The 110,546-nt window shown below is 44.4% G+C and overlaps 2 protein-coding genes across 4 annotated transcripts; one reads left to right on the plus strand and one right to left on the minus strand.

Moving 5' to 3' along the window:
• Positions 1-5,823: 5,823 nt before the first annotated feature.
• chrne (cholinergic receptor, nicotinic, epsilon) lies at positions 5,824-51,027 on the minus strand. Of its 3 annotated transcripts, XM_078533755.1 has the most exons (15): positions 51,011-51,027; positions 50,838-50,918; positions 48,519-48,599; positions 47,410-47,497; positions 32,538-32,671; positions 31,202-31,246; positions 30,837-30,946; positions 30,381-30,536; positions 23,555-23,652; positions 21,639-21,839; positions 19,585-19,699; positions 16,263-16,377; positions 11,695-11,902; positions 7,641-7,774; positions 5,824-6,658 (listed from the first exon to the last, which is right to left on the minus strand). In XM_078533755.1, exons 5-15 carry the CDS (start codon positions 32,631-32,633, stop codon positions 6,491-6,493), a joined length of 1,446 nt encoding a protein of 481 aa, XP_078389881.1. In that variant the 5' UTR covers positions 32,634-32,671; positions 47,410-47,497; positions 48,519-48,599; positions 50,838-50,918; positions 51,011-51,027; the 3' UTR covers positions 5,824-6,490. The 3 variants fall into 3 exon arrangements, with proteins under 3 accessions (XP_078389881.1, XP_078389882.1, XP_078389880.1); XM_078533756.1 differs by lacking the exons at positions 48,519-48,599; positions 51,011-51,027 and adding an exon at positions 50,311-50,331 and having other exon boundaries at positions 50,838-50,917; XM_078533754.1 differs by lacking the exons at positions 47,410-47,497; positions 48,519-48,599; positions 50,838-50,918; positions 51,011-51,027 and adding an exon at positions 39,529-39,577.
• Positions 51,028-52,029: 1,002 nt separating this feature from the next.
• LOC144671753 (RPA-related protein RADX-like) lies at positions 52,030-90,837 on the plus strand. The gene is made up of 16 exons (XM_078533769.1): positions 52,030-54,471; positions 57,615-57,760; positions 58,707-58,890; positions 66,760-66,868; positions 68,216-68,307; positions 71,541-71,684; positions 73,502-73,615; positions 74,191-74,364; positions 74,932-75,068; positions 75,867-75,994; positions 77,078-77,167; positions 80,809-80,814; positions 81,874-81,968; positions 84,364-84,684; positions 85,481-85,666; positions 88,414-90,837. The coding sequence occupies exons 1-16, from the start codon at positions 53,865-53,867 to the stop codon at positions 88,542-88,544; spliced, it is 2,664 nt and encodes an 887-aa protein (XP_078389895.1). The 5' UTR covers positions 52,030-53,864; the 3' UTR covers positions 88,545-90,837.
• Positions 90,838-110,546: the final 19,709 nt, after the last annotated feature.

Raw genomic sequence — 110,546 nt, forward strand, 5'->3', positions numbered from 1 at the left:
AATTCTCAGTTGCTCTTTGTAAACTGCTGCTGAAATACTGTAATGTTTTAAGCTTAACTTAAAAATAAAATCATAACTGTTACTAATATGGAATCAGTTTCGAATTATTGAATGTACATTCCAAAGGGACTTCAAATTTATTGCAGAGAGCCATACAGTAGACCTCATTTAAAGTTGTAGTTGCGCTCCTGAAAATTACGACTTTAAGTGAAGCTACTTTAAGCGAGTCACATTTTCCCATTAGAACCAACGTAAAAGCTGTAGTTTGGTTCTGTAGGACCTTCCTTATTAGAAAAATAAAATGTTATACCCAGAAAGTTGAAATACTTTACATTGCTAAATTCATATATAAATGAAATAACTTGTGAAATAAAATAAGTGTAAAAATATAAAAGAAATATTGTAACTTTCTACTTACAATACTTCCTGCTCTTTGCTGATTGTGCTTCCTGTACCTCCCGCTTACCATACATCTGCTCTCTGACCCTCCTCGTCACTGCAGACCCCTCCTCTTGCCAACCCTCTGGTTCACAGCTTATCCCACTCCCTGATGCTCCGATTTGCAGCCTCTCCCACACCTTGACAATCTGACTTGCAGCCTTTCCCACTCTTGACTCACCACCTTGTCGATCCTTGCTCTCCCTGAACCTCCCACTCGCCGCTTCCCTCTGTTGTGAAAGCATAATAATTTTCATAATATTTTTCTGATTTGTTGTAAAGTCGGTTTATGGGTGTGAGTGTACATGGTTCTGTCTGTGTGATTTAATTACACTTGGAGTCAGGTAGACTGCAAGCTTGAAATTATCAAAAGAAGCTAGGTGTAGAAACGTACTTGAAATGCTAATGATTAAACATGGATGCTGGCTTAGCATTAAGGTGTAGAGGGAACTGCATTTTTAGACAAGTGAAGGGATTGTTTGGATTTCAAAGGGAGGTTATTCTGTTTACAACTAACCAGATAATCAAGGCTAAGGAGTGTGTTTATTTTTCCCAAAGATTACTGACAATATGAAAGTTTTATATTATGGGAAAGGTACAGTTCCAAAGACACATGTCACAATGGACATATTAGAGAGAAACATATATAAAGGAAAATGAAAGGCTGTGTTGGGGATTGTGTAAGATCTAACAGTAGTGTGTGAAACAACCTCAAAAAAGCCTCCAGCCATTTGTGCATAAGTCTGCTGTGTCCAATAACTGAAGATGGAGAAAACCATTTGGAATTGCACTGTCAAGTGGGTACTGTATTGTGTTAACTTGCTGGGTTTTTGTTTAAACCTAAAATCTATTTTGGACTGTTGCCTTAAAGAGGGTGTGTAACTGGGAGGCAGGTTAACTAGGAATTTTAGGATTTGTTGTAGTATTAAGTAATTGTAGTCTTATGCATGTGTTTGAAATCTTTTATTTTGTTAATAAATATTTTAATGTAATTTTTAAAATCTCTAAAGGTCTTAGTGGACTCATTACTTCTGAATTCAGTACACGCATCTCATAATAAATACAAATTGCAAAACTGTTGTGATAACGTGGCCAAGTTTCCCTTGTGGATTTGGTCTGCCTGGCACACATCATCTGCCATGTCATAACACCTCTCCTGAACCTGGGTTCACGTTCAAGATCCAGTTCTGATCCAAGGCCAGAGCTCCACAATTGTGAAAGTCCAGGTCCCGATGGTGCAGAAGTGCCCATCTGAGGCTGTTATCATCCATGGCTTCTTTTTAAATGACTGTCAAAGTTGTTCCTCCTGCCTCTCACTGCCTATGTCCAGAGTGCTTGCTCACAGCATGGGAAGCAAGAAGTGGGCTTTGTCCACCCAAGCTCCTCCCATCTTAGGCCACACTCAGACTTCTTTATTCAAGAGAAAAGAGACCTAGCTTGCTCATCCTCTCCTGATATGTATACTCACACATTTCTGGTATCATCCTTGTAAATCTTCTCTGCACCCTCTCCAGTGTCCCTGCATGTTTTTTTATAAAATAACGACTAGAACTGTATGCTGTACTCTTAAGTGTAGTCTAACCAAGCTTTGATTAGTTAAGATCAACTACCTCAGCATAGAGCAGGGTCGTAGCTTAGAACTGGGAAGTCTATGGTAATCAGTGCTCCACCTCCCAGCTTACTTACCTACCTTAGAAAGAATTACCCTGTTTGTTGAAATTTTGATGGAGGATTGGTACTACATATTTAACCAAGGCCGAGGTTAAAAAAAATTCCATGGCACAATTTCAAAAAGGAGCAGAGGAGATTCCTCTGGGGTTCTGGGACCAATATTTATCCTTCAGCAACACAACTGGTCATTATCACGCTGCTGTTTGTGGAATTTGGCTATGTGCAAATTGCCTGTCCCATTTCACTACATTACAACCAGGACTACATTTAAAGTACTTCATTGGCTGTGAAGCCCTTTGGAAAATTGTGAAATCACAAAAGGAGCTATATAAATGCAAAAAAAAAATACCTGGAAAAACTCAGCAGGTCTGACAGCATCTGCGGAGAGGAACACAGTTAATGTTTCGAGTCCGTATGACTCTTCAACAGAACTAAGGAAAAATAGAAAAGAGGTGAAATATAAGCTGGTTGAGGGGGACGGGACAAGTCGAACTGGATAGAGGGCCAGTGATAGGTGGAGATTGAAGGTGAACAAGGCAAAAGAGAGAGACCGAAATCCTGTCCTAGAGAAGAGCAATACTTCTTCAAGGTAGGCATTCCTTGAAGAGAAGTGGCAGTCAATTAAACACTAAGATAAAAGCAAAAAACTGCAGATGCTGGAAATCCAAAACAAAAATAGCTGGAAAAACTCAGCAGGTCTGACAGCATCTGCGGAGAGGAACACAGTTAACGTTTATAAATGCAAGTTGTTTTAGAAAGTGCGAGTCTGCTCTGGAGGTGCGAATTTTTTTCATTATCCAGACTTTAAGTTTTGGATAGGATGCTCTTAGCACTATTGTCTCGTTGGTGGTTAAATCCTAGATCAGGCACCAAAACCTGCAGATTTCGATAATTGTAAATAAATGGGAATATGGATTTAAATTGTGTACGGGCTTGCAAGGCTCTAAAACCCCTACAAAAGACAGAGAACATGGAGACTGTCAGGGGAGAGGGTAGCAGCCAACGTTATTAATTCATTCACTGATTATGATCTACACCAGGCAGAGGCACCGGAGCTAACATGCACTCTCTACAATATAACTACAACATCTAGTATTCCAGGCGCATATCGAGCAGACCAGCCAACACCCAGAGCTTTGAACAGAACATTAAACAGATTGGAACGATAAGTCAGCTACATCAGTGATAGAAAAGCTGATTTTATTTTTGTAAATGCGATCTAACACTGACCAATGATAGCAAGAGGACATAATGCTCTCATTTCTATTGAATTATGTAATAAGAGCTGTGCCAAATCTGATTTTATCGGGTTAATTTCCTTGTACGCCTCTGATACCCGCAATTGAAAGCAAGATCTTACATAGAGATAAGCAGGTGTTCCTGATCAAAGAATCTTTACCTCGGAATCAAAAAAAACTACAGAAATGTGGATCGTTGGAATAAAGAATGTTTTAACTAAATGCTCATATAACGGAAGTTCTCTTGCGGAATTGTTTTTATTTTCAACTTACTGAGGTGCTTGGGACAGGTTTTGCAATGTTGACTGGTTACCTTTTAATGGATGGTTGATGGTTGTGTCTATGCAAGTTTCGACTAACATCCCAAAACCTGAAGATTTGCTGATTGGGGGGGGGGGGGGAACCCTTAAAGTTTTTGACTGAATTTTAAATTGTTCATGTTTCCCCACAAGATCCAGTTAGCCGAGTGACTAAAGTGCAGAGCCACAATGTTGTGAGTTCAAATCCGACCATAGTAATTTCGAAATCTGTCTATCTGTAAGATGGCACCAGAAAGGAATCATGAAAACCCCAGGACTGTGGTAGGACCCGAACTGATTCGTTAATATCCTCAGGGTAAGGCACCTGCCAGTCTGGCTTACACAGGACTCCAGGCCCATACTACATGGTGAATTGCAATGCCCAGGGTCAACAATGCTACACTGCCAGTGTCATGCATATCCCAAGATTTTAAAGTTTAAAAAAAAAACTTTCCCTTATTAGACTCATTCAGCCCATCATGTCTATCCTGCTCTTTAATAAGCCCGTTCACCTGCTCCTTCCCCATAGCAATGCAAAGTTTTCTTAGTTAAGCATTTATCCAATTCCCTTTTGAAAGTTTCTACTAAATCTGCTTCCACCACCCTTTCAGGCAGTGCATTTCATTTCACAACAACTTGCTGTGTTCAAAAAATAAACTTCTGCTCACCTCACAGAACCTCAGAATCACAGAATTTTAACAGCACAAAAGGCCATTTGGCCCATCGTGTCTACACCAGCTCTCCAAATTAGCATAATGAACTAGTCCCATAGCCCTGCCATTTCCCTGTACTCCTGCACATTCCCTCTATTCAAATAATCATCTAATGCCCTTTTGAAAACCTCCCTGTGGCTCTTTTGCCAATTATCTTAAATCTGTATCTTCTGGCTGCCAACTCATGGAAGAGCAGGAACAGTTTCTCACTATCTACTCTATCGAAACCCTTCATATCTTTGATCATATTATCATCAGGTAAATAAGTAAAATGGGTGGGTTGTTAAAATCTTTATTACATATAATAAAATAAAATAATTATAATAAATCTTTAAACAAAATTCATGCACCTGGATCTCTGAATAAAACTCTATGGAGCACAGAGCTTTCAAGGGGCTTTTCATAATACTGGGTGTACAAAATCATCATACTATGTCCACTTGAACTGTAGGCACCATTGTGCTTATTTGGGTCCTCTTAACATCTGTTGAAGTTATATAACTGTGTAACTGATCTTTTTTTGCCAGGATTGGAGACTCACACCTCTGTGGGTTATATAAGCCACAACTTTTAGCTCCATCACTGCCAGGCACTGGGACCGAACGTTCTGGGAGACTGGTATAGAATCACTCACCAGGAACCATCCATGGCAACTGGCTTGTCAAGTTTCTTCCAAACAAAGTACTTTTTCAGTTGTTCGGGGACAGAATTGCAGAATGATAGAACCCAGAAGGAGGCGCATTGTGCCTGTGCCAGCTCTTTGATTAGTCCACTCTCCCTATTCCTTCTCCAACAGCCCTGAAAATTGCTCCTTTTCAAATATATGTCCAATCTCAACCTTTGAAAGATGCTATTGAATCTGCTTCCACCAGCTCTTCACAATGTGCACCCAGATCATTGCCTAAACAAAAATCCTCATCTCCTCCTCCTCTGATTCCTTTGTCAATTACCTAAAATCTGAGTCCTCTGGTTACCAACCCTCTTGCCAGTGGAAATAGTTTATATTATTGATATCTATTTACTGACCCTCTGCTTTTCTTATGTTTCTTCGATGGGGCAAAGTGGAGGTGGTAGTAGCGATGGAAAGTAATTTTCACAAAAAGCGCAACATTGAAACAATTATCTTGAGAGTAGAGACAGAAAATAGGGGCAGGAGTAGATCATTCAGCCCTTCGAGCCTTTTCCACCATTCAATATGATCATGGCTGATCTTCTTTCTCAGTGCCATTCTCCTGCTCTCTACCCATACCCCTTGATGCCTTTAGAGTCTAGAAATCTATTTCCTTCTGAAATATATTCAGTGACTTGGCCTCCACAGCCTCTGTGGTAGAGAATTCCACAGGTTCACCACCCTCTGAGTGAAGAAGTTTCTTCTCATCTGAGTCCTGAATGGCCTACCCTGTATCCTGAGATTGTGACCCCTTGTTCTAGATCCCCCCAGCCAGAGGAAACATGATCCCTGCATCCAGTCTGTCCCGCCCTGTCAGAATTTTATACGTCTCAATGAGATCCCCTCTCATTCTTCTAAAGTAACATACTGATCTCTTTGGTACCATTACACCAAGCATGCTTAGGGAAAGCACTTGCCGTATATACCAGCTGTAAAAGTCCTGAGTTAATGGATGAACAAATATTCCTGATTTGGCAACAGAACTGCAAGCACCTGTTCTCTGCTTACCGACCCATGACTAACTCAGAATTAAACTGTTAAACACAAGTGGACAAATGTAAAATAAATAATTGATTTTATTTTCAAGGGGTAAGCTGAGGAGACAAGCTTTCCCCTTTTTTTCAGAGCTGGTGCAAAATGTGATAAAGAATCAGCGTGTTTAAAGGTGATCGAGGAGGGCTGTGTAAATCCCCCCACCCCAGCCAACAACCCTACTGCGTTGCAAAGTTCAGACACATCGCTGCCTCTGAATTGAGAGAGAGAACAAGATCAGCAAAGGTATTAGAAGAGGAGGGAAATCTTTTTCTCTTGCCCACCCAGGAGCTGCACTGGGGCTTGCTGCTGCTGAACAGGTGTAGGAGTTTATTTTAAAGGATTAAAAATTAAACGCAAAGAGATCAAAAAACGTTTGAGGTTCCCAATTAGAATTAGGAAGGTATTGGGCCTGAAGTGCAACGCACATTAATCTGGTGTATAATTCCTGGGGTCTCCTGCAAAAGGGAATTCTGGTGCCAGGTTAAAGTGCCCAGTGAGGAAGATGGTCACGGTGCCAATGGAAAAGAGGAGAAGTGCGATCCAGAAGCAAGCCTTGTCGATAACTTTTCCAACCAGAATCCAGTTTTCATTCTCCTGAAAGATCAGAACAAACATTGTGTGATTGTAAATTCAGCAGGGGCTTCAACTCAGCTGAACCCAGCTGTGAATGCAAACCTACTAAACCCTAACACATTGATCTAGTTATATGAAATGTCTATTTATACACACATTTCTTATCTGGTGACCCTTGCACTTTAGACATCAAGTAGTGTCTGATGCAGATTGCTGGTGCATTTTTCAGCAGGGTTAGATGGAATAGTATAAAGATAGTCATTCCGAACCTACAGACAAACTCTCCAGGAACTGAAAATACTAATTCCACAAAGTCGGCAGGCTTTTTATTGAACTCACCCAGTGCTTACTTAACATCAATTTGACTTTGTAGCCTTAAACAGGCACTATCACAGCAGAATTCTACATTATGTAGTATAATGTTCCTGTCCTCCTCGCATCACAATACTTCAAAACTACATCATTGGTAATTGGGACACCCTTGGGTTGTGGAAGGCACTATATAAATGCAAGTCCTTGTTGACCTTATGACTGCTAATAATGTCGTATCTGCACATATGTGTAGGTCTCAAACCACATTTGAGACATCAGACTATCATGTGGAAATTCACATCAGGATTGAATTACAGCAACAACAATAACTTGCATTTATATAAGACCTTTGATGTAGGCAGACGTCGCAGGAAATGTCATAGAAGTTTCATCAATTTGACACCGAACCACGTAAGGAGCTATTAGGACAGGTCAAAGAGATACGTTTTCAGGGGCATCTCAAAGGAGGAGAAAGAAGTAGAGAAGCGGGGAGGTTTAGGGAGGGAATTTCAGCAGGCTAACAGGACCTCAGTTTAACAGCTCACCTGAAAGATGGCACATCCAACAGTGCAGCATCCCTCAGTACGTGCACTGAGAGCATCAGCCCAGATTTTCTGCTCACGTCTCTGTAGTGGGACTTGAACCCACAATTACAATCTTGTAACCCATTTCCAACCCTACATATACTCACAGAACCAAAATCGTTCTGTTCCTTCGTGCTTTTGGCAATAAAGTTGCAGGCGTCAACGCAGGTCTTTATCTCTGGGGCGAAGTGAGCCAGGTTTCTGTACAGGTCAACCGTGGTTCCGACGTCAATGTCTGTGCCTGAGCGATATGGAAATACAAGGAACATTATTTATTCAAAATCACAGATTAAAACTCACATTTTTCCCCCTCTTGTTCTTCCCTCCTCCCCATAATTTGCCGCATGAGTGATGATGGTCCATCAAATTGCTGGGAATTATCAGCTTGCATTTAGAGTAATTCGTGGCGCATAATTTCGAGCTGAAGGGTAAGGGAAAAGCTTGAACTAACAGTATGCTCCACTCCAACAAATTCTGGGCCAACGTACAAGTGGAGTAGAGTCTAGAGCCATCTTAGAGGCTCATTAGGTTTACTCCACTGGTCATATGCTTGCACTGGAGGTGGTACAGCGGAGATTTACTTTGGCCTCTGCGGTAAGGGGGGTTGTCCTATGATGCAAGGCTGAGCAAATTGGCCTTGTATTCTCTAGAGCTTAGAAGAATGTGAGGCAATCTCATTGAAATGTATAATATTCTGAAGGGGCCTGACAGGCTTAGAGATTCTAAAACACAGGGGCACAGTCTCAGGATAAGGGGGCCAATCATTTAGGACTAAGATGCAGAGAAATTACTTCACTCAATGGGTTGTGAATCCTTGGAATTCTCTACTCCAGAGGGTTGTGGATGCTCCATCGTTGAATATATTTAAGGCTGGGATAGACTGGTTTTGGGCCCCTCAGGGAATCAAGGGATATGGGGAGTGGGTGGGAAAATGGAGCCCAAGGTCAGCCATGATCGTATTGAATGATGGAGCAGGTTCAATAGGCCATATGGTCTACTCCTGCTATTTCTTGTGTTCAACCAAGGTTGGAGGAACTGCGGTGACTTGGACATTGGGTTGTGCAGGGTTTTTTGGGAGAGAGGAAAGGATGTCCTAGTTGAGCCATATCTTATCCTCACCTGATATGTGTACACTTGCATTTACCCTCTTCTCTCTTTCTCTGCAGGGCTCTAAGCTATGGCTGACATTTTCTCTCCCTCTAGGCTCGCTTTGATCAATTATAACACATTTCTCAGACATTGAAACCAATGAAATACTTTTTGAAGTGTAGTCACTGTTGTAATGTAGAAAGAACAGCTGGTAATTCATCCACAACAAGCTCCCTCAAACAGCAATGTGATAATGACCAGATCGTCTGTTGTGGTGCTATTATTTGAGGCACAAGTGTACTACACTGGGCAGAACTCGCCTGCTTATCTTCAAAATACTCCCTTGGGATGTTTTACATCTGCCTGAGTGGGCCGCAGTTTAACATCTCATCTGAAAGGCAGTACTCCCAGTGCTGCACTCCCTCAGCACTACACTCAGAGTTTTAGCCTAGAAAGGTACTTAAGCCTACAACTTCCTGAGTCGGAAACAAGAGAAGCACTGAGCCACAGCTAACACCAGGATCTAGCTCGACACAGGCCAGCAGTTGAATCTTAGCAGTCTGTCTAACTCAATAGCACATCGCTAAGCTATTGGGACCTAATAATAGTCCTAATAATAGTGATTCAAACAATATTTACTGACTGGCATGTGTAGCAAATGACGTAAAACTGCTAACAGATTGATATCTTGATTATGTTTGAGAACAAGGAGAAATTTCCTAAAGTTCTCTCATTTTGGCAGTTTTCCATGTGGTCCTTCACCTCTTGCTAGACATTAGGTTACAAAGGATAACATATGATTTGTTTTTAAAGAATGGACTGCTTGCACTGAACTGCCTTGACATATTTTAGAAGTTTCCGAGCTGCGTTACCAAGAACATAAGGAATCCCAGCAGCAAGTCCCCAAAAGATGACAAATTTCTCTCTACCCCTCATTAGATATTGTACTGTGTTCGTTCCCTTTCTCCACACCAATGGAAATTGTTTTCTGCAATAATATCACTTATTTCCTTTAATTAGCTAACACTGCCTTCTGGAGAACAAGACAGAGAATCTCCAAGAGCGTGTCAGTATTTTCGGGGTGATGGGGAGGTCAGACTTTGCAGGGTTTACTCTGGGAATGTAGTGATATTTGCAGGGAGTGTGTCAATATTTTGAGGATGTCCCTGGGAGTTTACTGATATTTTCAGGAAGTCCCCGCGAGTGTGTTGGTATTTACAGGAGGTCTCTGAGAGTATTACAATAACTGCAGGAACTCTCAGGGAGTGTGTTTATATTTGCAATGGCACCCCAGTAGTATGTCAATATTTACAGGGGTTCCTGGGAGTGTAACAGTTTCTACAGGGGTCCCCAGGAATGTGTCAATATTTGCAGGGAAACCCATACTTTTGTTCCATATATAATTATCTTGCGGTATAGCTCCTTTCTGTTGGTCTCCTGGTACGCATCTGCTAGGGGGAGCAAGGTGGCCAATGCTAACCATGTCTTACTGGTATGAAACTTCATAGCAACACATGCCTAGGAAGTCTGCATGGTTGGAATTTTAAGCAGAAGTCCTACCATTTTGTGGCAAAATGCATTGCTGCCTCATGACACTGCACCACCAGACCCATCTCCCTAGTCTCAACTAAACTGCACAATTGAACGTGCACTTACTGCATTAGATCTACCGCCTCTATACAAAAATCATACTAGGTCTCGTTCACCATTGTCCCCTATGCTCCCTAACCTATATTGGCTCCTGCTCCACCAATAGTGATTTTGAAGTTCTTATCCTTTGTGGTCAAATCCCTTAATGTCCTCACTACTCCCTATCTCTGTAACATCATCCATCCCTACAATCCTCCCAAGAACTCCACACTCCTCCAATTCTGGCTTCTTGTGCAATCTCCACTTCCTTCATCCCAGCATTGGCAGCCATTCCTTCAGCAGCTGAAGCCCTAGGTTCTGGAATTCCCTACCCGAATCTCTGTGCCTTCCTCCTCCTTTGACCAAGCTTTTGGTCACCGGTTTTCTTTTGGCTCAGTGTCACTTCTTTGCCTGATTATATTCCATGAAACGCCTTGGGATGTTCCGCTAGGTTGAAGGCACCAAATGTAAGTTTAGGTAACTTGATCCATTTTCCCTTCAAATGTTTTGCCCTGCTGTAGTCTCCCTTCAAACAAACCCATATACGAGTATGGGAACTGGAGTAAGTCATTTGTTTAGCCCTTCAAGCCTGTTCCGCCACCACTACTTTGTCATTTCATTCACGCCTATCGTTCATGGACCAGGTGGAGAAAAGTGAACGTTACCCCAGTGCAGCACAAAGGTGTCCATTATATGACCAAGAGGCCATTTACAGCATCCTCTCCTTTACCTGTGTCTCTGGAGAAGCGTTGCTGTTCTTTGCAACTGGAGGCATACGGCCCAGATTTGGGTTTTGGTTAAGGTCACTCTTCTACTCCAGAAAGCAAGGGAATGCAATGCTGGAATAGCCATGCTAATGAGCAAACAGTCAATATTAAAATTATCTTGTAATAGAACTCCTATAGTTCCCCCAGCAACTGTACAGGGTGACATGACCACAATAGAGAACTCATCACTTAGTACAGTCCATGGCCATAATTCCCTATCATTTCATATTGGACCATTCAAACCGGACACTGCCTAAGACTCTGGCCTTGGACAGGATGTCACTAAAATAATCTAATATCACCATTACTTTATTTACTAGCTGACAGTTTTGTTAGTGACTTCCTAGTTTCATAGAAACTGGAGGAGGCTATTTGGCACCTCGAGCCTGTTTTCCGCTATTCAGTGAGATCATGCCTGATCTGTTCCTCAATCCCATCAGCCCAATTTGCTTACATAACCCTTAATACGCTTACCTAACAAAAATACATCAACCATTGTTTTGAGATATTCAGTTGACCCCAAGTCCCAACATCTTTTTTAGGTGAGTGAGTTCCAGAATTTCACTACCATTTGTGTGAAGAAATGCTTCCTGACGTCACTCCATGATACTGGATGATCTCTGTAAGGTGTAGATCTGAGAATCTAAAATCTGAAGGCTCACACCTCGCATCTTACCTGCAGTCGTCTTGTTCACCCTCTTCAGCCCATGTCTGTCTCGCTGTCTTTCAAACATCAGTTCACTCCGTGGTTTTTTGAGAATATATTCCTCCGCTTTTATCATAATCCCAAATGAGCTCCTGCGTCTCGGTTGCGGTATGTCCCAGGAATCCTCGGAAGACTCCAAGTGCATGCCCAGATATTGAGGCAGGAATTCCAGGAACACCTGCAAGTAAAGTCTGAAATTCACTGAGGTCCACCAGAGAATCATAAGCAGCTCGCCATTGACTGAGACAGTGTAGCCAAAAACCTTTAAGCCCTCAACCAGCCTTTACCATCTACTTCCTCCGCCTCAGCTTGACTCTCCTTGGGGTACTGTTCCAATATTCCAATACTCTTGCCCAAACACCTTGCACAACTGTAGGTGAGTGAATATTTTGTCAGATGCGTTGAATTCTGATCTCGCCATACGTTGAGACACAGTTTCCACCATGGAGTCATGGGTTAGTGATCAAGAATGAGAATCTTGGCTACATTTCCCATTCTACCCCACCCGCCAATCTAACAAATATGTGATTAAACATGAGATCATCCTAGTCTTTGGCCCACACCTAGGCCATCTGGAGAACCCTGGTGAAATAACTACATGGCCTTGTAGCCAATGGAGTTGCAGGAAAGGGGAGATTTGGGGATGTATGGTACACAAATCTTTTTTTATTCTTTCATGGGTGGTGGGCATCACTGGCTAGACAAGTATTATTGCCCATCCCTGGTTGCCCTTGAGAAGGTGGTGGTGAGCTGCCTCCTTGAACTGCTGCAGTCCATGTGGTGTAGGTACATCCACAGCGCTGTTAGGGAGGGAGTTCCAGGAATTTGACCCAGCGACAGTGAAAGAACGACCATATAGTTCCAAATTAGGATGGTCTTGGAGGGGAACTTGCAGATGGTGGTGTTTCCACGCATCTGATGCCTTTGTCCTTCTAGGTGGTTGAGGTTGCGGGTTTGGAAGGTGCTGCTAAAGGAGCCTGAGTGAGTTGCTGCAGTGCATCTTGTATATGGTACACACTGCTGCTACTGTGCATCGGTGGTTGAGAGAATGAATGTTTAAGTTGGTGGATGGGGTGCTGTTCTAGTGGGCTGCTTTGTCCTGGATGGTGTTGAGCTTCTTGAGTGTTGTTGGAGCTGCACTCATTCAGGCAAGCGAAGAGTATTCCATCACACTCCTGACTTGTGTCTTGTAGATGGTGGACAAGCTTTGAGGTGTCAGGAGGTGAGTTACTCGCCATAGGATTCCCAGTCTCTGACCTGCTTTTTATAACCAGAGTCGTAGGCCTAAATTTTCGAAGAGCCTCTCCATCTTTGCAAAAATGACTGTGGAGGCCTGGATCCAGAAGTCCCGGCCCCTGAACCCGGTCCCCACCATTTTCGCACATCTGAGGTTCGCAGAGACAGCTGCACATGTTAAAGTGGGATGTCTAAAACACAATGCTATATGCTATAGAGGATACATTATAGCGGATACAAGTAATATCCCAGAAGCAGCTATAAACCAGGAAATGAAAGTGGGGAAGGAAGTCAGGAAAATTACAGCCACAGAGAAGTGATACTGAATAAATTGTTGGAGCTGCGGGCTGACAAGAGCCCAGATCCTGATGGACTTCATCCTAGGGTCTTAAAAGAAGTGTCTAATGAGATAGTTGATGCATTGGTTTTAATTTTCCAAAACTCCCTAGATTTGGGGAGGGTCCCATTAGACTGGAAGATAGCAAATGTAACTCCATTATTCAAAAAGGAAGGGAGACAAAAAGCAGGAAACTACAGGCCAGTTAGCTTAACATCTGTTGTAAGGAAAATGTTAGAAGCTATTATTAAAGAAGCTATAGCAGGGCACTTGGATAGGCTCAAGGTCATCAGGCAGAGTCAACATGGTTTTGTGAAAGGGAAATCTTGTTTAACCAACTTATTGGAATTCTTTGAGGAAGTGACATGTGCTGGAGATAAAGGGAAACTGGTGGATGTACTGTACCTAGATTTCCAGAAGGCATTTGATAAAGTGCCACATCAAAGGTTATTGTGGAAAATAAAAGCTCATGGTATAGAGGATAACATATTGGCATGGATAGAAGATTGGCTGACTAACAGGTAGCAGAGAGCAGGCATAAATGGGTCTTTTTCAGGTTGGCAAGATGTAACAAGTGGCGTGCCACAGGGATCAGTGCTGGGACCTCAACTGTTTACAATTTATATAAATGACTTGGATGAAGGGTTTGAAGGGATCTTTGCCAAATTTGCTGATGACATAAAGATAGGTAGGAAAGTAAGTTGTGAAGAGGACATAAGGAGGCTACAAACAGAAATAGATAGGTTAAGTGGAGGGGAGATGAGCAGTTTTTTTTATATGCAGCAAGTTGTTGTGATCTGGAATAAAATGCCTGGAAGAGCGATTGAAGCAGGTTCAATAGTAACTTTCAAAAGGGAATTGGATAAATACATGAAGGGAGCAAATTTACAGGGGTTAAGAACAGGAACAATGACGCTAGTTGGCTAGTCCCAGTAATAGCTGCGAATCAGGAGGTGAAAGGGAGAGAGGAACTTGGTGAAATTGAAATCACTTTATAATACATTTATAATACTGAGCAAATTGATGGAGCTGCCGGCTGGCAAGTCTCCGGGTCCCAATGGACTACACCCTAGGGTCTTAAGTGGTGTTAATTCTCCAAAATTCACTAGATTCTGGAAAGCTTCCATCAGATTGGAAAGTAGCAAATATAACCGCTCTATTCAAGAACGGAGGGAGGCAGAAAACAAGAAATTATAGGCCAGTTAGCTTCACATCTGTCGTTGGGAAATTATTAGAATCGATCATTAAGGAGGTTATAGTTGGGAGCTTAGAAGAGCTCAAGGCAATTGGGAAGAGTCAGTTTTGTGAAAGGAAAATCAGATTTAACCAATTTATTGGCGTTTTCTGAGGGAGTAACATGAGCAGTGGATAAAGGGGAGCCTGTAGATGTACTGTACTTGGATTTCCAGAAGGCATTTGATAAGGTGCCACATCAAAGATTATTATGGAAAACAAAAGCACATGGTGTAGTGGATAGCATATTAGCCTGGACTGAAGATTGGCTGGCTGGCAGAAAGCAGAGGGTATGCATAAATGTGTCTTTTTCTGATTGGCAGGATGTGACGAGTGGAGTCCCACAGGGGTCTATACTGGGGCCTCAACTTTTTACAATTTACATCAATGACTTAGATGAGGGGAGTGAAGACATGGTAGCTAAATTTGCAGATGACACAAAGATAGGAAAGTATGTTTTGAAGAGGACATGAGGAGTTTGCAGATGGATATAGACAGGTTGAGTGAGTGGGCAAAGATCTGGCAAATGAAGCTTAACGTGGGGAAAATGTGATGTTGTTCACTTTGGCAGGAAGAACAAAAAAGCAGAGTACTACTTAAATGGAGAATGGCTGCATAATTCTGAGGTGCAGAGGGATCTAGGTGTCCTAGTACATGAGTCACAAAAAGTTAGTAAGCAGGGAGAGCTAGTAATTAAGAAGGCTAATAGAATGCTATCCTTTGTTATGAGAGGGATTAAACATAAAAGTAAGGATGTTATGCTTCAGTTAGTTATACAGGGCATTGGTGAGACCACATCTCAAAAACTGTGTTCAGTTTTGGTCTCCTTATTTAAGGAAGGATGTGAATGCATTGGAAGCGGTTCAAAGGAGGTTTACTAGATTGATACCTACAATGAGTGGGTTGTCTTATGAGCCAAGGTTGGACAGACTGGGCTTGTTTCCACTGGAGTTTAGAAGAGTGAGGGGTGATTTGATTGAAGTATACAAGGTCCTGAACGACCTTGACAAGACGGACGTGGAAAGGACGTTTCCTCTTGTGGGTGAGTCCAGAACTATGGGGCACTGTTTTAAAATTAGGGTTGACGTTTTAGGTCAGAGATGAGGAGAAATTTTTTCTCTGAGGGTTGTGCGACTTTGGAATCCTCTACCTCAGAAGGTGGTGGAGGTGGGATCATTGGATATTTTTAAGGCAGAGGTAGATAATTCTTGTTCGGCAAGGGAATCAAAGGTTATTGGGGTTAGATGGAAACGTGAAAATCGAAAAACAAGAAGATCAGCCATGATCTTATTGAATTGCGGAGCAGGCTCGAAGGGCTGAATGGTCTACTCCTGTTCCTATTTCTTATGTTCTTATGATAGCTCTTTGCAAAGTTGGACCAAATGGCCTCCTCTATGCGGTGAGATTCTTAGGTACTTTACACAAATCTACATACCCTTTTCTTTCTTTTGGCTGTAAATCAGGATTTACACCCAGAGGGGAGGGGGCAGAAGAGAGGAATCTTCATGACCCTCTCCTACCACAGAATTAGAATGTGGATCAGTCTTATCGTGGTAGGAGGTGGCTGCATGAATGAATCAGCTCTGAAGGTTAGACATCGGCCCCTTGTGAGGATGAAGAAGACTAACACTTAAAAAAGTTGAATATGCAGAACAATTAACACTTGGCGAGAAGGATGTGTGAAAACCTCCCGTCATAATTCTTTGGGGAAAATGATTGCAAAATCGCTTACATGTTTGATCTTCTCAGACATGCTGTGGGTGTTTGGTGTCCTCAGGGAAACATTTAGGACGATGACGCAGTTTGTTACGATCGATGTACAGACAATCATCACAAATATTAAATATCTGCAACAAAAACAAACTATCCAGTCACCACATTGCTGTTTGTGGGAGCTTGCTGTGCGCAAATTGGTTTCCTACATGACAACAGTAAACACGCTCCAAAAACTACCTTATTGGCTGTGAAGCTCTTTTGAGACGACCAGCAACCATGAAAAGTGTTACATAAATGCAAGTCTTTACTTTTTTCCAACAAAATCAGTCGGATGATCTGTGACACTTTGCACAACATTATTGGAGGGGAGGGTCATGACACTATCAACTATGGATGAGATAGCGGCTCCGAACCACTGTGACTCCTCTACGGATATCGGACAAGGATGAGATCAAACTAGGTTGTGTGTTCAAATGAACGTTCTCTGGACTGCCTCCAATGCCAGTATATGTTTCCTTAGACAAGGGGACCAAAACTATTCACCTCGAACAAACCCCGTGATAGTGAGCTCTACATTCTCGCCACCCCCTGGGTAAAAGAAGTTTGATATTGGTTGAAGGATAAATATTGAGCAGGATATCAGGAAGATCTCCCCTGCTCTTCTTTGAAATAATGCCAGGGCATCTTTTACATCCACCAGAGAGGTTTAACATTTCATCCGATAGATGGCATGTCAGACAGTGCAGCACTCCCCCAATACTGGGCACTGAAATATCATCCTGAATTTTGTGTTCAAATCCTTGGAGTGGCACTGGAATCCACAACCTTCTGGCTCAAAGGGAGAGTGCTATTATTACAATTAATCCTGGTTCCTCTGCTCTAGGACGGAGGGAATCAGCCAGGTTTCCAATGTGTGCTTCTATCAGGGGGCAGGAAGACATTGGCGGAATCCTGGAACTCCCCACCCCCCACCACCCCCTAACAGCACTGTGGGTGTACCTACACCACAGGAACTGCAGCGGTTCAAGAAGGCAGCTCACCACCACCTTCTCAAGGGGCAATTAGGGCTGGGCAATAAATGCTGGCCCAGCCAGCGACGCCCACGCGCTGTAAATGAATAATTTTTAAAAATTCTCCTCCCCGCCCCTCCCCAAAGTCCACTCACGCTGACGCTCACTATCTGGACTTACTCATGGGGTACACCATGTATATCAACACCAAGTTTAAGATCATTGCCATTCTGCTTACATTGGTGAGTGATTCCAGTTTGTATCAGCAGCTCTTTCCCAATGACTGATACTGTACAGAGTTGAGACTATTAATAAGTTCTTAAAAAGCTAGGCAGTGGAAACTGAGCAGTTGTCTTTCCCTTTGAGACATTGACTTTATTGTAAAGTCTGCAATGAAAACAATTTGTCATCTCCTCCAAAAGTGCTAGGTTACAGAATGGAAGGGTATAAGTTTGCCCGCTCCCTACCCTCACAATCTGCTTTGCAGTACCACTGAGTGGCTTACCATGTCACTTCAGAGGGCATTAAGAGAGGATCAGGGTGGCAGGTTCCCTATCCTGTTAGAATCTCACAACTGCAACAGCTTTGCAGAGTCATCTTTCTGGTGTTAGCTCCAAGGTCACCAGATTCAGCTTTATAACATGGTGAGATTGTCAACCTCCCCATGGCCTTGCAGCCCCTCCCTGTCTCGGAGGCAGGGGTATTTTTAAGGCTGAGTTAGATTTTTGACTGCCAAGTGAGGCAAAGGATATAGGGGACAGACAGGGAAGCAGAGGCCACAATCAGATCATCTATGATCTTATCAAATGGCAGAGCAGGCTCGAGGGGCCGAATGGCCTACTCCCCCTAATTTGTATGTTCAAATGTATTTTAACCTCCTCTAGCACTTCAAATCTACGAGCTCTCTGCACTCCTTCAATTCTGGCCTCTGTTAAATTCTAATAGCTGCTTGATAACAAAGACAGAGGCCAAGACTTGACTTCTCCCAACAGAGTTTTATCCTGATCACACAAAACTCCACAGACACATTGCCTGACCTGTTTTCCCTTTATATACGCCAAATGAAGTACTTAGCTTGTTAACTTACAATTGCTCACTTAAACACTGCTTGACAGTTAACTGTTTCCTTCCCTAACACTCTTGTGGGGTGTTCCTGATTTTAATCGCTCCACCATTGACGGCTGTGCCTCCAGCTGCCTGGGCCTTAAGCTCCTGAATTCCCTCCCTAAACCTCTCCACCTCTCTCTTCCCCCTTTTGTGATGCTCCTTAAAACCTACCACTTTGACCAAGTTTTAGCTTGTCAGTCTTAATATCTTTCTATCTGCCAAAACCTGAAGTGCCTTGGGATGCTTTATCACGTTAAAGTCGCAATAAAAACGCAAGTTGTTTTTGTTGTGGTAATTTGGAATTCTGTCCCCCAAAAGGCTGTGGATGTTGGAGGGCAAGTGGAACTTTCAAAATTGAAATTAATAGATTTATGTTGGTTAAGAGTATTAAGGTTAAGATCTGATTGGATCTGACTGAAACTTACAGAATACTGAAAGGCCTGGATAGAGTGGACGTGGGGAAGATGTTTCCATTAGTAGGAGAGACTAGGACCCGAGGGCACAGCCTCAGAGTAAAGGGAAGACCTTTTAGAACAGAGATGAGGAGAAACTTCTTTAGCCAGAGAGTGGTGAATCTATAGAATTCATTGCCACAGAAGGCTGTGGAGGGCCAGGTCATTGAGTGTATTTAAGAGCGAGATAGATAGGTTCTTGATTGGTAAAGGGATCAAAGGTTACGGGGAGAAGGCGGGAGAATGGGGTTGAGATACTTATCAGCCATGATTGAATGGTGGAGCAGACTCGATGGACCGAATGGCCTAATTTCTGCTCCTATGTCTTATGGTCTTATGAAGGAGTATAGAGCAATGGTGGAGATCAGCCATGATCTAACTGAATAATGGAGCAGCTCGAGGGACTGAAAGCCCTTTTCCTCTTCTTAAAATCCCAATATTACTGTCAGTTTAAAGCTGACCTTGCTTTAAGCTCATTTACATGCATTTTCCAATAGGATTAAGAGATTGAACCCTGGCTGTTTATTCTCCCCTTACTCTCCTGGAGCTGCAAAGACTGAGGTTGGCTGTCAGTGTAGATTAGAAATCAAACCCTGAATCTTTTGGTCCATGGCCTATACTGCACCAAACCGTGCCCTTTGAACTTTGGGGAAGGAAGTAGGTGGGGGGGTTGGGGGTGTGGACGGGTTAGGGGGTGGGCAGGAGTGTTGAACAGGATTCCAATCCTAACAACTTGCTATAGCTGAAAAATGAGACCTACATCACTTACTTTCCAATGAGTGGGACATTCAATGATGTTTCTGGAACCTTCTGTGCAATCAGAAACAGAAAGATGGTCTGGGCCAGCAGGACAGACATGGAAAGCGTACATTTTTGACACCCAGCTGTAAATGGATAAAATAAAGGAAAGTTTAATTTGACATGATACTTTTTACTTATTTTTCACCAGGATTTCATGCATGTGCCCCTACCCTGTCTCCATGTTCCTTCATCCTCCTTTTCTTTGGCCACCTAACTAATGTGTTCTTAAAAGTTAACATGGCATCTGCTTCAGCCACTATCTCCCACAGTGAATTCTACATCCTCACAACACACTGAGTTAAATCGTTTCTCCGGCTCTCCACCTTGAATCTCTTACATTCAAACACATATCTGTGTCCCTTTGTTCAACTAGGACTTTCACTAGGGAGGGGAGGATGAATCATTTAAAATAAGGATCTTCGAAGTGCATGAACATAACCTCTTTCCTAAATGATTGAACTGAGAACGGGCCCACTCAGAGATATGTGCAGCTTTCATTCCTCAAGGTTATCTTGGAAACTGGACTGTCCAGTTCCAGACTGGTCACTTTACCTTCATTGGCTCCCACACCAGAGCTCTGAGGGCTCGACGAATGGACTGTGATTAGAACTTGTACATCCTTGCACGAGGCAGCCTTTCTCTGTTCAGATGGTGGAAGGAGCATTTATTCTACATTGTGCTATTGTAACTCTCCCTGGACAGGTCAAGAACTTGGTGTTGGATGGGGAACAAAAGGGAATAGACAGAAACATTTAAAAATCTGGAACCACCTCCCCACCACCCCCTCCCACGAAAAAAGATGAACGCTGGCTGGCTATTGGAAATTAGAAGACTGGGATGAATAGATTTTTGTCTGGGTAAGAATTGTGATGGACGTAAAGCTGAGGTGGATAAATAAATTTGAGATATAGGTCAGCCATTGAATGGTGGAATAGGCTAGAGGGGCTGAATGGCCTCCACCTGTCCTATGTGACCTGTGCAGTTCTGGTCACCACATTATAGGAAGGAGGTGATTGCACTGGAGAGAGTGCAGAGGAGATTTACCAGGATGCTGCCTGGGCTGGAGGGTCTGAGCTATGAGGAAAGATTCGATAGGCTGGGGTTGTTTTCCTTGGAGCAGCGAAGGCTGATAGAGGTGTATAGGATTGAGCGGCATAGATAGGGTGGATAGGAAGGCGCCTTCTCCATTAGTAGAGGGGTCAATAACCAGGGGGCATAGATTTAAGATAAGAGGTAGAAGGCTAAGAGGGGAGTGGAGGAGAAATTGTTTCACCCAGAGGGTGGTGGGAGTCTGGAACTCACTGCCTGAAAGGGTGGCTGAGTCAGAAACTCTCGTAATATTTAAGAAGTGTTTAGATATTCACTTGCATTGCCATAGCCTCCAGGGCTATGGGCCAAGCGCTGGAAAATGGGATTAGTGAAGTCAGGTCTTTGTTGACCGGTGCGGACATGATGGGCCGAATGGCTTCCTTTTGTGCTGTAAATGTCTTATGAGTCTAAGTGCTGACAACATCATTGGAGGAGGAAGAGGAGAAAATTTGGATCTCATTATGTAATGGGACTAAATCAAACCTGGTTCATTGCTTCATCTGTACTTATATTAATTCAGGCACTGCTTACAACGCCATCCCTTTCTTCCTAATGATACAATCAACACTGGTTGACTTTTTAAGAATAGTCCCTAGGAAAGAAAGATATCTTCTTCCTCCCTTAAACCTCCCAAACTTTCTCCCAATCTCTCCTGAAGGCACTGTTTTATCATGGAACAGAGCATCAACCAGAAAACCAGCCACTGGCCAGTGGGGGAAGGGGAGCCGGTAGGCTGGGAAAGGATTTGGCTACTCCATCCTGGGATGGCATCACAGTTGAAACCAGATCCTGAGAAATTCCCCGAAAACTCCCACACAGCCAGGAAGAAAGAGGATCTGAAACCCTGGCTGATGTGAGGCAGGTTTGATGGCCTAGCCAATCTTTTCCTGCCCAACAAATTTGTATGTCCAGGTAAACCATTTAGCTCCTTACCTTGTGCTGGAAGGAAATAGACCAGAACTACCAGTGAAGAGATGAGAACACAGGGAATAATGATGTTAATGACGTAGAACAGCGGTTTCCTCTGGATGATCAGGAAGAAGATAATCTCCTGGTACTCGATATCATCCACTGTGAAGTGGCTGTTAATGTTCTTCTTTGCTGGTTTGTGCTTTATTGTCCACTCCCCATTTTCTGATAAAAGGAAATGGATGTCTGGGATTCAGTTAGATATAGGATAATGGACATCTAGGATTGAGTTATATATAGAATAATGGATAGCTGGGGGTGAGTTATATATGGAATAATGGATAGCTAGGAGTGAGTTATATATGGAATAATGGATAGCTAGGGGTGAGTTATGTATGGAATAATGGATAGCTGGGGGTGACTTATATATGGAATAATGGATAGCTAGGGGTGAGATATATATGGAATAATGGATTGCTGGGGGTGAGTTATATATGGAATAATGGATAGCTAGGGGTGAGTTATATATGGAATAATGGATAGCTGGGGGTGAGTTATATATGGAATAATGGATTGCTGGGGGTGAGTTATATATGGAATAATGGATTGCTGGGGGTGAGTTATATATGGAATAATGGATAGCTGGGGGTGAGTTATATATGGAATAATGGATAGCTGGGGGTGAGTTATATATGGAATAATGGATAGCTGGGGGTGAGTTATATATGGAATAATGGATTGCTGGGGGTGAGTTATAAATAGAATAATGGCTAGCTGGGGGTGAGTTATATATGGAATAATGGATTGCTGGGGCTGAGTTATATATAGAATAATGGCTAGCTGGGGGTGAGTTATATATGGAATAATGGATTGCTGGGGGTGAGTTATGTATGGAATATTGGATATCTGGGAGTGAGTAATATATGGAATATTGGATATCTGAGGTTGAGTTATGATTAATGGATATATGGGAGTGAGTTATGGACAGAATAATAGATATCTGGGGTTGAGTTATGTGGACTAATGGGATATATGGGGTTGAGTTATGGACAGAATAATGGATATCTGGGGTTGAGTTATGTGGACTAATGGATATATGGGGTTGAGTTATGGACAGAATAATGGATATCTGGGAGTGAGTTATTATGGAATAATAGATATCTGGGGTTGAATTATGTGGATTAATGGATATCTGGGAGTGAGTTATGGATGGATTAATGGATACTTGGAAGTGAGTTCTATATACAATAAAAATATCTGCGAGTGGGGTACACAGTGAGTGATGGCAACCTATGCAGACATTAACATATACAGGCATAACACAACAGGCATAGATACCTGGTAGTGAATTATATTGACAGGTTTAGAGATGGTGGAATGATTGCAAAGCGGTAATCTAATTGAAACTGGGAAAATGGTGGAGAGCCACAGGACGGTCAGGGCCAGGATGGTAGCTCACAGTCAGGAGCCAGCAGATCTGGGCAGATCACAGGTAGGAGGGAGAAGTGACAGAACCATCTAGGATCAGGTCAGAGTGGTCACAGGGCAAGTGAGGGACAGAATCTGTACTTCCTGGGAAAAAAAATAGGTCATAGCAAAATACTGCGGATGCTGCAAATCTGAAATAAAAACAGAAAATGCTGGAAAAACCCGGCAGGTCCGGCAGCATCTGTGGAGAGAGACACAGAGTTAATGTTTCAAGTCCGTATGACCCTTCTTCAGAAGAAGAGTCATATGGACTCAAAACGTTAACTCTGTGTCTCTCTCCACAGATGCAGCCGAGACCTGCCGGGTTTTTCCAGCATTTTCTGTTTCTACTTATTTTTCAATATAATATAATGTTTGGGGATGGTGAATAAGCAACACTGTAAGATCAAATTGGAGTTAGCATCCTAAAGGTAAAATGTAAAAGAAAATCTAGCAGCATTATTTAACTGTACCAGTGAAATCTTCAGGATCTATATGAATCCATTCGATCAACTTTCCTTCTTCTTCCGATAAGTCCAAGTTAATTTCACGGGCATTGTAGGACTGCGACCTGAAAACCAAACAGAATTAATGTCTTATCCTGATCAATTCCTTTTCTCCTTCCCTGAAAGCTTTATAACCCTAGCTTAGTTACATACATCAGTAACAAAGAATGAGAATAGACCCCCTCCCCCACTACTTTCCCACATGCAAGACACATTAATGTTGAGCCCACACCCACTACCGACCTCAAACACAAGCCTCCCAAACCGTTGGTAATGGTAACTCCTGAAGGCGGCAAGACAAAAATTATGCACAGTTGGATTTTCAGTTCAAAACTAAAGCATCTTTTATTCTCAGGATGTGGGCATCACTGACAAGGCTGGCATTTATTGCCCATCCCTGTTTGTAACTGAGTGGCTTAAGAGGACAGTTAAGAGTCAGTCACGTTGGTGTGGGACTGGAGTCACATGTAGGCTGGACCAGGTACAGACAAACATATGAATTAGGAACATGAGTAGGCCATTCGGCCCCTCGAGCCTGCTCGGCCATTCGATAAGATCATGGCTGATCTGATGTGGCCTCAACTCCAATTTCCTGTCTACCTTCCATACCCTTTAACTCCCTTGTCAGTCAAGAAGCAATCTAACCCAGCCTTAAAACTTCACAATGACCCAGCCTCCACTGCAACTCTGGGCAGGAGAATTCCACAGACTAACGACCCACTGAGAGCAAAAAAAAAAACACTCCTCATTTCCCCCTTAAATGGGAGATCCCCTATTTTTAAACTGTGTTCCCTAGTTCTAGTCTCTCCCATAAAGGGAAACATCCCCTCAGCACTCATCAAGTCAAGACCCCTCAGGATGTTATATGTTTCAATAATATCACCTCTCATTCTTCTAAACTCCAACAGATGTGAGCCTAACCTTTCCTCACAACATAACCCCTTCATCCCAGGAATCAGTTGAGCAATTCAGGTTGTCACATTAGGAATTGCTTATTCTCTGGGTTATAAACCCAAAACTCTGGATTACTCATCCAGTAACGTAACCATAGCACCACCCTAATCCATCACAACCCTTTGGAGGCTTGCACAGATGAAATGTTGGATGTTACAGGAAGGATAGTGAATGTAGAGCTCACCATCCAACATATATCATGCTGGATTATCCATTGAGAATTTGCATCACTCTCTGATGTTCTGGCATCTTCTACATGAAGGCCCCAGTATCCTTCAACATAGCCCCAATGTCCCGTAATCCAATGTCACACCCCAGTCAAGTGAGGTCCCTTATCACAGCCCAGTCCCATCACCTCACAACATCCTGTGAGACCCTATATTAGAGCTTCAATATCCTCTGACATTCTACATCGGAGCCCTGAGATCCATGGTTCACAGCCTGGTCTCCTGCAATGACATAGGAACAGAGCAGGCCATCAGCCTCGCAAGTCTGTTCCGCCATTCAGTGAGATATTGTCTGACTGGTGTGGTAAAACAGTCTCCAGATTTTTGTTTGGGTAAGGGCTTAGAAGAATATTTGTCAAATGTTGAGTTACAGATCAGCTATGATTTTATTGAATGGTGAAATGGGCTTGAGGGGCTGAATGGCCTCCTCCTATTCCTACTACATATACTAATACAGGATTTATTATTAGGAACTAGAGTTAGTTTGAGGAAGTTATATTTTTATTTGTAGGTGTTAGGAATGAGTTTTAGCTTTAGGTTTAACTTTGATTTGTGTTTCTGTATTTGTGCGTTAAGAAAATGGGAAACTTGAGTTTCGCTTTAAAAGATGCCTGCATTATAATGAGGTTTTACAACTCTTTAAGGGGAGTTAAAACAAACACAAGGTAGAAAAAACTGGGCTGGAAGCCCAAACAGAGGGCGAAATCATCCCAGATTTGCAATAAGTGCAGTAGTGGGCGGGTAAAACGATGTTTTATGGCAGCTTTTCACGCCTTATCGCCTCAAACCCACCATATTAATTATGCATTCCCAGGATACACGCCATTTCCATGGTGGGCGGGCTCTGATTCACCTGCCACACTGTCACCTTGCCGCTTCCATCATGCCAGGCACCACATGTAAAGTACAGCCGCGCTCAGTGCTTCCAGCCCAGGACTGCCGCAAACAAGACATGGCCCCGAACAACAAGAGGACTGAAGCCCTCGAGTGCCTTTTGGACACCATGGAGGCCGCTGTGATGTCCTTTGCCCCCTCTCTGACTGCAGGAGGAGCAGCTACATTACCACTCTGGCTTGGTAGGTGATGGTAGTGGTGATCAGTGCCAATGCTGCACAGAAGAGGTTGGCCATCCAACGTAGATAGAGGATGAATGATCTCATCCGTGCAGCCAGGATAAGGCAACCATCTCATCATTCTAAACTCACACTCAAGCCCATCACACATTCACTGGTATCTCACTCACTGCCAGCTCAAGGGACATAACCACCCATTCTCACACACACACACACACTCTCACATGTCCATCTGGCCTCATCTCCTCTGGAGACTGCCTCCATAGCCCTTGCCACCTTGAGGCCACTTGCACAGATCAACATGTGCCCACACACACACCCTGGGATAACCCCCTTCCCTAAGCAAGCCCTAGCCCTGCAGCCATTGAAAAGTCACCCACATATGGCTGATCCAGTAGGTAGAGAACTACCCGTGAGTCTCCCTGAAAGTGACATGATGCTGTCTGTGAAGCCTGGCGCTGATGACTGCGAGTGCTGACCGAAGCAAGATAGGCATTATATTCCCAGTTAAGCATCGGAAAAGAATGAAGCCAATGACGTAGTCATCACCACAAACTCCATTCTATGGTCATTAATTCCATTCCTCTATCTGCCTGTCTGGAAAAGGTATTCACCTACTCTCACTGCCCTGTCCTTGCCTTATTCAGCCCATCATAACTGTGCTGCCTCCTGAAAAAGGGTCTGCTTAGACCCATGACCCTGTCTTCTCCCACATTAAGGACCTTGCTCCCCTCACTGTTTCTGGTCAGACACAAAGGCCGGGATTTTCCAGTCCCACCTGCCCCCAGACCAGAAATTCCCGCCGGAAGTCAACGGGCCTTTGGCTGGTCCGTCAAATTTTCCATCCCGCTAGCGACAATTCCCGCTGCAGGCGGGGCCGGAAAATCCCGGCAAACATCCCGTCTTAACAACAACAGCAACAACAACAACAACAACTTGCATTTATATAGGGCCCTCAATGTCTGCAGATGTTTCACAGGGGGCAGGGTCAAACAAAATCTGACACTGAGCTGCAAAAGGAGAAATTAGGGACAGGCGACCAAAAGCTTGGTCAAAGAGGTCGGCTTTAAGGAGCGTCTTAAAGGGGGAAGAGGTTCAGGGAGGGAATTCCAGAGCTTAGGGATGAGGCAGCTGAAGGCATGGCCACCAATGGTTGGGTGATTAAAAGTGGGGATGCGCAAAGGGCCAGAAATAGCAGATAACAACCGCACATGTTTTTTTTAAATCCCTAACTTGTTCTTTTAGTGTCATTCTTAAATTTATGTGTTAGATTGTGTGTAGAATAAAACCACACACACTGCCCTGCTGGTTCAAAGACAAAGACTGGGAATGATCCCGTTACAATCCCTGAACCGTGCCAAGTTAGCTGATCTCTGGAGATGTGGGGCAGGTTGTAATGAATTGTATTGCTTTTCATAGACACAAGCATTTCTTTGATGTGAAGAGTAGGGCATTACCTAGGAAAGAGTTAAGTGCTAGCTGGCCCTCCTTTGTCAGCAGCTGCCCGAACATTAATGAGCAGCAAATCCAAAATGTTGGAAGGTTTCCAGTTACCAATGACCTATCTGTGACTGCCCTGAACTATCAGAGAATTACATAGAATATACAACACAGAAACAGACCATTCAACAACAACTTGTATTTATATCTCGTCCTAAATGTAATAAAAGGTCACTTCACAGGAACGTTATCAAGCAAACTTAAGGAGATATTAGGGCAGATGACCAAAAACATGGTCAAAGAGGTCGGTTTTAGGGAGCTTCTTAAGGGGCGAGAGAGGTGGAGAGATTTTGGGAGAAAATTCCAGAGGCCTTAGCACTGCCGCCAACTGGGAAGTGATTAATATCAGGGATACTCAAGAGGCTAAAATTAGAGGAGCGCAGATATCTCATAGAGCTGTGGGGCTGAAGGAGGTTACAGAAATTGGGGGAGGGAGGAATGAGGTGGGGTTTGAAAATCAGGATGAAAATTTTAAAAGCGAGGGGATTGCTTAACTGGAAACTCGGTTCCTCCGATCCTGCCTCATTGAAATCTTATCAACAGAATTTCTTTCTCCTTCACGTGTCTACCTTAAATGCCTATACCCTACTCACTTCAGCTACATGCTGTGGTAGTGAGTTCCACATTCTCGCCACTCTCTGGGTGAAAATGTTTCTTCAGAAATTCCTCATTGATTTTTTTTGTTGACTTTCTTATGTCAATGGCAGTTTTGTCCTTCAAGTGGACAACTGGAACCTGTGTGCACCCTTCCATAAATTTAAAGACCCGTATTTTCAGCCCTCAGTATTCCCTTTCCTGATAACTATAACCCTGCAGTTCTGGTATCATCTTTTGTAAATCTTTATTGCATCCTCTCCAGTCTCTTGATATCACAGTACTCCAAGTGTGGTCTAACCAAGTTTTTAATCCAGTGACCTGGCAGATGTATCTGGTAACATGCAAATAAAGACATTTATAGCAAGCTCAGATTCTTGGCTACCCTTGACTGGAAGAAATTCAATTCCCTATTTCCCTGGCTTCCATTTCACTAACCAGCCAGCTCTGGTCAGTTTTCATTTGCAAGGGGATTTCATAACAGCCCAAGCCCGCATTGGAATTTCTAAAGGATGTGAAGATATTCCCTCTCTACCCTATTTACTACCCTTCGAGACTCATTGCCTATATTATTAGGCTGCACTTTCTTCTAGGGCAAAGAAAAAGAGCTGAGATTTATACGGTGTCAATCATACAATCTAACGGCCATTAAGAGGGCCATTCGTTCCATCGTGCCTCTGCCAGCTCTTTGAAAGAGCTATCCAATTAGTCCCACTGCTCTATCCCCGTAGCTCTGAAAGATTTTTCCTTTTCAAGTATTTATCCAATTCTAGTTTGCTTGCACCTTCCTTTCAGGCAGTGTTTTCCAGACCTCAGCTACTCACTGTCTTAAAAAAATTATCATCTCCCCTCTGGTTCTTTTGCCAATTATCTTGAATCTTAAGGCCCTGGGGGGTCTCGACAGGGTCAATGTGGAGAGGATGTTTCCTCTGGTGGGAGATTCTAGTACTGGGGTCACTGTTTAAAAATAAGGGGTCACCCAGTTAGGACAGAGATGAGGGTAATTTTTTTTCTCCCAGTGGGCCATGAGCGTTTGGAACTCTCTTCCTCAGAAGGCGGTAGAAGCAGGATCTTTGAATATTTCTAAGACAGAGGTAGATATGTTCCTGATAAGCAAGGGGGTGAAAGGTTATCAGGGGTAGGTGGGAATGTGGGTTTGAGGTTGGGAAGGTAGAGTTGAGGTTACAATCAGATCAGCCACGATCTCACTGGAATGATCAGGCTCGAAGGGTCAAGAGGCCTACCTCCTGCTCCTAATTCGTATCTTCGTATGTCTGTCTCTGATACATCGACAGTTTGTCCTTAATTACTCACTCCTTCAAATCCCTTCATCATTTTGAACACCTCTATTAAATCTCTCTTTAACCTTCTTTGCTCGAGGGAGAACAATCCCAGCTTCTTCACCCTCAGCAAGGCTTTCTTTAAAAAAGAATGAGACGTGCTGAATTGCACCCAAGGGGAGAAATTTTAACCCCAAATCGGGTGGGCTGGGGTTCAGGTGGGATGTAAAAATTTTAACAATCTCAAACATAACCCCAGTCCACCTCCAACCCTCTCTCAGCAGACAGGTCATTTAAATATTATAATTAGGACCTGCGCCTCTTACTTAACCAGTCTCCCAGGTTTAGCACGGAGAAGCTAGGTTTCCCAGGCCTCCAGAAACCCGGCAGCTGAAGAGAGGCCAGGGCTGCTGTGTAGAAGAGGTAAACGCCTTCAAAGCACCACCCTTCCAATAAATATCGGGGCCAATATTTTTGCTGAGACCTAATCATAGATTTATAAAGGTGATTATTCATGACACCTCAGTCCTCTTCACAGCCAGTGAAGCACCTTTTGAAGTAATGCCACTGTTGTCATGTGGCAGCCAATTTGCACACAGCAAGGTAACGTGAACAGCAATATTGTCATGACAGATAATCTGTTATTGGCGATGTTGGTGCTGAGGTACAAACATTGGCCAGGACACCTGAGGGAATTGCCCTGCTCTTCTTCAAAATAGTCCCATGGGATCTTCTACATCCACCTTGGAGAGCCTTGGCTTAACATCTCACCTGAAAGAGATGGCACCTCGCCCAGTGTAGCGCTACCTCATTACTGGAAACCGAGTGTCAGCCTAGATTTTCCATTCAAGTCTCTGTATTGGCTATGAAGCTCTTCAGAATGTCCTGAGGTTGTGAAAGGCGCTATAGGAATGCAAGGTCTGTCTTCTTTACAAACCTTAAACTATTGCATTAAGTACCTAAAACAGATCGGCCATTCTGATGACAATGAGCTGAAGATTTTCTAGACCGTGACCCAGTAACTAGGAAGAAAGCAGCTGTGGGCAGTACCCCCAGTGACAGATAGGGCAGGAATGAATTCGGAAGAGGTAATCATTTGCGGTGCATGGGATTATTAACTTGCATCTTCTTTATTTGGAATCTCAAGCTTGCCTTGGGCACCTACCTGAAGATGAGGGAACAGTTTTGCCAGTCAAATGGGAAGAATGTCACAGCAATTGGACAGGCACTACGATATATAGCAGGTGGCAGCCAAAAGATATTGCCATTATTGGACACAAGAACGTTAGCGTAGTAAGCGATTTCAAACTGACCATCAACACTACAGAGAGAGAGAAAAAAAACCCAATAGTCAGAACACTACAAAATCTTATATCATTCTGATAGTATCACATGCTAATATAGTGTTTTATATTCCTAATAGTGAGCTGGGAGAGTGTTAGTCTTGGGGTAATAGTGACTTGGGAGTGTGTTACACTCAGGGCAATAGTGAGCTGGGAGAGTGTTATTCTTGAGATAATAGTGAGCTAGGAGAGTGTGTTACACTCTGGGTAATTGTGAACTGGGGTATAATAATGAGCTAGGAGTTGATTGTAGAGAAGCACATAAGTAAGATACTTGCTTGTTCTCAAGGACGATTTCAGGAAGCCAGACCATGCAGGAAGGGATTCTGACCAGGTCAATCCCAGAATAATTGGACGTATTCCAAGATAAGCGATAATCTTGCCATTGCTAATAAAAAGAAAGGAAATACAAAGCCATATTTACCCAGCCTTCCTGCCCCATTTCTTCAAAGCTACCTTTGTACATGAAAAAACTAGAATTCATTCCCTGGGGTTAATTGTGTTATTGAAACTCCCAACTTGAATAATGGTCTCACTTTTGAGTTATACCAACCTTAATCTTGTCACTTTAAGGTTACCATAATAGGCACAGTCTGTGCATTCTACTGCCTAACTGTCACGGAGCTGGCCAAATAATACTTACGATTTCAATCCATACGTTTGTGGCAAGTGTCTCCTCCTTTTCATTCTGTTTAAGAATTTTAAAAAAAAGATGTTACTGTTTGTGTTAGTCATGAAGCGATATTAATGTCAATAATGTTATTGGAAATTATTTTTAAATTGGGCTTGTAGTAGGGGTCTGTGTCTATGTGTGTGTCTGTGTGTGGTTTAATTGGATTAAAGACAATTAGTCTGGGTGCTTTGATGTATAGTAGTTAATTAGATAAACATAAGGAGTTAAAAGGTAGAGTACGTTTACATTTGTTGAATAAGCCATTCAAATGAATGGGTGAAATCTTGCACCCAGCTAGAGGACACCAAGCAATGTGTTTATATTACTAAAATTGGTGGAATGAAAGGATTATTGTTAGGAGAGGTAAAATTAAAAAGCCTAGTAATATGATGGAAATTTAACATTCAAAGGGGAAGCTGGGTATAAACAGAAAGGAGTTGTGTGTGTGAGTCAAGGGCATTTAAGATCTAACCAGCCTGTAAGCCTCCAACTGCAAAGGAACCAAATTGCAAAGGACCTCATTTTGAATTCGTAAGGTCAAATGTGCTTTGCCTGGTGTCTCTTTAAAGTCTATGGGTTATTATTGCCTTGGTGAAGATTTACCTGGGAGTGATTAATTTGGGGATTTGTTTAAAAGTTACTATGGTAGTAATTTGTAGACATGTGTATGTGTTTAAATTTGTTGTTAAATTAATAAATGTTTAATTTTGTTTTATATAAAAAAAACCTCTTGAGGCTTGGTGGTCTTATTCCTGAATTCAGAGCTGCATCTCAAACATACCAATTGAAAATATAGGTTATGACAGTTGTTCAAGTTTCCCTCTGGGATTTAAACAACTCAGCCTTTACCAACTGCTGTGTCATAACAGTTAGCTTATGCTTTGGCAGAAGACCTAATGTCAGGAGCTTTGAAAATTTGGAAACTGAGCACATTGGCTCATGTTTTCTTAGTAGTGTCAAGGACCTCATCTATCATCTCTATACTGTCAGGGATTCCAATGTCACTTTACCCTTCTGGTTCTCTTCGCTAAGTGAAAGGGGTAAAATGGCTTGATTGAACTGTTGCAGTTGAATCAATTACATTGGATGGGTTAAGTGAGTTGAATTAGACGTTTGCTAGTACAGAGCTTGAGTATCGGTGAAAAACGAGACGTGTCAAATTCGACGTCTCGTTTTTTTTAGTTGAATTAGTTGATTTGTGGACAGACATCTGAAGAGGCATCATGGTGGTAACTGAGCAGTCTCAAATTCATTCAAACACACTGATAATGTTGACGCTTTAACGCAGTTGCAAAGAGTTCCTTACCAATGAGATGAGATTGGTTAGTGTAAGTTTCAGCGTCACGTTAATAATATCCCCGTAAAACTTGGCTGGACGGATTCTCTTATCATAGTTGGCCATCAAGTTATTCAAAAGTTTTTCTTCTATATTTGAACGAGCTGTAGATGAATAAGAGATTAATTTGCTTCAAATTTCCAGCATATGTTTATTTATTCTTTATTTGGATGTGGGCATCACTGGCTAGACCAGCATTTGTTGCCCATCCCTAATTGCCCTTAAGAACTGAGTGGCTTGCAAGGCCATTTCAGAGGGCAGCTAAGAGACAGCCACATTGCTGAGGGCCTGGAATCACATGTAGGCCAGACCAAGTAAGGATGGCAGATTTCCTTCCCTAAAGGACATTATTGAGCCAGATGGGTTTTTTACTGCAATTCTTTCATAGTCACCATCACTGAGACTAGCTTTTAATTACAGAATTAATTTTAAATTCTGACATGGTGGGATTTGAACCTGTGCCCCCAAAGCATTAGCACTTTGGATCACTAGTCCAGTGACATTACCACTACTCTACTGTCTCCTCGCATAAGGGGAGTATAAAGTATAAAGGACCAGCACATAAAGGGTTACCATGGGACTGAGTACAGTACCACCCACATGGTGATGAAAGAGAACACATGGCCCACACCTACAGGTCAGTGTACTGTTGGACAGAGCCATGTGTAGAAGCAAGCACGGAGACAGCTCCTAGCTTGGACTCTTCACTGTGTAACTCTTTTAGAGTCAACCAATTAAACCAAATTAATAGAATAAGGAATAAATCAAGCACAGCCCCTAAGTCAGGTCAGCTGTAAAACCAAGGACAAAGTTTCTTTACTGTGTACATGTACATAGTTCTTATAGTTAATAAATACTTACTGTTGAAGTACCTAAGACTACAAAGACCTTATTAAGACCTACAGAATGATATCTAGCACCTTATAACATGATGGCAGCGAATGAGAAAACCCAAAACCACACAGAGACTGCAGAAAAAAATTACAGTCCTGGAAAACTGAAGAAAAAAAAAATCGAAGAAGCATTCCGACCTGAAGAAAAGCTCGAGAAGCAAGGGTGCAGAAGAAAATCACCACAGGAAAGCTCCAAAGAAAGGCTTGGAGACTGAAGGCAGAACTTAAAATCCCTCACTACAGCAGAAGACTCCATATGGCTCCTGTGGCAATCCAGCTTCAATACCCAGAGAGTGCAGGGTCAGCAGGCCCAGCAAGGCTGAGTTAAAACTTCAAAATTCCTGGACACAGTAAGTCCTGAGAAACCTACTACTACTGCAGGGGTCAGACATTGCCAGTTAAGATTGCAGTCTCTCAAAACCTGATTCCGGAGTCAGCCATCTACACACGTGGCACCCAGGCTCACTCCGAGCAAAGAAAAGAACAATAATTCATTCAAAAATCAATTGTGACTGAGGAAGCAGCTTTCAGCACCCAGCAAGTGCCAACATTCGACCCTTGCATGACCCTAGAACATAGCGCTGAAGCCGGGAGGTCTTTATTCAGTCAATCCAGGTAGCCATAGTTTTAAATGCTGAGCTCCAACACCATTACTGTGGGAACTAGACAAAACTGGCAAACACAGGAAAACCCTTTGCCCTGAAACATACGGCGGCAGCATCTTGGATTTCAGCAACTTTGTAAAGCGGAACCTGCAATTCTAAAATTTTAACCATGGATCAGAAATCCACTCTTCCAGATCAATTTGGACTTATCCAAGGCCCAGATCAATCACATAATTGGGGACTTTGGAGAAAACGATGCCTTAGATACGTGATTGCTTCAAGTCTAGATAGAAAGACAGAAGGCTGCACAATCTTCACCATTCGTGACTCCTCAGATACTGAAGCAGTCCATGTCCATCTGCAGCAAGACCCGGACAATATCCAGGCTTGGGCTGACTGGTGGCAAGTAACATTCGCACCACACAAGTGTCAGGCAATGACCATCTCCAATGAGAGAATCTAACCATCGCACCTTGACATTCAATGGCATTACCATCGCTGAATCCCCCAGTATCAATATCCTGGTGGGGGGGTTACCATCGACCAGAAGCAGAACTGGACTAGCCATATAAATACTGTGGCTACAAGAGCAGGTCAGAGGTTAGGAATCCTACGGTGAGTAACTCACCTCCTGACTCCCCAAAGCCTGTACACCATCTACAAGGCACAAGTCAGGAGTGTGATGGAATACTCCCCACTTGCCTGGATGAGTGCAGCTCCCACAACACATCAAGGAGCTCGACACCATCCAGGACAAAGCAGCCCCGCTTGATTTCCACCCCATCAGCAAACATTAACTCCCTCCACCACCGATGCACAGTAGCAGCAGTGTGTGTACCATCTACAAGATGCACTGCAGGAATTCACCAAGGCTCCTGAGCACCCTCCAAACCCTCAACCGCTACCATCTAGAAGGCAAGGGCAGTAAAGACATGACAACATTGGCTCCTACATTATATCAGTGTCTAAGATTCAAAAGTACTTAATTGGCTTGAAGTCCTGTAAGATACTGTTAGAAATGGAAATTCTTTCTTCAACCCTGGAAGTAGGTGAGTTGACGGGGGTGGGGGATGGCTTATAGATTAAACATTATAGACAAACAAAATCCAAAATATTCCTGCGTGGTAAACCTTAACAATAGGACATGGGGCATATGAAGAATGGTTGATCAGATACCCATTGGAGTTTATAAGAATGAGAGGTGATCTTAAGACATATAAGACCCTGAGGGGATTTGATAGTGTGGATACTGAGAGGATGTTTCCATTTGTGGGGTAGACCAGAACTAGTGGACACGGTTTAAGAATAAGAGATTTCCCTTTTAAGACTGAGATGAGGAGAAATATTTTCTCTCAGGCGGCTATTAGTCTGTGGAATTCTCCTCCCCGGAGAGCAGTGGAGGGTGGGTCATTGAATTTATTCAAGGCAGAGATAGACAGATTTTTGATAGACAAGGGAGTCGAGGGTTATGGGGGGCAGACAGGAAAGTGGAGATGAGACCACAACCAGATCAGCCATGATCTTATTGAATGGTGGAGTGGGCTTGAAGGGCCAAATGGCCTGCTCCTGCTCTTAAGTCCTATGTACGCTCAACCTGACATAAGAGAAACTTAAAAGTCAATGACAGGAACAACTTTTTCACACAAGGATCAACACTCGGAACGTGAGCACAGTGTGGGTGTCGGCATGGAGTCACTTTTGAGGTTTGAGATGTAATGAGGAGAAAGGCCTGTTTAGGCAGTTGAGCTAAAGTTTGGCCTTCAACACCTGCCTTCATTCTGTGATCTGATGAAAGGCGACACTCGCTTGTTAATGCTTGCGGGTCTATATTTGTTGAATGTTCCTCGCGAGATTTAAATAGAAATGAAGTATTGTTGCAAAAATAGCCCTCCAACATTAATATTTGCAGGTCAACACAAAAAAGGCCCAGACTCCACAACCAAGGGGCCTTAGATTCTGAGTTCACAAAAGATCCATGGTGAGTGGGCGGAGGAAGACTGTGTAGTCCAGTGGTGCTACTAATTCATGCCAGGAGCCACTTAATGTCCTTCTCGTCCCTCCCTCAGTAGACTTACTGCTCTTGAGAGTCAAGATACAGATTAGCTGTGGTCCAATTGAATGGTGGTGGAATTGGTTTGAGGGGTTGAATGACCTCCTATGTTTCTTGAGTCTTTGGGTCTCTACTCATGGCCTGTAATGATGCCCTACCTAGCTGAAAGGCGACAGGGTTACAATTCAATGTTGGTCCCTCTCTCTTGCTTGCAGCCATTGCAGAAGGTGAGAGAATGCTATTGGGAGGCAGCATTAGCCCATCTTCCACGCAGTGAGTAGAAGGTGAATGTTGACTCGAACAATTGGTCCGCTCGTTCTTCGCATTCTCTTCATCTTCAGCTCATGTGGAGAATTCAGGCAGGAACACAGCAATTGGGCCAAATGGCCTGTTTCTATGCTGTAAATTCCACATCATTCCTGTGCAGATGGCCCCTACACATACAGAGGAGGCAGTGGCATTGTGGTAATGTTGCTGGAGAGTTGCTAGTAAGCCAATGCTCTGCAAACATGGGCTCAAATCCCACCACAGCAGCTGCCAATTAATAAATCTGGAATATGAAACTAGTCTTCAAAAACTATCGTCGATTGTCACAAAAACCCATCTGGTGCCCTGTAGGGAAGGAAATTGGCCATCCTTACCTGGTCTGGCCTACATTGTGACTCCTGACATTAACTGCCCTCTGAACTGGCCACGTGAGACAGTCAGTTAGGGTTGGGCAACAAATGCCAGTGATGCCCACATCCCATGAAAGAATAAAGAGGGAAAAAAATTAACAATACCCTCAGCAGCCATCAAGAGCTGATCCTGTGTGGAAAAGCAGCATGGAAGTCATTCTGCAGTGTGGTGTATCACAGCGTTTCTGAGAGTGCCCTTCAAAATAGGCAGTTGGTGGCACTGTGGCACCCTGACCATCACAACAAGTCCAGCTTTTAGATCCAGCTCAAGGTGATGGGGATGAGCCAATAGATTTTTTGTCTCCGGCCAGTGGGGAAATTCTGACCTCCTCCTCCCCTCCCCATTCACTCTCCACCCCCCTCCCCACCCCCAACAATTGGTGTGAGGCTTTGAGATGAGGTCCAAAAATGTGAAAAACCACACCGACTGGCCAGGGACTCAGAACAGCAGCGGCCAGAATAATGCTGTGTAAAAATTGACCAACCTGACCACATCAAGCATGGTGCTGAAGTTAATCTGGCAGAGTTGGCTTTGCATTGCCAGCTGTAGGATGTTAGGTCAATACTTATCCCTGTACCAACATCATTATAACAGATGGGGAGGTGGTGGCATAGTGGTATTGTCACCGGACTGGTATTCCAGAGACCCAGGGTAATGCTCTGGGGACCTGGGTTTCAATCCCACCATGGTAGATGATAATGACCATGAGACCATTGTTGATTGTTGTAAAAACCCATCTGGTTCACTAGTGCCCTTTAGGGAAGGAAATCTGCTGTCCTTACCTGGTCTGGCCTACATGTGACTCCAGCATTTAAGAATCAACCACAGCAGCAATGTGGTTGACTCTTAAATGCCCTCTGAATAAGGGCAATTAGGGATGGGTAATAAACACTGGCCTAGCCAGCGACACCCACATCCCAGAGAAACTATTTCCTCTGAATCTGAAAATCAAATGAGGAGATCTAACCATAAGGAGCGAAACCAAGAAGCATTTTTTTTTACCAGTACTCGGGTACTCTCTTCTCCCAAAAAACTGTGGATTCTGCGGGTTAATGATTATTGTTTGGTAAGCGTATCAAGGGAAATGGAGTTGAGGTACAAATCGGTCACAATCTAATTCAATGGTGAAGCAGGCTTGAGGGGCTGAATGGCCTCAATGTAAATGCCGTAAAAAGGTCTGAGCGACCTTTTGTGCTGCTTCTCCAGTTGTCCCTCCGACCTCCCACTGGAGTTTCAGCAGAGCCCCGTGGAAAATGAGGGAAAATGTCTTTAAACATGACATGAAAAGGTATGAAACACACAGGGAAATTCAGAAAGGTGGTTTATAACACGCCTCAGGCGACACCTGAGGAGTTTGTACCAAAAGAAAACAAAATGCACAGATTAAGCAATAATTCTCCCAGTTGCTGTTTTTGAGATCTTGCTGTGCACATCTCTATAGCAACAGGTGATCACACTTCAGTGCATTACTGACGGAGGACTGCACTGTCAGAGTTGCTGTCTTGCAGCTGAGATGTTAACCAGAGATTCCCTGGTCCTCCCAGGTGGGCGTGAAATACTTTGCCACCGTTGTTTTGAGGAAGAGCAGTGGGGAGTTATCCCAGTGTCCTGGTCAACACTTTTTCTCCCTCAACCAACATCACTAAAAGTCAGATGACCTGGTCATAACCTGTCTGGGTGAGCTTGCTGTGTGCAAATTGGCTGCCGTGATTCCTACATCTTCACGGTGACAATATTTCAAAAGGGTCTTCATTGCCTGCAAAGTGCTTTGGGACATGCTGAGGCCATGAAAGGCGCCAGATATGCGAGCTCTTTTACTGACAGCTGAATATGCTGTTATGACTAGTTATCAAAAGTGTTCAAATCCCACTGTAACTGCTTTCAAAACTTTCCCATTTTGTAAATTGCTTTTTTAAAAATATATATTTAACCCTCAATCAACATCAGGAGGTCTCGTGGTGCAGTGGGTAGCTTTTCTACTCCTGATACCAGAAGCACCACGTTCAAGTCTCACTCCAGGACTTGAGGCAGATGGTAAGAGCGGGAGAGACTCCTGGTCAGCCCTGCTTGACGTGGAATTGGACCCCTCAAGCTTATAGCCTTCCCTTTCGGGCGAGCGATGTGTCCCAGGGAAAACAAGCTACAGAAAAACAAATGTAAAACACGTGCTTTGTCTGCCTCACACATCTCCAGATGTGGGAAGCCTTCTAAGTCTAACTAGCATCACTTTAAAAAAAAACAGATTATGCAGTCATTATCACGTTCTTGTATGTGGGATCTTGCTGTGTGCAAATTAGTTCCCTGCATTACAACATTTCAAAAGTACTTCATTGGCAGTAAAGTACTTTGCGGTATCCTGAGACCATGAAGTACAGTTATATAAATGTAAGTAAGCTATTTTATTTTTTAGCGAATGTTAGAGTTTATTTTCCACTTAGTTTAGATACCACATAAGAGTTTATTTTCACTCTCCTTAGCCACCAGCTACCAATATCTTTGCCACTAAGTTGCTTACCTACCGGTAGCCAACTTGGGTTCGTTTGTGACATTTTAATTCCTGTCCTATGCACTCTTTGGATTAAATGCAAGAATTATGAAACCCTTCGAGAAACAAACGCGCAACTCTTATATCCAACGTTGATGTGAACCATGGAAAAGCACACAAGAAGGATAATTCACTTAAATCCTTTGGGTTTCCTTTTTATTTCAACGGAGTGATGGATGATGAGTCTTACCTTCAAGCACCAAGCAGAGGATCAGGAGAAGGGTCAGAGCCATGGTGGTCGGTCGCTGCTCTTCACGAGTGTGCGGCTCTGCTTGTGAGGCGAGGCTTTTTTTGGGTCTCTGGGCCGTGCTGGGTTTCACCTCCCCTGCCGATGAAGCCCCAGCTGTCGGAAGGATCTCCGAAACTTCCTGGGGCTGCCAGCTGGTGGATTAACCCTATCCACCGTGGTAACTCTATCCAGCTGAGAAACAGCTGGTAGCGGTCTCTCGGGGGGGGTGGGGGTGGGGGAAGCAGTGAAGCTTTAAGAGTTGAGTTTACCCTTTTCCCAGTTCGCTGCAGCTACAGGAACACCACAGCCCTGAGAACTCCCCAGTCCATTTCGCCTACAGTCCGATATAAAAGAAAGAGCCAGGAAGCTGGGGTCCTTATACACCACGTAGCAGGACTCATTGCTAATAATGTTTAAAAAGCCTATAGTATCCCGGGCTTTATAAACAGAGATGGAGAGTACAAGGAGCAAATCATGCTAAACCTCATGGGACACTGGTTAGACCTCAGTTGGAATTATTGGGCTGAATATTCAGGCCCAGCTGAGTTTGAGAGTGAAGGAGGGTGTGGCCCGGAAATATTGGCACCGGTCGGCATGCCAACGGCCCGGCCTTTTCCCCTGCACTTTCGGGGCTGGCAGGACCACCCCGCAGTGTTTCAGCACAATATGGCACAGGAGGCGACCATTCAGCCCATCGCGTATGTGACGGAAACAGGAGAGTGCATGGGAGTGGGGCTAATTCGGTTGCACTTTGAAGAGGCAGCAAAGACATGATGGGCTGAATGGTCACCTCTGTGCTGCACAGCACAGCAGATCTCACAGACAGCAGTGAGATAATGATCAGATAATCTGCTTTTTAGTGATTTTGATTTGGGGATAAATACTGTACTGGACACCAGGGAGAACTCCCCTGCTCGTCATCAGATACTGTCACAGGATCTTTAGCATCCACCTGTGTGAGCAGACAGGGCCTTAGTTTATTATATTATCTGAAAGGTGGAATCTCCAACAGTGCGGTGCTCCCTCAGGACCGACCCTCCCAAAGGTGCAGCACTCCCTCAGTACTGACGCTCCGACAGTGCCCCGTTCCTGGTACTGACCCTTCGACAGTTTAATGCTCCCTCAGTACTGACCCTCCAACAGCGCAACACTGCCTCGTTACTGATTGTTCAACAGTGCAGCACTCCCTTAGTACTGACCCTTTGACAGTGCAGCACTCCCTTAGTACTGACCCTTTGACAGTGCAGCACTCCCTTAGTACTGACCCTTTGACAGTGCAGCACTCCCTTAGTACTGACCCTTTGACAGTGCAGCACTCCCTCAGTATTGACCCTCCGATAGTACAGCACTCCCTCAGAACTGACTTTCTGACAGTTCAGCACCCCCTCGGTACTGACCCTCCAACAGTGCAGTTCTCCCTCAGCACTGACCCTCCAACAGTGCAGCGCTCCCTCAGCACTGACCCTCCAACAGTGCAGCACTCTCTCTCGGTCCTGACCCTCTGACAGTGCAGCGCTCCCTCAGTACTGCCCCTCCACACAGTGCAGTGCTCCCTCTGTACTGCCCCTACGACAGTGGTGCACTCCCTCAAAACTGCCCTCTGAGAGGGCAGCACTCCCTCAGTATTGTACCGGGAATGTCAGCCTGGATTTAATGCTCAAGTCTTTGGAGTGGAACTTGAATGCATGGTCTTCTGACTCCCAGGAGAAAGTGCTACCCACTGAGCTAAGGCTATAGTACTCGGGTATTTAAATTAGAAGGGGCTGTATTCAGTGTCCAGTCTGTGCTGAGTCAGCTGATCGTGTGTGGGACAACAATCAGTACAGTTGGCCTCCATAGTTGGAAGAGGAACGTTCATCCCAGGAATGCTGGAGACTATGGAGTGTGTAACCATTGGGTGAGTACAAGGGCTGGGTTTGCCTCATAGTCAAACAGTCTGCCAACTCTCATTGTTAAGGCTCACATGCAAAGATCGGAGGATTGAAATTCTGCCACTCGCCCAGGGAGAAGTCAAGAATTGAGCTCACTCAGTGGTTCCCAAACTGTAGGCCACGATCAGAATTGGGGTCATAGAAATAACAAATGCGCCCCACACCACACCGAGGCCCAGGTGGTGTCCACCCTTGTCCTGCTCGACTCTTGGTCACCATCTCTCTCTCTCTTTGAGCCATGGCTCCTGCCCGTGGCCTCTTTACTGGGTCTCGAAGTCTGGCTCTGACCATGGACACAGCGGCAATGCCTCCACTGCTGATCTGAGCCCAAGCCCATCACCATGGCGCTGTGGAATGACCTGGGCCCCAACATAAGCCACCTCAAGATCCTCAACCTGTGTTTCCACTGCTTCCTTGACCAAAGTCTGTGAACCGGAGTGGCTCAGATGAAGTAATGGACTGGTGAGTACATAAAATAATAATATTTTTATATAGTGCTTTGAAAATCCAGATTTTCAAATTTAGATGATGTATTTTATGTTGATTTATAATACGTGAACTTTAATAATATACTAATTCTTAGTGTGCTGCTTTATTGGTGTTTTGTTTTTATGAGTGAGGTCACATTAATCTTCAAGTGTTAAAATGGGGTTGGATTGGAAAATAGGTTGCAAAGCGCTGAGCTAACTTTTTAGCATTCTCTGTGCAAGAGGACCATCTTGTGGCAATGGTGGGATACTGCAGCATTAAAACTTAAAAGACCTTCGGGGAATAGTTAGCAAAATGAAAACTTGCATTTATATAGCATCTTTAACATAGTAAAAACATCTCAAGACTCTTCACTGGAGTGTTTAGAATCAGAGAATGACACAGAACAGAAGGAAGTTATTCAGCCAATCATGCATGAGCTGACTCTGACGCAAAACTCAGAAACAGAACATAACAAGACTTAGGACTGGTGAAATGGGTAGATACTAGGCAGATGAAATTTAACACAGAGAAGCGTTAAGAGATTTATTCCGGTAGAAAGAATGAGGAGAGGCATTATAAACTAAATGGAACCATTGGGGGAGAGGTGCAGGAACAGAGAGAGAGCCTTTTTTATTGTTGTGATCTGGAATTGGACTGACTAAAAGTGCAGTGGCAATAGATTCAGTAATAACTTTCAAAAGAGAATAAGATAAATACTTGAAGGGAAAACATTTATAGGGCTATGGGGAAAGAGCAGGGGCAGTGAGACTAATCTAGCTCTACCAAACAGCCAGCACAGACATGATGGGCCAAATAGCCTCCTTCTGTGCTGTAAGATTCATGGTTCTTTGGCAGAGCTATCAAGTTAATCCCATTCCCTTGCTCTTTCCCCATAGTATTTATCTAATTATTTTTGAAAATTGCCATTAAATCTGCTTCCACATCCAGTGGAATTGAGGCCTGACAGTGCTTTATAAAGATTTAGCATAATGTAGTTGCTTTTATGCTCTATTAATAAAGCCAAAGAACAGATGAATTAATGGACTGATGAGTACATAAAATAATAACATTTTTACAACGTACTTAAAAATCCAGATTTTCATTTTCTATTATATGTTGATTTATAATATGTGAACTTTAATAATTACATACTAAATGTTACTATACTTTTTTAACAATAATTCACAATTTATTATGCCACTTTCATAATAAATGTTCATACATCCCCAGGTCTCTCTGTTCCTGCACTCTCTTCAAAAACATTAGACACTGAGTCACATCAGGAGATATTAGGACAGCTGACCAAAAGCTTGGTCAAAGAGCCCCCTCAAGGAGGAGAGCAAGGTGTAGAGGTTTAGGAGGGAATTTGATGGGATGATGAAAATCGGGGATGCATAAGTAGCCAGAGTAGGAGGAATACAGAGATCTTGGAGGGTTATGGAGGTAAGGGGGAGCAAGGCCGTGGAGGTATTTGAACACGAGGGTGAGATTTTAAAATTGAGATGATGCTAGACTGGGAGGAGTAAAAGGGAAACAAAAACAGAATTACCTGGAAAAACTCAGCAGGTCTGGCAGCATCGGCGGAGAAGAAAAGAGTTGACATTTCGAGTCCTCATGACCCTTCAGCAGAACTTTTCTTCTCTTCTCTTTTCTTCTCTTCTCCTCTTTTCTTCTCTTCTCTTCTTTTCTTCTCCGCCGATGCTGCCAGACCTGCTGAGTTTTTCCAGGTAAATCTGTTTTTGTTTTGGATTTCCAGCATCCGCAGTAGTTTTTTGTTTTTATATATTTAGAGGAGTAAATGGGACTTGTTGCGAGTTAGGATACAGGCAGCAGAGTTTGGAATGAGCTGAAGTTTGTTGAGGGTGGGAGGTGGGAAGCCAAGCAGGAGACTATTGGAATAGTCAAGCCTAGAGGTGACAAACAAAGATAGGGTTTCTTTCCATTCCTACCCAAACTGGCTGCCAGGTTTCCTAAATTATAACAGTGACTACAGTTTCAAAAATACTTTGTTCGCAGTGAAGTTGTTTGGGACGTATTGAGATTATGCAAGGTACTACACAAACACAAGATCTTTCGTCCTTATACAACCAAATTCCTTCTCCAATCTCCCTAAGATAATATGAGCCACAATGTTAACTCCCCACAGCCCATCCTCTCTGACTAGGCTTCTTTCCACTGGAGTCTAGAAGAGTGAGGGGTGATTTGATTGAAGTTTACAAGATCCTGAACGGCCTTGACAAGGTGGACATGGAAAGGATGTTTCCTCTTGTGGGTGAGTCCAGGACTAGGGGACACTGTTTTAAAATTAGGGGTCGCCCTTTTAGGACAGAGATGAGGAGAATTTTTTTCTCTCAGAGAGTTGTGCGACTCTCTGTCTCAGAAGGCGTTGGAGGCGGGGTCACTGAATATTTTTAAGGCGGAGGTAGATTCTTGTTAGGCGAGGGAATCGAAGATTATTGGGGGTAGATGGGAATGTGGAATTCGAAACACAAGCAGATCAGCCATGGTCTTATTGAATGGCGGAGCAGGCTCGAGGGGCCGAATGGTCTACTCCTGTTCCTATTTCTTATGAATAGTCACAGCCCAGTCTATATATCACACATAAACACTGCCAGTAAACATATTGTATTGTTTCATTTATTGTGGAGTTTGTTACAGGCAGGACAGCAGAAACATATTATCAGGCAGTAGCAGGCTTAGGTCCACATGCTCTCTACAATATGCATAATGTAAATCTCTTACAAGCGTCCCACAGCTGATGTGTGAATCGAGACTGCTTCCAAACAAGTCTAACTTTTCTAAGAGTGACTACTTGATTCAACAAAGGTAATTTGGGATTCATACAACAGAACAGCATCGTAACCTGTTTGTGTGTTCCGCTTTTGCGTTGCCACTTGATTCTGAGTCACACAGGGCGTGTGAGTAAAACCTCAGCCCTCTATTCAACCTCTTTATCCGCCTGATCTCGCAGATTCCTTGATCTGTAGGGGTAATTTTAACACATTAAGAAAAAGGATGTTTATTATGAAATGAAAGATAAACACTGTAGGTGCTGGAAATCTGCAGTAAAAACATGAAAGGCTGGAAAACGCTCAGCAGGTCAGGCAGCAGCTATTGGGGGAAGAGAGAGAGAAACAGTTAACATTTCAGGACTGTTGAATTTTTGTCGGGAAGAAAGACTTGCATTTCTATAGCACCTTTCATGATCTTAAGAAGTCTGACGGCGCCTTACAGCCAATGAAGCACCTCTTTTGTGATGTCGTCGCTGTCGTAATGCTAGAAACACAACAGCCAAGTTGCGCACAGCAAGATCCCACAAACAACAATGCGATAATGACCAGGTAATCCTTTTTCTAGTGAAATTGGTTGAGAGATAAATTTTGGCTCCAGGATACCAGAGAGAACACCCTCACCGCCACCCGCACTGCAGAGTAAATCTCCCTCTTCACTGTCCCAATAATGTGCCTCAGTCACAGCCTCAGCCTTCCATAACCTACATCAACTGTACTGAAATGGATTGCCATGTTTGGCTAAACTCACCCACTCTTACACCTCTGGCCTGTAATGTGACTCCTGTCACATTCTCAAAATGGTTGATTCTTAACTGCCCTTCAGGCTGGGCCTAGCCAAACCCTCAGTTGCAGCAAACCACTACCAGGGTTGCAAGAAGGCCCACCAACACCTTCTCAGGGTAACTAAGGGATGGGCAATAAACTGCATCCTTACTGGCAACAATAATGACAACTTGTATTCATGTGGCTTCTTTAACTTCATAAAAATATTCCAGAGTGCTACACAGGAACATTCCAGAGCAAAATCTGACATCAAGCGACATAAGGGGGCAATAGGGTAGATAACCAAAAGCTTGGTCAGAGAGGTGGATTTTGAGAAGCATCTTAAAGGAAGAGAGAGAGAGAGAAAGAGAGAGAGAGAGGGAGAGAAAGAGACGGAGAGGTTTAGGGAGGGAGTTCCAGAGCTTAGGGCCCAGGCAGCTGAAGGCACGGCCGCCAATGGTGAAATCGGAGATGCTCAAGTGGCCGGAATTTGAGGAGCGCAGAGATCCCGGAGAGTTGTGGTGTCGGAGGAGATAACAGAGATAGGGAAGGGGTGGAGGGAGAGGGGAGCGGGGGTTGGCGAGGCCATAGAGTGATTTGAAAACGAGGATGAGATAAGTATCCCGAGAGCTTTTTTTAAAAAATTTGCTTCATCCCAGCTGCCGGTTAAGATCGGTTAACTCAGCAGAGGCTGGGGATTGAAGCTAGAACCTTCCCAGTTTGTATGGATGAGCTGATTCACCATCAGATCGGGCTGCCTGACAGTGGGGTTACTTGTGTTCGACCTTCTTGTTGGTTTTAATTTGAACAACACGCTGTATACACTGTAACGTCCTCAGTCCAGAATTCTGTTGTTTAGAAATACCAGTTGTCTGGAAATCTTTTGAGCAGCTCTGAACACCTCGCGGCATCATTTTAGTACAGTACATTGGGAGTGGAAGTGTGGAAGATGCGGGATTTGGATAAGTAAAACCATTTTGATCACGCTTCGGCTAAATATTTAAATCTATGGTGTTTTACGGTTCACATGCTCGTGGTTAGGTATTCTAATGTCATTCTATAATCCAGAAAATTCTGGACTGGAGAGGTTACAGTGTATTACAGAGAGAGAGAGAGACGATTAATCATAGATTAATTTAGGGGGAAGCTAGATAAACACATGGGCCTGAATTTTTCAGGCGGCGGGCGGGAGCGGTCGCAATCGGCTCCGCGCCGCCATTTTACGCGGGCAGGTCAATTTTGCACGTGCGCGTTTCAACCTCCCTGAGCTACGGAGCTGCCTCAGGGAGAGTGAATCGATGTTGAAATTATTAAATAAATGGTTCAAAAATGTATTTAAACATGTCCCACCTCACGTGACTATGTCACATGAGATGGGACATGTTTTTATATTTAGAGGTTAAAAAAAAATTTATTTAATTAATAAAAGTTTTGGGAAACCTCATCCCGCTCGTGGGTGAGGCTTCCTAAAAAAACAGGAAGGCCGCTTGGCCTTTTTGCCTGCCCGCCAATCGTAAGGTTAGAAGGGCAGCGTTAACAATTAGATCCATTACTTCCTTAGTGGCCTTGATTGGCCGTTTACATATTGGCGAGCGCGCAGCCAACTCTGGCACGCACCCACCGAACGAAATATCGCGGGACTGCGCGGTGTCATCGGAACGCACGCCCGACATCGTCGCGTGTCATTTTACACACCTGCCTGTCAGGCCCGTTCCCACACGCTGACCGGAAAATCCTGCCCATGAGGGAGAAAGGATGAGATGGAGAGAAGGGTGGGAGGAGACTCATGTGAAGCATAAATACCAGCACGGACCTGTCGGGCTGAAAGGTCTTTCGCTAGTGCTGTCATTTCTAGGTGATTCGATGGTGATCTTTCTTCAACTTACTCAAAAATAAACGTGATGCACCCAATCAAAATCGAACCTGCTGACAGACCGACAATCAGGTAGATGGTTTCGTTCAGGTCTAGCCTGTCTGTTGGGAGAACAAGATGAATTGTTGGATTCTTACAGCGCAGAAGGAGGCCATTCGGCCCATCGTGTCCACGAAAGCTCTTTGAAAGAGCTATCCAGTTAGTCCCATTTCTTCTCCCCAACCACCACCCCCCCTCCCCCACCACCACCCACACCCTCCCTGCCACCACCCACACCCTCCCCACCACCACCCACACCCTCCCCACAGCCCTGAAGAAAAACTCGCTTGGTACCTTGGACAATATGATCCTGGTATGAGAGTTGGACTATTTGACTATGTGAGGGGCTGTAGGACGAATGCAGCGTTGGGCAGTTGGAGCCTAGAGGCACGGTAACCTTCCTTGCTGTCCTTAGAGCAGCTTAGCCCCTCCTATTCCACTGTCTTCCTGCCCTGCCCCACTTTGATTTGCAATTCCAAACAAAGGCCCGAACTTGGGTTGTGGGGGGGGGGGAAGGGGGGGCAGGGGTGGTGGCTTGGCTGGGAGGGGGTAAGGAGAGGGTTAAGGGGGTATTGCATCGGCTCATCCATCAGGCATACCTGTCGGGAGCTGGATCCTGGGCTAGAAGGTGAGTTTAGGTTTCCTTTTCGATCAATGGGTGCTCTTCCAGGCCTTGAGCCGCCATTGTTTCAGGCTACCCCCCCACCCACCTCCTGCCCACCCAAACCACCATGCCCCCAACCCCAACCAACACCCCCCCCAACTCCTGATCCCCTCTGACACCCTTCACCCCTCTACCAATCCAACCCAGTGCCTTCTCCCCCTCCCGATCCCTGACAACTGTCTTCTACTCGCTCCCACTCCTTCCACAGGCTTCCCTCCCTCCCACTGAGCGAGTGTGCACAGGGCTCCACAGCTGCAGTCTCTCACCTGTAAATGCTCGCAGAGTTTTACTCAAATGAGGTTGCCCCACATCCTCCCCACACCCCCGAAAACCCAGGTCTCTGGAGAAACTGCGCATCTGCCTCTTGTCAAACAATGGGGTGGTTGTGGGGGGGCACCTGGGTGGGGGCCTTTACTCACTCGGCCAGCAGGTCTTCAGCCTCCAGCAGTTGACCTCCACCTCCAGACACGTGGTGCAATTTATAACCGTCGTGGATTCCCCTGGACAGACACAGAACGTAGCACAGGGTCAACAACAGCCAGAAACCACAGGAGGATGTTCTACTGGCAAGTTGCTGGACACCTTTTCCCCCACCCCCACTGCCCCTCCACCTACCCTGATTGTCCAAGCAAGAGGAGGTGCTGGGGAAAAACACTCGGCAAGTCAGGAGGCATCTGTGAAGCGGGAAAGGGGAGTTACCTGTGGGGTTAACTGGGAGGGGGCATTTGTAATCCCAATGGGATCGGGTGCAATGTTGATGTTTACACCTGATTTTGTCCTCCATTTGAAGTCAATGTCAGGCGGGGCTTGATTTCCACCTGATCCCATGGGATTCCCGTCTGACTAAAACTGTCTCCCCCGCTACCCCACCTCTGGCTAACTCTTTTATTTCTCTCTCCACCGATGTTGCGTGACCAGTTGAGTGTTTCCCGTAGGGGTTCCCGACTCTGCTTGGATATATTCCTGGAGCTTTCACCACACGCTTCCAACCACTCCACTCAGTCAAGCAGCCTTTCCTTCCCCCACCTCCAGTGTTTTCAAGAAATAATCGGCAAAGGAACGCGAAGAAAAAGGGCTCAATTCTTTTTTTCAGATTTTTTTTTCCCCCTGGTCCGGTTTTTTTGCCCACAGCGGTGCCCGGGATATTGTCTTCAATTCCTGGGGAGTCCAGGACAATATTGGAGGGTCGGCAAACCTGGTTTTCCCAGGATTTGCCATTGTTAATTCCGATTTTGACTTTAGGGTAGCAATCCGTTGCCCTTTCTCGCTTTGTGATAAATCCCCTGGGTCTGTCTGGCATTGGGGGGGAAGCCTGAGGTGAGGGGTGCAGAAGTCTATCACTTCCACCCGTCCCCGCCCCCTATCATCACCTCCCTGCACGTACATGGTGACGGGGTTGGTGGTGGGGAGTGTGGGAGCTGGTCTTTGACTCCTCCTTGTGCCACCAGCCGGTGATCCGACCATTGTTGCTTGACCCGCCTCCTCTTTGACTCAAGGTGGAATAAGAAGCCTACAGCACAATAGAGAGCAGGAGGCCATTCAGCCCATCATGCCTCTGCTGGCTCTTTGAAAGAGCAATCCAAACAGAGTCTCTCACATTTGCTCGTTTCCCATGTTTCCGCTTTTTGAGTATTGACACAGCCAATTTTTTTGTTTAAACGGGAAGGTGAGGCAATTTTTTTTTAAAAAAAGCTTTCACAAGGGGGAGAAGCTTCAATTTTCACTTCATGGGAATCAAAGGATCGCTGGAAAAAGAAACTTTTTGTCGAAGTTTTTCATCTTGTACTCATCAGGACAATGCACAAGAAAATACCAGTGTCCCGGGAAAGGATCAAAGGATCCCACTAAAGAGACTCTGAACAAAGCAGGGGTTAAATCCAGGGATCTTCCTGGTCTGTTTGACTCAAGAGCGGATGATTCTACCTTGGTGTTATCGGTATTGCACTGTGAGGGGTTGATGGTGTAGATTTTAAGTAAACTCATTCAGCAAGAATCCCGCGGGACAGGGTACAACACCGAGCTGTACACCCCTGCCCAATATTGCTCTCCCTGGACACGGTGTGAACCCAGTATCCCTACACACACTAATTTTCCAATGAATTCAGCTCAAAGTGGACGTTTAAACTCATGGCTGCCCGTTCCACCTCATATCTGATAGGCTTATTGTGCCCTAACACAGTTAGTTTTCAAGAGGCTTGTAGATCTACTCACTGCATTTGGGGGCACACATGGCTGCAGAAAAGAAAAAAAGAGTCTTGTCAGTGACAACAACTTGCATTTCTATAGCACCTTTAATGTCATGAAATGTCCCAAGGCGCTTGACAGGAGCGTTACCAGTACAGAATTTGAGACCCCAGTCGCAGAAGGAGATATGAGGTCAGGCAAAAGGCAGGTGAAGGGTTCGAGCTTCACTCCATACAGCCCCAGCAACTGCATAATGGAGCACTGGGTCCCACTATTGGAGTAACCTCCAGTGGTTTAATTTGCATCTGATGAACGTGGGTGTCTCCAACCCCTCCCACCCCTGAAAAGGGACAGCTGGGGACATTTCGCTTTGGTTGCTGGCGGATTCTTACCCCCGAAGGTTAAAAAAAAAATAACATGAGGAAGGCAACAGGATGTCACCTCAGCGACGTGTGTCTAGTGAGTGTGGCTGATGCGTGAGTCTTGAGTTAGGACCTGCGATCGGAATTATAACAATCATTAAAAATATATATTAACAGCAAAGATCTTCTCACCCTCTTGGGTCAATTTTGGAAGCTTAACTTCATACAGCCAGTTCCAAAAGATGGGCAAATCTGTCAGGGTCTGGTTGATCTCTGTGGAGACAGTTGCACATGCAGAGATTGTGACAGTCCTTCTCTAGACTAGCATCTGTGGTGTAATATACAGGTAGAATAATCATGACTACCTATAACCCGTAGAACTCGGTGCACTTTCTCTGAGATCATGTCGACCAACACTTCATCTGGACAGAAAAAGAAAGAGTATCAGACACGAATGTGAATCCTTTCACTGATAACTTGCCTTGAAGAAACATAGACTCCAAGGACAAATCCCTTCCCATTATATAATTCTCTTAAAATTTTTTTCATGGGATGTGACTCACAAGGTTAACGTTTGTTGCCCATCCCTAATTGCCCTTGAACTGAGTGGCTTGCTCAGCCATATCAGAGGGGCAGTTAAGAGTCAACCACATTGCTGTGGGTCTGGAGTCACGTGTAGGCCAAAGCAGGTAAGGATGGCAGATTTCCTTCTCTAAAGGACATTAGTGAATAAATGGGTTTTTACAACAATGAATGATAGTTTCATGGTCACTGTTACTGAGATTAGCTTTCAAGTCCGTATTTTTTTATTCGTTGAATTTAATTTCCACCAGCTACCATGATGGGATTTGAACCTGTGCTTCAGGGGATTAGCCTGGGCCTCTGGTTTGCTAGTCCAGTGACATTACCACTACGACACTGTTCTCTCCCCAAATCCTAACGGATAGCTCTTTTTTCCTATCATTATACACTAAAAAACCATCCCATTACCTCCCATTGAATCCCAAGGAAACTTCAAATTCTCATTCAATCCCATTCGATGCAACACAGCATCCCAGGTAACCTTGTTCCACTCACTCCCATTGCTTTGAACTCCAATAATAAACCCGGGATCCTTCAAACCGACTGGACAGAATCCCAATGGGCCAAACTATTTTCTTTCTACTGCTATTATCCATAATTTTACTACCATTTTATGGACTATCAATAGAAGCAAATCCTTCCCATACCTTCCCATTGTATACAAAGGGAACAAGTCTATATGGCTGATTGATCAGATACCTCAACAAGAGAATGGGCAGTTACAGTACTATAAATATTTTCTGATTAATGTCTCCACTTCATGAGATACATAAGTGACAATAATGATGTTTTATTTAAAGTGCTTTTATTTGTCTGGTTTACAGCTTAGCCATTTGCAAACAGTCTTTCCTAAAATGGGCAGTGGCAATTCTAAGAAATATATGTGGGTGAGAGATGGTGGGAGATAACATTGAGACAGAGAGAAAAACAGTATTAAAGTTTCAGACCTGATAGGGTGGTGGGTATGGAGTCAGTAGCAGCCTTCAGAGGAGAATCGGGTATATACTTGAAGGAGAATAGAAATTGGAGAAACATGTGGAAAGAGGGGGGGAAAGTGGAACTAACTGGATTGGTGTTCAAAAGTGCTGACGCAGACTTGATGGGCCAAATGGCCTCCTTCTGTGCTGCACTGTTCAATGATTCTATTCTATGGTAGATAACCTCACCCATTAGAAATTTGTTCAGCTCTGCATCTGTGTGCAGGGTGCAATTTGTAGCCCCCGTAAGTTCCTTGTACTTCCCGCACAGCTTCTCAAATCTATCCCTTATTCTTTTATGTGGAAAAGCACAAAACATGCAGCCTTCGGCCTTCAAGACGAGACCCAGCCAGAGGCCGGTTACCACCATGGTGCTGGTTGTCTTCCTCATTGTCAGTTCAGTGATGGATGGTCCAATATCGAGATTGCAAGCGAGTTGAACTGCTCAGTTTAACAGTTGCCGGTTGTATGTGTTTGAATTAAACCCGTTAACTTTAGGTTTACTGGGTGGCTGGCAGTGTTCCATGTTTTATGCTGTCATAAGGATAGCAAGCATGCCAATGAGGTCAGTAATTCCAAATCTCAGCTGTTTCTCTTGTGATTCCATACAATGATTTCGAATTGCTATTTCCCTCATTGGGTTTCAAAACTGAGGACATGGGATGAGGTGTCTATGTGAATCTAGTCAGGTTGATTGATCTAGAACTTGGTCAGAATAGAGTCATTGTTTGAGATCTTAAATTGAAATTTACATTACCAAGGCTGTAGCAAGTACTAGAAACTTGGACAACTGGTGCTAAGTCGTATCTTAGCATTCCAAGAGAACCTCCCTGTGTACTGTGCCTTGTGATAGGGGGTCTCTACAATGTTTAGTTCTGATAAGAGACTGGAACTTGGTTGACAAGTTTAAAAAAAGACAAGGCCTGCAATATCCTTCTTGACCTCAGGTCATCCATCCTTCCCGACCTCAGGTCATCCCAAAACATTTCGCACCCAACAAAGTGCTTTTGAAATGTAGCCACTGTTATGATGTAGGAAACACGGCAACCAATTTGTGCACAGGAAGCTCCCACAAACAGCAACATGATAAAACGGTCAGAATGTTTTTTCAGTGACGGTGAGGGATAAATATCGACCCAGGATACAGGGAGAAGTGCTCACTCCTCCTGGAACAGCACCGTGGAACCTTGTACACCTGCTTGAGGGGGAAGATGGGGGCTGTTTCACGTCTCATCCAAAAGTCCTTGGGACTGCACTGGGAGTAGAAACAGAAAGTGCTGGAAAAACTCAGCAGGTCCTGCAGCATCTGTGGGGAGAGAGGCAGAGTTAACATTTCGAGCTTCCCCCGTGACCCTTCTTCAGAATGAAGAGATGCAGATGCTGCCAGACCTGCTGAATTTTTCCAGCATTTTGTCTTTATTTCAGATTTCCAGCATCTGCAGTGTTTTGCTTTTATCTGCAATGGGAGTGTTGGCCTAGATAAATGTGCTAAATCTGTGGAGTGGGACTTGAACCCAGAACCTTCTCACTCAAGAGGTCAGAGAAAATGCCCAGAGCTACTAGACAACCTCGCACCCCGCCCCGCAACGTCATCACGTCGCCCCGATTGTGCCGGCGTGCGACGCGATGACGTCGGCCGCTCGCTTCACCCTGCACCAAGATGGCGGCGAGCGAGCGGCCCGGGTGCGCCTTCCGGGCGATGTTTCCAGACCCTCCCGTCGGCTTCGGGCCTGTCAGCTCCTCACTAGTGTGCCAGGAACCGGTCTTCGTGCTGTCGGTGGAGAGATACCCGCGGGACCCGGAGAGCGTGGGAGGCCTGTTGGAGGCCTCGAGCGGGAGCGGAGGCGGCGGCGGCAGGGACCTCTACGACCTGGGTCTGTCAGACGGTCACTGCCGGCTCCGGGCCACCCTGCACCCCTCGCTCAACCCGCTGGTCCGCCGCAACCAGCTGCACTGCGGCTGCGAGCTGAGGGAGGTCCGCCTCGGCCTCGAGTACGACGAAAGGCGGCTGAGCGGCGGCAGGCGGATCTTCGTCCTCCTGGAGGCCCAGGTGGTTGCCAAGAGTAACGGCGCCGCGCCCCCTGCCGGAGGGAAGCTGGAGGTGCAGAAGCTGCAGGTGTTCGGCCAGGGGGAGGAGCCACGACAGGCGCCAGAGCTGCCAATCAAAGCCAAGAGGCGCTACTACCTGCCCCTGTGGGACAGTGCCAACTATTATGGGGACGCTTGGCAACGAGAGCCCCCTGGGCACCCTATCCAGCGACTTGAAGGTGAAGTGGCACCGTACTTTTGTCTAGAACCTTCCAAATTTCTAGTCAAATTGCTAACATTTTTCACACCCCCAACCCAACCCAACCCCCACACCCAACCCCCACACCCAACCCCCACACCCAACCCAACCCAAACCCAACCCAAACCCAACCCAACATGACAGAACTTCCATTTATACTGCATGTCCCACGGCGCTTTTCAGACAGTTGAACTGTGGCCACGCAGTTGCCAATGTGTGCACAGCAAGCTCCCACAAACAGTAATGAGATAATGACTATCAGGTGTGTGTGTGGTTGGGGGGTGGGGTGTAAATATTGGTCATACGAACATACAAATTAGGAGCAAGAGTTTGCCATTCGGCCCCTTGAGCCTGCTCCACTGTTCAGTAAGATCGTAGCTGATCTGATTGTGGCCTCAACACCATTTGTCCTGCCTACCCCCGATACCCTTTCTTCCCATTGTTAGTCAAGGATTTATCTACCTCTGCCTTAAAAATATTAAATGACCCCTACCTCTACCGCTCTCTGGGGAAGAGTGTCACAGACTCGAGACCCTCTGACTCCCATGTTCCTCCTCGAAATAGTGGCCTTAGAATCCGGGGGGGGGGGGGGTGGGGGGGGGGGGTGGGGGGGGTGGAGGCGCCTCATCCGAAAGACGGCATCCTCAGCAGTGCAGCACTCGGTACTGCATTAGGAGTGTCAGCCGGGATTGTGCACGTGCAATCCAAATTTGGAAGGACTGTCTCGAGTGTACTATTTGGTTAAAGTGGACACAGTATGAAAATCTCTCCCACCTAACATTACACTTAATTGAGATACCAGTGACAACACTGTTCAATTCCAGAGCGATTTAAACATGAAATGGTGAGCGCTGAATGCAGCCTGACTATAGCTCCTCACACCAACAATAGAAAATTTAGGGCGAATGATGCTAAAATTGATAATTGCAGACATTTCTTAGTGAGTGGTCATTACTGTCAAATTGAATTCTCTGCAAAACTTTTACATTATAAATTAAATCACTCCTTTCCTGTTTCTCCTGAGTTTCATTGTGCCATGCATTAGCTCATTTGCCAGCCAGCCAGTCCCCACGCCTCCACTTTTACTGCTTTGAAGCTAGCAATTAGGAGTTGTGCACAAACACTGGCTGGCCTAGCACCTGAAAGAAGGGAAGAACTTGCATTAATGCAGCATTGCATTTGACGTCAGAAGATCCCAAAATGCTTTACAGCCAGTGAAGTACTGTGGGAGATGCCATCTTTCAGATGAGATGTTAAGCCGAGGCCCCAGGTGGAGGTAAAAGATTCTACAGCTGCTATTCAAAGAACAGGGAAGTTCTTCCCAATGTCCTGGGGTCAATATTTTTCCATCAATTAACGTCACATAAACGAATTTTCTGGTCATTATGACATGGTGTTTGTGGGAGCTTGCTGTGTGCAAATTGACTACCATATTTCCTACATTAAACAGTGACCACACTTCAGAAAGTAATTCATTGGCATAAGTCGCATTGGGACATCCTGACGTTGTGAAGGGCACCATAGGAATATAAGTCTGTCGTTCTTCGGTACTACACTCAGTGTTGGTCTGGATGTTGCTCTGAAGTCTCTGGAACAGGACATGAACCCATGACCCTCTGACTCACAGCTGATGGTGAAGATGTATAGGCCGGATTCAGAGACTAACCGATCCTATCCTCACCCAATGTGATTGATCTTACCTCGCTTGGAAAACCTCTATATTGAGGAAACAGTAGCAATTATTGTCCAGGAATCTTGGCAGACAGTTTGAAGGTGGGCCATACAAACAAGTATGTAAAGCTTCACGGTTTAGGCAGGATTACCAGCAACCTGGCAGGGTTTAGCATTACAGCAAGACTATTAGATAAATATAGCAGACTATGGAATGATTAAAATCTCCAGTTTTAATCTGTAGGGGGAGGTGCTGTGGGGGAGACCAGATTGGCCGTGATGGTTGACGAGCTGCAGAAGTTTGGGGACGGGGAGCATCCAAAAGGTTACCTACCATTGCTGGTATTCAGTATCTAGACTTGTTTTGAGAAATAGTTATTTGATTGATTGTATCTGTATCTTTAAGAATTGAGTGGAATTGTTAACCGACTAAAGGGTTTAATTGTTACCCAAGAGAAACTTTGAGGTTATGAGTTCAAATCCATTATGGAAAGGTCTATAAATGCTGGTAATTTGTGGATTGGCATTGGAAAAGTCATTGGATTGTTGTAAAGACTTAGCTGGTTCAGGAAAGGGATGCCACCAGCCTTACCCTGTCTGGGCCTACATGTGGCTGCAGTCCACATGATGTGGCTGACACTTCATGCTCTCTGACGTGGCTTAACAAGCCTATCAGTGGTAAAAACAATCACTACCATGATCATCATCATCGGTCAGGACAACGAGGGATGGGGAATAAAAGTGGCCATGTCCAGGCCACCCATGATGAATTAAGGATGCAAGTGTATGTTGGTAGCTGGCTGTGGAGCTATACAGGGTGAGGTACTGATTGGATTCCAGTGAACCTGTGGAGAGACTAGTGAAGTTGGAATAGTTCTCCTTAGAACACAAGGAATAGGAACATAAGTAGACCAGACGGCCTGTGCAGCCTGCTCCGCCATTCAGTATGATCATGACTGAAGATGGGCTTCAGCTCCAAAGAAGGTTAAGGAGAGATTTAATAGAGGCGTTCAAAATCATGAATGGCTTTGATAGAGTTGATGGGACGAAACTGTTTCCGCTGGAATGAGGGATGGTATCTGAGGACACAGATTTAAGGTACTTGGCAAAAAAAGTCCAGGGGGCCAGTGAGGAGAAATTTTTTTATGCTGGAATGAGCTGCTTGAAAGGGCAAAGGAGCAGATTCACCAGTAACTTTCAAAAGGGAATTGGATAAATACTTGATCAGGGTTAAAAAAAAAATTGGCTATGGATCAAGCAGGGATCAGTGGGACTAATTGGATAGCTCTTTCAAAGAGCTAGCATAGACTTGATGGGCCCAATGGCCCTCTTCTGTGCTGTATGATACTATACTGTGCAAAGCACAGAGGAGGGGAAACAAGGGGGAATGATGTGGATGGGGGAAAGTGACATCCTCCTGGCGTCTGACTTGTTTTTGCTGGATGTATGCAGGATCTCGGTGTATCAATCTGAAACAGCTGGAAGATTGCATCTGGCAAAAGAAAAAGGACCTTCCGCCAGTGATTGTCCGTATCCTCCACAAGTTCAGACTTTATCATTTTGGACGACCTGACAGATATTCAGAGTGCCCATTCCAGGTAAATGCCATTATTGTTATTTCTTTGTACCCCAGTTTACTCTTGCTTGGTGCGTTTCCATGGACACTTGGAACACTCAGCGTCTTGACCAAGCATCCATTCTCACGCAAGACACCAGAGGGTGTATCAGCAGACCGTTTCACAGTGAGGGAACTGGGGGCTGAGACCCAGTCTGCTCCCACAGAATTGACACAAGAACTCATGCTTTTGTGGTAAGTTTTCACCATCTTATCTGCCCTAAAACGGTACATTTCCTCCACACCCCTGCCTTATCGACCTCTACCAACTTCTCCGTTCTCTCTGGTAAGTTGGTTTGAAGGTTCTTGGCCTCATTTGCAGGGCAGTCCATGGTTTCCCTCCACACTGCCTCAGCAAAGCATTCCAGTCTCCTGCCCCAGTGTGCACCTTTCTGCTTTTTGTGCTCCACAATTTTCACCCCACCACTTGTTAACCCATTATGCCTCAGCTCCCTCGAACCTAACTCAAATCATTCCAACTTGCTATTTCCATTCCTGATCACAAAAAGCTTCCTTAAAATCTTTTTTTTCATGCTGCTTGCTTCTTTTGTATTCTTCCTGCCTTCCACCAATTCTGTATTGGCCCTTCAACCGTTGCTCGATGTCGGCCCTTTAACTGTTGCTCGATGTCAGTCCTTTTGGTCCTTTAACCGTTGCTCGGGGCCGGCCCTTTAACCGTTGCTCGGGGCCGGCCCTTTAACCATTGCTCGGGACCGGCCCTTTAACCATTGCTCAGGGCCGGCCCTTTAACCATTGCTCGTTTAACCTCCTATTGTTTCTCATGATTACTAGCCAGAGTCTCCTGAAAAATGCGGATATCAGGACTGGGCACTGCTTTGATGGTCAAATGGTTTCTGTGCACTTGCAAACTAATTTAAATGAGGAAAGCTTTTATTTTTGTCTACAAGTTCCGAATTTCTATCCCATAGGCCAAATTCCTAGTAGCAGATAAATCGTGGTCAGTGACAGTCGTGCTGTGGAACTCCCTGTGTATGGACTGGTACAGACACCTAGAGCCAGGGATGGTGATCCGTCTGCACAACTACATTGTGAAGAAAAGTTATGCCACACGGATGGGGCAAAACCCCGGAGTTACAAAGGAGCCAGTTCTAGGTACTGTAACAGTGCAGCAAGTTATCAGAGTGGATATGTGCGTCTTCTTTTGCCTTTTCAATGTTGAAGTTGTCAGTTCTGCATTGGTACTTTTAGATAAAGAGTAAGGTTCCCTCTCTACTGCCCCATCAAACACTCGCAAAGCAAGTACAGTGTGGATTAGACATAGTAAAAGCTCACACTGTCACATCAAACACTCCCAGGGCAGGTACAGCATGGGGTTAGATACAGAGTAAAGCTCCATCCACATTGTCCCCATCAAACACTCCTAGGGCAGGTACAGTACAGGGTTCCAGTGCAGCTACAACACTGACATCTACCTGGCAATGTGGAAAATTGGCCAGGTATGTCCTGTACAGAAGAAGCAGGACAAATCCAACCTGGTCAATTACCACCCATCAGTCCACTCTTGATCATCAATAAAGTAATGAAAGGGGTCACCAACAGTGCTGTCAAGTGGCACTTGCTTAGCAATAACCTGCTCTGACGCTCAGTTTGGGTTCCGCACGGGTCACTCAGCTCCTGACATCGCCACAGCCTTGGTTGAAACATGAACGAAAAAGCTGAGCTCCAGAGGTAAGGTGAGAGTGACTGCCTTTGATACCAAGGCAGTATTTGACCGGGTTTGGCATCACAGGAGCCTTAGCAAAACTGGAGTCAATGGGAATCAGGGAAAACTCTCTGCTGGATGGAGTCATATGTAAGACGAAGGAAGATAGTTGTGGTTATTGGAATCAATCATCTCAGTTCCAAGTCATCACTGCAGGAGTTCCTCAGGTTAGTGTTCTAGGCCCAACCATCTTCAGCTGCTTCATCAATGACCTTCCTTCCATGATAAGGTCAGAAGTGGGGATTTTTGCTAATGATTGTACAGTGCTCAGCACCATTTGCGACTCCTCAGATACTGAAGCAGTCCATGTCCAAATGCAGCAAGACCTGGACAATATCCAGGCTTGGGCTGACAAGTGGCAAGTAACATTCATGCCACACAAGTGCCAGGCATTGACCAGCTCCAACAAGAGAGAATCTAACCATTGCCCCATGACATTCAATGGCATTACCAGCACTGAATCCAGCGCTATTAAAATCCTGGGGGTTACCATTGATCAGAAACTGAACTGGACAAGCCATATAAATACTGCGGCTACAAGAGCAGGTCAGAGGCTAGGAATCCTGCAGCAAGTAACTCGCCTCCTGAGCCCCCAAAGCCTGTCCAACATCTAAAAGGCACAAGTCAGGAGTGTGATGGGATACTCCCCACTTACCTGGATGAGTGCAACTCCGACAACACTCGAAGCTGGACACCGTCCAGGGTAAAGCAGCCCATTTGATTAGCATCCCATCCACAAACATTCTCTCCCTCCACCACCGACGCACAGTAGCAGCAGTGTGTACTATCTACAAGATGCACTTCAGGAATTCACCAAGGCTCCTTAGACAGCACCTTCCAAACCCACGACCACTACCATCTAGAAGGACATGGGTAGCAGATATATGGGAACAGTACCACCTGGAAGTTCACTCCAAGTCACTCACCATCCTGACCTGGAAATACATCGCCGTTCCTTCACTGTCGCTGGGTCAAAATCCTGGAATTCACTCCCTAACAGCACCGTGGGTGTACCTACACCACATGGACTGCAGCAGTTCAAGAAGGCAGCTCACCACCACCTTCTTGAGGGAAATTAGGGATGGGCAATAAATGCTGGCCTAGCCAGTGACACGCACATTCCATGAATTAATTCAAAAAGAGTAAAGCCCACTCTGCACGGTCTCCATCAAACACTCCCAGGGCAGGTACAGCACGGGGTAAAAGCAAAATACTGCGGATGCTGGGAATCTGAAATAAAAACAAAATGCTGGAAAAACCTAGCAAGTCTAACAGCATCTGTGAAGAGAAAAGTAGAGTTAACATTTTGAGTCCGTATGACTCTTCTTCAGAACTAAATAGAAGTAAAAATGTGAAATATATACTGTTCAAGGGGGGGTGGGACAGGTGAAGCTGGATGGAAGGCCAGTGATAGGTGGAGGAAAGGAGAGATTGCAAAAGATGTCATAAACAAAAGGTCGAAGGGGTGTTGATGGTGGTGATACTGGTTAAAGGCGGTGCTAATGGTGACATTGAGTAGAAAGTAGGATGAGCAAGTGACAGATGGCCCTAGTAGGGGGGAGGGGACGGTGTGGGAGAAAAGATCGAAATAGGCTAAAAGGTGGGGATAAAACAATGTATGGAAATAAATTTTAAAAATAATAATAGAAATAAGTGGGAAAAGAATATATATATAAAAATTAAAAAATTTCTCACACTCATCTCACCTCAGGAGTTCCGCTCTTTTGTCCATGTTTGAGCCAAGGCTGTAATGGGTTCCAACTTGGCGTCAGTGAGCAGGTTATTGTTAAGCAAGTGCTGCTTGATAGCACTGTTGATGACCCCTTCCATCACTTTACTGATGATCGAGAGTAGACTGATGGAGCGGTAATTGGCCGGATTGAATTTGTCCTGCTTTTTGTGTGCAGGACACACCTGGGTAATTTTCCACTTAGCCGGGTAGATGCCAGTGTTGTAGCTGTACTGGAGCAGCTTGGCTAGGGGCACAGCAAGTTCTGGAGGACAAGTCTTCAGCACTATTGCTGGAATATTGTCAGGGCATAGCCTTTGCAGTATCCAATGCCTTCAGCATTTTCTTGCTATCTCGTGGAGTGAATTGAATTGCTGAAGACTGGCATCTGTGATGCTGGGGACCTCCGGAGGAGGTCGAGATGGATCATCCACTTGGTACTTCTGGCTGAAGATTGTAGCAAATGCTTCAGCCTTATCTGTTTCACTGATGTGCTGGGCTCCCTCATCATTGAGGATGGGGATATTTGTGGAGCCTCTTTCTCCAGTGAGTTTTTTAATTGTCCACCACCACTCACGACTGGATGTGGAGGACTGCAGAGCTTAGATCTGATCCGTTGGTTGTGGGATCGCTTAGCTCTGTCTAGCACTTGCTGCTTATGCTGTTTGGCACGCAAGTGGTCCTGTTTTATAGCTTCACCAGGTTGACACCTCATTATTAGCTATGTCTGGTATTGCTCCTGGCATGCCCTCCTGCACTCTCCATTGACCATTGTCCTTGTTCATGAGTCACTGACAGCTAACATGCAGCTACAGCAAGCAATTAAGAAGGCAAACGGTATGTTGGCCTTCATGATGATTGGAGTACAGGAGTAAAGATGTCTTACTGCAATTATATAGAGCCTTGGTGAGACTGCACCTGGAGTATTGTGCTCATGTTTTGGGCCCCTTATCTAAGGAAAGATATACTTGCTTCAGAGGGAGTGCAACCAAGGTTCACCAAACTAATTCCTGGGGTGGAGGGATTGTCCTGTGAGGAAAGATTAAATAGACTGGACCTTTATTCTCTGGAGTTGAGAAGAATGAGAGGTGATCTCATTCAGGGCTCGACAGGGTAGATGCAGGAAGGTTATTTTTTCTGGTGGGGGGGTGTTGTGTATCTAGAACCAGGGGACACCGTCTCAGAATAAGGAGCAGGTCATTTAGGATTGAGCTGAGCAGGAATTTCTTCACTCAGAGTGGTGAATGTTTGGAATTCTGTACCCCAGAGGACGATGGAGGCTCAGTCATTGAGTATGTTCAAGACTGAGATCGATAGATTTCTACATATAGAAAACATCAAGGGGTACAGGAATAGTGCAGGAAAACGTGGAAGATCAGGCATGATCTCATTGAATGCCGGAGTGGGCTCAAAGGGCTGAATGGCCTACTCCTGCTTCTATTACTTATGTTCTTATTTTACAGCACAGGATTAGATACAAAGCTCCCTCTACACTGTCCCATCACACACTCCCAGGGTAGGTACAACACAGGGTTAAATACAGAGTAAAGCTCCCTCTACACTGTCCCCATCAAACACTCCAAGGTCAGGGAAAGCACGGAGTTAGATATAGAGTAAAGCTCCCTCTACACTGTCCCCATCAAACACTCCCAGGACAGGTACAGCATGGGGTTAGATACAGAGTAAAGCTCCCTCTACACTGTCCCCATCAAACACTCCCAGGACAGGTACAGCACGGGGTTAGATACAGAGTAAAGTTACTTCTGCTTCACCCCAAAATTTGCCTGAACCCAACCTCAACGAAATGCCCTTGTGTCATTTAGTGCAAAATCATGGGAGGTTTCGGCTTTGGAGCTGCACCTATTTGGTACTGCATTGGAACTGAACCAGAGTTTATCTATCTCAGACTCTTTATGGCTGTCAGAGGAAGCTTTCGTCCTGATCATTTGGGCATGATTTGATTCATCCACTGTCATGGTCTGAATTGCTGCTCTTGGCTGCTCTTGACTGCTCTCCAGTGATCATTGTTAAAAAGTAATTGTATAAAAGCAAAAAACTGTGGATGCTGGAAATTCAAAACAAAAATAAAAATACCTGGAAAAACTCAGCAGGTCTAGAAGCATCTGCGGAGAGGAACACAGTTAACATTTCGAGTCTGTATGACTCTTCAACAGAACTAAGTAAAAGTAGAAAAGGGGTGAAATATAAGCTGGTTTAAGGGTGGGGGGGTAGAGCTGGATAGAGGGCCAGTGATAGGTGGAGATAGCCAAAAGATGTCATAGACAAAAGTACAAAGAGGTGTTGAAAGTGGTGATATTATCTAAGGAACGTGCTAATTAAGGGTAGAAAGCAGGACAAGCAAGGTACAGATAGCCCTAGTGGGGGTGGGGTGAAGGGAAGGGATCGAAATAGGCTAAAAGATAGAGGTAAAACAATGGATGGAAATACATTTAAAAATAATGGAAATAAGTGGGAAAAGAAAAATCTATATAAATTATTGGGGAAAAAAGGGGGGGTATTGGAAAGGGGGTGGGAATGGAGGAGAGAGTTCATGATCTAAAATTGTTGAACTCAATATTCAGTCCGGAAGGTTGTAAAGTGCCTAGTCGGAAGATGAGGTGCTGTTCCCCTAGTTTGCGTTGAGCTTCACTGGAACAATGCAGCAGGCCAAGGACGGACATGTGGGCATGAGAGCAGGGTGGTGTGTTGAAATGGCAAGCGACAGGGAGGTCTGGGACATGCTTGCGGACGGACCGAAGGTGTTCTGCAAAGCGGTCACCCAGTCTGCGTTTGGTCTCTCCAATGTAGAGGAAACCGCATTGGGAGCAGCGAATGCAGTAGGCTAAATTGAGGGAAGTGCAAGTGAAATGCTGCTTCACTTGAAAGGAGTGTTTGGGCCCTTGGACGGTGAGGAGGGGGGAAGTAAAGGGGCAGGTGTTGCGCCTTCTGCGGTTGCATGGGAAGGTGCCGTGGGAGAGGGTTGAGGTATAGGGGGTGATGGAGGAGTGGACCAGGGTGTCCCGGAGGGAACAATCCCTACGGAATGCCGCCGGGGGGGTGAAGGGAAGATGTGTTTGGCAGTGCCATCATGCTGGAGTTGGCGGAAATGGCGGAGGATGATCCTTTGAATGCGGAGGCTGGTGGGGTGATAAGTGAGGACAAGGGGGACCCTATCATGGTTCTGGGAGGGAGAGGAAGGTGTGAGGGCGGATGCGCGGGAGATGGACCGGACACGGTTGAGGACCCTGTCAACCACCGTGGGTGGAAAACCTCGGTGAAGGAAGACATGTCAGTGGAACTGTTTTTGAAAGTGGCATCATCAGAACAGATGCAACGGAGGCGAAGGAACTGAGAGAATGGGATGGAGTCCTTACAGGAAGCGGGGTGTGAGGAGCTGTAGTCGAGGTAGCTGTGGGAGTCGGTAGGCTTGTAATGAATATTGGTGGACAGTCTATCACCAGAAATTGAGACAGAGAGGTCAAGGAAGGGAAGGGACGTGTCAGAGATGGACCATGTGAAAATGATGGAGGGGTGGAAATTGGAAGCAAAAAGTAATTGTGTACGGTTGTCAAGTGAAGAGAGGGCTGGACTTGGCTATGATGCCCCTCAGAGTTAAAGCAGCCCACAGATCCTCGCCCCATGATTCACACATGAAGAACGTCCATTTGGGTGAGATGTTAGAACCATAACAATCCTAACCATAACCTCAAAAGCTAGTGTCTTCAGAAGCGGAGAAACTGACAGTGCTTACATTAAGAATCACACATACACACACTTGCTGCATCACAGCTTTGCCAGAATTTTGTGTTAACTATTTCAATTATAAATCCCTTGTGTCCACATTTAAAGAAAGGAAGTATTTCCATTTCTATGGCGCCTTTCAACTCCTCAGTACATCCCAAAGTGCTTCACAGCTAATAAAGTCCATCTGAAGTGTCGTCACTGTTGTAATGTAATGGCCTTTATTGCAAGGGAATTGGAGTACAAAAATAAAGAAGTCTTGCTACAGTTGTACAGGATGTTCGTGAGACCGCATCTGGAGTACTGTTTGCGGTGTTGGTCTCCACATTTAAGAAAGGATATCCTTGCATTGGAGCCAAAGGTTCACTAGATTGGTCCCTGGGATGAGGGGGTTGTCCAATGATGAGAGGCTGAGTAAATCAGGTTGATACTCTCTGGAGTTTAGGAGAATGAGAGGCGATTTCATTGAAACCTACAAAATTCTGAAGGGGTTTGACAGATTGGATGCTGAGAGATTGTTTCTGCTGGTCGGTTTATCTAAAACATGAGGGCACTGTCTCAGGATAAGGAGAAATTACTTCGCTCAAAGGGTTGTGAATCTTTGAAATTCTCTACCCCAGAGAGTTGCAGATGCTCCATCGTTGAATATATTCAAGGCTGGGATAGGCAGATTTTTAGTGTTTCAGGGAATTAAGGAATATCGTGAGCGGGCGGGAAAATGGAGTTGAAGCCCAAAATCAACCCAAATTGCAGCCAATTTGTGCACAGCAAGATCCCACAAAGAGCAATGTGACAATCAGCAAATCATCAATTTTTGTAATGTTAACTGATATATTGATCAGTACATCGTGGAGAACTCCCCTGTCCTTGGGGATAGTGGGCAGACAGGGGCCTTGGTTTAAGGTCTTAGCCAAAGGATGTCACTTTTGACATTGCAGCAGTCCTTCAGTACTGCACTGCAGTGTCAGTCTAGATTCTGTCAGGAGTGGAGCTTCTCATCAGTGCTAGTGCTATAGCTCCTAAGTATTGCATCTGCAAGTTCCCCAGGCCTGTTTCCCAAATAGTAATAATTTTTACAATTAAACCTTAAGCAGCTTGGACGAGTACAGTTCCCACAACACTCGAGAAGCTTGACACCATCCAGGACAAAGCAGCCCGCTTGATTGGCACCACATCCACAAACATTCACTCCCTCCACCACCAATGCACAGTAGCAGCAGTGTGTACCATCAACAAGATGCACTGCAGCAACTCACCAAGGCTCCTTCAACAGCACCTTCCAAACTCACGACCACTACCATCTAGAAGGACAAGGGCAGCAAGTAGATGGGAACACCACCACCTGGAAGTTCCCCTCCAAGTCACTCACCATCCTGACTTGGAAATATATCGGCCGTTCCTAACTGCACTGTGGGTGTACCTACACCACTTGGACTGCCACGGTTCAAGAAGGCAGCTCACCACCAACTCCTCAAGGGCAACTAAGGATGAGCAATAAATGCTGGCCCAGCCAGCGATGCCCACATCCCGTGAATGAATTTTTAAAAGTAGAAAACCAAAATCTTACATAGACAGGACAGAATATAGGATCTTTAAATGGATGTTCAGTAACATCAGCTCTAGCACAATTATCTCCTGCCCTGTAATTCCCACTTCATCTGAAGATGAAGCTTATTGTTGACTCCACGTATGTCTACCCACAGGAGATCGTCTTTTAATTACGATAATGTATCAGCGACCTTTTGTATCATGTTTCACCCTTGCTCTTTAACCTTTGCACTATTTCCAGAGTTAAATTTAAACCCAAGGAATCCAGCGGCTGAAATTACTGTGATCAATTCCAGGAGTGTTAGAGAAGAGTGGCAGTTACCAGCGCTGCAGTATTGCTTTATCACCAGGTAGCACACACTTTCTGCTTTGTGCTAACGCAAATTAATGTAAACAAAATAACAGCAAAGAATGGCACTATAGAGTGACAAATCTGCAGGATCAGATGGTTTCCATCCTAGGGTTTTAAAGAAAGTAGGAGAGAACAATGCAGATGCCCTACCTATAATCGTCCCAATTCTGGAACCATTCCTTTAGATTGGAAAATTGCACATGTACCTCCGCTATTTAAGAACGGTGAAAGAGAGAAACCAGGCAGTTATAATCCAGTTAACCCAACATCTGTTGTCAGGAAATTACTAGAGTCTATAATTAAAGACGAGAGAGCGACTGATGGCTTTGAACACTTGATTAGAGAGAACTAGCATGAGTTTGTAAAGGGTAGGTCATGCTTGATGAATCTGATTGAATATTTTGAAGACCTGACTAAAGTATTGGACAGGGGAATGTCCATGGATGTTATTAATGTGGACCTCTGGAAGAAATTTTATAAAGTCCCTCATAAGAGACTGTTAGCTAATGGATTGAAGGCCTGGTTAGGAAATTGGCTGAGCGGCAGGACACAGAGAGTAGAGATAATGGTCAGGTTATCTGATTGGCAGAAAGTGATTTGTGGTGTCCCACAAGGATCTGTACTGGGAGCGAGGTACAGGGGACTGTTCACCATTTTCTAACAACTTGGAGAAAATGGGATAGATAGAAAGATACATAATCAAATTTGCAATGCAACGAAGAGAGGTGAGACATTGTAAGTAGTGTAGATGGAAGCATAACATTGCAAAGAAATATTGAGAGAGTCAGTGAATGTGTAAAACTGTGGCGAATGGAATTTATTGTAGGCAAATGTGAGACCATCCACTTTGGACCTAAAAAGGACAGAGCAGAGTATACTGTAAAAAGTGAAAAGCTAGAAACAGTGGAGATCCAAAGAGAGTCCATTAAAATGATATGAACAGTTACAGAAAATAATCAAAAAGGATAATGCAATTCTGGCCTTTGTACCTAGAGGGATACAATACAAGACAGTAGAAGGCAGGCTTCAGCTATACCAAGTGAAATAAAGGCAAAATAAAGCAGATGCTAGAAATCTGAAATAAAAACAAAGTACTGGAAAAACTCAGCAGGTCTGGCAGCTTCTGTAGAGAGAGAGAAACAGAGTTAAGGTTTTAAGTCCAATATGACCCTTCTTTGGAAACTGTTCCCTTTGAAATTTGCTATTCTTGCATCTATCCTGATGAGCATAAAAAGGAAAAGCATCAACAGCATTTTTCCTTTTTTCAGCAATACTCAGGTTGTATAGGAGCAAGCGACTGTTACAAGTGAATTAGTAATTGGACCCTGTTTCTATGTTGACGCAGGAAGGAATTGTCAGAGCTTCGCCCTGGAGATGTGTGTGACATCATTGGCCTTGTCACATTTGTCGGTAGACAAGAGCGTATCCGAAACAAAGGTATGTACGGTAACTCTCCCACGCACATGTCACTCCATGTACCTCACTCCCAGGCTTCTGGATGAGCACTTGGCACGTCATAACATTCAAGACTATTGGCCAAGTGCTGGTAAATAGGATTAGGTAGGTAGGTGTTTCTCACGTGTCGGTGTAGAGTCGATGGGCCGAAGGGCCTCTTCTGCTCTGTGATTCTGTCATTCCCTGTACAACACTCCCACGCACATGTTGCTTCCTGTACCTCACTCCCAGGCACCTGTCACTGCTTGTACCTCACTCCCAGGCACCTGTCACTCCCTGTACCTCGCTCCCAGGCACCTGTCACTCCCTGTATCTCATTCCCAGGCACCTGTCACTCCCTGTACCTCACTCCCAGGCACTTGTCACTCACTGTACCTCACTCCCAGGCTCCAATCGCTCCCTGTATCTCATTCCCAGGCTGCTGTTGCTCCCTGTACCTCGCTCCCAGGCACCTGTCACTCCCTGTAACTTGCTCCCAGGCACCTGTCACTGCCTGTACCTTGCTCCCAGGCACCTGTCGCTCCCGGTACCTTACTTCCAGGCAACTGTCATTCCATGTACCTCACTCCCAGGCATCTGTCACTCCCTGTCAGTCACTTCCTCACTCCAGGGCATGTGTCACTCCCTGTACCTCACTCCCAGGCACCTGTCACTCCCTCTTCCTTGCTCCCAGGCAAATGTCACACCCTGTTCCTCACACTCAGGCACCTGTCACTTCCTGTACCTTGCTCCCAGGTAACTGTCATTCCCTGTACCTCACTCCCAGGCACCTGTCACTCACTGTTCCTCACACTCAGGCACCTGTCACTCCCTGCACCTCACTCCCAGGCAAATGTCACACCCTGTTCCTCACTCCCAGGCAAATGTCACACCCTGTTCCTCACTCCCAGGCAAATGTCACACCCTGTTCCTCACTCCCAGGCACCTGTCACTCACTGTTCCTCGCTCCCAGGCACCTGTCACTCACTGTTCCTCGTTCCCAGGCACCTGTCACTCACTGTTTCTCGCTCCCAGGCACCTGTCACTCACTGTTCCTCGTTCCCAGGCACCTGTCACTCACTGTTCCTCGCTCCCAGGCACCTGTCACTCACTGTTCCTCGCTCCCAGGCACCTGTCACTCACTGTTCCTCGTTCCCAGGCACCTGTCACTCACTGTTCCTCGCTCCCAGGCACCTGTCACTCACTGTTCCTCGCTCCCAGGCACCTGTCACTCACTGTTCCTCGCTCCCAGGCACCTGTCACTCACTGTTCCTCGCTCCCAGGCACCTGTCACTCACTGTTCCTCGCTCCCAGGCACCTGTCACTCACTGTTCCTCATTCCCAGGCACCTGTCACTCACTGTTCCTCGCTCCCAGGCACCTGTCACTCACTGTTCCTCGCTCCCAGGCACCTGTCACTCACTGTTCCTTGCTCCCAGGCACCTGTCACTCACTGTTCCTCGCTCCCAGGCACCTGTCACTCACTGTTCCTCGCTCCCAGGCACCTGTCACTCACTGTTCCTCGCTCCCAGGCACCTGTCACTCACTGTTCCTCGCTCCCAGGCAACTGTCACTCACTGTTCCTCGCTCCCAGGCACCTGTCACTCACTGTTCCTCGCTCCCAGGCACCTGTCACTCACTGTTCCTCGCTCCCAGGCACCTGTCACTCACTGTTCCTCGCTCCCAGGCACCTGTCACTCACTGTTCCTCGCTCCCAGGCACCTGTCACTCACTGTTCCTCACTCCCAGGCACCTGTCACTCCCTGTATCTCACTCCCAGGCACCTGTCACTCCCGGCACCTCACTCCCAAGCACCTGTCACTCCCAAGAACCGTTCATTCCCTGTACCTCACTCCCAGACAACCTTCGCTTCCTGCACCTCACTCCCTGGCTCCTGTCACTCCCCGTACCTGACTCGCGGCACCTGTCACTCCCTGTATGTCACTACCAAGCACTTATTACTCCCTGTACCTCACCCCAGGCCCCCATCACTCCTTGCACCTCACTGTTGCTCCCTGCACCCACTCCCAGGCACCTGTCCCTACCTGTACCTCGCTGCCAGGCACCCGTCAATCCCTGCACCCATCAATCCCTGCACTCACTCCCAGGCACCCATCGCTACCTGTACCTCATTCTCATGCACCCACCAGGCTCCTGTCACTCCCGGCACCTCACTCCATGCACCTTACTCCCAGGCACCCGTCAATCCCTGCACTCACTCCCAGGCACCCATTGCTACCTGTACCTCATTCTCATGCACCCACCAGGCACCTGTCACTCCCGGCACCTCACTCCATGCACCTTACTCCCAGGCACCTGTCACTCCCTGTACCTCACTCCCAGGCACCTGTCCTTCCTGCACCTCACTCCGAGGCACCTGTCACTTCCTGTACCTCACTCCGAGGCACCTGTCACTCCCTGCACCTCACTCCCAGGCACCTTTCCTTCCTGCACCTCACTCCCAGGCACCTGTCCTTCCTGCACCTCACTCCCAGGCACCTGTCCTTCCTGCACCTTACTCCCAGGCACCTGTCCTTCCTGCACCTTACTCCCAGGCACCTGTCGCTCCCTGAACCTCACTCCCAGGCACCGTTCATTCCCTGTACCTCACTCCCAGACAACCTTCACTTCCTGCACCTCACTCCCCGGCTCCTGTCACTCCCCGTACCTGACTCGCGGCACCTGTCACTCCCTGTATGTCACTACCAAGCACTCGTTACTCCCTGTACCTCACCCCAGGCCCCCATCACTCCTTGCACCTCACTGCCAGCCACCTATCACTCCCTGCACTCACTCCCAGGCACCCATCACTACCTGTACCTCATTCCCATGCACCCACAGTCCCTGTACCTCATTCCCAGGCATCTGTCACTCCCTGTGCTTTACTTCCAGACAACTGTGACTCCCTATACCTCACTCCCTATACTTCACTCCCATGTACCTGTCACTCCTTGGACCACACTGCCGGATGTTTAAAAGGGAATTTAGCACATATATGGGTAGGAAAGATTTGAAGGGCTCTGGAGAAAGAGCGTGGAGTGGGACTACTTGGATGGCTCTTTCCAAGTGCTGGTACAAGCCAGATGGGCCAAATAGCCTGATCCTGTGCTGTAAGATTCTGAGATACTGCTGGATTAAATGTTTTTTCTTGGTAACCTATTGCAGCAGCCTACACACTTTGGATTAACTGGTTTATTCCTGCTTTTCTTCTCTTCCATGTCAATCTGATCTTTGCAGATCGCTCTGATGAATTCCTGGTTTACCGCTGGATGCACCTGATCGATGGGACAGCATCAGAACCTTTTGTCTTGAAGCTTTTCTCCACCTCCCAGCCTGAGATTCAGGCTCAGATATCCCCATGCAGCATAGCGGACAATACTGGTAAGAAGCTTCACATCTCTGCATTGTATGTGCTCTTTGTGGAAAGTCGTGGTCGTCCAATAATGCTTTGCAACCAAAGTGTAGACATTCTATAATATAGAAAACATGGCAGCCTATTTGTGCACAGCAGGATTCCGCAAACAGCAATGTGATATTGCGCAGGTAATTTGCCTATGGTGATGTTAGCTATGGTCTATTGGCCCATGACACCAGGGAGAACTCCCCAGCTTGTATTCTATATAGCGACTGTGGGATCGTTCCTGACCATCTGAGGGGATGGTTGATTCCTCAGGTTAACATCTGATCCTAAAGACAACACCTCTGTCATGGCAGCTCTCCCTCAGCACTGCACTGGGACTGTCAGCCTGGATTATGTGCTCAGGTCTTGAGTGGGACTTAAACCCACACCAATTTCTGACTCAGGCTACCCATTGAACCATTGCTGACACCTGCTAACCAATGCAGACCAGGTTTCAGCCCTACTCTCACCCCATCAATTATTCTGTGTTAGCTACTAGATGATGAGTCCCTGATCCTCACCTGTATCCAGTAAAGGTGGGCGGGGGGTGGGGTCATTGCCCAAGTTCAGAGGTGCTAACTAGGAACTGAACTTTCCAGTGTTCTCTTAATATTTTTAAGCAGGTGTCTAAAAATGTTTATGTAACCCTGCAGAATGCACCAAATTGATAATAATGCACATGATAGTATTTTTCAATCCCGACTGTCTCAAATCAGTGTACCTCATCTGAAGTGTAATAACTTGTGTTGAGGGAGGTTTTGGCATAGTGGTATTGTCATTGGACTAATATTCCAGAAACAAAGGGTAATGCTGTGGGGACCTGGGTACAAACCCCATCACAGCAGATGGTGAAATTTGAATTCAATAAAAATTTGGAATTAAAAGTCTGATGATGACCACGAAGCCATTGCTGATTGTCGTAAAAACCCATCTGGTTCACTAATGTCCTTTAGGGAAGGAAATCTACTGCCCTTACCTGGTCTGGTCTACTGGTTGACTATTAAAATGCCCTCTGAACAAGGGCAGTTAGGGATGGGCAATAAATGCTGGCCTAGCCAGCGACGTCCACATCCCATGAACAGATAATTTAAAAAAAGCTAATGCAGCTGTCACCAGAAAACATCCCACAAGCAGCCATCCAGTGAATAGCTGGTTAATCGTATGTGGCTGGAGGGAAGAATGTTGGCCAGAGTGTTGGGAACGCTCCTCAGTCTTTAAATGGACTCATTAACACCCAGAAAGGCAGATTGGGGCCTTGGTTTATCATCCTGCGAATGTTGGACTTTCTAGCATTCAAAGTACAAGCAACATGACTCTGCCCTATCAACAGTTTATTCTGTTACAGGCATTATCAAGCAGCACAAATCCAAATTACTGGCAACAATGCCACAGGAGATCAGTTAGTATGTTATAAATGTCTGGCACTTGTCAGTCGCCCACTGGGCATCATTGCTCAAGATGTCACACTTTGTCACAGAAGCAGATTTATTTTAAAGAGAAAGAAAACGAGTTGAGGAATGGAAGCCTGAAATTTACAGTCGTTAGAAATGCCTCCTGATTACAGGTGGCTAAAGTTACTGAAATTTTCCCGTTGCAACAAGGAATATTTTAATGGCATCCTTAAAGGGCCAGGCCAGCTTGTCAGTTGTGCATCACTGCCCTGCTGCAGATCCCAAACTATTCAGGAGCACCATGGTGGGAACTCCTCAACCCTGTAGTAAATATGATGCTAAGGTAAATAGAGCGATTCAGCTAAAATAAAAATACATACTGTAAAGTGCTTTTTTTCTCATTTAAGTGACCTTGCTTGTGTGTACGAATGTCAGGGTGGAGTGCAAAATGATGGACCCCAGTGGACAGACAACATTCCCTTACCTGCTCACCACTGAGTACAGCCAGGTATATGTCAATGGTATGTACACTGGCGAGAGGACTGTTAGGTGGGAACTGTGGTATATAATTGAATCCGGATCAATTGAAACCTTTAAAAGGTGATCAGGATGGGCGAGAATCTAACTTTTTCTAGGGGAGGGGTTTGGTGCTGTTTCGCGTGATGGATCGATAGGTGCAGACCCCATAATAGAATTACTCTCAGACTGTGAAAGAAGGAGGTGTAATCCTCTGCAATGTCGTGTTCGACTGTTAGAGGAATGCAATCGATCCTAAACCTGCCTACAGAAACCTGGGGGGCATAGGATAGCCGGGGACTTGGTCTTTGTTTTTTAGGCCAATTGAGATAACATGCAGACAACTGCTGCTCCGACTCAAGATCAGTGAAGGGCACAAAGTGACAGATGAATCTGGGACTTTTGGTGAATTGGCCACTGTACCGGGTAGTTATAGTTATCCGTCTGGCAGCCAGAAAACTAAACAAGACGTATGACAGTAATAACCAGTTCCCTTGGTCTCTGAGCGTAGAAGTAATTCGCTGCATTGAGACTCGACTTTCGGGCTTAATATGTTTTTATCTTCCCCTGCCTCCTTTAGGGTATCATCAAGGAAAACTGTATGTGAAAAACCCAAAGGTAAAAGAGTTTATTCAGTGGATACAATCTGCCAAGGATCAGGAAAGGGACAGGCTGAGCCAGACTCAGATTGGTGGATGCTACACCTATCCTCCCCTCCCATCCAGCGAGCGGGATTATCGATTTGAAATACTCGGTGAGGAAACCGGAGCTAGTCACTTGCTTAACATGTGGTGTTGTGTATTTATTTCATTTTCTGCAGCCTTCCCTACCCTGCTGCTGTCCACCTTGCTTCTGAATCAGAAGGTTGTGGGCTCTACCACTGCAGTAGGAATTTGAGAACATAATCCAGCCTGATGCTCCCAGTGCTAATACTGGGAGAGTCCTGCACTGTTGGAGGTGCCACCTTTGGGACGAAACATTAAACCAAGGTTCCACCTGCCCTTTACGAGGGACGTAAAAGATCCCAGAGCCATTATTCAGAGAAGAGCGGGGGAGATCTCCCTGGTGTCCTGTCAATACTAATCCCTCAACTAATCACTATATAAACAGATTATCTTGTCGGTTATTTTATGGCAGGATGGGCTGAATTATGTCGTTCTCTGTTGTAAATTTTCTGTGTTCCTTCACTGTGTAAAGGGGTTACTGTTCTCCCTGGTCTGGTAATGTATACATGAGCTGGCAGTGTCTTCAGAAAAGGAGCGGGGAAATTTAGGAGAGAGAGAGTTTTTTTAAATAAAGCAAACATTTCTCTCTTTCTCAGGAAGATGCCCCTTGACAACGATGTCGGAACTGAAGCAGCTCCTGAATCAGCTGGAGTACCGGGAGCGTAGGCAGGTCACTGTCCAGGGACGGATCACATCTGTAAAATACCAGTCACTGGACAGAGTGGATGTAGAGGTAATAGCTGGCTAAATAGCTGTTATGGGTTAGTGGCGAAGGGAATGGACCAGGAATGGAAAATTGTACAGAACCCATTGACTCGAGTGCTATAGGGAAAGGGAGGAATTGAATGTATGTGTGTGCCCCCAGACATGCCATATGTACGGTGGAATCACTAGGGCAGGATTACCCTACACAAAGACATCTTGTGTCATCTGTGGCTCAGTGATGAGGTCTGTGGGTTGAAGTCCCACTCCAGAAAATTGAGCACAAAATCCAGGTTGACACTCCAAATGCAATACTGAGGGTGTGCTGTACCGTTGGAGGTAACAGATGAAACCGAGGCCCCCACCTGGCCCCCTCAGGTGAGCATAAAAGATCCCCCAGCACTATTTCAAGGAAGAGCAGGGGAGGTCTCTGCAGTATCCTGGCCGAAATTTATCCCTCAACCGACATCACTAGAAAACAGATTTTCTAGTCAAGTGTGCTGTGTGCAAATTGGCAACCATGCTTCTTCCATTACAATAGTGACTTAACTTCAAAAATACTTCATTGGCTGTAAAGAGTTTGAAACATCCCAAGCTCATTAAAGGTGTTACAGAAATATGATTTTCTGTTTTAAATGAGTACACCAGAACTATAAGATACCCTCTCTATCTTATAAAGCAATGATATACTAGGTCAGGGGATTGTGCTGGGGCATAGACTTTTATGAAGTTGCTTCCTGACGTGAGAACAAGATGTTTCTGTCACACAGTCGGATTTCTAGCCTGGCAGGTAGCCAAGTGTTTTTTTCAGGAAATTCCTGTCTTACAGTCCGCTGAAGCCTGTCACACAGGAGAGCCGGCCATTGGAGGAATCGCGGAGTTTGAAGAATTGTTTGATGCTGACCAATCATTCCTGGGCACAAGAGGAAACAAAAGCCCTGTGATCCCTGTCATGAGGTGAGGCTTATTTTCCATGTGTGGAGAAGATAGAATTTTTCTTTTTGTTGTTCAATATTTGTATTTGTGAAGATGGGTTATAGTGAAGGCCGGGTACAGCCGTGAAGGCCGGGTACGGCCGTGAAGGCCGGGTACGGCCGTGAAGGCCGGGTACGGCCGTGAAGGCCGGGTACGGCCGTGAAGGCCGGGTACGGCCGTGAAGGCCGGGTACGGCCGTGAAGGCCGGGTACGGCCGTGAAGGCCGGGTACGGCCGTGAAGGCCGGGGTACGGTTGTGAAGGCCGGGTGTAATAGTTCCAATAAATAGAATACTCCTCTGCTGAGGGTCCACATCGAGCACTCCAAATCAGTTATATCACTGGTTGACAGAAGCAGCCTCTGAATTTCTCTGTGTTGGAGATCTCCTGTCATGTGGTGACCAGCTTTGGTGGGGGGATCTGGGTTCAAAGCTCCCTCTGGTGCGAGCTGCCCATTTTCTTATCCATGTGCATGAACAGTGAGTGTCAACCAGCTATTTGACTGCAAAAGACATCGTGGCGTAACCTGATATGCACCCAATCGCACTTCTATGTGGGACGGGGTGCAGGGTGGGGTTGGTGACTGGGATAATGATCTGGAGTAGGAAGCATGACTGACTGCTCCCAACCCCCACTCCCAGAGACCCATTACACTGCTGCCAGGGCTAAAACCAGATAATTCATCACAGGCAGGAGATCGGATCCAAGGGGTTTCCTCATCTTGTTGGCCGAGTTACTGTCTCAAAAGCTCAAGCATCAATCAAAGGACAGCATCAGCCGCAATAATCTAGCAAAGTGTGACCAACAATGGAAAAGTAGTCAAAAGGTACTGATCAGGTGACATCAAGCTTAGCTTTTAAGTCCCTCTCGGTTGTGGAAGAAGGGAAGTCACTGTGGGAGCTAAAGAATTGCACAATTTGGAGTCAGTAGGAGACAGTACAGTGAGACTTGACCTCAGCACTAGAACTGGCTTTGAGACAAGGGGATGGAAAGATAGGAAGCAAGGCTCTAAGCTTCTCTGTGCTGGAGATGTGACTGAATTAATAAACCGGATCTTTATATTTCAGCAATGGAGCTCCTCGAGGAAAACAAGCAGGCTTGTTGTTGAAAAGAAAAAGAAAAGGCACAACCCGGAGGAAAAAACAGGCATCAGCAAGGTAACGAGCTTTCACTCACCAGAATGTCCTACCACTCGACACTGTGCTTCCAACAAATAAACTCCCAACTCTCTCCTGAGAGTGCTGACTCCTTACTCAGCTGCCTCTGTTCTATTCACCGAAGGATCCAGACAGTTGAGCATTAGTTGGCAGTTTGACCACGATGGTTGGGTGAGGGCTGTGTACCCGGTGCTGTCTCCCTCTGCCTCAAAGCATGAGTACTTTCCATTAGGAGTCACTGTGCTTTATTCCAGAAAGCCAGTTGGTGAAGGATAGAACTAGAGCCAATCTTTACACAATTTTATTAGCATTTATTTACAGAGTTACACATTATAAGCATACACCTCCTACCTCAACAACTACGGTTTCAAACTGTGCCTATTTATAGGAGCACAAGTGAATCCCCAATTAAGGTCCAACACCATACAATTAAACACAATTACTATCCAACTAAAGAGGAGGCTGTAGTGATAGTGGATGCATTGGTAATCATATTTCAAAATTCTATCCATTCTGAAACGGCGCCTGCAGATTGGAAGGTAGCAAATGTAGCCCCAGTATTTAAGAAAGGAGGGAGAGAGAAAACAGGGAACTACAGACCTGTTAGCCTGACATCAGTAGTGGGGAAAATGCTAGAAACTAGTATATAGGATGTGATAACTGGGCACTTAGAAAATAGTGGTAGGATTGGCTAAGTCAGCATGGATTTATGAAAGGAAAATCATGAGGATAAGGGAGAACCAGTGAATGTGGCGTATTTGGATTTTCAGAAGGCTTTTGATTAGGTCCCACATAAGAGGTTAATAAGCAAAATTAGAGCACATGGGATTGGGGGTAATATACTGGCGTGGATTGAGGATTGGTTAACGGGTAGAGAACAGAAAGTAGGGGCAAACGGATCATTCTCAGTTTGCTAGACTGTAACAAGTGGGGTAACTCAAGCATCAGTACTTGGGCCCCAGCTACTCACAATCTACATCAATGATTTGGATGTGGGGACCAAATGTAATGTTTCCAAGTTTCTGATGACACACAATTTGGTGGGAATGTGAGTTGTGAGTAGGATTCAAAGAGGCTCGAAGGGGATTTAAACAGGCTAAATGAGTGGGTAAGAATATGGCAGATGGAATATAATGTGGAAAAATGTAAAGTTATCCACTTTGGTTGGAAAAACAGAAATGCAGAGTATTTCTTAAATGGTGAGAGATTGGGAAGTGTTGATGTCCAAAGGAGCCAGGGTGTTCTCGTTCATAAGTCACTGAAAGCTGACATGCAGGTGCAATAAGCAATTAGGAAGGCAAATAGTATGTTAGCCTTTATTGTAAGGGGATTTGAGCACAGGAGTAAGGAAGCCTTGCAGCAGTTGTATAGAGCCTTGGTGAGATCACACCTGGAGTAGTGTGTGTAGTTTTGGTTTCCTACCTAAGGAAGGATATACTGGCCATTGAGGGAGTTCAGTGGAGGTTCACCAGACTGGTCCCTGGGATGGCAGAGATTGTCTTACGAGGAAAGATTGAAGAGACTGTGTCTGTATTCTGTAGAGTTTAGAAGAATGAGAGGTGACCTCATTGAAGTGTACAAAATACTTACAGGGCTCGAGAGGGTAGATGCAGGAAGGATGTTTCCCCTTGTTGGGGGATCTAGAACCAGGGGACACAGCCTCAGAATAAGAGGTAGGCCATTTAAGCCCGAGATGAGGATTTTTTTCAGTCAGAGGGTGGTGAATCTTTGGAATCCTCTACCTGAGAGAGCTGTGGAGGCTCAGTCATTGAGTATGTTTATAGCAGAGATCAATAGATTTCTAGATATCAATGACATCAAGAGATGTGGGGATAGTGCGGGAAGATGGCATTGAGGTGGAAGATCAGCCATGGTCTAGTTGAATGGCGGAGCAAGCTCAAAGGCCGAATGGCCTTCTGCTCCTATGTTTCTAACATGCTAGGCGGCAGTCGGATGCAGGAGCTCCATTTTGACTTTCCTTCCTCTGTAGCCCAGCAGCCTGCCTTGTAAACCCAACCCGGCACAGATTGGTGAATCCAAGCTGGAACTTTCTTGTCTCTTTGCCATTTACCATTGGGGCAACTAGTCTGATTGTTAGATAAAGAACGGGTCATAGTTGCTGTCCTGTTCCCTGGGGAGTGGTTAGAATGTGAAACTTGAAACCACATGAAATGGCTGAGGTGAACAGCTGTGAGGAAGACCACAACTAGGGCCATAAAATTGTGAGATAGCCATTTGATTCCCAATCAAATAGGGAATTCAGGAGAATCTTCTTTACCCGCGAGAGTGGTGAGAATGTGGAACTTGCTGCCACAGAGAGTGGTTGAACTGAATAGCGTAGATACACTTAAGGGGAAGCTGGATAAACACATGAGAGAGAGAAAGGAATAGAAGGATATGCTGATAGGGTGAGATAAGGGTGAAATAAAGAGAAGTGAGAGGAGGCTTGTGTGGAGCACAAACACCAGCCTGGACCAGATGGGCTGAATGTCCTGTTCTATGCTGTAAATACTGTGTAATTCTATGTAATCCTACATTTGATGAACCTTCCATGAACCCACCTTGCTTTCACAATCCTGCAATGAGCGTCAACTTTATGCTGGAATGTTCCCTTCCTTAGCTCCACAAGCTCCAACTTGTACAGAGCTTGTGACACATGTACTAACATGTACAAAATCCCACACACTCAGCAACATTATCCTTCTAACCTTTGTTGTCTCCCTCCCTCCCAGTACACTGACAATACAATCCAGACTCCATTCTCCATGTTCCAATTCTCTGCTCTCCAACCTCTGAACCTCTCCATGTTTTCTCCCCTCCACGGCAGATGAGGTGACAGTGCCTATAGACGCCAAGTCCCTGCACTCTTAAATCTGTTTACTTAACGACATCTCTCTTCTCAAAATCAGATTTATATGGCTGTTTAACATAAGAAATAGGAGCATGAGTAGACCATTTGGCCCCTCGAACTAGCTGTGTCATTCAATAAGATCATGGTTGATCTGATTGTGGTCTTAACTCCACTTTTTTGCTTGTTCCCCCCCCTCCCTTAATCCTTGACTCCCTTGTAGATCAAAAATCTGTCTAACGCAGCCTTGAATATATTCAATGACCCAGCCTCCCAGCTCTCTGAGGTAGCAAATTCCAAAGGTTAGCAGCTCTCTGAGAGTAAAACTTCCTCCTCATCTCTATCTTAAATGGAAGACCTCTTATTTTGAACCCCCTAGTTCTAGATTCCCCCACAAGGGGAAACATCCTCTCTGCATCAACCCTGTCAAGCACCCTCAGGTTCTTTTATGTTTCAATAAGATCACCTCTTCTAAGCTCCAATGGGTATAGGCCCAACCTGCTCAACTTTTCCTTAGAAGACAAAAACCCCCTCATCCTAGGAATCAGCCTAGTGAAGCTTCTCCAAACTGTCTCCAATGCAAGTATATCCCTTCTTAAATAAGGTGATCAAAACTGTATGCAGTAGTCTAGGTATCATCTCACCAATGCCCTGTATAGTTGTAGCAAGATTTCCTACATACTTAAAAAAGCATACAGGATACTAGGCTTTGTAATTGAGGGACAGAGTTACAAAGCCAAGGAAGCTGCGCTGGAGTATTGTGTCCTAATTCTGGGCATCACATTTGAGTAAGGATGTCGTGCCCTTAGAGAGATGGAGAAGAGATTTACTAGAATGGTACGAGGGATGAGGGACTTTAGTTATGTGGAGAGAGACTGGAGAAGCTGAGATTGTTCTCCTTAAGGCTTGAGGGGAGATTTAATATAATTCTTCAAAATTCTGAGGGATTTTAATAGAGTAAAAAAGAGGGAAGTGATCGGTAAACATAGCACATGTATAAAATCGTTAGCAAAAGGACCAGAGAGGGAGATGAAATTTTTCTTTTATACAGTGAATTGTTGTGATCTGGAACTTGTAGGCCTGAATTTTTCAGGCCGCATGTGTGCAAAAGAGCGCTTCAATCTCCCTGAGGCAGCTCCGTGCCTCAGGGAGATTGAATCACTGCTAAAAATATTAAATACATGGATTAAAAATGTATTTCAACATGTCCCCTCATGTGACTGTGTCACAAGAGATGAGACATGTTTTTATGTGTAGGAAAATTTTTTTTAGTAATTTAATAAAAGCTTTAGGATGAGGTTTCCTAATAAAACGCGAAGGCTGCTTGGCCTCTTCGCCTGCCCACCAACCTTAAGGATGGACGGGCAGCGTTAACAATGACTTTAATGGCCTTAATGGGCTGTTTAAATATCAGTAGGTGCGCAGCCGACTCTGGCGCACGCCTGCTGAATGAAACATCACGAGACAGCGTGATGACGTCAGGACGCACACCCAATGTCATTTTACATGTCGGGCCCGCCTCCACACGCTGACTGAAAGATCCTGCCCCCGTAATCTCAAGGGGTGGTGGAAGCAGATTCAATAATAACTTTCTAAAGGGGCATTGGATACATACTAGAAAATACTTGCTGTGGGGGAAAGTCCAGAAAAGTGTAGAACTAACTGGAAAGCTCTTTAAAAGAGCTGACAAAAACTGAATGGGCTGAAAGGCCTCTGTCTGTGCTATATCATTCTATAAAAAACTAACTCTGTGACTATGACTTCCGTCATCTCACCTAACCTTTCCCCTATGAAGCATTTAGAGTATTTAGCATGTGAAAAGCACCATATAACTGGTTCCTTTCTGATCTCGACTCAGTAAAGATACAGAATCAAGTGGCGAGAAGCGGACCACGATCCACCATCCACAAACACGTGAGAAGAAGGTGAACCATGCTGGAAGACCCGGGCAAGGTTTGAACACACAGCTGCTTCCTTGCAACACCCAGTGTTTTATTCTGTTATTAGCCTACAGCCATAACTCAATGCATAGCACTCTCATCTCCAACTCAGAAAGAAGGTGGGCTGAAGTCCCACTCCAGAAACTTGGGTACAACGTTCCCTGTGCCAGTACCAAGAGAGTGCTGCACTGTTGGAAGTGCCTTCAGTCAGCCTGTTGTGGTGGCAGTAATGACGCAGTAAGCGACTTCAGTGATACCTGGGCTGGGGAGGGTTAAAATCACTTTTCCCTCTGCTCTTGATCTCTATGCAGTCACCTGTGCTGGCAAGAACCCCAAAGGTGGTAACTGCCGAGGTCAGAATCAGACTGGGCTATGACCCCTCCCCCTCCCACCACTGTCCCAGGCAGCTAAAGCTCTGGCTCCCTTCCCTGTCAAGGTTCAAACATATCACATGGCAATGTGGTTGCGATACCAGAGGACAGCCAGTACCTGGTGATCCCACAAGCCAGCGCTGTTAGGAGAAAGTTAGAGGGCTGACATCTTGTGGCTGATGAGATTGCTTAACTGGAACCATCTCAGCCCTGCTGCATTCATCTCAGCTCAGTTTGGGACTGAGTTAATCCACCCCTCTGCCACCCCAAAAAGGGATTAGGCAGATTATTGAGAGGCCCATGTTAGTGATATTATCTGTTGCCACAAATTCCCGTCCCCGAAATATTTCCATCTAGACAGTTTGTGAATGTCCCGGCTGTTTGATGTAATCATGGAAAAAGGTGGAGAAAACCGGGATTAGTTTGGGATTACAAAGGATCATGAACCTTACAGCACAGAAGGAAGCTATTTGGCCCATCGTGTCTGTGTTGGCTGTTTGGTAGAGCTAGATTAGTCACATTGCCCCTGCTCTTTCCACATAGCCCTATGAATGTTTTCCCTTCAAGTATTTATCTTACTCTCGTTTGAAAGTTATTATTGAATCTGTTTCCACTGCCCTTCCAGGCTGCTCTATTCCAGATCACAATAAAAAAAGGTTCCTCTCCCCATTCTTTCTACCAAAATGAATCACATTAAATTTCATATGCCCAGTGTCTCCCCTTTTCACTACTCTGTGTCCTCCTAAAGTCTGTAATTATGTTCTCTGTTTCTGAGTTTTGTGAAAATATGCCCTGCATATTCAAGTCTAGGTTATTAATATGCATCAAAAATATTAATTTTCAATGTATATAGGTAGAGGTCTATATGGAGATCAAGTCTGGCATTGATACAGGGCTATGGGGAAAGTGAGGTGGGATTAGTCTGAGATTGATACAGGGCTATGGGGAAAGTGAGGTAGTGGGATTAGTCTGAGATTGATACAGGGCTATGAGGAGAGAGCAGGACAATGGGATTAGTTTGGGATTGTTATAGGGCTATGGGGAGAGAGTGAGGCAGTAGAATTAGTTTGGAACTGATACAGGGCTATGGTGAGAGAGCGAGTCAGTGGGATTACTTTGGAATTGATACAAGGCTAAGGGGAGAGAGTGGGACAGTGGGATTAGTTTGGGATTGTTACAGGGCTGTGGGGAAAGAGTGAGGCAGTTGGATTAGTTTGGGATTGATACAGGGCTGTGGGGAGAGAGTGAGGCAGTAGTATTAGTTTTGGATTGATACAGGGCTATGAGAAGTGAGTAGGGCAGTGGGATTAGTTTGGGATTGTTATGGGGCTATGGGGAGAGAGTGAGGCAGTGAGATTAGTTTGGGATTGATACCGAGCTATGGGGAGAGAGTGGGGCAGTGGGATTAGTTTGGGATTGATACAGGGCTATGGGGAGAGAGTGGGGCAGTGGGATTAGTTTGGGATTTTTGCAGGGCTGTGGGGAGAGAGTGAGGCAGTGGGATTAGTTTGGGATTGTTACAGGGCTATGGGAAGTGAGTGGGACAGTGGGATTAGTTTGGGATTTTTGCAGGGCTATGGGAAGTGAGTGGGGCCGTTTAGGATTGGTCTTGCAAAGAGATGGCAGATAGGATGGGCTGAAGCTGAGCTCCAGAGTTCTGAATTTCTATGGCTCTTATCTTGTAGGTTTAAACTGTATCCAAAGATTAAGATAGGCTAAAACCTAATGCAATATTGAGGGTTGAGATGTTAAATATCGGCGGTGTCCATCTGTTCAATTCGAATGATTCCACAGTATTAGTTGAGGAAGAGCTGGGAACATTCCTGGTCTCCTGCTCAGCGTTCCTTCCTCAACCATTAAAAGTATATTCATAGCTGTTTTCTCATTGCTGCACGTGGCATTGTGCTGTGTACAAATGGCTGCTGCATTTGCTTACACAACAGTGACTGCACTGCTAAAATAAACTCTTGTATATGAAGCAGTCTCAACATGAAAAGTGGAGTAGTATGAATGCAGTCTTTCTTCCTTCTTTCAAAGACCTCAACTTCATCAAGGCTTGCCAGGAGTTCTACACAGACTCAGATGATGTGGAGGAGACGCCAAGTGCAGCGAACCCCTGCTCAGCCCACCCCGTCTTCCCCTTGGCCAACTGCTCATCACAGCACGAGCATCTCCCACACCGCGGGGACATCTCACAGATGGTGGCTCGCAGCTTCCACTTCAGAGACAAGGCCTTCCTCCTCCAAACCTTTGGTCTCCAGCCCTCACGCTTTTCTGGAATCCCAGCCGATCAGACAGTGGACCTGGAACACTGCGAACCAGCATGTTGCCATGGATACTACACCGTGACCATTTTAGGTAAAGGGAGCTTAGGTAACAAGGTCTGTCAGGGTTTTACTGCTATTATCAGCACATATTGGCAGTTTGTGTAGGAGCTCCTAATCCTAATCAGACCAACCCGTACAAACCAATTTTTGGATTGATAGAAAGCTATGACAAGAGCATGGGGTTGTGAGATTAGTTTGGAATACCAGTCTATGGTAAGTGAGTGGGGCAGTGGGATTAGTATTGAATTGCTCTTGCAAAGATTTGGCAGACATGATGGGCGAAATAGCCACCCTTGAGCCCTGAACCTCTACACTTCTGGTGCTGTAGATTCCAGTTTTGATTCTTTGGAAGGTGCTGAGTGTTGCTAGTGTACAATTCTGCTGGTAGTAGCAGCCCTCCTGATGGCTCTTAAGTGCTGTTCACACATGACCTCTGTGCATTAACTCTTTGAGCTCTACCAGGGGTCACCTGGACAGCAATCAGATAAAAGCCATTTTTGAAAAATCATTCTCAAAATGTAGGTGTCTCTGGCAAGGCTGGCATTTATTGTCTCTCCCTGGTTGCCCTGAGATGATGGTTGTGGGCCTTCTGTTTGAACTGAGCCTATCTATCTCTGTCCTATCCAAACCTTGCACCCTCAGTGTTTGGGGGGGATGGTTTAGACAGTGATCAGGAGCAGGAGCCTGTCTTCCCCAGTCTGAGGGTGCGAATATCCAACCAGCAGCTGAGATTAATTCAGCAAAGACTGGAGCCTACCTTCAAGCGGCTGGAGAAAAGTGGGAAGTTGAACCAGAATCTTAATTACTTTATCCTCTCTCACTTCCAGGACTAAATGAAGAACTGTCTTTAGACACCATCTTTCTCCCTATCGTTCCCAGGTTGGATCACCGAGCTATGTATCCTGCCAAGCACAGCAACACCCTGATCTCCATTTTGGCTCATGGAGGGCCAGCATCCAAACAGCGCTGCCACGTTGACATGGACAGTGCAGAGAGCTCTCCACCTTCTCCTGGTAAATGTTCCTTCTAGCCCTCTCTCCTCTCCTCTATCCTCTTCTGAAAGTGCAGACTCTCGCTGGGCACAGGTTCTAACTGCTTACTGATACCTCATCTCAGTCCCCACTCTTCATTTGTTAGCCTGGTATAGCAGAGAAACAGGCCATTCAGCCCCACCGATCTATGCTGGTGTTTATGCTGCATGTGAACTCACTTCATCTCGCCCTATCAGCATATCCTTCTATTCCTTTCTCCCTTGTGTTTATCCAGCTTCCCCTTAAATGCATCTATATAATTCACCTTAACCATTCTCTGAGGCAGTAAGTTCCACATTCTCACCACTCTCTGGGTAAAGAAGTTTCTCCTGAATTCCCTATTGGATTTATTAGTGACTTTTATATTTATGGCCCCTGGTTCTGGTCTTTCCCACAAGTTGAAATAACTTCTACACATTTACTATAATGATCCCCTTCATAATTTTAAACACTTGAGGTCACCTGTAAGCTTTCTCATCTAGAACGAAGAGCCCGAGCCTGTTCAGTTGAGAGATTGTGGGCCAGATTTTCAGAGTTGGGAAGAGTCTGTGGATCATTAAAAATGGAGGGGGGTGGGTGGGGGCAACCTGGATGTAGTCCTACCCCCATTTCTGACAGATCCATTTTTTTTACTGGGAGGGGAAAAAGGGGCAGGATTCACACAGTTGGAAAACCAAACTTAACAGGGCCATTTGAACTCAGTGCTGACCCCATTTTGGCAGTAGCAAGATCTTTAATTCGCAGCGTGGGAGTAGAAGTGAACGCAATTGAAGGCGGATAAGGTTTGTATAGCTGTCATAATCTGAAGGTTTTAAATGCCCCGCATTTTTAAATTTAAAAAAAAACAGGCTGTAACTGACAGTGACAATTAAAAGAAATCTGCTGGATTCTTTTCACTGTTAGGCGTGGGTTAGAAACAAAGCATCTGGTCTTGCAGTTTCAGTAGAGTTCTTTGTTGACATTTCCCCAAGAGCTACCGTTATGTTATACTGCCCGGAGCGAAAATTGTGCATCTTACAATCTGTTTTACTGAGAGGGGTCCAGCTTGAGCTACCCACCTTGGTAGCCAAATTCCGGCCCTGAGCAAGAAGGGGACTGACCTGGATCAATGTTATTTTCCAGCCAGAAGAGGGTGCTCTTGCCCCATGTCTATTGTAGTATTGAGGGGAATGAGATAAGAGACTGCAATTCATCTGCTAACCAAACCTTTCCACAACAACTCAGCGAGCTTAACTTGCAAATTGCTAAGGCCGGTAAAGTTGCAGGTCTGATTTTGGCCTGTACAAAGTGAACAGAAGCAGTGGCAGGAGCGTGGAATTGGTCTCACTAAACTTGATCTGATGCAAACCCTGCAGCCTGTATCCTAATTCGCACCATCACCCCACTGTTGCTTGCTGACCTACATTGACTCCTGTTCGAGCAACCCTAAAAATTTAAAACTCTCCTCCTTGTGTTCAAATCCCTCCCTATCTCTGTAACCCTATCCAGTTCTAAAACTCTTCGAGATCTCCATGCCTTCAGCTACCTGGGCCATGAGCCCTGGGACTCCCTCTATAAACCCCTCTACCTCTCTCTCCTCCTTTATGACAAACTTTAAAACCTACTTTAAATCAAGCTTTTGATCACCTGTCCTAATGCTTCCCCTATGCAGCTTGATGTCAAATTTTGCTTAATAACCAGTTCTCTGAACTGCCTCGGGATGTTTTACTATGTTAAAGGCACTATATAAGTGCAAGTTGCTGTTGCTAGCAGCACACAGTTGGCCTCAGCAGACTTGGGCTAAAGCAGAAAAGCAGCTACCAATCTTTTATTCGTCATGGAACATAGACATCATTGACAAAGCCAACATTTATTGCCCATCCCTAATTGCCCTTGAGGAGGTGGTGATGAACCACTTTCTTAAACCGCTGCAGTCCATGTGCCGTAAGTGCACCCGCAGTGCTGTTAGGGAGTTTCAGGATTTTGACCCAGCGACAGTGAAGAACTGGTCATAAAAGTTCCAAGTCAGGATGTTGAGTGGCTTGGAAGGGAACTTGCAGGTGGTGGTGTTCCCATGCACCTGCTGCCCCTTGCCCCTTCAGCTGATCGGGTTTGGAAGGTGTTGTTGAAGGAGCCTTGGTGAGTTGTTGCATTGCATCTTGTAAATGGTACACACTGCTGCCACGGTGTGTCGGTGGAGGGAGTGAATGTTTTGGGTGGTGGATGGGCTGCTTTGTCCTGAATAGTGTCTCCTTCCTGATCATCAGCAAATAGGCACTACTGGAAAGTGCACAGGTGGATGAACTCCATGGTTGAATAGCACACTGAAACTCACTGACTGGATTCACTCATGGCCATGGGGGGGGGGGGTAACCAGGCCTGTACCAAGAGAGAAAATTGAGCATAGAAGTCAGAGCAAAGAAGGAACTTGTATTTCTGCAGTGCCTATCACAACCACAGGATGTCCTAAAGCACTTTACAGCCAATGAAGTACTTTTTGAAGTATGGTCATTGTAATTTTCACACAGCAAGATCCCACAAACTGCAGTGTGGTAACGCCCACATTATGTGCTTGGATTATGAGCTCAAATCTCTAGAGTGAAACTTGTCGCTCCTGACTCAAAAGGTGAGAGAGAGCTACCCACTGAGCCACAGCTGATTCACTGTTGAAAATCAAACAATGCAGAGAAGGGAAAACAGACTCAACAATTTTTATTTAAAGTATAAATTATTGATTTGCTTATTGGCAGGTGACATTCTCAGATCTGCGGCTGGACTGGAGGAAATGCTGTTTATCTTTGTCCTCGACATCTGCAACCAAGGAGGCACCAGTGTTGAAGTTGCTCTCAATCGTGCCTACGTACAGCACAGAGCTCTCTGAACCATCCAGGCCTTTTTATTTTTTGTTTTCTCATCTTGATTCCAGCAATATTTGCCTGGATCACATGCAGTTTTGGGTCTCAGTGGAATTTTAATTTCATGTTTATGCTGTTTTATTTTCAGGATTTCTAAAAAGAAATTATGTTTCTGTTCCTATGGAACTGTATCAATATCTATGATCTCTTTCCATTAGAGAGTACCTTCCTAAACTGTGAATAGGGACCCTTAGTCTCTTAATTCCCCTTCACCCATTCCTTGAAAACCGGGATATGGGAGTTTGTTAGGGCACCTGCCCTGGGAGCATTTGATACAAGTATAGAGGGAGTTTATTCTGTATCTAACTTGTGCTGTACCTGGCTCTCACGTGCCCTCGTGTTCATTCACTTCAGTGAGGGCAAAATTTGCTTAAAAGTTTACCATCATCTCTCTGCCAGTGGCTTGATGGGTGAAGAGACTGGATTAACATGTTAACTGAAGGCCCAGGTTTTATATCTGGCAGCTTCTGAGTTGGCTGATCTGAAGTGACCTAGGACAGGCCTAGTATCATGGTGGCAGGGGAAGGGTGGGAGAGTGAGAGACTCAGGAGAAAAGTATGTATTTTTTTAAGTAACTTGTTTATATGTATTATTTGTATCACAACTGGCTAAAACAACTTGGGGAAGAAAAAAATTAACTAATTTTAACGGGGTAGGAGTAAAATGTTTGTTTTGACGCGTGTCTTGCTCTAACTAGGGAATTGAGTCACTTGTTTTTTATGTAAATTGTACATTATTTTTTCTACAACTTTTGTTTCATGCTGACTGGTTAGATTTTAAAATCATAGGAACAGAAATCAGACGGTCAGATTAGTTACAGTAAATAGAGAAGTGTGGGCAGCAGATGGATTCTTTGGTGAGCAGCGGGGTGATATCAGGCAGGAGGTTTGCCAGTTGTTATCTGTCAGACTTTGGAGTCTTGCTGTGCACTGAGGTTTTACAGCTTAAGGGGGTTGTGGGGGTGGTGACGGGGTGTAGCTAATCCAAGGGGAGTGTTTTCAACTCAGAAATTGTTTTCCTTATCTTTCTGACTGTTCTTCACAAACCCTCCAATTATAAACTGTTTTCAAAGTTGTCGTTGCTGAATTTCAGCCCTAGGTGCCCATCTGTCTCCCAAATACTTGAGTTTATCTTTCCCCAAGTCCTCGTGCATAACTGTTACGTTTGCACAAATATCGAGAGTGTAAAAGCCCAATTTCCTGAAGCTGCTATCAGTTAGTTTTCCTCCCCACTCTGTTTTTCATTTGAGCATTTTGCCCTACAGGTCCCGTTTCTTGGGGGAGCATTGCTTTATTGCCCTGCTCTTGAGGGCACTGAGTGGTGCCTGGGTCTGATACCATCAGGATTGACAGCCCAGCCACCATTCTTCAAGGATGAACCTAGATGGTGGTGGGCTATTCAGCACAGAGGACAGCACAACTGAGCTTGGTCCTGTCCCCATGCAATATTAGGTAACACTAACCTCAACCCACCACCTCAAACAATTTGTATCCTTCCCTGTAACTACTGCCCGAGTTAAGATCATCAACCCAGAAATACAGGGGAATGACTATGGGGCATTGCCACTGTGTTGCAAGCTGTAGCCTACTGGGTAGCTCTCTTGCCTCTGATTCAGACAGTTATGGGTTCAAATCCCACTCCAAAGGCTTGTACACAAAACTCTAGGCCAACACTCCCAGAACAGTATTAAGAGAGTGCTGCACTGTCAGGGGTGCTGTCTTTCAAACACAATGTTATGCTGAAGCTAGTCTGCCCTCTCTGATGGATGTAAAAGATCCTGCGGCCACTATTTCAAAGAAGCATTGGGGTGTTCTCCCTGGTGTCATGACCAATATTTATTCCTTAGCCAATATCACATAAAAAATGATTATCTGGTCCTTATTTCATTGGTGTTTGTAGGAGCTTGCTGTGCACAAATTACAACTGTGACTACATTTCAAAAGTACATTGTTGATTGAGAAGCACTTTGTGACATTCTGAGGTCATGAAGAGCGCTGTATCATTGCGTGTCCTTTTCCCGAAGAATGAGCCTGAGCTCCACCCTGATAGTTTGCTGCCTTCTGGCATCGTAGTCACAGAATTTCAGTACTTTTACCTTATCAGCAGGAAACCTTTGCGAGTGGCTGGAGTCCACTGTTCCTGGTGAGAGGTTTAATGAATTGGTACAGATTTCTTCTACATGACTTGTTTTTATTTACTGTATATTGTGAAAGGTTATTTAAACAAGCAACTATTTTGATAAAGGTTTGTACATTTTGACCCAAGTCCTGTAATCTTACTCCTTCATGTTTTGTTTCAGACTGAGGGGGAGCAGATTCAAGTGAAGCAGTGAAAAAAAAATGAATTAGAATTGATCTACAGAAAGGGAGAACAGAGAGGATTGGGAATTTGTGTCGGGTGAGCACAGTGGCCCAAACCAGTGAGAAAGGAATCCTCCTCTGGCACCTCCTCTGATTGTTAACAAGTGACTTGTGTTGGCAAAGCTTTGAGGAGAAATTGAGGAGGGATGAGAGTGGGGGGAGGGAGAGAGAATGAGTAGAAAGATCAAGGTGGATAAGAGTGAGGGAAAAGGGACTGGGAGCCAGGGAGAAGAGAGTGGGATAGAGTTAGTTGGAAGAGCAAGAGAAAAAGTAACAGAGGGAGAGAGAGTCTGAGTGTGGGGGGGTGGGGAAGGAAGTGGGTGGGATTTATATTTATCCAATTTCCCCTTAAATGCATCTATGCTGTTCCTCCTTGTCATAGCAAGTTCCACACTCTCCAGGTAAAGAAGTTGCTGCTGAATTCCCAACTGGATTTATTATTATGACTCCTAGTTTTTAATTCCTTCAAGCAGAACCATCTTGTCTACATCTATCCTAATAACTCCTTTCATAATTTTAAAGATTGCCCCCCCTCAACTTTTTTTCTCAGAGAAAATACCCCAGCATGTAGACCTTTTTCAGTTGTGTGTGCAGTACCTCACTCGTGATCAATTTTTGGGCTCATGTCAATTTGTATTGACTACCTCGCCTTAGCAATGGGTGCTGTTGGTTTTAAATGGACATAAACTCTTTCCAAAATACAGACAGCTGGCAGATAAGTCTACGTGCCAGCAGGGCGACTCGGGTATTCCCTGTTCCTCTCCCATCAGTGAAGAGCTGCCTATGTCCTGGATAGTTTGTATCTGGAACATCTCCTGAACCACTGCCCCATCTCAGACAGGGTAAAGGAACAGCACAGTTGGAATGCTATTTGAGATCCTCTCCGCTGTACAGTCTGCTCCCAAATCTCCGATAGTAGCCGGAACAAAATTGGCTTCCCCGAAGTCTATTCAAAAATTGGTGGATGCTTGTGCTCATTCTGCAGTACTTTATATTCATTCTTAAAGCTCCTCTGATCAGCTATTTTCCACCCAGTTATCAAACACTGCTGTTGCTAAAAAATTTTCACACTTCCAAATTATTGCAGAGACTGCAGTGTAGAGCCAGAGCCACTTGTCCTGGAATTATTTCAGTGCCAGTTGGCCAACAGAAGGCACCGTGAGACTGAAGATGAACTGTGCTTCCCCGAAATGGTCCATTGTGGAACTGCGCCATACTGATCAGGAGCAACCCAGGATCCCATCCCTCTAGGCTGCAGAGCACAGCTGGGGTAGCAAACGGGATGCTGCCAGAGAAACGGAAAATTTTCCACATGATTTGTAAGTCATTGACTTCTGGCCAAAGGTCAATTTAATTTCCCCTGCACCTCCCCAAAAAAACGAAACTTTCCCACATCTCCAAAGGATGACTTACCAGAAGTACCAACACCCTGGTATGCACCTTGGCTTAGCTATACTGCAGTGTAGAAAATCATAAAATTTAATAGTTATGATGATTTGGGTCTGCTTTCACTCAGTAGTAACTTAACAGGCATTTGGATGAACACTGTGTACCACAATGAACATTGATAAAGCACAAAGCTAAACGAACAAATTGTGCAGAAATAGCTATAATCATTCCCTGGGATGTGAACATTATTAATATGCAAACTGACAGTCTTGTGAAGATTACAAAGACCTGAGAAATTGGCTACAGGACAGAAAGGAGGCAGTGGTGGTAAACATTTGTTTTTCAGGCTGGAGGGAAGTACACAATGCTGTCACCTAGTGGTCAACATGACCACTGCTCTTTTTCATATATATATATATAGACTGCACTCCCTTTTCAGTTATCTAAAGAACCTTTTATTATTGTTTTGTTTGCACTTCAGCCCCACGCTCCTTATCTACGGGCACCCGATGCAGAGGGGGCCAGGAGGGAGGAGGACCTCCTCGTGAACCTGTTCCTGGGCCGGGCCGAGTTGGCCATTAACAAGTCCAAGCAGCGGGCAATTGAGGGGGTTGTCCGACCCGACTGTCTGCCCCCTCTTCTGCGGCTACATTCAGGGCCGGGTGTTCCTGGAGAGGGAGCACGCGGTGTCTGCCGGCACTGTCGAGGCCTCCCGTGCCCGGTGGGCACCATGGGGACTGGGGTGCTTTATCGACCCTATTAATCACATTTTGGTTTGATGCTTAAGTTTTCTTTAAACTTTGTCTTTGGTTTTACAGCCATCTTAATTTAGGGGCTGTGTTTACTTTATTCCTCATTTTGTTAATTTAGTTTAATTGTTTGACTCCAAAAGAGTTAAATATATCTATATCATGGGCTTTTGTTTACAGGAGTTAATTTCAAAGTTTGGCGATGACTTTAAAATCAAACATTGAGGATAATGAGTGTTCAGGAGCACGCAGGATAGTGAAATAAACAGTCACATGACAGTTGAAATAATATAGAGATGTGTGGTGATTAATAGGAAAAATGAGACACAGTATAAACTAAATGGTATAATTTTAAAGGTAATGCAGGAACAGAGACGTGTGTATACACAAATTTTTGAAGTAGGTAGGCCGAGCTGAGAAAGCTGTTTAAAAAAAAATACAGAAAATGTGGCTTTATAAATAGGTATATAAAAAACAAAGAAGTTATGCTAAACCTTCATAAAACTCTGGTTAGGGCCCAACTGGATTATAATGGCCAATTCTGGGCACCACACTTTAGGAAGGATGTCTAGGTGATACAGGATATATACCAAATGGTACCAGGGATCAAAAACTTCAATTACATGGAGAGATTAGAGAAACATAGAAACTAGGAGCAGGAGTAGGCCATTTGGCCCTTCGAGCCTGCTCTGCCATTCAATATGATCATGGCTGATCATCTCAATGCCATATTCCTGCTTTCTCTCCATATCCCTTGATGCCCTAATATCCAAAAATTTATCACTTTCTTGAATATTCCCCTATCACTATAGCCCTGACACTCTTCTACCTTCCCTCTTGTGCAGCAAAGCCATCCATGGTACGATGGACTTGGCTCCTGCTGCTTTCTCGAGTAGTCGTCTCCCCCTAACAGTATCCAAAGCAGTATATCTGTTAGAGGGGGACGGCCACAGGGCCGCAATCTTTACCTGCAGTGTAACCTCACTGAACATGCTATGCTGTCCACGATAATAGCATCACGGATGCTCCACAGTGAATCCACCCACAGCTTCAGCTCCAAAATGTGGTTAGCCAGTAGCTGCAGCTAGACATACTTCCTGCACATATGGTCTCCAGGGATACTGGAAGCGTCCAAGACTTCCTACATAGCACAGGAGCATATCACGGTGCGAGCTCTGGCGCATGACTTCCCTTTAGATTAAGCTCGTTAGTTACTCCCTTTAAAGAATATTAATTACACTAGGGGCCTTATTCCACTCCAAACACTCCCACTACAGTCCAAAGTCCTCACCTTATTTTGTTTAAGCTAATAGACTGAAGCAGTTTAATTAGTAGAAAAAGTAGAAGTACCCACCTGACCCTACTTACCAATCAGCTGCCTGATAGTGTTCTGAGAGGAAAGAAACTGAAGTAGTGTTCAAGTTATGAATGGTTTAAGAGGAAATAAGGAGAAACTGTTTCACGATAGAAGGGTTGGTAATCAACAGACACATATTTAAAGTAATTTGCAAAAGAACCAGAGGCAACACAAGGGGGAAAAAATTATACAACAAATGATGATCTGAAAGGTATTTCCTGAAAGGCCTTGTGGAAGCAGATTCAATAACTTTCAAAAAGTTGGCTAAATACTTGAGGAAAAATTTACACAAATGGCAAGAGTAAGGACAGAAAAGGCTATTTAGCCCATCATCTGTGCTAGCTGTCTGAAAGAGAAATTCATCTTGTGCCCCTCCCTCACATTCTCCCTGTAGCCCTGCATATTCTTCCTTTTCAGATCATTCAACTCCCCCTCCAGTACCTCAGTTGAACGTGTCTCCACCACACTCCCAGACACTGCATTCCAGATCCTAACCACTCGCTGAGTGAGTCTTTCCTGAAGTAGCCATTGATTTTACCAATTATCTTAAATCTATGATAAAACAGAAAATGCTGGAAAAACTCAGCAGGTCTGGCAGCATCTGTGAAGAGAGAAACAGAGTAAAAGTTGAATCTGTGTGGCTCTCTGCATGACCCAGACCTTCCTGTTGCCATTTCGACTCACCATCTTGCTCTCAAATCCCACATGTCCATCCTTGGTCTGCTGTAATGTTCCCGTGAAGCCCAATGCAAACTGGTGCAACAGCACCTCATCTTTCCATTAAGCATTTTACAGCCTTCCGGACTTAACATCGAGATCAACAGCTTCAGACCATGAACTGTGTCCTCCATCTTTGCCCCTTTTTTAATCCAATTTTTTTATTTATTCACTTTTTTTCCTTTTTCCCTAACCGCAACCCCCATAGAAACAAGTGACAGATGACCCTATGTTGTACTTTTACAGAACACTGACCCTTGTTCTGCGGCGCAGAATGACCTACTTCTGTAACTCACTGTCCAAGTACACACATGAAGAACCGGTCACTTAGGCAAAGTACTGGGGCAATGAAGAGCTATATCCCTCATGACCCTGCCTTTTTAACAATCCATTGACAGTGTGACTGACTGGGTGACAGACTTCTCTGGTGCTTAAAAATATTTGGGATTTGAACTCTCAACCTTTGGGTTAAAAGTTTAACACTGTAACTATTACACTGCCACACCATTCACATCTGAATGGGTGCTATAGCTTCTGAAGATACGTTGCAAAATCTGAACTGAATTTTGATACTGTATTAGATCACAAAACACAAAGGTCAATGCACCAAGAATTCAAAAGGGCAGTAGGCAAAACCAAAAAATCAGAACTTTTAAGTGGAGTTTTTTTGCTTTTATTTTTCACATAGAAGATTCTTACACAGCATCATTAAGGAGGAAACAAGTGCTCTCTGCACATTAACCACAAGCTCCTTCTGCGATTTGCTGAAAGTGTCGAGCCATATTGGAGCAGCACACGCAATATTGGCAAAACAGGATTGGAACCTGCCAATATTTATGTGCTGCTAAAGCAGAGTCGACAGTGTGCTCCATTCTCACCACAGTACTTTGGTTCTCAAAATCCCTCATCCAGGGATTTGATTATACGGACAACTGCACAATCCTACATTTTTAAAACACAGATTTTTAAACATATTGCATGTACATAAATGTCAAAAAAAAAGAGTTAAACTGAATCACTGGTTAAAGAAAACCATAAACAATTTGTTCCTCACTTCTCAATTTTTGACCAATTAATGCTTTATTGGAGTTCACTAGTTCATAGCTTGGGAGAAAGAGGCCAGTCCAGAATATTCCAAGATAAAAGCAAAATACTGCGGATGCTGGAAATCTGAAAGAAAATGCTGGAAAAACTCAGCAGGTCTGACAGCATCTGTGGAGAGAAAAACAGAGTTGACATTTTATTCCAAGTAATATTCCAAACTTGGCTTCCCTGCAAACTTCAGATATATAAGAAACCGGCTCCAATCTTAAAACTGCAGCCGACATTGAGTTGTGGATTAGTGCAGCATTCAGTAATGGACTGGGGTGCAACAGGTGCTGATCATTCAGAGGGTCAAAGGGTTTTGTGTATCCATCACCAAAGCTATAATTTCACTTGGACCATAAGTTATGGCCTGTGTCCTTATATATATGTATAAATTTATAGAAGTGATATATATATATTTGATAGTCTTAAACTGAAAAGCTTCATTCACAGTTAAGCCAGCAGCAAAAATGACTGAACACTGCAAAGCTGCCAAACAATTTGGCTGCACCTTACATTACAATCAAGAGTTTTCCAATACACATTTAATACACAAGAGTTTGTTTTTCTCCATCTCAAGACATTGTACCTTAAATAAAATTGAAGACCAATCACCTCAGAATTCAAGTTCGGTGCTTATCTTGGTTTCCTATTCTCTCTCCTTCAGTCCATGGTGAACCTAGTTATACTGTGGGCTTTAGCCCTTCAACTAAACATTTCAAACCAGGTTCACTAAATGTAAAATTCTACTGGAATTGATCAAGGCTCAAGATTCCATGGTCGCAGCACTAAAAATATCTGACTTCAGCAAAAACTATGTACATATAGACATAAATCCGTACAGACACACAATGCAAATTCAAACAAATAGCTCTAGGCACTGGGAAAAGCTAACCATCTACACATATTTGGGCACTGTATGGATATAAGTCTCCAACTTGGCATCAGCTTGTGACTATAATGCAGTTTAGTTCTGGATGTTCTCCACACTAGCTAAAATGAGCAGTGTGCTATACGGCTAATGGAAGTGATGTGTTTATATATAGCACAAACCTCCTATATCAAATGCATTGCAACTCCACACACACAAGCTTCACTTATCTTATAAGGTTATACACAACTCTTCAAATCAAGTCAGCCTTCACATACAGTAGAGCAAGCTTACAAACTCTTTTGTTGACTTATCCATCTGTACACAGAACAGGCAGAAAGTAGGCAATTACTTTTTTTTGGGTAGGTTAAACCTCATTCTAAAGAAAATCATTCTTCACCTCTTTAACCAAGCTTTAGGCCACCCCTCCTAATCTCCTCCTCAGGATCACCTGAGATTTCTCATTTATTAAATACAGGTGCTAAGCACACTAAGTAAGCAAGCTCGAAGATAGCAACTCATTACCGAGTGCAATTCGAGAGAGTAAGCTTGGGAATTTTAAAGGTTATTTTCTTTTTAAAATCTAGTCAAGTTTGTATTCAACTACAATTTACTGTTAAATTTCTTAGTCTTGCTCAGGGATAAACAAGCTCCCTGCTGGAGAGGCAGCTACAGTTAGTTAATTAGGTAGCTAGTTCAAACTAGTTTCTCCAGCCAGCAGTGCCTGACTCGGCTCTGTAGAATTTCAGCTAGTATAAATAGAGGTGGCCTTGGTAAGCACACAAAGTAAGCAAGCATAAAGATGGCAGCTCATGACCGAATCCGGCCCGAGACCGTGTGAGCGTGGGAATTTGGTAAGGGAGGTGGTGCTTTCTGGCCTTTTACAAAAAGAAGTGGTCTGAGAGAGGGAGTTGGAGACCAGCAGCAGGACTTGTGAGCTGAAGACATAAAGCATTAATTAGGTGAGCAGGTGGGTGAGTTTTAAGCTTTTTTTTCCTCTATAATTGGGTCAGTAGTTTCAACTGGTATTGGGGATATATAAGTATTACATTTATAGCTGAATTAGTTTAACCACATGATATAACTACAGATAATCAGTGTTATTTCTAAACCTAATTTGTTAAATAAAACACAATAAAGATGGCAGGGCAGGTGATGTATAGCAGCTGTGGCAGTTGGTGGACCTGAGTAATCCACAGCAACTGCATCTGCAGTGTCTGCAGCTTGAGGAACTTCAGCTCAGAGTTGATGAGCTGGAGTCTGAGCTACCTGGACACTTTGTTACCCCTTAGGCTTGGAACTTTGAATTTGGTCCATGATCAGGGTCAGGAGATAAAAGCAAAATACTGTGGATGCTGGAACTCAACAAAAAAAAAGGCTGGAAAAACCCAGCAGATCTAACAGCATCAGTGGGGAAAAAACAGAGTTAACGTTTCGAGTCCTTATGACTCTTCTTCAGAGCTAATGAGAAGTAAAATGTAATGAAATTTATACTGTTTAAGTGGGGTGGAGCGGGTGAAGCTGGAAATAAGGCCAGTGATAGGTGGAGGCAAAGGAGAGACACCCCTCCTTCCCCTTAACACCCTTTTGTCCACGACATCTCTGGCAATCTCTTCTTTGCCTCCCGCTATCACTGGCCTTCTATCCAGCTTCACCCCCCCCTTAAACAATATAAATTTCATTAAATTTTACTTCTCTTTAGCTCTGATGAAGAGCCACAAGGACTCTAAATGTTAACTTTCTTTTTTTTTCTCTACAGGTGCTATTAGACCTGCTGAGTTTTTTCAGCATTTTCTGTTTTTGTATCAGGGTCAGGAGGGTGTGACTGCGAGTGAGGCAGGTATGGGGATCCAGAAAGTAGCACTGGAGGAATCTCAACCCTTTTCCAAGAGGTTCATGGTCTTGCAGTTTGTGCAGACGAGAGCAAGGACTGCAGGGAGGATGAGCAAATTGACCACAGTACCATGGTGCAGGACACCATTCGTGCAGTTAAAAGGAATGTGGTTGTAGTAAGGGACAATATACTTCGGGGATAGAAACAGTTCTCCGCAGCTAAGAGCCCGAGTCCCAAAGGCTCTGTTGCCTGCCCAGTGCCAGAGTTAAGGACATCTCCTCAGATCTAGAGAGGAACTTGGAGTGGGAGGGGAAGAATTCAGTTGTCGTGGTCCATGTGGGTATCAATGATTTAGTCCTACCTAAGAAAGAGGTTCTGCTAAGGGAGTATGAGCACCTAGATGCTAAATTAAAAAGTAGAACCACAAAGGCAATCTGAATTATCAGATTATAATCAGAATTATCAATAATCTGAATAATCAGGTAGTAACCTGAGCTGCCAGCAAATTGGCACAGGGTAAATAAGATCAGAGATTTGAATGTGTGGCTCAAGGATTTAGGTGTGGGAAAAATGTGGTTTTGATTCATGGGACACCAGCACCAGTAATGGGGAAAGGAGGAGCTGTATCCTTGGGACAGCCTTCACCTGAACTGTGCTGGGACTAGTGTGCTGACGAATTGTAACTAGGGCTGTAGAGAGGGCTTTATACTAAATAGTGCAGGGAGGGTTCACGTTAAAGAGAAAGGACAAGGCATTAGTGAAGTGTAATGAAAACCAGAGTGTGACAGGAAGGGACAAAGCGTACAAATGTAAGAGTGCAGCAGCAAATGTCAGAGTAGGCACAGCGACAAAAAGACAGAATTAAAAGTTCTTTATCTGAATGTTCACAGTATTCGTAACAAGATGAATTTGATAACACAAATAAAAATAAATGAGTGTGATATGGTAGCCATTATGGAGACACGGTTGCAGGACAACCAAGGCTGGGACCTGAATATTCAAGAATATTTGACATTTCAGAACAACAGGAGGAAAGGAAAAAGAGTAGCTCTGTTAATAATGAGATTAATACAATATTGAGAAATGATCTTGCTCAGAAGATCAAAATGCAGAATCTGTTTGGGTAGAGATAAGAAGAAGCAAGGAAATAAGTCACTGGTGGTAGTTTATAGGCCCTTTAACTGCATCCACATAGTAGGACATAGGGTATATCAAGAAATAATGGGGGTTTGCAAGTAGGTGCTGCAGTAATCATGGGTGACTTTAACTTTCACATCGACTGGACAAATTGGTAGCCTGGAGGGCAAGTTCATAGACTGTATTCTGGACAGTATCTTAGATATACGTTCTGGAACCTACCAGGAAGCAGGCTAATTTGGACCTGGTAATGTTACCAGGATTAATTAAGACCTCATAGTAAAGAATCCTCAACGCAAAAGTGATCATAACATAGAAACAAGAAGCGATTTGGCCCTTCGAGCCTGCTCCGCCAGTCAATATGATCATGGCTGATCCCCTATCTCAACACCATACTCCTGTTCTCTCCCCATACCCCTTGACGCTTCAGTGTCTCGAAATCTATTTCCTTCTTAAATGTATTCAATGACTTGACCTCCACAGCCTTCTGTGGTACAGAATTCCACAGGTTCACCACCCTCTAAGTGAAGAAATTTCTCTTCATCTCAGTCCTAAATGGCCTACCCCATATCCTGAGACTGTGACCCCTTGTTCTAGAACTTCCCCAGCCAGGGGAAACTTCATCTTTGCATCCAGTTTGTCCAGCCCTGTCAGAATTTTATGTTTCAATGAGATCCCCTCGTATTCACTGGAGTTTAGAAGAATGCAAGTCTACTCGACCCAATCTCTCCTCATACAACAATCCTGCCATTCCAGGGATCAGTCTGATGAACCTTTACTGCACTCTCTCTATGGCAAGTGTATCCTTTCTTAGGTAAGGAGACCAAAACTGCACACAATACTCCAGGTGTGGTCTCACCAATGCCCTGTTACAGTTACATATCCTTGCTCCTGTACTCAAATCCTCCTGCAATGAAGGCCAACATACCATTTGCCTTCCTACCTGTTTGCTGCACCTGTATGCTTGCTTTCAGTGATTGGTGTACAAGGATACCCAGGTCCCTTTGTAAATCAACATTTCCCAATCTAACACCATTTAAATAATACGCTACCATTGTTTTTCCTACCGAAGTAGATAACTTCACACTTATCCACGTTATACCACATCTGCCATGTATTTGCCCACTCACTCAATTTGTCTAAATTGCCTTGAAGCTTCTTTACATCCTCCTCACCACTCACATTCCCTAGTTTTGTGTCGTCAGCAAACTTGGAAATATTAAATGTGGTTCCCACATCCAAACCATTTATGTTGCGAATAGCTGGGGCCCTGAGCACTGATCCCTGTGGTACCCCACTAGTCACTGCCTGCCACTCTGAAAAACACCCATTTATTCCTACTATTTCCTGTCTCCTAACCAATTCCCAATCTATGCCAATATATTATCCCCAATCCCATGTGCTTTAATTTTGCACACTAACCTCTTATGTGGGACTTTATTAAAAGCTTTCTGAAAATCCAAATACCCCACATCCATTGTTTTTCCCTTACTATGCTACTAGTTACCTCGTCAAAAAACTCCAGTAGGTTTGTCAAACATGATTTCCCTTTCATAAATCCGCATGGGCTTTGTATAATCACTTTGATATTTTCTAAGTGTTCTGTTATCACATCCTTTATAGTAGACTCTAGCATTTTCTCTACCACTGATATTAGGCTAACCGGTCTGTAATTCACTGCTTTTTCCCTCCCTCCTTTTTTAAATAGAGGGGTTGCATTTGCCACACTCCAATCTTCCGGAACTGTTCCAGAATCTACAGAATTTTGGAAGATGACAACCAACGCATCCACTATTTCCATAGCCACCTCCTTTAGTACCCCGGGATGTAGATTATCAGGCCCTGGGGATTTATCAGCTTTCAGTCTCATTAATTTCTCCAGCACTATTGTTTTAGTAATACTAATTTCCTTCAATTCCTCTTTCTCACTAGACCCTTGGTTCCCTAATATTTCTGGGAAGTTATTTGTCTTCTTCCGTGAAGACAGAACTAAAGTAGTTGTTTAATTGTTCTGCCATTTCTTTGTTCTCCATTATAAATTCTCCTGTTGTGGCCTATAAGGGACCTATATTTGTCTTCACTAATTTTTTTTTAACATACTTATAGTTTTTACAGTCCGCTTTTATGTTCCTTACCAGTTTACTCTCATACTCTATTTTTCCCCTCTTGATCAATCTCTTTGTCCTCCTTTGCTGAATTCTAAACTGCTCCCAATCCTCAGGCTTGCTATTTTTTCCAGCAACTTTGTATGACTCCTCTTTGGGTCTAATACTATCCTTAATTTCTTTTGTTAGCCATGGTTGGGCCGCTTTTCCTGTTGTGTTTTTGCGCCAGAAAGGAATGTCTAACTGTTGCAATGCCTGCATTTGTTTAAGTGTTAGCCATTGCCTATCCAGTATCATGCCTTTTAATGAAGTTCCCCAAGCTATTGTAGCCAATTCACCCCTCATACCTTCATAGATTCCTTTGTTTAGATTTAGGGCCCTGGTTTCCATCCTAATGAAGAATTCCATCATGTTATGGGCACTCTTCCCTAAAGGACCCCACACAAGATTATTAAATTAACCCTTTCTCAATGCACAATACCTAATCTAGGATAGCCTGTTCCCTAGTAGTTTCCTCGACATACTGCTCGTATACACACCAGGAATTCATCCGCCACAGAATTATTGCTCATTTGGTTTGCTCAGTCTATATGCAGATTAAAGTCACCCATGATTACTGTCGCACCCTTGTTCAATGCCATCCCCCACTTTACCGCTACTGTTTGGAGACCCATAGACAACTCCTACTAATGTTTTCCATCTCTTGTTGCTTCTCAGCTCCACTCAGACTAATTCCACATCTTGATTTTTCTGGGTCAATATCCTTTCTCACTATTGCACAGATGTCATCCTTTACCAACAACGCCACCCCACCTCCCTTTCCTTTTTGCCTGTCCTACCTAAATATCGAATAGCCTTGGATATTCTGTTCCCAGCCTTGGTCATCCTGCAGCCATGTCTCCGTAATTGCAATCATATTGTACCCATTTATATCTATTTGCACTGTTAATTCATCTACCTTATTGCAAATGCTCTGTGCATTCAGATACAGTGCCTTTAGACATGCCTTTTTAACATTTTTTTTTGTACTATGGTCCTATTTGCTACTAACCCTGATTTCCTCTCTGCCTTCCACTTTTGCTTTTTACTTTTGTCTTACATTTTGATCTTTGTTTCCCCATCTCCCTGCCACTCTAGTTTAAACCCTCCCCCACAGTACTAGTGAATACCTCGTGAGGATATTGGTCCCAGTCCTGCTGGGGTGCAACCCGTCCAGCTTGTATGGGTCCCATCTTCCCCAGAATCAGTCCCAATGCCTCAGGAATCTAAATTCCTCCCTCCTACACCATCTCTCCAGCCATACATTCACCTGGTCTATTCTCCTATTCCTAATCTCGCTAGCACATGGCACTGGGAGTAATCCTGAGATTACTACCTATAAAGTCCTGCTTTTTAATTTATTTCCTAGCTCTCTAGCTTGCATGACCTCATTAGGTCCTGCTTTTAAATTTATTTCTTAGCTCTCTAGCTTGCAGGACCTGATCCCTCTTTTTACCTATGTCGTTGGTACCAATATAGACCACAACCTCTGGCTGTTCATTCTCCCCCTTCAGAATGTCCTGCAGCCACTTAGTGACATTCTTTACCCGAGCACCAGGGAGGCAACATACCATCCTGGTGTCACGTCTGCAGCCGCAGAATTGTCTATCTATACCCCTTATAATAGAATCCCCTATCACTATTGCTCTCCCATTCTCCCACTGCCCATGGTGCAGCTGACCACTCGTAGTGTCATGGACTTGGCTCTTGCTGCATTCCCCTAAGAAACCATCTCCTCCAGCAGTACCAAAAACAGAAAATCTGTTAGAGAGGGAGATGGACCCAGGAGACCCCTGCACTACCTGCCTAGTGGTTTTTCTCTGTCTAGGCAGTCATATGACATGATAGAATTTCACATTCAGTTTGAGTGTGAGAAATGTGGGTCCATAAATAATGTCTTAAACTTAAATAAAGGCAATTACAAGGGTATGAAGACAGAATTGGCTAAAGTAGACTGGGAAAACAGGTTAAAGGAAAGATGGTAGAGAAGTAGTGGCAGATATTTAAGGAGATATTTCATGCCTCTCAAAGATATATTCCATTGAGGAAAAAAAACTACCATCCGTGGCTAAGGAAGTTAAGTTTGGTATCCAATTGAAAGAAAAGGCATACAACACTGCAAAGATTAGTGGTAGGCCAGAAGAATGTGAAAGCTTTAGAAATTAGCAAATGATTACTAAAAAAAAGACGGAGAAATTGGAGTATGAGAGCAAACTAGCAAGAATATAAAAACAGACAGTAAAAGCTTCTGCAAGTAATTAAAAAGGAAACAACTAAAGTGAGCCACTAGGCCCTTAGAGAGAGAGAGAGAGAAGTGGAAGAGGCCAGGTATTTTGTATCCATCTTCACAATAGAAGACATAACAAGCATCCCAAGAATAGTAGAAAATCAAGAGGCAAAAGGGAGGTACTTAAGACAATCACTATCACTAGAAAAAAATGGGAAACTAATGGAACTTAAGGCTGGCAAATCCCCTGGATCTAATGGCCTGCATCCTAGGGTTTTAACAGAATCAGCTGCAGAGATAGTGGATGCATTGACTGTAATCTTTCAAAATTTCCTAGATTCTGGAAAGGTCCCAGCAGATTGGAAAAACCGCAAATGTGACACCTCTTCAAGAAAGGAAGGAGGCAGAAAGCAGGAAACTGTAGGCTAATTAGCCTAATGTTTGTCATTGGGAAAATGCTAGAATCCATTATTAAAGAGCTAGTAGCAAGACATTTAGAAAATCATGATGATGTCAAGCAGAGTCAACGTGGTTTTACATTGGTACATAGGACTTAGGAGGAGTAGGCCATTCAGCCCTTCAAGTCTGCTCCACCATTCAGTAAGATCATGCTGATCTGATTGTGGCCTCAGCTCCACTTTCCTGTCTGTCTCCCATAACCCTTACTCCCTTGTCTATCAAAAATCTAACTCAGTCTTGAATAAATTCAATGACCAGCCGTCAGTGCTTTCTGGGAAAGAGAATTCCGCAGACAAATGATCTGAGAAAAAAAATTCTCATTTCCATCTTAAAAGGGAGACCTTATTTTTAAATTGTGTACCCTAGTTTGTATCTCTCCCACAAGGGGAAACATTCTCCCAATACCCACGCTATAAAGTCCCCTCAGTACCTTATATGTTAAGGTCACCACTCATTATTATAAAATCCAACGGGTATAGGCCCAACCTGCTCAAACTTTCTTCATAAGAAACCCTTCATCCAGGAATAAGTTGTGAACCTTCTCTAAACTGCTTCTAATGCAATTATATACTTATTTATTAGAGTTCTTTGAGGATGTAACAAGCAGGATGGATAAAAGGAAATCAGAAGATGTAGTGTATTTGGATTTGCATTTGATAAGGTGCCAGATTAATGGTTACTATACAATAGAAGAGTTTATGGTGCTGGGGTGATATATTAGCATGGATAGACTGGCCAACTAACAGGATACAGAAAGTTGGGATGAATGGGTCACTTTCAGGGTGACAAACTCTAACTAGTGGAGTGCAACAGTGCTGGGGCCTCAACTATTACGATCTATATTAATTACTTAATTAAAGGGACCGACTGTATTATAGTCAAATTTGCTGACAATACAAAGATAGGGAGACAAACAAGTTGTGAGGAGGATACAAAGAGTCTGCAAAGGTATATAGATAGGTTAAGTGAGTTGGCAAAAATCTGTCAGTTGGAGTATATTATGGGAAAATGTGAGGTTGTTCACTTATGAAAGAAGGGCAGAAAAGCAATTATTTAAATGCAGAGAATTCTGCACTACAGAAGGATCTGGGTGCCCTTGTACATGAATCAAATAAGTCAGCATTCAGGTACAGCAAGTAATTAGGAAGGCAGATTTGCACAGGACAAATAAGATTAGAGAAATGAATGCGTGGCTCAAAGACTGGTGTGGGAGAACTGGGTTCTGGTTTGTGGGGCACTGGCACTAATATTGGGGAAAGTAGGACCTGTACCGTTACACACCTGAACGGTGCTGGGGGTGGTGTCCTCGCGAGCCACCTAACTAGGGAAGTAGAGAGGGTTTTAAATTGAATAGTAGGGTCAAGGGATCAAATTTGGGAACATGTGATAAACTACAGTAGAGACAAGGCAAGAGAGACAGATATTAATATGGGAAGTGATAAACAGACTGTGACAAGGAGGGACAGAGAGTACAATTCTAAGAGTAAATCAGCAGATAAGGCTAGACACTACAAAAATAATAAAAGGACAAAACTAAAGGCTCTGTATCTAAACGCATGTAGCATTTGAAACAAAACAGATGAACTGATAGCACAAATAGAAATAAATAAGTACAATCTGATAGTCATTACAGAGACATGGCTACAGGATGACATAGATTGGGACCTGAATATTGACAGGTATGTGACATTTAGGAAGGACAGGAAGTTAGGAAAGGTGGAGGGATGGCTCTGTTAATTAATGATGGTATTAGCACATTAGAGAGGGATGGCTTAAGTTCAGTAAACCAGGATGTAGCAGTTTCAGTTGAGATGAGGAATGATAAAGGCACTTGTGGGAGTGGTGTACAGGCCACCTAATTGTAACTACACAATAGGACAGAGTATAAAAGAAATAACGGGAGCTTGCCAGAAAAGTACAGCAATAATCATGGGGGATTTTAATCTACATATAGACTGGAAAAATCAGATGGGCAAAGGTAGCGTAGATAAGGAGTTCAGAAAATGTTTCCGGGATAGTTTCTTAGAACAGCACGTTCTGGAGCTAACCAGAGAGCAGACTATACTAGACCTGGTATTGAGCAACAAGATAGGATTAATTGATAACCTCCTAGTGAAGGCACCCCTAGGTAGCAGCAATCATAATATGCTTGAATTTTACATTCATTTTGAGGGAGAAACGAATGCGTCCAAGACTAGCATTTTAAACTTAATTAAGGGCAATTATGAGGGCATGAAAGCAGAGTAAACTGGCAAATTAGGTTAAGGGATTTGTCAATAGAAGTTCAGTGGCAGACATTTAAAGGGATATTTCAGAATGCACAGAATACATACGTTCCAATGAGGAAGAAAAATTCCAGGGGGAGGACCTACCATCTGTGGTTAACTAAAAAAGTTAAAGACAGTATCAAACTTAAAGAAAAAACATATAATTACGCAAAGACAGGTGACAGGTCAGAACAGCACAGAATGACAAAAAGATTAATAAAGAGGGAAAAATTAGAGTATGAAAGAAAGCTAGCTAGTAACATAAAGACAGATAGTAAGAGTTTCTACAGATATCTAAATAAGAAAAGAGTTAACATAGTGAGCGTTGGTCCCGAAGAGAGTGCATCTGGGGAACTGATAATGGAAAGTTGAAAGATGGCAGGTGAATTAAACAGGTATTTTGCTTCGGTCTTCACTATAGAGGACACAAATAACATCCCGGAAATAACTGTAAATCATGAAATGAAAGGAGGGAGCAACTCGGAAAAATTATAATCACCAGGGAAGTGATATTGAGCAAATTATTGGGGCTGCGGGCTGACAAATCCGAGTCCAGATGGACTTCACCTTAAGTCCTTGAAAGGAGTAGCTAGTGAGATAGTTGACGCACTGGCTTTAATTTTCCAAAATTCCCTAGATTCAAGGAAGGTTCCATTAGATTGGAAAATAGCAAATATAGCTCCTTTATTCAAAAAGGGAGGGAGAAGAAAGCAGGAAACTACAGGCCAGTTAGCCTAACATCTGTCATAGGGAAAATGTTAGAAGCTATTATTAAAGATGTTATAGCAGGGCATCTAGAAAAATTCAAGGCAATCAGGCAGAGCCAACATGATTTTGTAAAAGGGAAATCATGTTTAAACAGTTTATTGGAGTTCTTTGAAGGAGTCACATGTGCAATGGATAAAGGAGAACCGTGGATGTACTATACTTAGATTTCCAGAAGGCATTTGATAAAGTGCCACATCAAAGGTTATTGTAGAAAATAAAAGCTCATGGCATGGATAGAAAATTAGCTAGCTAACAGGAAACAGAGTTGGCATAAATGGGTCTTTTTCTGGTTGGTAGGATGTGACGAGTGGTGTGCCACAGGGATCAGTGCTGGGGCCTCAACCTTTTACAATTTAAATAAATTACTTAGATGAAGGGACCGAAGGAATGGTGGCTAAATTTGCTGATGACACAAAGATAGGTAGGAAAGTAAATTGTGAAGAGGATGTAATGAGACTACAATGTGACATGGATAGGTTAAGTGTGTGGGCAAAGATCTGGCAAATGGGGTATAATGTGGGCAAATGTGAAATCGTCCATTTTGGCAGGAAGAATAAAAAGGGAGCTTATTATCTAAATGGAGAGAGATTGCAGAATTTGGAGGGATATGGGTGTTCTAGTGCATGAATCACAAAAGGTTAGTATGCATGTACAGCAAGTAATTAGGAAAGCTAATAGAATGTTATCATTTATCGTGAGGGGAATTGATTGCAAAAGTAGGGACTTCAGTGGTACAGGGCATTGGTGAGACCACATCTGGAGTGTTATGTGCAGTACTCGTCTCTTCATTTAAAGAAACACATTTAAATGTGTTAGCAGTTCAGAGTAGGTTTACTAGACTAATACCAGGGATGGGTGGGTTGTCTTTTGAGAAAAGGCTGGACAGATTAGGCCTGTATTCACTGTAATTTCGAAGAATAAGAGGCAACTTAATTGAAACCTTTAAAATCCTGAGGGGTCTTGACAGGGTGGATGTGGAGAGGATGTTTCCTTTTGTGGGAGAATCTAGAACTAGGGGTCACTGTTTAAAAATAAGGGGTCGCTGATTTAAAACAGAGATGAGGAGAATTTTTTCCTGAGGGTTGAGTGTCTTTGGAACTCTCTTGCTCAAAAGGCGGTGGGAGCAGAGTCTTTGAATATTTTTAAGGCACAGCTAGATAGATTGTTGATTAACAAGGGGGTGAAAGGTTATCGGGGGTAGGCAGAAATGTGGGGTTGAGGTTACATTCAAATTAGCCGTGATGTTATTGAATGGTGGAGCAGGCTCGAAAGGCCTACTCCTGCTCCTACTTTGTATATGTATGAATGTTGACCTTTATTGCAAGGGGGATGGGGTTATAAAAGGAAGTATTGCTACAGCTGTACAGGGCATTGGTGAGACCACACCTAGAGCACGATGTACAGTTTTGGAGGGACATACTTCCATTTGAAGCAATTCAGAGAAGGTCCACTAGGCTGATCCCTGGGATAAGGGGGTGGTCTTATGGGGAAAAGTTGAACAGGTTGGGCCCATACTCATTAGAGTTTAGAAGAATGAGAGGTGATCTTATTGAAACCGATAAGATCCCGAGGGGCTTGACAGGATAGATGCCAAGAGAAGTTTTCCTCTTGTGGCGAAATCTAGAACTAAAAGGCACAGTTTAAAAATAAGGGGTCTCTCATTTAAGACAGAGGTTGAGAAGGAATTTCTTCGGTCAGAGCATCATTTGTCTTTGGAGTTCTATCCCCCAACGAGCAGCGGAGGCTGGGTCGTTAAATAAATTCAAGGCGGAGTTAGACAGATTTTTGATCGACAAGGGATATGAGGGACATGTAGAAAATTGGAGTTAAGACCACGGTCAGATCAGCCATGATCTTATTGAATGGCGGAGCAGGCTCAAGGGCCAAATGGCCTATTCCTGCTCCTATTTCTTATGCCCTTATGAAGTACTTATGAGGTGGAAAAGTTTTGTGTTATATAGGCTACATAAGTTATTATAAAAGCAAAATAAAAGCTTTGAAGAAGATTCATACGGACTCAAAATGTTAACTCTGTTTCTCTTTCCACAGATGCTGTCAGACCTGCTGAGTTTTTTCAGTATTTTCTGTTGTTGCTACATAAGTTATTTTTCACATAGAATTCCTTCCATACTATATTTTGGATTTTGGGGAGCGGTAGATGTAAATCATTCAAAACCAGTGAAAGATCATCTTAAAGGGGCACTGTAGCAGATGTGCTTTCCTCAGCAAGATAAAGGTAATTCCTCTTTATCAGTGAGGATAAAGGATGAGGATGAATAAACCTTTTCCAGAAATGATCAGTTTAAACAACTACTTCTGGAGACTATTTGAGAATTTATCATCAACACTTGTGGTGATCACAAAGTGATCCGTCCCAATTCCGCTGCTTGATTAGGTTAATGCTATAATGTTAATCTTTACTCCCATCAATATTTACAAACATTTTTGATTCTTACAAATGGAGTGGTGACTGGATTCCATGCAAATAAACACGGTTCTTGTGTGCCACAGTAAAGTTCGGTTCTGGATGCTCCAAAGAACTGATCATTTACACCATCAATTCTGTAGTTCTTTTGACTACGTTGCAACAGTCAAAAAATATC

This window comes from Cetorhinus maximus, chromosome 34 (genome assembly GCF_964194155.1).
Source record: "Cetorhinus maximus chromosome 34, sCetMax3.hap1.1, whole genome shotgun sequence".
Lineage (NCBI taxonomy): Eukaryota > Metazoa > Chordata > Chondrichthyes > Lamniformes > Cetorhinidae > Cetorhinus > Cetorhinus maximus.

Bases quoted from the DNA above. Each gene is read 5' to 3' on its own strand.
- chrne (XM_078533754.1), bottom strand. From the start codon at position 39,571: ATGGCTCTGACCCTTCTCCTGATCCTCTGCTTGGTGCTTGAAG. The intron at 21,840-23,554 runs GTACAGTTAAAT...TCCTTTTATCAG, and splicing joins AGATCCTGAAGATTTCACTG to AAAATGGGGAGTGGACAATA. The intron at 6,659-7,640 runs GTGAGTATATGT...CTGATCTTTCAG, and splicing joins AACAGAACGATTTTGGTTCT to GAGAATGAAAACTGGATTCT.
- LOC144671753 (XM_078533769.1), top strand. From the start codon at position 53,865: ATGGCGGCGAGCGAGCGGCCCGGGTGCGCCTTCCGGGCGATGTTTCCA. The intron at 75,995-77,077 runs GTGAGGCTTATT...TTTATATTTCAG, and splicing joins CCTGTGATCCCTGTCATGAG to CAATGGAGCTCCTCGAGGAA. The intron at 85,667-88,413 runs GTAAATGTTCCT...GCTTATTGGCAG, and splicing joins GAGCTCTCCACCTTCTCCTG to GTGACATTCTCAGATCTGCG.